The sequence below is a fragment of the Cajanus cajan genome, chromosome 4 (genome assembly GCF_000230855.2).
Source record: "Cajanus cajan strain Asha chromosome 4, NIPB_CcT2T_4, whole genome shotgun sequence".
Classification (NCBI taxonomy): domain Eukaryota; kingdom Viridiplantae; phylum Streptophyta; class Magnoliopsida; order Fabales; family Fabaceae; genus Cajanus; species Cajanus cajan.
The window spans coordinates 68157111-68301289 of record NC_138520.1 but is presented as its reverse complement, the minus strand read 5'-3'; the positions used below and the strand labels follow the sequence as shown (position 1 = coordinate 68301289).

Genomic DNA, 144179 nt, shown 5'->3' with positions numbered 1-144179 from the left:
TGAACCGTAATATATTTTTTAATGTGTTTTTAACTTTTTTTAGGTAAGTTGTCAAGACCTGCTGTTCTCAAGGCAATCTGTGCAGGTTTCCAAGAGACCACTGAACCATCAATTTGCTTAACTCCAGGTCCTTTTCTCATTATCTTTTTACTTTTCTACTTTCCTTCTTCTCCTTTTCTCCAAAAGAAATCATAGGAGACAACAACAATTCTTTTCTGCCACCATAGTTGTTTGCTTTTATGTATAACTGCTTCAAATAATTTGAATTATTTGTTGGCTTCTACTTCTGTAGATCAACAAGTAGTGTCTATTAGGTAGTTCTAAAGTTAGTAATAGAATTTAAAATATCTTCTTTCTCCTATTTTTCATTTTGATGATTCCATTTTTAATTTCTTATGATGGAATAATCTGGATTTTGATCTAAATAAAATCACTGGTGTATTGCCAGCTGACTCATTGAAACTGAATCTTGTTCAGAAGCTGATGATTTTACTGATTATTCTTGCAGAATTGGAAACAAATGAGTGTTTGGAAAACAATGGTGGTTGTTGGAAGGACAAAACTTCAAACATTACTGCATGCAGGGTATTTATTGTTAGGCACATTATCATTAGAATTTTTTTTTTTTTTTTTTTTTACTTCATATGGAATCTGCTTCTTCTGGTTTTAACTTTTTAACTATCTAACATGTTTTTCTAATTATAGGACACTTTCCGAGGAAGAGTATGCGAATGCCCTATTGTGCAAAATGTAAAGTTTTTTGGAGATGGATATACCCACTGTGAAGGTAAGTTAGTTTTTTGAATTCAGATAAATTGGTTTTGTTCTCCACTCTGCATATTTTAAAATCCATTTTTGCGAGAAATAGTTCAAACAGAAAATATGTAGTTTTCCAAGACTAATGAACCCTTCAATTTAACTTACAAACAGAACACACATCATCATCATCAATAATCATCCCACCAAATTGATGTTTGAGCCTTATATTTGTACCTCCTTTTCTTGTCCTTGTAGTTTATGTGTCAGGGAGATTAGGAAGCTTCTACTTATGTTAATTTCAACCTTTGTGGGTTTCATTTTCATGGAATTTGAATTTCTTAACAGCTTCAGGAACCTTGAGTTGTGACTTCCACAATGGTGGTTGTTGGAAGGGAGAACAAGGTGGCAGGGCTTACTCGGCTTGTCTTGTAAGTTGTCTTGGACTTGGTCATCATTTTGTGCATGTTTTTGGTTGGAAGTGGCATGAGTAAGCATGTTTGGATACAAGCCTAGAAGGACATTTAAGAGCTTCGCTAGTGAAAAATACTCTTCATTTCCAGTAGAGAAGATTTCAAAAGCCCTTCTAGATTATATCCAAACAGGCTTTTAGACTGATATGCTGGATATTAATCACTATTTGTTTCTTAATTGATAATGCAGGATGATTATAGAAAAGGTTGTACATGTCCACCTGGGTTTAGAGGTGATGGAGTCCAGTCATGTGAAGGTACTGCTCTCCTAAATTTGGTATTTGTTCGAGTTTTTCGGTGAATGACAAGCACAAATCAGTGAATTATTTCTCTTAGTGGATTGATGCAGAGTGATTAAATTTGATTTAAGTTCCTACTGTTGTTATTAAAATGATATTAGCCACTCTAGAAATATATTTGGCCTTTCTACATTTCTTCTTCTGATTATGTTGCAGATATTGACGAGTGTGAAGAGAAATCAGCTTGTCAATGCCCAGGTTGCAAATGCAAAAACACCTGGGGAAGTTATGAGTGCAAATGCAGTGGTGGTTTGTTCTACTCACGAGAAAATGACACCTGTTTAGGTGAGGCTTTTTATTTTTTCCTATCTTTTTTCTGTACTATCAAAATTACCTTGCTAAATGGATTGTGTTTTGTATAATCATTTAAAGTAGTAGTTGTCTCCTTGTAACAAACACCACTTTGCAGTTGTCAATTGACAATGCTCCATTGAGCTTTCCTTTTCTATCTGTGAAGTGTTATGTTTTTGTTTGAAAAGCTTGTCAGGTTCATATATGCATTCTACACCAAAATGGAAAATTCTAGTATGCAGTCCATTATCTTTGCATGTTGCTTCTGAGGTTTTAGATTTTACTTATCTGCATATAATTTACAATGATTTTAACATTTTTATTTTGGCCTTTCTAATTATCTATGTAGATATTCTTTGCATAGCTATTGAGATTTGAAGAAAAACTTATTTATTTTTCACTTTTTTGATATCATTATAAAATGCAGGTGCATATACTTCTTCAGCAGTGAGTGTCTGGATGATTTTCCTCGTATTGGTTGTTGCTGTTTCCGGAGGATATGCATTTTACAAGTACAGAATCCAGGTATTGTTATTGCAAGTTTGATGTTTTGTTAATACAGAATTCAGAATATGAACCAAGTTTTGAGTCTTGTTTATTTGTTGCCAACATTTTTATGGATTGTCATCCTAAAATTATTTGTTAATATTATTATTTTTAAAATAATATTGTGCAGAGATATATGGATTCGGAGATTCGGGCAATTATGGCCCAATACATGCCTTTGGATAATCAACCTGAGGTCTCAAATCAAGTTCATCACAATATCTAAATCAAGACAAGTGATATCAATCAGCATGCTGAGTTCCCCCTTTGTTATTATTTAGCTTTGTAAATTTCCAACCGAAGTCGTCGTGACATTAACGGTTACATAAATTTATGTCCCTTTTCTCCTCTTTCGTTTTCTCGACTTGTACCATATTCTGTTTGACATTATACTTAGCATGGAAGGGTAGGTATAAATTATGATTTAGTATTTTACAATTTTTTTTATATAATTAAATACAAATTTTCTATAGGCTATACTTGGTGCTTGCTTTCTTTTTCATATTATTTCCATAAATATAATCATATTTTATTTTTTGGTGTGATGTGGAGACAATAAAAGTATGACAATTAACTTAGTGCTCTAGGATCGATTCTTGTATATGTTAAAATAATTTAATTAGTAAAAGTCATGTTTAACGTGTGGAAATTAATGCTTAGTTACATGAATTGTGGATAAAAAAAGTATGACAAACTACCTGATTTTTGCATTAGACTGACCTAAATAATCATACTGTTTTAAATATTATTCTAAGAAAGTACAAAATAAAATAATTATTTAAAAAAAAACTAATTCAAACTAGTAATTACTTATTTTATCAGTGCTGAGTATTTATTGAAAAATAAGAAATATAGTCAGATTATAGTCTTTGAAAAATTATATCGAGAATATTAGCAAACAGGCTATATTAAAAAAAATATCCTAATATAATTTAAGGCCATTTCATGAAAACATTCTGGCATAGCAAACGCTAATTTTAGTTTAAAAAATATTAAAGATTAAAAAGCAACTTATATTATTTTAGACGCATATTTCAATTGAAAAGCACTTAAAAAAGAGAGGCTACTTTTAATTACTGTTAGCAATCTGGTTTTATTTAATGAGATAGCATAACATAAATAAACATAACATTGTTCATCGATCTGTCAACAACCTTTTGATTGGAAGATTAAATTTGGAATGAAACATCAGAGGATATGAATTGACCTCGATTTTATTGCATATTATTTTTTACAAACCTAAAAGGCAACTGTTAATAGATAAGAACATTTTCTATTGAAAGCCAAATTAAAAATGCATTATAACTTTAAATTATAATTTTCTTTTTTAAAGAAATACATATATTTTATTTATTTATTTATTTAATTAGTACCTCGGATTAACATTCTATAAAGACAATTGCTATCAATACTAGTCTCGTGTTTTTATTTCTCATAAGCCTGGATGTAAACGAGCTCACTTATGTTAAAAGTCAATCCTCATCGTAGTTAAACAGAGTCTGTCTTCTTCACTTTCAAATTGCTGTTTTTATTGTAACTCTCATGCCTCCTCCTCATCAGTCATCACCTCTCACAGTTTGCAACCGACTTTCTATCATAGTTATTACTGTAATTGTTGGTGGTGTAATTTAGTTCAATTTTTGTCATAATTTTTTTTTAAAAAATTAAGTAGAATTCAATTTGATGCGAATGAATTATAAAATTCGAATCAGATTAAATCAATCTTTGGAATTTGGTTTAGTTTGATTTTTACAATTTTTAAAATTTGTTACTTAAAATTCAACTAAAAAAGTGTAATATTATAGTTTATTTAAGATTATATGTCAAAAATAAAAATATCAAAATATTTTGATCACTTAATAAATTTAACACTAATTTTTATCTTATTTTAATAAAAATATTTTTTTAATACAATTTTAATTATATTAAATATCTTCTCATATAATTTGTCTCTTAAAAAAAGTATTTTTAAATATTATAAATAATTCATAATTTCTCATTCTAAAATTCAGTTTAGTAACTAACAATTTTATAAAATATCTTTTAGATATTATAATGTACATTTAAAAAGAGAAATACCTTTTAATCGCTTATAATTATATACTTTTTAATAGTTTATAATTTTATAAAACACATTCATGATACTATTATAAAATTTGCATAAACTGGTGGTGTTTATATACACGGATAGTTTTTTAAACAATAAAACTGCAGAAAACACCTTTCCAACTGTATGTGCCAAAAAATAAATTGTGATAGTCTCTATGCTAACTTCAGTTTAAAGTTTCTACACCCATTAAAGATAACAATAAATATATCATTTCTTGATATAATTTTATTAAAATAATTCATTCTCTCAATAAATATATTATTTTTAATTGAATAATTTATAAAAGACACATTAAAAAAAAGAAGCTAATGTTACAATAAAAGAACATCATTCCTTATTTTTTTCCTTATATTTTAAATATCAAAACTGTCATCATTGTAAGACAGTAATAAATCATGTGAGAAAAGATAGATATAAAAATATTATATAACTGCTGAATTTTTGTGTATCACTTATTGTTAAAAAAAAAGGCTACAAAGGCAACTTAAGTGGGAGTGGAATATACATACATCCAGGCTTACGCAACTGTCAGTTTTTAAATTTCACTTTCGTGGGTGAGAAATACAGGGAGCTAGTACCTATTTTAATGTTTTAAAAGTGCAAGTTTAAGACAAAGCTCTAAAGAACACATCTAATTTTTTCTCCAACATTGAATTCCTAACTTGTATATTAGAATCTATAACCTGTCACGGTTACTCTCCCCAAGCCACCGTCTGCAGCTCAAACCAGATTAGGGAGATTAAGGAAATGCTGACAAAGACAGAGAAGGCCCAAAAAGGTTAAAATATATCTAGATTTTAGTAATATTTCACCTCAGAGAGGTTATTCGTATTATATTAGTAATTTTCCAGAAAAACCACAACTAAACATGAAACTACAGGTGAAATTATATCCAGACTCCTCAAGCCCCATTTTTCCAGGTATAAAACCATAATCCTCAGCAGTGTGTCTTTGGTCTTGATGACCCAGCCCGTTAAAAACTACGTAAAAAAATGATCACCAAAATTTACTCTGACCATCTTCAAGCAAATCTCCAGTTTTCTACCTGATCTTCACGCAGATCTTCAATTTTTTACACTGATTGGAAAACAGAAAAATTACATTGACAGTACAATCAAAAGTGCATTTTTTAAGAACAATAGAGCATATGTTGTTGAGAAGGGTAAAAACAGCATTTCTCTTGCTTGTTCACCTGAAGGTTTTTTAGATTAAAATAGTATCTATGAATTTAATAGGCTACTAACCTTTTCATAAAACTAGTTTCCTGATTCAGTTTCCAAGTTTGAGCCCTTTTGTTGATTACGTTCCAGTAATATTCTATAGACATAGAATGACGCCACTGCACCACTGCAGATGTGAAACAAAGTTGTTACGTAACGAAATATTAATCAATATGAAGGATCAATTCATTGAACCAAAGATTGGGAATGGACCAAATGATATTCCATTTCCAACCTACATTTTCAGTTTAATTGAAAGCTCGTGTTAGTTTTCCATTAGTGTCTCTTGCAAGAACCATTATAGGTTTGAAAGCTTCTGGTAGAGGAGCTAAATTTCAACATTACAAATTTCCAATTTAACAAACATTTTTTGGATGATACTCAATGTCATGAGAGACCTCACCATTCATACTATTAATAAAATCCGGTTTTAATCCAACACTCTCTAAGTTTGTGCTAAACATGAAATAGAAGCAAGCTACTGATATTATTAATAAATGCTAGGTTGGAATGACCAAAGACAAAATAGTTTATACAGAAGTTAAATAATGATAAAGATTCAAGAACCTGATCAAGGCAGTGAAATAAGACGATCCCTGAGGAAGAGAAAAGTATAATGAGAAACTATCTAAGTTTGAAACTAATTTTCATTCTATTGGCAGGAAAGTAAAATTAATTTTGATAAATATTCAATGAAAAGAATGCCTTACTTTGCCTAGTGAGCTTATCTCCCGCAGAAACAATATACTTGCTATAGCTGCAAGTCCAACAAGTAATTTAAAATAAGCTTCAAGATACAGAAACAAACAAATACACATAATTGAAGATAAATATACAGCAAGTCTGGAAACCAATACACATAATTAGATTATGAAAAAACGAAGAAAAAAAGTTGACTTTTTTTTAGTATGAGACCACAAGTATCTTCTATGGAACTATGGAAGACAATTTTGTTTGAGCTGAGTAGAACCATTACAGTCAAAACCTATTTCTTTTTTAGTATTTAATGCAACTATATACTAAAGACTCAAAACTCAATATCACGATAAAGTTGAAATAATCCCATGTTAGTTAATCCATGAAATAGGTGGTAAAGTTGATGTTGTCTTAAATATTAAAGATGGATACATAATGTCATCATCTGGAGAAGTGTACAGAATGTTTTGTTTCTTTAATCATAATATATTCGGATAGAATTTGTTAAATATTTAAAATTTAAAATACTGTGAACCAAAAACAAATCAATACAAATAGAATCTCTGGTTCAAATTTTGTGAATAGAAAAAATAGTCATTAGGAGACTATTGCATAATAGTACAATACTATTGTAAACCAAATGAGGATATTTGTGCAAGTTTGGTTCAACTTATTTTGAGAAAGTAATCTCTTTTTTTTCAGCTTGTTGAGAAAATTTTAGAAAAATGATCATTCCCAAAATAATATGCTCTCAAAAATGGGCTAATTATCATATTCTTATAACACATTTAGGCTTTGTTTAGAATAGGAGTCAAATAAAGAGGAGAGAAATAAGGATAAGAATAAAAGAGAAATAAAGTGAAAAAGATGTATTTCAATTAACTTATTTTATGTTTAATAGCTTATTATCAAAATAGTAGTAAAAGAGAATTTGAAAGCAAAACAAGTAGTCCATAATATTTAAGCAAACCCATACATGTTTAATTTTGTAATTCTTTGGGATGCTGTGTCTTCTGTTAAATACAAAGCATATGATCTTACCAGCTTGGCCCTTCAAAGCAAGAGGAGAGGAGCGCCCTCTTTTATATGATTTCAGACTTAAAATACTCAAAGTCAGGAGGGCACCACCTAAAATCACCCCAAACCTTATGGCTGAGATGTTGCCTGTTACCATAAAGGCAAGGAAGCCACCAAGAGAAAGCAGCAAACCTGCAAAGAACAGGAATATAACAAAAATATTAAACCAGTTACATGAGATGAGAGGGGAAAAAGGACAATAAGACTTTCCCAAACAGCATAATAACAGTTGTATCGTTATTTAAGGAGATGACATTTATAGGGTCCTTATATTACAGCTAATAAGACAGCCCCTTTACATCATCCCAACATCTAAAAAGATTCCCACAACATCACTCCTCATACGGACTATATGTCTAAACTCTAAACCTTTATTGGAGGATAATGCTCATTAGTAGCAATCATTGTCAGCATGTACATAACTCCTATCAAAGGCTAATCCTTGTCATCTATCAATTCTAATCCTCATTAGCTGCCACCACTTCTAACAAGTCATCTATAATATATGAGCATTGATATTCAGCTCGAATCCTTTGCTATAAAACCTAACAAATTGGAAATCAAGAAATAAGGGTCCTGCTTGACCATTCACCAGTAGAATAATATAAAGCATTATATATTTTAACAGCTTGAAAACTACCATTAATCACTTTTCATATAAAAAACGCTAGTGCTAAACAGGATTTTCCATAATATGAACTATCTCATTTACTCTCGTCAAGTTAAACATAAACTAACTTGAGCCCAGAGTTATTTTTCCTTTGTTGTGCAAGTCCAGCTATGCGAAATGATGAACAATCTTAGAATCTGGGTCAAAATTCTAAATCAATCCCACAAAACTGGCTTTTATGATGAAGATTATCCAACCTTTATAAACACTACTTAAGCCCTATCTCTATTCAATGTGAGATCTCAACCCCTAAGAGCTGACACCTCAAAGCTCTTTCTGGTCAACCCCTTCATAGATATACCTAATTGAGACATTGGCAACCAATTCTGATAGGCCGCAATTAAGGCAACTTTCCAACAAACAACATCTATATCAAGGAATCACGGATCATCACACATTCAAAAGCTCTCAACACACTTCCTACATCATGTAACATAAATTTAACCATCACACAGTGACATACCATACGGCACACCAACATAGAAGTCCCTGACTCCAGACAACTTCTGGATATCATCCGAAGGCGTGGTAAACGTCTCCACAATGTCCTTCACCTCAGGCGAATTCTCAGCAGCGGCGGACAAATACCCTTTCCCTTCTTCAGTGATCTCTTTGGCCGCCACACCCAGCTCGTGCCTGGTCTTATCCGCCAGCACCTTCAACTGCTCCGTGGTGTCCTTGAGAATGACAATGGCCTTCCGAGAGTACAACTCATAGGCCTCCTGAGAAACGCCCTGAAACCTCACCGCCTGTTCCCTCACCGTGTCCAGCACCTGCTTCCACGCCTCCTGCGACTCCTCGGAGCCAGCGTGGAGCTCCTCATCGTGACCCTGAGCCTTCTCCACTTCAATCTCTCCGTGCTCCTACGCAGTTTCCCAATCCAATCACAAATAATCGATTAAAAAACATTGTAACTAACTGGTTTTGGTCTTACTTACCGAGTCTTGGTGCGAAGCTGCGGAAGCGAGGGTGAGCGGTTTCCGGCGGTGGAGGGTGAGGAAGCAGGCGGCGAGGCCGGTGGGGGTGACGGCGTTGAGAGGGCGGGGCTTGAGTAAGGGGTGGAAGTTGAGGGAATGGGGAAAGCGGTTGAATGGGAGAGAGAAATGGGAATGGGAGAGTTTAGGGTTTAAGACCGAAACGGAATCGATGGAGAAAGTCATGGTGATGGAAGAAGAACAAGAGCGAGAGAGAGAGAGAGAGAGAGAGAGGCGTAGGTTACGAGAAAGGAAGGTGGAGGAAGCGAAGTGGAAGAGAATTATATAGTAGAGTGAAGAATGGAAATGGAGGAGAGGTGTTTGTGAAAAGTCGTAAACCAGCCACAACACAACACAAGACGCGAGTGGGTTGGTTCGGTTGCTGCGAGAATGAGAAATTCGTCCTCAGACGCTGACACTGACACCTCCCTATGCCTATATTCAAGTTTTCATCGCTACCTTCTCTTGCCTCTTGGGCCCCGAATCTCCCAACTCCAAGCAAATGCTATGCTCCTTTCTCACTTCCTTTTCTTCTCTTCTTAACTTCCCTCACCCTTTTTTCATATTTGTTTTTTTTATTATATTATTATAATTGTGAAATCTTATTCAATTTTATTAATTTATTAATAATTAATTTATGTTTAAGAATTTGATTAATCTTTTTAGTAAAAAATTCTTTTTAATTACATTTTTATTATCTAAAAGCTTAAATATGAGACTTTACTGATGTGCAGAGTTTAATTTGACTCAAACAAAGCATGTTGATTGAAGTACATTATTTAATCTAACTTTTTTAAACATTTTTTTATAATTGGTCAGAATATACTGTTTTTATCCACAATGAATATAATTTTAATATTTGAAAAATATTTTAAAATAAATTATGTTCTCACTTTTAATGTATTATTGAAAAAATTCATAATTTGTCTTATATAAATTGTTTAATCACCATAATAAAAAATAATGTATATTTATTAAAAGGGTAAGTTGTTTTTAGTAAAATTGTATAAAAGAATATATATATATATATATATATATATATATATATATTATAAACGAGGAAGGTTCAAATGGCATCGGTGTAATTTTTACCAAATATTACACCGTTTAATAACTTTATATTAAATGTGAATTTTATAAATTCAATCGTTAAATTGAAAGTTCTTATAACTTTATATGTATATATCAAATTTTATTAAAATTGAATAACTTAAAGATAATCAAAATGTTAATATTTTATTATATTTTAAAATGTATATATTATGTCAATTTTATTTTATAAGATTTAAGGTTTAAGATTTAGGGTTTATCTTAAATTAATATAAAATTTTATATATATGATTTAAGAATAAACAACTTTCAATCTAATGCTTGAATTAAATAATAGTTATTGTTGGAAGAAGGAAATGCTATAAATGATAGAAGTGTGCAAGAGTGTTTGAAGGAAAGTATTAACAATTTACGGCTCATAATTCGTTAGACAAAACTTCCTGTATATTCAAACTCACATTTAATTCTAAAAAAAACACATTAAATCTTATTTTTTAACTAATGAGTTCCTCGTTCCTACTCATAATCTTGAATTTTTTTATAAAAAATAAAATAAAATAAAATAAACGAATATGTTAGACAGTTTTTTTTATATGTTCAAAACAAATACAATTTTTTTTAATTGATAGGTAGATCGAATGTAACTCTTCCAACTTATATTACAATTCCATTATATCTTAGTAGTCCCTTTTATTATGTTAGAGAATGTATTGATTGTCTTTTTTTATATATGTTTTTATAAATATAAATATCTGTTATTCATTCTAAATTTTAATGAAATATTTTATTAATGACAATAATATGAGTTAAAATATAAATATCTAAACATAAAAAAAAATCTAAATTTTAATTTTAATTTATTTAATTTATTTTTATTTTAAAAATAACCTATAAATAATTTATTATACTTAATATTATTTAAATAAATTTAAGTATTAATCAAAAAAAAATATTTTAATAGCAATTTGGGTATTAAGCTACTCTTTATAAAGAAGAAAATATGTGAATGATAATTTAATTTTATAATAGAAAATTGATTTCTTTATGATGATTAACATATAAAAATTATTAACTGTAATTGATAATATTTTTAATAATAATATAATATGTTCTAATTATTAATTTTTTTGTTAACCATTGATATAAAATAATATGTACAAAATGATATATATATATATATATATTATTTTTAATATGAAGACAACTTTTTTTTTTCTTGTTACGTGTCTTTATTGGTATTATTTAGTATTTTATATTTTTTTATTATCAAATAAATTTGTGTATTTTTAAGTCAAAAGACAATCATAAATCTCTTTGATTTAGAATTTTAATGCTAACAAATAAAATATTTTTATAAAAAGACACAAAAAATGTTGTTGAAAAATTTATCAAATAAAGTGTAAGATGTTGTAAAATAGATAAAGCATACAATTTATCTCATATATATTAAATGTTTATTATTTATTGAGATTAACAACAAAATTTTTTGAATATTTCATTCTTTAACAAATCAAACTAGAAAATCATCTCGGAACTCACAAATTTGTTAAAGAGAACAACAAGATCATATTTTTTGTCCGGACCTAGGACAAAACGTCCAGTTTAACCCTGCCATATTTTCATGTAAACATGATCATTATAGTCCAACCACCAAGAAATATGTAAGGGTAAGCTAATGTACAAAAGGATAAACATATACCTCAATTAATACATCATCAGCATCACACATTCACCTATGAAGATCTCCTACGTCAAAATGGGTAGTCTAAGTGGTTTGACCCTATTGAAGTAACATGATATTTTTCATGCCTAATAGATCAAGAGCTAGGTTTGGATATGAATCCATAAATACATTATTTCTCGGATGTCACCACTCAAACAAGGAAAATCTAGTATCACCATCGAGTATAGCATAGTTTAGGTGTGAACTTATCATGACATTGACATGCATTAACCTAGTCCCCTAGGTGATCAAGTTTTGAGATAAAAATTAAATAATATGAAATAAAAATTTAAAATAATAAAAAAAATAATCAAGTCTTAACGTAAAAAGGGAATTCTAATATTGAAATAAAATCTTAAAATGAAAATATGGAAATGGTTAATAATTTGCAATTTAAAAATAAAAAATATAAGTGTTAAATGACTATAAGGTAGGTAAATGTAGCGAGAAGAAAAAAAATCCTTATTTTTATAGTATACAAATTCCTTTCTTGCATGAGTGAAGAATCTTACTCATAATATATGAAAAAAAAAGGATAAATATTAGAAGGGGATTGAATAACGTATGTAAAAAACTTGCATGATATTTTGTAATGAAGTGGTAACTCTAGTCAAATGGGGTATAAAGAGCAGTTAAATGGAACACTAAGAATTTTTATACTGGTTCATCTCAACCACTGAGATTACGTTCAATTCTGAATCATACTAGATTGAGTTCCAATATCCTTAAACAAAGTCACAAATATCCTTTCAACAAATCACTTATAGTTCAACCCTAAATATTCTTTGACTTGCCTTTTCAAGTATTCTTTTAACAACAAGTCTCTTTAGGTTTAAAACAAGTTTTTTTTAAGACAAGTCTCTTTAGACTCAACCTTATAACAATAGCTATGAAGGTTATATAAGTGTTATGTTTGTCTCACTTAGATGTTATATAAATATAGAACAATGAGTGTTTACAAGAAAGAATAGATTTACTGCTCATATGTTATGCCTTTGCAGTTGTTTCTTTCCTCCTATTGATGTTTAAATTTTTCACCTCTCTCTCTCTCTCTCTCTCTCTCTCTCTCTCTCTCTCTCTATATATATATATATATATATATATATATAGGAGGATTATAATAATAACATTGTAACTTTTACTAACTATTGCACCGTTGAATAACTTTATATTAAATGTGAATTTTGTAAATTTAACCGTTAAATTGAAAATTTCTTACTCTTAAATCATATATACAAAATTTTATATTAATCCAAAATGATTTGATACTTCATTTTTATAAAACATAATTAACGTAATATATTCATTTCAAAATATACTAAAATATGAATACTTTGATTACCTTCAAGTTATTGTTCAATTTTAACAAAATTTGATATAAACATATAAAGTGACATAAACTTTTAATCTAACGATTGGATATACAAAATTTACATTTAATATAAGGTTATTAAGCAGTGTAATACTTAGTAAAAATTATACCAGTATTATTATAATTCTTCTTATATATGTATATATATATGAGTTAATCACCTATACACTGTCAGTGTAAAGTTTTTTTACACTCACAACTAATCATATCTTTTAATAGTGTTATGTCAGTTGCTTATTTAATGAAATAAAAATAAAATAAAATAATTTAAAAGATATAATTGGTTGCTAGTGTAAAAAACTTTACACTGATAGTGTATAGATGATTAGCTATATATATATTATTTAAATATATTAATCCTATGTAGTTGTAACTTATTTTTTGCTAATAGTAGTCGATTATATTAAGTGTAAAGATTATGATAAGTCATTATAAAGTATTCCAGTTATGTTAGTTGATTTTATCAAAGCTTATACTACATTATACACCAATATCAATAAAAATGATAAATGTTAATTAAAAAAGTTTAAAAATGAGAGATAAAAAGCACATTCTCACAATCTTTAATAGAAATATAAAAAAAACAATTTATTACTTTTTTAAAATTATAAAATATCTTCTAAAAAGGATTAATTTTTTTCTAAACTACGTTTTATAATTACAAGGACAGGAGTAATATTTGTTAATTGTCAAATCTATTTAATTTCTCATGAGAAATTCCATCAATAAAATTTAAAGCGTTTAAATTCTATCCACCATCAATTTAATATTTTATATACTACCAAATTAGAAAAGAAAAAAAAAACTACACTATCAAGTATCAATTACAAGACAAATTTTAAAATTATTATTATAAAATATAATAATCTTACCATACTTTTTATCTGTATAATCTTACTATATATTATAATTTGTTTAAATAATTAAAAAATCTTTACAATCTCGGAAAATTTTAATTATTAAATTCAAATTTGTATTATGAGGTTTATAAAGTCATTTTCAAACTCTTTTTAAACACACGCATTCGGCATTCCTAATTTAGCGTTCTGATTATAATAAAGTATAATATACGTTCGTAAAATTTAGAAACAAAGTTAATATAATTTTTATGGTCTTATTAGTTAGCATTTTGATTAAAATAATATTGAATGTACCCTTCTTTAAATCTGAGTCGTTTATTTACTTTTTTTTTATGGACATGGTGATCAAATATTAAATAATTTTATATTTTCAATATGAAAAATATCTTTAATAATAATCATGTACAACTATAGGGACACTGTGCGTGCAAAATTATGCTGTCTTTAGAAAGTCCCTATGCCACTCCAAATCAAAACTGGCCAGCATATTCTTTACCCAAGAACATGACAAAAGGAGGGAAACAAATTTATCTAAGCACTCGTTTGATTTCTATAATTTTATAAACCTTACATTTTAACTTTTAAAATTAAAATATGTTTTAATTTAATATTTTTACATTATTATTATTTTTAGTCTTTACTGTTTATTTTTTACAAGAATTAAATGATAAAATTATAAGAATAAAAAAATAATACATGTAAAATCAAAATAAATTATTTTTAATTATAAGAACTATAAACTAAAGTCTCAAAAATTTTAATATCCAATGTCTGTCAAATCTTTGAGAGAGATTAGTTTTTGTGTCCGACGGAGATGAATTCCTTGGTAATAAACCAAAAATACATATTTAAATCAATATATATATAAGAAATGATTCATTTATTTCAAAAGTAAATATTGGTCGACTTACTATATACAATAATTCATGTTTTATAATAAATTTCAACGGATCAATTGTTAAATTAAAATTTCTTGATTTATATATTAAGTTTATAAATATAAAAAAATAAAAATTATTTGATATTTTATTTCATTAATTCTAAATAACATATAATTATAAAAATATTTTATATGTTAATTTGAATCTATATAACGAAGTATCATATGATTTTCAATTTTTTTTAAAAAAATTGCAAATTTGATCTATTCAATAAAATCTTTTAATTTAGAGGAGGAATCCACTTACTCGAAGGGTAAATCTATTTGAATTTACTCCGTTCAATAACTCATGTTCTACATCAAAATTTAATTATCCATCTGTTGAATTAAAAATTCTTAATGTATAGATCAAGTTTACAAACTATTAAAAAAATTGAAAATTATTTAATACCTCATTTCATTAATTCAAACCAATATATAAAATATTTTTATAATTATCCGTCAATTTGAATTGATGAAATAGAGTATCAAATAGTTTTCAAATTTTTTAAAAACTTGCTAACTTGATTTTTGAATGAAAAACTTTTAATTTAATAGTTAAATCATTAAAATTTAATGTAGAACATAAGTTATTAGGTGTAATAAGTTTAAGTAAATTTACTCTTGCTTTGGTTGGGAGAAAGGAAGGAATAGAAGAGAATAAGAGAGAATAGGTGAAAATTGATCTGATGAGAAATATGTAAAAAAATAGAATGGAATATAATGAAATTTGTAGTTATTTGATAGAATGGAATTAAGTGAGAAATAGAGTGAAATTAATATTTATAATTATTATTTTACTCTCACTTTACAATATAGTTTGAATTAATATTTTTTGCATTATGTAATTTTACACATTTCCCAAATTCCACAAGAATCCTCTCAATAAAGAGGATATAATAAATGACGTGGAACCTATTTCTATTTTTCTCACAATTCTCCTTAAATATCCTCTACAAAACACAAATGTTTTTTTTCTTTCAAATCCACTATAATCCATCTCCCTCCCTATTAAATCACCTCCATCAAACATAGACTTGGAGTAAGTGGATCCTTCAAATTTAAAGCAAATTTAATTTTGGTCTTTTAAATTTAAAAATATTATTTTAGTCAATTAAATCACTAATATATATATATATATATATATATTATAAAAATAACAAATTGAAACAATTATGCAACACTAATGAGGTTTAATATGATGATTTTACTAGCAAAAATACTAGTAAGTAGATTTTATGTATTAGTATTTGATAAATTCTCTAGCAAAATTTGAATATAAAGACTAAAACATTTCTTTTTTAAATTACTTAACTAAAAAGTTAATTTTCAATTTGACATACTAAAATATGAGTGATTAAAAATCCAATTCCAATATTAGCATAAGTGAGAATGTTACATGCAGTGATTAATTTAGCAATGTAACTTGCTTGAAGTTGAAATGAAAATGGTCTTTATTCGTGGTTCTAAAGGTCAAGAGTGATAGTCGACAGGTGCAAGAAAGGGATAGGATTCCAGTAACTAACTACCTTGTTTTTATTACACACACTACCTTTTGGTTCACAACAAAAGCAAAGAACTAATGCCCAAATCAGAAAGCAAATCCAATATCATGGCCTAATTATCAAACATGATCCTTAAATAGAAAAACCAACCAACTTTGGTTTGGATGTCAAAAGTAGAACAAAATATGAAGAATAATAAAAACTGATAATCACTGATATTTATCGAGACTCCAAGTGATAAAAGTAAGGGAGCTTAGTTCTCTAGTATTACAATTAAAATACACGTAGGAGTAATAAGTGTGAGTAAAAAAGTTCTAACACATTAATTCTAATATTTTAATATTATAATATAATTATGTAAATATTTGTTATAGTGATATTTTAATGTTATAATACAATTATGTAAATATTTATTATAGTAATAGTTTAACACTTTCTAACACAATTTTTTTTATAAAATTAATGGAAGAGTTTTAATTAAGTAATTAGGTTTTGATAATAATCAAAGAGGCTTTTTTTTATAATGTGTATTTGAAAAATATGTATTTATTATATTTTTTATTAACTATATTTAAATTTATAAAAAGAAAAATGAATTTAATTTTTAAAAAGGAGGCTTTAAAAAGTTGGATTAGTGTTACGTTTCATTTTACGCTTACATTATTTTTTATCTAGAATTGGAGAACTGCCTAAAGAGTAAGGACGAGATCACCTTGGAATTTTGCAACCTTCATCTAATGTTCTTCAAGGTAAATGAGAGAGTGAGTAATTTTACTCTAGAGTGTAAGTTATATGTTGGGTAACTAGATTGACTCTCAATCTTGATGTTGTTCATATGTGCTTTGTGGGAGAAATCATAAATTTTGACTTGTATATTGTGAATTTGTGTTCTATGTGATTCCTCTCTACTCTCTAGTTGTTATTTGTGTTATATGTATCATGTATTTCATCTTAATTTGATTGGTTGTGAATCTTTGAGTTCTCATAGTTCTTTGAGGTAGAGAGGAGAATGAGTAATCTTACTTTGGGTATATTGGGTAGCTAGATTGTCTCTCAATCTCGGTGTTGTTCTTATGTATTTTGTGGGAGAAATCACAAATTCTGACTTATATATTGTGAATTTATGTTCCATGTGATTCCTTTATGCTCTCTAGATGTTTATTGTATTGTATGTGTCATGTATTCCATCTTAATTTGATTGGTTGTGAATCTATGAGTTCTCGTAGTTTTTGCAAAAAACCCTAAATTTATAAAGTAAGGTGAAAATTGATAATAATTGATAGTGTTTGATATAAAGATATTTTGTGCAATTAGTGACCTTATTGTACAAAATTAGGCTTTAATAAAGATTTTAATGGTTTAGAATGCAAGTTTTGAGAATTGGGATGACTTATGCAATTTTCACATTTTCTACATGTTCTTTCAAAACTGGGTATGGCATTGGTGCCACTAAGCATGAGAGAAACAAAAAACATAGGTTGCTCTCTGTGCTCAAATGTTGGGCATGGGAGTTTTAAGGGCTCCCTAGTGCTAATTCATTGAGCGTGAGTGTAGTCACACCTAGCAAGGGACCTATTAAGAGCAATGTGTGCTCTCTATGGGTCTTGCATTAGGCGTAGGGTGTTCCCTGGTAAGCACCACTCTACATGTGAATAAGTATTTAAAATTTGAGATGTTTGGCTTATTTGAAGGTATCTAGTTAAGTGTATGATCCATAATGTTGAGGGTAATAAGTCAATCATTAAGTGACAAATTTTATGTGTAGATGAAGGGGTGAATCTTGATTATCTTGCTTACCTTTTTGAGATTGTTTAATGATGATGTACGATGTTCATACATGTGGACCATGTGATGGTTATCTGACACGAAGTCTAAGTTGAGGCTTAGTTAGGATAAAGTTTGGGTATGATTGTCTAGCAATGATGTATTTTTGAGATATATGAATGACATGTATTGTGATAATGATATGATACAAACAGTTCATTGGTTCATGTGACATGCCTCATAAGCATAAAAGAGTTTTGTGTGAAGTGTACATTATAGAATACATTATCAATGAAGGTCCCTCTTGTGTGAGTTTAGGGATTCATGACCTTAGAGACAATTGGATTTGATAGCCCTAATTCTATTCGTTTGTGTGCATGAGATGAATCTTGCACAATATAGTTGTCTCGTCACGCTTAAATGTATCTCCTCCTAATATATAGCGTTGTGATGTATTGACCCCAACATGTTCTTTTAGACTACTCAATGTGAAACTTTGGACAGTGTTAAAGTGTTTTTATTGGCGCTACATGCATGTATGCTAGTGAAGTCCATGTTCATTACATTTGTGTGAACCTTGAATTTGATGATATGTTGACTTGTCCATAAGTTATAATTACTATTAATGTTATGTTGATCCAATTTATTTGTATATGTTGTGTTGAGACTTTTATGGCTATTCGATTATATCTTACATCAATAATCAGAGTGAGATGTTTTTTACTCCCCTTTCTTTTATTGTTATGGTTCTTGTGTGTTTTGCAGGCGAGAATCATGTTGATAGTGATGTTGAAGGTGAGACTTAGATCTTGTGTGTTGATGAAGTGTTGAGCTACGATAGGATGTGACATTGAATTCATAGTTAGGATTTGTTTTAATTTGGTAGTGTGTTATCTTTATAACTTAAGTTATTTATTTTGTTTGTAATGACTTGTTAGTCACTTGGTTTTAACATTTTTTCAATATCATAGATGTGACTTCCTCTATCCAAGAAGTTTTGTGAATTATTAAAGTTTATTTGAGATCCTTTATGATCTCTTTTATATTATGAGTATAATAACATATGGGATAGAAGATGTCACACACTTTGTATAAGATATATGTTAATGGTGTGATTTTACTATGTAGACTAATTTGACATATGTAACTCATTCATGCCTGATTTTGAAAGAACAACCCATTATTTCAATGTAAGCGACTTTTAAAATTTTTATTTCCTTAATTAATAAGTATATATCTTTCTTTTTATATATAATTTTTTATTACTAAAATATCCTTTTATATTATATAAAAATAATATAAACTTTACTTTTATACATTGCTCTATCTTTATTTTTTCTTTATATACAAATTGTTTATCTTCTCATCTTCATAATTTTTTAAATCCTAATTTTCACATCATTTTTATCATTCTTTAAATCCTATCTTTGAACATTCATCATATTAGCCTCTAAACTCTACATCTGTTTTCATACTTTTTTTTATTTTCTATAGATTTGGATACCTAATATGCTTGAATTTTCTCTCAAATGAATAGGTGATGTATTTTAATTGATCATATATGTCGCGATGCCAAAACTTATGTCCACCTATGGGAATTGATTTCTTCATGTACCACCAAAAAAATACTTTTCAAAATAAGCAATTTTCAAGAAAGTAATTTTCGATAATGTGACCATCAATTCATGGATGGGCAACGGGATTTGTGTATGCTACTTTTGGGCTTTAAAGACATATGGGACACTAGAAGAACTATGGCCCAACATCAAAATAACTGTTTGGGCCTTTTGATTTTACAATCTTTGAAGGCTATCATTTAATTTTCACAGAATGGTGTTTTGTTTTTATGGTTACTTGGATTGGATCCTGCGCCATTTGCGCCACAAACAAGCAAAACACAACAATTCCAAATAAACAAAACTCAAATCTTAAAACCACTTCTGAAATCAGAAGCATGTGAACGTGAATTCGATGGCACAGATACAAAGGAACGATGCTTAATTAAGGTGTGGAAGCCAGAAAATTAATAGAAGGAAAACGTAACTCTTGGTTAGTCTCACTTACATTTTCGTGCCTTCTAAGGCAAATAGCAAAAGAGTCAATTTATTAGACAATTTTGGGCAACAAAGTCAAATCAAAGCGAAGACCAAGTGCAAACATCTTGGACCCATAAATAAGAACCTGATGGTGGGTGTTTCATGTTTGAACCATGAAGCTTGAAGACAAACATTACAAAACAAAAATCACCAAAAGAAGATGGCTGACTCTAGTGTTTGTGTTACCTTCATGGATTGAAATTTTCCTAAAAGTGGTTTGATTGAGACACGTATGGCTGCTTATATGGTGTAATATTGACAAATATGTTTCACCAATCTAAGCATCATATGTGACGTATTTCTATCACAATTCAATTTTATATTCATACAAAAATTTGTTAATGCAACTAATTATACTCATGTCAATTTTGTCAAAAAATATCACATTTATTATTGATATGGACAAAATAGTCAGTATGTATATTAAAAATATAAGTTAATTTTATTAGATTGAGTTAAGATAAAAATGTAAAAAATGATTAAATTTGATAGGTTGTGCTTCAAAAAAATAATCTGAAAAAAAATTAGATCAATTTGGCTTGATCTGACTTGCCAATCATGTCAAGTTAGACTAATAATTTTTAAACTTGAAAGCTATTAAACCCATTTGATTTGATACTTTTTTTATTTTTTTTTACAAAATTTAAATAAAATTAAAAATAAAATGGGTTAATTTAGCGTCCAATAGGTCAGGTTAAGCCACAAAATAAATGACATGTGAGAAATTCAGATTGAGCCAAGTTGACCAAACTCATTTGACATATTTACAATTAGAGCCAAACTCAAATTCTATGATAATATTATAAGGAGAAATCAACTTATTTCAAGAGTAAGGCTCGATAGACTTACTCTACTCGATAATGCATCATGTAAATATAATTTTCACAATCTAATCGTTAAATTTAAAGTTTTTAATATATAAATCAAGTAAACAAATTTTTAAGAAATTTGAAAATTATATGATATTTCCATTATATAAATTCAAATCAATGTATAAAATATTTTTATGATTATCTGTCAATTTAAATTAATGAAATAAAATATCAAATTATTATTATTATTTTTTTAAATTATATACTCGATTTATATACGCTTTAAGAACTTTTCATTTAATAGTTAGATCATTAAAATTTGATGTAAAACATGAGTTATTAAGTATAGTAAGTCCACAAAATCTTATTATTTGAGTAAGTGAATCCCCTACCTTATACTATACTTCATCATAATAAATGACATTAAGTTTATCACATGAAAGAGTTAAGGTAATATGCATATCATCTTAGATTTTAGATTTGAACTATAAAGCCATCATTATATTTTTAATAAATAAATTTTTTTAAACATAACCTGTAATTATTCAATCATCAGATTATAGATTAGTTTTATATGATTAAGTTAAATTTAAAGAAAAATTTTAAAAAAAAGAATTATTTAATTTATTTCGAGTTTAGTAGAGACTATTACTATTTAAAAGTCAAAGACAAATTAAAAAGGAATAGTAGAGAAAGGGGGTGATTGCAGCAAGCAAGCGAGGTGGAAACATCATTTGGTTGGTTCTTTTTTATTCTTTGATGTCTCCTTTGGCAATAGATTGTTTCCACGAGGCATCAATGTGCTTTCATCTAACTTATCAATTTTCAATTACACTGCACAAATCAGCATGTGAGGGGCCATCTTTTATTTTATTATATTCTATCAAATTATGAATACTTGTACTACCACCATTCAACCGCAATTATGTCACGCTTGGATTCATTTTCTTAGATAAAGAAAATTTAATAAACACAAACTATATAATCATAATAAAATGTGATTTCCTTATCAAATAATACTACAATATAATGACTCAAGATAATGGGTGGGAATTCTAAGAGTAATATACAGTTTTCTAAAAAAATAATAAAAAAATGTTGATATTGCGATAATCATTAAAGAAACATGCTTTCAGATTAATCTTGTATGATTGTATATATTTGATATTATGAATGGTTAAAAATGACATTGTGCTGTACAACTTGGTTTGATAATGATCTTTTCGTTCTCAAATTTCATTAGAAATCAGGTATATATACATGTAAGTTATTAATTTTAATTATATATTGATGTTGAAAGGCGTGTTTGTTTATTAAAATAGTATGAGAATTAGTTTTCTGACTTTTAAACAAGCAAAGCAACTCTTGAGTTTAATTTATTAGGAGAGATCTCACATATATGTAAAAAGATTAATTTAATTTATTGAGGGAAAAACATTTTATTTAATTTCAATAACTGATTTGAATGATTATTACAATTTCAATAGTTTCACTTATGTGGTAAGAAAAAGCCACTGAAGAAAGAGAAAAGTGTACTGAGTTTGGAGTGTGCAACAGATGAATTAAGCAGAAGACATCATATTTTATATTTTTGTTGTGTGAAGATCCCGACAAAAGAACATGAATTTAACCACATTAGTAACTATTTTATGAATATCAGACCAATTTCCAATGAGAAATGCATGTAAGGATGTTCCACAATCAAAGCTCAACATCAAGGAAGAAGCAATTGTACAACGTGTTTGGCTTCCATTAGATATTAGATGGTTTCAAGTTACTATAATGAAATATTGATTTTAATACAATTTTAGGTAGATATTTATGCATTAGGGATTAGGGTTTATGATGATTAATTAATTACTGGTTCAAAAACTAATAAATAGAAGAAGAATAATTTTATAAAATTAACTATATTTTTTTACTTATGGAAATAATGTAATACAATAACAAGTAACAACTTTCTATTAGTATATACATAAAAAAAAAATTAATTATATTAGATTAAAATTAAAATAACACGATGTATGATTTTTTTTCCTCTTATTTTGTGATTTATTTTTTCTTTTTACAAAACACATATTATGAGACAAAAGGTATAGATTTTCAGACAAATATTTATGCATTAAGTTTTATGATGATAAATTAATTGTTGATTCAAAATTAATTTTAAATTGAAACAGTTTTAAGTATATAGTTAGATATGTGTGGATAAAATTGATTTTATATGATGTAATTTTGTAGAATTTATTATAGTTACATTATTTTTAAATAATATATTTTTATAAAATTACTTTTTATTAGAAATTGATATAAAAAATAAAAAAGAACTATTGAAAGTAAAATATCAATTAAATAAAGAGATATTTTGAAGATGATATAATTAAATAATGTGAAATTACTTAAGTTTTATCTATGTTTAAAATTACTGTATGTGATTTTTTCCTTATATTTATAATCGAAGGAAGTAGTGATTTAAGAATAAATAAGCATGTTGTAATTCTTTCACTTCATGTTAATAATAAAATTAAAAAAAAAATATGGATGATATGATAATTTTTGAAACAAAACTCATAACTTTTGTAAAAGCATGATATTTGAATGAAACAAATAATAAAAATATTAAATTAGTTAAAACATCAAATAAAAATATGTCTAAATTATAAATAAAAATATTAGTTTTAAAAAGATGTTAAGTTTAAAAAAAAATTACTTTAAAAGAAAATTAAATAATAAATAAATATGAAAACTATTTAACATTATCACTAGTCAAACAGTCAAACTAACTGTGCATGTTATCTCTACAGTAAATAATAAAATAATCTTTTAATCAAACAATACATGTTAATTATAAAGTAATCTCTTAATCAAAGGTGAATAACATTTTGGTTACTAATATTCATAAAAAAAATTAATAGACAAACAATGTATAAATAGAACACATTTTAGTGGATAATGTGAAGGAGTAATTTAGAAAGAAAAAAAAATACAATTAAAAGTTCAAAATTACTGTGAATTAAAAGTTCAATTGAAAATATTTTTATTCTGAAAACCAAACATCATATATTTGAATCAAATTTGATTCGATTAAAATGTATGATTCCACCATGAAACAAAACTTGCACCATTATTTTAGTTTTGTTTTATTCATACACCATGTTGTTTGAACAACCTAAAGGCTCCTCTAAATAGTTACAAATACTGTCCTATATTAATTTTATACAAATAAAATGTTATCAATAGTTCAAGACAACGTCAATTACTTTTATTTTAAACAAATTTTTTTTTAAAAAAAAGAATACTAATTACAGTAACTGCTTATTAAATTTCTAGAACATTAATAACTTTGAAACAAAATGAAAAGGTTAAAACGTCAACATAATAAAACGGATGAACAATAGCATAACACAATTATCTATTCAAAGATAAAAACCACATCAAATTAGTAAACATTTTTAATAAATTTAAAAATTATCTTAAATCACAGTCAAAAGGCCAATTCTTTTTACCAGAAAAGCCACCTAGATCACATTGGGTATTGGTTTGATCTCCAATGAAGTTCAGCTCACCTAAATTGATAGGGAAGAATTTTCAATTTCTTTTTTCTTTTTCTAAAAAATTATATCTTTTACACTAGATAATTAGGTAAAATTACTATGTGACAAAGTTTTTTTTTAATATTTAAGGTAATTGGATATTCAAACATCAAATAAAAAAACTAAACTAAATTTTTTTGTTTAATAATTATAAAATTTATTTTAAAATACGATATCGACATGATAATATTAAATTATATTTTTATATATATTAAAATAATATGTGATCAACAAAATTTACTTGTCTAATAGTCTAATAGTGTTAATTAATCTTTTAAAACAATTAAACAAAAATTATTAATTTAACTATTAATATATGAAATTGTCATTAAATTATTTGATTGTTTAAATATTTATAGTATGAGTTATTTAATATAATATTTATTATTTCAACTATGCATTTGCGTTATTATTATTTGCATTTAGTATTTTTAATTTTATCATAAGTACTAGAATTCAAGAATACAGTAGCATACCATAAAATTTGGGATATGAATCATATGATAGTAGACGGGGTACTCCAAATTTAATTTTTTTTATTAAAATAATATTTAATTAATTAAAATTTTATTTATAAGTACAAATTAGTTTTTGATGAACTATTTTGAAATAGAGTAAATTATGTTCATTAAAAAAAAGAAAACATCATACCATAAATAAAGCTTCTCTGCTGCACACACATGGCACATACAAGCACACACTCTCTCTCTGTCTGTCTTTGACGTTGGAAGCTTTAAATGCTTCACTTTACTCTCTCTGACACTACCCAGAAGACATAGAAGACTTGGAATAGAACACACTAGTATTATTTATGCTTTTCTCTCACACACACTCTCTTCACTCTGTTTCTCTCCCTCTTCCATTAATAGTTTCTCTCAACTCGAGGCTTTCTTTATAGCCCTGCGTCCCTTTCGCCGTTTTCCCTGGGAGCATCAAATTTTCCTTCTTTTTCAAATTTCATTCCATACCCACAAAAAAAAAAAAAAAATCAAATTTTTAATATGTTCCTTCCACCCTTTATCTTCATTGCTCTAACTTCTAAGTGGGCACACATTCCTGTTCTGTGAGTGAAATCTTCTTGAGTAGAGTGATTCCGAAACTCTGAATAGGAAATTAAAAAGGCTAAAAGGGAATTTGCTGAAGTTGCTTTAATTTGTTTTTCTCTTTTGTCTAATCCTTTTAATTAATTAATTTATTTTTCTTTTCCCCCCCTTTTGTTTCTTTCTAATCCTCTCTTTTTGTTTATATTCACTGAGATTGGGATACTTGCAACTTCTGTTTCCATTGCGTGTCTTTTTCTTGGCTTACTGTGCCTCGTGCTGAGAAGAAATTTCCCCTTCTGTTTGTGTAGTTTGGTTTGGTGGTGCTTATGTTGTGCTTTGTGAGGACCTACCAACCCTTTCTACAGTATATGCAACCAAATGATATTAGTGTTGTTCTTGTCAAGGGATAGAATTTTGTTGAAATTTGATTTGAACGCTTCTCTTCATAACACCAATCTAAAACATGATGCAATTCAGCTTGTGTGTTTTGTTTCTGATTCTCCTTGCACCGGTTATGTTGGTGTTTTCTGTGGACCCTGGTTTCAACGATGATGTGTTGGGGTTGATTGTTTTCAAGGCTGGTTTGGAGGACCCTAAAAGGAAACTCTCTTCATGGAATGAAGATGATAGCAGTCCTTGCAACTGGGAAGGCGTGAAGTGTGATCCTGCATCCAATAGGGTCACTGCTCTTGTTCTTGATGGTTTCTCTCTTTCTGGGCATGTTGATAGGGGCTTATTGAGGTTGCAGTCTCTTCAAATTCTCTCACTTTCACGGAACAACTTCACAGGGCTTATAAACCCTGATCTTCCTCGCCTAGGGAGTTTGCAGGTTGTGGACTTGAGTGACAACAACCTCTCTGGGGAGATCCCAGAAGGGTTCTTCCAACAATGTGGCTCTCTTAGGTCAGTTTCCTTTGCCAAGAACAACCTCACAGGTAAGATTCCCGAGTCCTTGAGTTCATGCTCCAATTTGGCAACTGTGAACTTCTCCTCTAACCATCTCCATGGGGAATTGCCTAATGGAGTGTGGTTCTTGAGGGGGCTGCAGTCCCTTGATCTGTCTGATAACTCTCTTGAGGGAGAGATTCCTGAAGGAATTCAGAATCTTTATGATATGAGGGAGTTGAGTCTTCAAAGAAACAGGTTTAGTGGAAGGCTTCCTGGGGACATTGGAGGTTGCATACTTATGAAATCACTTGACTTGAGTGATAATTTTCTCTCTGGGGAGCTTCCTCAGTCAATGCAAAGACTCAATTCATGTACATCACTTAGTTTGCAGGGGAATTCATTCACTGGAGTGGTTCCTGACTGGATTGGTGAATTGAAGAATCTGGAGGTGTTGGATCTTTCTCTCAATGCGTTCTCTGGTTGGATTCCAAAGTCATTGGGAAATCTGGACTCTTTGCATAGGTTGAATTTGTCGAGGAATCATTTGGCAGGAAACTTGCCTGATTCAATGGTGAACTGCACTAAGCTTGTGGCTCTTGACATCAGCCACAATCACTTGACAGGTCATGTTCCTTCATGGATTTTCAGGATGGGTGTGCAAAGTATCTCTCTTTCTGGGAATGTCTTTAGCAAGGGCAATTATCCTGCACTTAAGTCCACACCTGCTTCGTATCATGGTCTCGAGGTTTTGGATTTATCATCCAATGCTTTTTCTGGTGAGATTCCATCTGGCATTGGGGGACTTAGTAGCCTGCAAGTCTTGAATATTTCCACCAACAATATCTCTGGTTCTATTCCTATTGGTATAGGAGAACTTAAGTCTTTGTACATTATTGATCTTAGTGACAACAAGCTTAATGGAAGCATTCCTTCTGAAATAGAAGGGGCGATTTCACTCAGTGAACTAAGGCTGCAGAAGAACTTTCTAGGTGGGAGAATTCCAGCCCAAATTGACAAGTGTTCATCTCTAACATTTTTGTAAGTTCTCTAATATCAAATTGCCCATCTTTCATGCTTTGTTCTTTATCACTTAATCTGACTGATTTGTGTTTACAAATTAAAATGGCCTTCTTTTATGTGTGTGTGCTTTTGTTAAATATAATGTTGAAAATTGAGATCCCTGGAAATTTAAGTGTGCATCTTTTTGTTCTAATTATTTTCTGTTTGTGCATTTCAATTGAACTGTACAGGATTCTTTCTCACAACAAGCTTACTGGTTCAATCCCTGCAGCCATTGCAAACCTCACCAATCTTCAGTATGTAGATTTGTCATGGAATGATTTCTCTGGAAGTTTACCCAAGGAGTTGACAAATCTTTCTCATCTTTTCTCATTTAATGTATCCTTCAACCACCTTGAAGGTGAACTACCTGTGGGAGGCTTCTTCAACACCATCTCCTCTGCATCAGTCTCTGGTAACCCGATGTTGTGCGGTTCGGTTGTCAACCATTCCTGTCCATCTGTTCATCCCAAACCAATTGTCTTAAACCCCAATTCTTCTGGTTCGAACTCCAGCATTTCCTCACAGCGCCATAGTCATAAGACCATACTAAGTATCTCTGCCTTTATTGCTATTGGAGCAGCTGCTTTTATTGTCATTGGTGTGGTGGCTATCACTGTCCTTAATATCCATGTGCGTTCCTCAATGGCACGCACACCTGCTCCATTTGCATTTTCTGGTGGCGAGGACTATAGCGGTTCGCCAGCAAATGATCCAAACTATGGCAAGCTTGTCACATTTTCTGGTGATACAGATTTTTCTGATGGAGCCCATAATCTACTCAATAAAGAAAGTGAAATAGGCCGTGGTGGATTTGGAGTTGTTTATCGCACTTTCCTTCGCGATGGGCATGCTGTTGCAATCAAGAAGCTCACATTCCCCAGTTTGATTAAGTCTCAAGAAGACTTTGAGAAAGAAGTTAAAAAGCTTGGGAAAATCAGGCATCCAAATCTTGTGGCACTTGAAGGTTATTATTGGACTTCATCCATGCAGCTCCTTATTTATGAGTTCCTATCCAGAGGGAGTTTGCATAAACTTCTGCATGATGATAACAGCAAAACTGCCTTCTCTTGGCCACAAAGGTTCAAGATTATTCTAGGCATGGCAAAAGGGTTGGCCCATCTGCACCAAATGAACACCATCCACTACAACCTCAAATCAACCAATGTTCTGATTGATTGTTCTGGTGAGCCAAAGGTAGGAGATTTTGGCTTGGTGAAACTACTGCCAATGCTAGACCATTGTGTTTTGAGCAGCAAAATTCAAAGTGCACTCGGATACATGGCGCCAGAGTTCGCATGCCGGACGGTTAAGATAACCGAGAAATGTGACGTGTATGGTTTCGGGATCCTGGTGCTGGAGGTGGTGACGGGAAAAAGACCTGTGGAGTACATGGAGGATGATGTTGTGGTTCTTTGTGACATGGTGAGGGGTGCATTGGAGGAAGGGAAGGTGGAGCAATGTGTTGATAGGAGGCTCCTTGGTAATTTTGCTGCAGAGGAAGCAATTCCTGTGATAAAATTGGGGTTGATTTGTGCATCACAAGTGCCGTCAAACCGTCCAGATATGGCTGAGGTAGTCAACATATTAGAGTTAATCCAATGCCCTTCAGAAGGACATGAGGAATTAGAATGAGTTTTGTTGCAGTGTTTGAGAAACAGCATATATTGCAGTACCTGGTGAAGTACAATCCGGTTATAAAAGCTATACATGCAAAGAATATTGTTCAGTCAATATCTCCCAACTTTTGTTTGTTTTCAAGTTGTTGAAAAAAATTGAAATTTACTTATTTTTTGGTCTCTTACATTTTGTTCATCTCATGTTGTATTACTGGATTTTTCTTCACCAGCTAGATGGCTGATACAAACAAGGATATATCATATGATATGACATATATCAAAGTAGTTATTGCAATTTTATTATGGATGGTTTCCTCGTGCTAGGACAAGTTGTGCGTTATTCATGTTAACCCCACCTAGTATCGTACACTGCTAAATGACATTGAACTTTTTCTGACGTGAAAGGATGGTTCATCCAAAATACATGGTCCTGAGTTTAGAGGGGCAAACTCTGTAGAGGTAAAAGAGAATTATGTTTTGAGACTTGACTATGGAAGACGAGATAGACAAAATAGAGACAAAATATTTTTTTGGTTTATATTCTAAATACAAATATGTTAGTCTTTTTGCACATAATTGTTTTCATTTTATTATATTATCATGCGTGCGGAATACTTCTTCAAGGTTGTTTTATTTTATTTTTATTTCACGAAAATCATCCATATAAGTAGTGTTTTAAAATTAACAATTTAAGATAAATTTATAATTGTGAGGTGTGATTTTTTATAGTCAAATATTATTTTAAGAATAATGGGAATCGATTTTGGGAATATTAAGTTGATGCTCAGTGTTGTTTGATATTTAATTAGCAATTTGGAATTTAAATATTAAGTACACAATTTTATTAAATATTTAAAGAAGAAAGTTTGTTATTCATAATAATTTTATTTAATTCATGTAAGGTTTATTTTTTGTCCATGAATATTGTCCATACAATATTTTAAAAATGATAATTAAAAATTAATATGCACTTAAAACGTGACTTTTGTTAATCAAATATTTAAATAAAATTTCTAATAAAGAATATACATGATTTATTGATTTATATAAAAACAAAAAATGATTTAACTCTTCCCATGTAATAATTATAAATATTAAAAATTAATGTAACTTATAACTATATTTTCTTTTTGTTCTTATAATAATCATATATTTATCCAAATCTCTCTTTGTATTGCAATTGTAGAGCGGAATACAATGGAGACCATATTAAAACAATTCAATATATAATGTTAAAATTAAAAAATTATTACTAAAAATTATTAATATAAATAATTTAGTGTTCGGTTTCTTAATTTGATTTATATCTCTTGATTATATTAAAAATAATCAAAAGGTTTCTAAAACGTGTCACTTATTAATACTTTGTCATTGGTTTAGTTTCTATTAGCGTGGCATTTTACTTTTAAAAAAATTAATTTATTAGTATTCAAAATTTGAATTTATACTAATAATATGATATATTACATTGCTAGATATTTTTGTTGATATAAGTATAACATCAATATTCATTATTATTTCGTTAAGTGTTAATATTACGTATCGATTTATTGGTATAGATTTACAATATTTATATTAATGGTTTAATTTTTGTTAAACAAAAATTATAAATGAAACAACTTCAATGCTTCATTTTTTTTTGTTTGTTAGTAAATGTCATTTTCTCTTGAATATAAAAGAATTCAATTAAAAAATACTTTGAATGAAGAGAAATGTTAATAAGATATCTTTTCATATTCCCCTTTTATTAAAAGTCCATACTAATCTATTGAACATCTCAAGTTTTTGTTAACTATTAGAAGCAATATGATGTTTGAAAAAATGTCAAAATTTTATAGCCAACTATCTTTTGGTCGAAAAACGTTGTACAACTTGCTTTTGCTTTTACTCTTTCCGTATGAAACCAAACTTGAGATTTAGAATAAACTAAAAGTAAAGTGAAAAAGCACCACCTTGCTTTATCGACACTTTTAAACACAAGACTAATATATGTATATATATATTTTTTTCTCAGCAAGGGGAGTGAAGAACTCTAGCATGCACTTGAAGATAGTAATTGTTTACCAGTTCGTGCTAGTAAATTTAATAATTAAAGCTTGGACGTGAAGTAAAATTTTTTTTGATTGCTTAAAAAAAATAGTTGTAGGTCTGTGACAGAACCTTATCAAATAGGCTTCTTTTGGACATCATCAAAGCGCATCACAACATGTCCTTAAAAGCAACACCAACTTGAAACCTTTTTCAAATGCCAACATTTGAATGGCAATCATGTCATGTTCCAACTTCTGAACTGTTTCTACTGCGCTCTAATTCAAACAAGAATAAAAAAATGCACACTTTAATCATCTGAAATAATGTTTGATGTAGCTTATTGATTCACGTTCACGCCACCATATACAGAGATGATTATGTCTACATGTAAAACAGTAAATAACATGAATATATAGATGATGCAGAATAGTTGGATACACATCCCAGAGTGTTAATCAATAACGTTTGGTTCTTTCGTTTAACTAGCAATTTCAAATTTGAATTACGGGTATAATTATTAGGTTGGTCTAGTGGTAGTGTTGAAAATATATGTTATGTATCTTAAGTTTTGTTACCGTTTTTATAATTCATATGGATGGAAAAAAAATTGAATTATGGATATATAATGTGTTAAATATTTGAAAGAATTTTTTCATCTTATATTAATTCTATCTTACTCTTGGACAAAATATTATTTTTATTTATTGATTTTGTCGATGAGTACTTTCTAAAGAAAAATTTGTATGATCATTTTTGGTAGAACTTTTCTTTCTAATTATGTTTTTTTTTGTACATAAAACTGGATATTACGTTCTTTGAAAGATATTTGTTGTTTATAACAAAATATTGAATACTTGGATACCAACTATTAACCTACTTACAGTTATTGGATAACAATGCAGTGTTTTTTACTTTAAGCGAAAAATTGTTAACTAATTCAATTGCCGATATATTGGTGAGATTTTTGGATTATATATATCATTTTTGTCGAAATTACATGATGTATATAAGTGGATGTTCTAACGTGTCTTAACTCTAAATTAAGCTTTTTGTGTATTAATAGTTCTTAGGAAAGAAAAGTATCAATCAATATATACATAGCACGAGGAAGAAATGATTCTTTGAATAGTAGATTTGCGTGTAACTCAACTCTACAAAATTGGTTTATAAGATGAGGTTGCTCTCCACTTATATACTTTTTAATTGTCTTATTTCTAGTTGATGTGAGACTTTAATTTCTTCCAATACACTTCTTCACGTCCAACACTATTGGGTTTGATACGTGGATCAATGGTGGGTAACCATTTTTAATAATCTAGAATTAGTGTAACTTAAGTTTTTTTCAATATACCCCCTCACGTCCATAGTGTATGTTTTAAGATAAGGACTATTCTTCACTTATATATTTTTTAATTATTTTATCTTTAGTCAATATGAGACTTGAATTTTTTTTAATAATGATTAATATAAAGTTTGATGAATAAATTTCTTCTTTATTTTTCTTTACTATAGTATTGGTGGGAATATTCTTCAACTTTATCGAACACTAATCTTCTTTAAAATCTTGACTATATTAAAATTATTTCTTTTGATATATATATATATATATATATATATATATATATATATATATATATATATATTTTTTTATATCAAATTTAGGACTCGAATTCAATACCTTAATGCATAAGGACCAGTTGCATAATAAAATAAATTTTGTACCATGTTCCCATCCATGCATGGCACCTTTTGGTTTACTTTGGGGAGACACATTGAGACACAATCCATTATGAGGACGTAGAGGGCAAGATGATGGGGAAGTGGAACTTGTGCATCAAATTTTAAACAAATTCATTCACTGTCTTGAAGAAGAAGAGATTACTGTATTGAACCATGATAATTAGTGAGTGTCAATGACTTTTGCCTACGCACGCGTACATGAGAGGAAAAAGAGTCCAAAAGTGGGATATGTCATATATGCGTAAGATTTCAAATGAACTTTTTTTTTTTTTTTTTTTTTTTACCATGTAATATATGTCATATTTGGATAAGTTTATTTTATATTAAATTTTAATGAGTTAACTGTTAAATTAATTTTTTTAATATATAAGTTAAATTTATAAATTTTTAAAAATTAAAAAATTATATAATATTTCATTATATAAATTTAAATTAACATATAAAATACTTTTATGATTATATCTCAATTTGAAAATTAAAATTCTTATCACATATTTATTAAATACATGATTTATTAACTATGTTTAAATGATTTATAGTCACTAGAATCAACTTAATTAATAACAAAAGGTTAAAATAATATATATAAAGTCTTATGTCTAAACATGTTTTATATAAAAAAAAACTAAAAAAAAAAAAAGAATTACGGCTGTGATTACCTTAGGTTATTCATTTTGTCCTTAGGTTTTTATGATACAATTATTTCAATTTATGGTTGTTGTTTAAAATGAGATGTTTGATTTCCTTTAAGTTAGAAAGCATGTAATAGAGGAGCCAAAATAAACAAATTTTAACATACATAATTGTATTAATTAGTATTTTTTCTTACGTTTCATGATTTTTTTTTTTTAAATTAAAGATGTAAATTTAAAGAAAAGCTTGTATATATAATAATGATGATATCACTTATTTTAAGAGGAACATAGTACAAAACATAATACAGCTATATAGCTTCAACAATATTAAAGTTAGTTAAATGCTTCATGAAAGAAAATAAAACAACCCACCACGCTTTCCAAACAATAATATTCTGAATATCTATCATGCTACTTTTATGACAACGTGTAAGGACAAGGTGGCCCAAGATCAACGTCATCGGTTGCTGCTAAATATAATGTATGTAAACATTCAAATAAGATAAATGTCAGTAAACAATAAACTTCTATAAAGCATAAATGAGGTCTTTTTTGGTCATTTTGAATTAAATAAAAATTCAAAAATTCAAAAATAAATTATTTAAAAATTATTTATTAGATAAATAGTTTATCTCATGCTGAATTTAGGGTAACAAAAATGCATAGGACTTGGGAGCTATTATGGTCCAAAAAAGATGACAGACTTTCTAGTTATTATCAAAAACATCCTAGAATCTAAACATTTTATTCTTATTAAAAAAACATTCACATCTAATGAGACAAGGGTTGACATAATATACAAAAGACGTGTAGTGTGTCATGTGTTTTTGGAAAAATGTTAGATTTTAATGTTTTCATCATTTAACGTTTGACACAATATATAAAAGATGTCTAGAGGGTCATGCTTCACTCGCTTCCCTCATGGTATTTTGTTTTTCAAGTGAATATGCATTACAAAGTGTGGTGCATATATTGTTTTTGCTTCCCCATTACTATTATTTGTATATTTGCATCTTAGTTTTTTCTTGTTAGCAACTAACTTATTGCTTTACATTTGCTCTATACTTCAAATTGCTTCAATATCTAATAAGCATCATTGTATAATTTTTTTTTGTTATTGTGCATTTTTCTTTCAAGAGTGGGCCTATTGTTAGAATTTTTCTTCATGCTTGAAATATAATATTTACCATATATTTTACAATAATGTCATACATTGGAATTGATTGGGCGTTGAATAGTGAATGATGAATAAAAACCTTGAGTTGTATATTGACGTGTATTAATTGAATCCAAAATCAAAGATGAAGAAGATTTTGTGCAATCTCCATTGTCATCCCTTACTCTAGTGCTTGTAGACACCCAATTTCGTGCGGACCTAAAAGACAAAGAAATGGACCTCTCTTATGAAGGGAAAAAGCTCCCAAAGCATGAAGACAACACGACATGACAACAAGGAAGCTTGAGGCCCAAGAAAGTTCATTTTAGTAGCTAAGAACGAGCTATTTCAAATTCGGAACGGGCCATTCCCAAGTTGGAATGACCCGTTTCGTTCCAAGCTACTAAAAGACTCAAAAACCCTAATTGAGAACGGGCCAAAATGGGTCATTCCAATGCAGTTCGTTATGAGACACGTTTAAATATGGAATGGACCGTTCTGATGTTAGAACGAGCTTTTCTAGGTTCGAAATTAACTCATAACTGAATGATCTAGAACGGGCCGTTCTAGTCAGGTCTGACGTCTATAAATAGTAAACTCAGGCATTGCTCTTGGGGTCAGAAAAATTGGTCTAGGACACCAGATATCACGAAATTTCTCTCTCCTCCTCCATTTGTATTTCTCGAGATCTGTGAGACATTTTTTGTAGTGTGAAAGGTAGCCAAAAAGCGTCTTGAAAGTCTCAAATTTGAAGATCTAACAAAAAGCTCCATTACGAGGTATTTCAATCAACTCTCTTCTTTTCTTCTCTTGTAATAAGTATTACACCGAATAAACGATCATCATGTAGATTTTTAAAGATCAATCGAGTAATTTAAGATTCAAGCATGTAATCAATAAAAGGGGATATAAGTATTTAAAACATTATTCATTATTATGTTATCTCATCTTGAGGGTACCAACTTAAGGCGTTATAGGGGCGCTAACACCTTCCTTATACGTAACCGATCCCGAACCCAATTATGGTTATTAAGGCCATTATTGAATCTTCAAAAATCCTTTATTTTTTCAATGTTTTGAGTAAAACATTGGTGGCGAGTCCATAAACTTATTTTCAAAATTATTAGTTAAGGATTAGTCTGATGTCCGAACATTTTTTAATTAATGAAATTTTACAAAAAGGTAGTCCAAATCATTAGTCATAAGATCGGAATTTTTTGGGTTACGGCAGTGCTAAGGGATGACAATGACAAATTAACAACCATCAATATGTAATAAACTACAACACTATAGCTAACAAAATTCATTCCTTTGGAGATGTAGCTTCAACTTTAGCTCTACCCCTTTGATTCTTGGACCAACTGGAGAGGTCCAAGCTATTATGAGAAATTGACGCTCAGAGCAATTTATATCAACCCATCAATTCTTGAAAAATATTGATAGAACAACAAATATGACATTCAATACAAATCTATGACATTATGTTGTTCAATATATTAGATCTCGATGTTAGTTTTAACATGAAGATTGAATGTTATTTATGTTGGTTGTGTAAGACAGTTCTTTAGTTTTTAATTAATAATATTCTAGTTAATACTAATTAGTATATGGTGAATATAAGATTGTCGGAAGTCACCCATTTGAATAGCATTAATCATAATTTTGAACGAGTATCTACTGTTGTTGCATTTGTTGATATTGTTACTCCAAATGACTTTGGAGATAATATTGTTATGTTTAAAGTAATGTCTTTTAAAATAAATGTCTCTATTAATTATGATTATTGTGCATTTATCGAAGAGCGATGTTAATTGTTAATATTTAATAGTTTGAACCTTTAATTTTAGGACCCCATAGGTACCATGGACACTAGTGTGTATGTAAAATCGCATAACACTCATATTATGGAAAAGACATAATTGCTATTTATGTATTAGTTCTTCAAAAAAATATTATTTTATTTATGTACATATCAAACATATTTTATGTTAAAATTTACATATCATGACAAATTGTTGTGCTTAGTCTATACCTCCCAATGACCCTTCATTCTTGAGCATTACAGAGAACAATGTTAAGAAGGTAGGTTAAAATGTGCTCAATTTTTTTAATTATAATTAATTTTGTATTGGTGAAATTGTTTTGATATGTTTATAAGCTATTTCCAAAGACATTTGAATGACGGAGATAATGTTTAAGTTGTAATTTTAATTTGTAATAGTTTATGTTAATCAATGTAATTTATATATTTGCGAACTTATATTTTGATGAATGCTTGGTATTGATAGTGTAAACATTGATGTAATGAACTTCTATTCATCATGCTTAATCACTTTTAAAGTCCCTATTTAGTACTTATGTATGATTATTTAAATGGTTGGTTTATTTTGTTATGCATTAAAGGCCAAGAAGACCAATGGATAAAAAATACACATTTTACATTAATAAGAGTAATTTCAAATACATACAACGTTTATTAGGTCGAATAATATAATATTACATAAACAATGTATACTTAATACACACAACATTTAATTATTGTTATCATGTACAATATATCCTTGGGTCAGTCAAGGACAATTTGTTCAATTATGCCCTTCAACACAACAATATGCACAATTTGTCTACGTTATAACCCTCTCCAATTCATTTTATTGCATATATGAGTTGACTTCGAATGTCCCTTTAACGCAACTTAGATTGATTAGGAATAGTACGAGACTAATGACTAGGTTGTATATTGACATCATTACCAATTAGATATCATTGTCCTAAATATGTTTGTGCCAATATACAACCTAATCAAGGTCTCATATTATTCCTGATAAATCTAAATTACATGCAATAGGACGTTCGAAGTCAACTTGTATACGCAATGGAATGGATTGAATAAAGTCATAACTTAGATAATGTTGTGGACATTGTAGGATTGAATGATATAATCAAACAAATTATCCTCTTATGACTCAAAAACATAATGTACATGTTAACAATAATTAAATGTTGTATGGATTTAGTCTTTTTTATTTATGTAATATTATGTTATTCAGCCTAGTAAATATTGTATGTCTTTCAAATTAATCTTGTTAATATAAAATGTATTATTTTATACATTGGTCTTGACCTTTAATACATAACAAAATTAAACCAATCATTTAATTAACCATTCATAATTACTAAAGGCGAATTTAAAAATGATTAAACATAAGAAACAGAAGTTCATTACATTAATGATTACACCACTAGTACCAAACAATCATCAAAATATAAGCACAAATATTCAAATTAAACTAATTAACATAAACTACCAAAAATTAAAATTAAAATTTAACATTATCTTTGTCATTCAAACGTCGTTGGGAATGACTTGTAACCATATAAAGGCAATTTCACCAATACAAAATTAACTATAATTAAAAAAAATTAAGTGTTTCTTAATGCTGTTCTTTGTAATGTTCAAGAATGAAGGGTCATTGGGAGGTTTAGGGCTAAGCATAATAATTTGTCACAATATGAAAAAACTTAAATTTTAACATAAAATATATTAGACATTTACATTAATAAAAAAATCTCTCTCAAAAAACTAACACACAACCAACAATTATGTTTTTTTTCCTTCCATAATGTGGGTGTTGTGCAACTTTAGAATGCACACAATACCTATGGCACCCATGGGTCTTGAAATTATAGGTTCAAACTAAATATCAACTATTAACATCGATCTTTGACAAATGCACAATCATCATAATTAATAAGGCATTTATTTTAAGTGATACTACCTTCAATGTAAGAGTATAATCTCCTAATCTATTTGGAGGGAGTAACAATATCAACAAATGCAACAACAACAAATACTCGCACACAAAATTGTAGCTAATGTTATTCAGATAGGTACCTTCAATGTAATAATATAATCTCCAAATCCATTTGGAAGGGGTAATAACATCAATATAATGCATCAACAATAGATACTTGTGCTCAAAATTATGATTAATGTTATTATGATGGGTGGCTTCCAACAATCCTATATTCACCATGAACTAGTTAGTATTAGCTAAAATATTATTAATTAAAAACTAAGGAACTATGCCTTATACAACTAACATAAATTACATCCGGTCTTCAGGTTGATACTGTAATATTCTAAATTTATGATACAATATTATCTTATATATATATATAGATGACATCCAACAATATTATAAATATTTATCATATTATGATTATATATAAAATTATCTATTACAACTTATATATTTTAATAGGTAATTAAATTAATTAGTATAAATAAATAGTTTTTTATTTTATAAAATTTTATGTTCAGTAAGATAAATATATATATATATATATATATATATATATATGTGTGTGTGTGTGTGTGTGTGTGTGTGTGTGTGTGTGTACTAATTAGTTATATTATAAATATTGTGTATGAAAAATAACTTATTATAAATTTACATGATTTTATAGACATATAAAATAAAGTGGTTCAGTGGTTTCACTCCTTGTGCTTAAGCACATCAAGTGCTTGGTACTGGGTTTGAATTCTACATGGTCTTATATTTTTATAAAACAATTAAAATTAGGAAGAGATAACTATAAGTGTAACGAATCCGTATGCAAGCATATTTAGCGGAGAATCCATGTGCCACGTCAGGTCAGCAAGGAGTCTATGAGTCTTCACACCTGCACATGTAACCGCCACGTTAGCATATTCACACCTGCACATGTAACCAGTAAAATTCTTGCGTGCAGCACCTATAATAAGGGGGAGGAGAACTTTATCTCTTTAATTTTTTATACTCCTATATTTATTTATTTATGTTATTTTTATCTAGTGAGGTGCCCCTAACCTCATTTATTTGCTTATTCTATGTTTATTTTTATCCATAATAACTATTAATATATTCATATTTTATATTATTTAATTATTTTATAATAATCATCATTGTCATTTTATTAATTGGTGCTCTTAATATATTTTATTAACGTATATGTTATTAAAGTTTAAATAGTGATAAATTCTCAAATTTATTTAGCGTGATTGTTTTATGATTGATTATAATATAATTTTGTTAAAATGTCTTTGACTTGTTTAAAAGATAAATATTGCTCTATGGCCATAGAAGATAAGATTTGAATTATTTGTAGCTGGAGGTTTGACCTTGGGGATTTAAATGAGTAAGAAATTATGATTTAAAAATTCTTGCGCTATATTAGAATGCTCATTTATCCTGACTAGTCACTGCAAGTGTAATTAAAATTATATATATATATATTGTTTAATATTAACTATTGTTACACATGCTTTATGATTATAAATATTTCTTTGAAAAATGTTCTTACTCCTTATGTTTCTTGTGTAATATAATCATAAAAATAATTAAATAAATATAGATGGATGTTCCAGCGATACCCGCTCCTTTCCCTTCAGTCATTTCGGCTGTTTTCTCTAGCACCACCTGGAGTGTCGATGCCCTCGCCAACTCTGTAACTTTCAATGGGGTAGCAGTGTCGTCATTCACTTTTTCTCCCTATCAAGAAGTTCCCACGGTGATAGATGGACTCATCGTTGTGACTTTTTACTTACCCCCAGCTAATCACGTGAACCCTATTGTAAATTTGTTCCAACCACCTATGTAATTATTATAGAAGTAGAAAAAATAAAAATAGGATGTGTAGATAGGCATGTAATAATCTGTACTATATATATAAAAAGCAACTACGCGCTTTTGTAAAATATGTAATGTTAAGTACTTATGGTATGGTATAATGTATAATATTATCATACATGTGTTTTCTAGTTATATATATATATATATATATATATATATATATATATATATATATATATATATATATATATGTATATTACTGAGGTTAATATTAATACGATTAGGCGTTACATTTTAGTGGTATCAGAGCTACGTTCCATGTGTAACTTGGGGAAATGCGCTAACCATGTTTCTAGTATAATAACTAATCTATAAATTTCAGATGGCAGGAAGGAGAAATACAGAACTGACTGAGGCTGTGCAGGCTATTAGGGACATGGCTGTCGCCTTGTTAAGGAATCAACAACCGGAAAGAATGGGAGAGTCACATGGACTGGTAGAATTTAGAAGCAATAAACCTTCCCAATTTGACGGAGGATATAATCCTGAAAAAGCTGAATTATGGATCAAAGAAATAGAAAAAATATTTCGAGCTATGAACTGTCCTGATAACCAAAAAGTGAACTATGCAATATTTATGTTAGTAGGAGAAGCAGAATATTGGTGGGATAGTACCAGGAGATTATTAGAAGGAGGGGGAATAATCATTACATGGGAAGTATTTAGAGCCAAATTTTTTGAAAAATATTTTCCTAATGATGTTAGAAGGGCTAAGGAAATAGAATTTATGCAATTAAAACAAGGGAACATGACAGTGGGAGAATATGCTTCTAAGTTTGAAGAATTGGGAAAATACTCTACTTTCTTTTATCACCCTGATGAGAGAATGAAGTGTATTAAATTTGAAGATGAACTTAGACCAGAATTAAGAAAGGCAGTAGGAATATTAGAAATCTCTGATTTTCCCACATTAATACACAAGTGTCGATTTTTGGAAGGTTTTGATCATAATAAGGATAATAGACCAAAATTTTTTGGCCCTCAATTTAATAAGAAAAGGAATAATGAAGGAAAACCTTATGATCGACCACAATGGAAACCCCAATCTTCTCAATTTGCAGGAAATTCCAGTAGACCCATGAATAATCAAGTTAAGTGTCTTAAGTGTGGACAAGGTCATTATACTAAAGACTGTCATCTCAAAGGACCTGTTTGTTTCAAGTGTGGAAAGCCTGGTCATGTGTTTTCTGAGTGTGGACAACCAAAGGCGCACGCGAATATCTCTGGACCCAAATCGAGACCTCCTACAACTGGAAGAGTTTATACCATGACCGGAACTGAAGCGGCTCAAAACAACGATCTAATACAAGGTACATGTTTCATTAAAGGCAAAACTTTAAATGTACTGTATGATTCAGGCGCGACTCATTCTTTTATCTCCAATGATTGCGTTCAACACCTTCAATTGTCAGTTTCTCCTTTAGAGTCTAATTTAATTGTTTTGACCCCTACAAACAAATCTATGATTGCCAATAAAGTTTGTTTAGATTGTCCTATTTTTATTGGTGATAAAAAATTTTCTGTAAATTTGATCTTCTTACCTTTATCACAATTAGATGTGATTTTAAGAATGGACTGGTTATCTTCCAACCATGTTCTTCTCAATTGTGCAGAAAAGTCTATAATATTTTCTGTTTCTAAGGACCTATTGATTTCATTATCCAAACCAATAACAAGTTTCCTTGGGGTAAAGTTCGAGGATATTTAATCTTATCCTCTATGGAAGCTAAAGAGGAAGTCAACTTGGAAAACATAGCTGTTGTTCAAAATTTTCCTGAAGTTTTTCTTAATGATATTCCTGGTTTACCACCTGACAGAGAGATTGAATTTTTGATTGATTTAATACCTGGAACTGGACCAATTTCAATGGCACCTTATAGGATGTCACCTTCTGAATTGACGGAGTTGAAGAAACAATTAGAAGAGTTACTTGAAAAACAATTCATACGCCCTAGTGTATCACCTTGGGGGACTCCTGTTTTGTTAGTTAAAAAGAAAGATGGAAGTTTTAGACTGTGTATGGACTATTGGCAATTAAATAAGTTTATCATAAAGAATAAATACCCTCTTCCTAGGATAGATGATTTGATGGATCAATTGAGAGGAGCCACTATGTTTTCTAAGATAGATTTAAGATCAGGATACCATCAAATCAAAGTGAAAGCAGAAGACATACAGAAAACTGCATTTAGAACAAGGTATGGTCATTATGAATATCAAGTGATGCCTTTTGGAGTAACCAATGCACCTGCAGTGTTCATGGATTATATGAATAGGATTTTTCATCCGTATTTAGACCATTTTGTGGTGGTCTTTATAGATGATATCCTCATATATTCTCGAACTCATGAAGAACATGAAGAACACCTTCAAACTGTTCTCCAAATCCTAAAAGATAAACAATTGTATGCCAAACTTTCTAAGTGTGAATTTTGGTTAGAGGAGGTTAAGTTTTTAGGACATGTGATCTCCAAAGACGAAGTGTCTGTGGATCCGTCTAAAGTTGAAGCAGTTCTATTATGGGAACCTTCAAAGACGGTAACAGAAATCCGTAGTTTTTTGGGTTTGGCAGGGTATTACAGGAGATTCATTAAGGGATTTTCTAAAATAGCTATGCCTTTAACTCAACTCACCAAGAAAGGACAACCCTTTGAGTGGACAGAGAAATGTGAGAATAGTTTTTAAGAGCTTAAGAAAAGATTAACTATTGCACCAGTTTTAGCCTTACCCAATCCTAATGGACAATTTGTCATATTTTGTGATGCCTCAAAAATGGGATTAGGGTGTGTTCTTATGCAAGATAGAAGGGTAGTAGCATATGCTTCTAGACAATTGAGAGCTCATGAAAGGAATTACCCAACCCATGATCTAGAACTAGCTGCTATTGTTTTTGCACTCAAGATATGAAGACATTATGTGTATGGTGGTAAGTTTGATATTTTTAGTGATCATAAGAGTTTAAAATATTTGTTTGAACAAAAGGAACTGAATATGAGACAAAGAAGGTGGATGGAATTTTTGAAAGATTATGATTTTGAATTACATTACCATCCAGGGAAAGCCAATGTTGTGGCTGATGCACTAAGTAGAAAATCTTTACACATCTCTTCATTAATGATTCATGAGATGAATTTGATAGAAAAATTTAGAGATATGAATTTATCAACTACAGTAGGTCAGGATAGAATACAATTGTATGCGGTTCGAATAGCTAGTGACTTACATAGACAAATTGGTGAAGCTCAGGTAGTTGATAAATCCATTCAAAAGAAAAAGAGGTTGTTGGGTCAAAAGGATGGTGAAAAGTTTAGTATAGATCAAAGAGGAGTTTTGAGATTTAATGATAGGATATGTGTACCCAATGATTCAGAAATTAAGAAAATCATTTTAGGTGAGGCACATAAAAGCAAGTTGAGCATACACACTGGGGAAACAAAGATGTATCAAGATCTCAAAAAAATGTTTTGGTTGCCCAAAATAAAAAAGGAAATAGCACAATATGTGGCTACATGTTTGATTTGTCAGAAGGCCTAGATAGAACACCAAAAGCCAGCAGGAATGTTGCAACCCTTGGATATACCTGAATGGAAATGGGACAGTATAGCAATTGATTTTGTAGTTGGTTTACCACGAACAATTCATAAGTTTGATTCCATATGGGTTATCGTGGATAGACTGACAAAATCTGCTCTCTTCTTACCCATCAACATTAGGTATTCACTAGAAAAATTGACTGAATTGTACATAAGGGAAATTGTATGACTGCATGGTGTACCATCTAGCATAATATCTGACAGAGATCCTAGATTCACTTCTAAATTTTGGGGAAGTTTACATCAAGCATTAGGAACTAAGCTTCGCATTAGCTCTGCATATCATCTTCAAACAGATGAACAATCAGAAAGAACCATACAATCCTTAGAAGATTTATTGAGAGCTTGTGTGCTAGAAGATTCGGGTAGTTGGGATCAATATTTGCCTTTGATTGAATTCACGTATAATAACAGTTTTCATTCTAGCATAGGTATGGCACCCTATGAAGCTCTATATGGGAGAAGGTGTAGAACTCCTTTGTGTTGGTTTGAGACAGGAGAAAATTTAATCTTGGGCCCTGAATTGGTGCAACAAACCACGGAAAAGATCAAAATAATTCAAGAAAAATTGAGAACGACTCAAAGAAGACAAAAAAGTTATGCTGATAAAAGAAGGCGACCTCTTGAATTTCAGGAAGGTGATCATGTATTTTTGAAAGTTACACCAACAACTGGTATTGGTAGGGTAATGAAATCAAAGAAACTCACACCTCGATTTGTTGGTCCTTATCAAATTCTCAGAAAAATAGGTCCTGTTGCTTACCAAATTTCTCTACCTCCTTTTCTTTCTAATCTTCACAATGTTTTTCATGTGTCTCAATTAAGAAAATATATTTTTGATCCATCTCATGTAATAATGCCTGATACAGGATAACCTTACATTTGAAACAATGCTTGTATAGATCACAGACAGGAGGATCAAGCAGTTGAGAGGCAAACAGATTTCACTGGTAAAGGTCATCTGGAATGATGTTACTGGAGATGCTACGTGGGAATTGGAAAAGAAAATCAGGGAAAACTATCCTTATTTATTTCTAAGCAATAAAAATTTCGAGGACGAAATTTCTGTAAGTAGGGGAGAATTGTAATATTTTAAATTTATGATACAATATTATCTTATATATATATATATAGATGACATCCAACAATATTATAAATATTTATCATATTATGATTATATATAAAATTATCTATTACAACTTATATATTTTAATAGGTAATTAAATTAATTAGTATAAATAAATAGTGTTTTATTTTATAAAATTTTATGTTCAGTAAGATAAATATATATATATATATATATATATATATATATGTGTGTGTGTGTGTGTGTGTGTGTGTGTGTACTAATTAGTTATATTATAAATATTGTGTATGAAAAATAACTTATTATAAATTTACATGATTTTATAAACATATAAAACAAAGTGGTTCAGTGGTTTCACTCCTTGTGCTTAAGGACTTCAAGTGCTTGGTATTGGGTTCGAATCCTACATGGTCTTATATTTTTATAAAACAATTAAAATTAGGAAGAGATAACTATAAGTGTAACGAATCCGTATGCAAGCATATTTAGCGGAGAATCCATGTGCCACGTCCAAGTGAGAAAAGAAAGAAGTGTAGTGAAAACAAAATCTTGAATACATCTACATTTTAAGGGAAGGGGGAGGAGAACTTTATCTCTTTAATTTTTTATACTCCTATATTTATTTATTTATGTTATTTTTATCTAGTGAGGTGCCCCTAACCTCATTTATTTGCTTATTCTATGTTTATTTTTATCCATAATAACTATTAATATGTTCATATTTTATATTGTTTAATTATTTTATAATAATTATCATTGTCATTTTATTAATTAGTGCTCTTAATATATTTTATTTACGTATATGTTATTAAAGTTTAAATAGTGATAAATTCTCAAATTTATTTAGCGTGATTGTTTTATGATTGATTATAATATAATTTTGTTAAAATGTCTTTGACTTGTTTTAAAGATAAATATTGCTTTATGGCCATAGAAGATAAAATTTGAATTATTTGTAGTTGGAGATTTGACCTTGGGGATTTAAATGAGTAAGAAATTATGATTTAAAAATTCTTGCGCTATATTAGAATGTTCATTTATCCTGACTAGTCATTGCAAGTGTAATTAAAATTTTATATATATATTGTTTAATATTAACTATTGTTACACATGCTTTATGATTATAAATATTTCTTTGAAAAATGTTCTTACTCCTTATGTTTCTTGTGTAATATAATCATAAAAATAATTAAATAAATATAGATGGATGTTCCAGCGATACCCGCTCCTTTCCCTTCAGTCATTTCGGCTGTTTTCTCTAGCACCACCTGGAGTGTCGATGCCCTCGCCAACTCTGTAACTTTCAATGGGGGTAGCAGTGTCGTCATTCACTTTTTCTCCCTATCAAGAAGTTCCCACGGTGATAGATGGACCCATCGTTGTGACTTTTTACTTACCCCCAGCTAATCACGTGAACCCTATCGTAAATTTGTTCCAACCACCTATGTAATTATTATAGAAGTAGAAAAAATAAAAATAGGATGTGTAGATAGACATGTAATAATCTGTACTATATATATAAAAAGCAACTACGCGCTTTTGTAAAATATGTAATGTTAAGTACTTATGGTATGGTATAATGTATAATATTATCATACATGTGTTTTATAGTTATATATATATATATATATGTATATTACTGAGGTTAATATTAATACGATTAGGCGTTACAGAAACTAACTTCGAGATCTAATATAGTGAACAACATAATGCCACGAATTTGTGTTAAATATCATATTTGTTGTTCTATCAATATTTGTCAAGAATTGTTAGGTTGACACGAGTTGTTTTGAGTGTTGATTTCTCATTGCAGCTTGGACTGCACTAGTTAGTTCAAGAATCAAAAGGGTAGAGCTTGAGGTGGAGCTACATTCCCAAAGGAATGAATGTTGTTGGTTAAAATATTGTGGTTTATTAAATATTGATGGTTGTTCATCATTTTCATCCCTTAACATTAGAGTAGAGGTGACAACAAAGATTGCACAAAATCTTCATCTTTAATTTAAAATTCAACTAATGCACGTCGATATACGACTCAGAGTTTTTATGCATCATCCAATCAACTCCAATGTGTGACATTGTTGCAAAATACATGATAAATATTAAATTCCACGCACAAAGCAAAATTATAACTGCTTACTCTCAAGGAAAAAATACACAGCAAAAAAAATTATATGATACTTACTAGGTTTTGAAGCAATTTTAAAGTATAGAGCAAATAGAAATTATAAGTTGTCAACAAGAAAAATCTAATATGAAAATATACTAATAACAAAAGAGGGAAAACAATATATATACCGCATTGTCTAATGCATATTCACTAGAAAAAAATACCACGAGGGAAACAAGGGAGGAAGAAACACCATAAAGGAAGTAAGCATGGGTTCACAAAAATACGAATGGTGTTAGGACCCAGGGTTTTTTTCAAAAATTATTTATTGCCCTAGGAATCTTTTATATATTGTGTCAAAATATGCCAATGACAAAAGCTTTGGGACCCATGGTATTTTTCAAAACACACTTAACCCCATAGGTGTCTTTTTTATATTGTGTTAGTCATCATTTTGTTAGACATGAACTCTTTTTTTTTTAATTTATAAATATTAAGTAAAAAAAATTGGATCCCTTGAGTTTAGAGTTTTAATGCTAACAAATAAAACATTTTTATAAAAGAAAATATCTTCAAAAACGTCTTCGGAAATATTTTTGAAAATACTTATTAGACGAAGTGTAAGATACAGATCGTCTATAAGATAATGTAAATTAGACAAAGCATACAATCTATCTCAAATACATCAAATACTTATTATTTATGGAGACTAACGACAAAATTTGTATTGAATACTTCATTCCTTAACAAATCAAATCAAAAAATCATCATGGAACTCACAAATCTATTAAAGAAAAGAACTATATTTTTCATTAGAATCAAGATACTTGAAATTGTAACGCCCAATTTATATAATAATAATTATATATTTTCTTATATAATATTTTCGCAATTATATCATTAACAATATTTTTTTTAATGAAGATAAAGATAAAGAAAAGAGAGGAGTGAGAATAATATCCAATAAATACAATAATTCAAAAGAATATACAGAATTATTTATAATCAATATTAAACATATATATATATATATATATATATATATATATATATAAATATATATACAGATCATATATTAGATTTTCATGATATAATAAAATTTGAATTATACTTGTAGTGAATAGTCAGGATAAATGAGCATCACCATAATATCAACCAACAAAAGAATATTTCACCTTAACCAACAAGAGGATATTTCATCTTCATTCCTTACTCATTTAAATCCTCAAGGTCAAACCTCCAGCTACAAATAATTCAAACTTTATCTTCTATGGCCATAGAATAATGTTTATCTTCTATGGCCATAGAATAATGTTTATCTTCATAAATACATGAAGAAATAACAACAATATGAGTCAAAGAGACTTTAACAAAACTATATTATAGTTGATTATAAAATATATTTACAATAAATATATTTACGTAACAAGAATATATTAAGAGTATCAATCATATAAATGAAAATGATAATCATTATAGAATAATGAAACAATATAGAATATGAACATCTTATTAATTATTATGAGTAAAAATAATCATAGGTTAAGCAAATAAATGAGGTTAGGGACACTCCACTAAATAAATATACATAAAAAATAACATAAATAAATAAACATAGTAGTATATAAATTTTTAAAGAGATAAAGTTTTCATCCCCCTTACCTTAGTAGAGATATAAAATTGTTCTAGAGATATTCTCCCATTGTTGTTGTTCGAATGTTCATGCGTAATACCACGCATTTATCACGTCTCTTCATACACGTAATCATTTTCATTACACACATTCACCTCGTAATTGCACACATTCACATTATCTTTTTGTTGTTATATTTTATTACATTTAACTATGTAAGTTTTTGTAATTTATTTAATTATTCTAATATATATAAAAATATATAAGGCCATGGTAGGACTTCAACTTATGAACTAGAACTTGTAGTTCTTATACATTACTACTCAAACCACTGAACCATTTTATTTTATATGTCTATAGCATCATACAAATTTATAATAAGTTGTTTTTCATATGTAATAATAAATTATAAATATTTATAATATAATTGGATATCACACACACACACACACACACACACACACACACACACACACACACACACACACACACACACACACACACACACACACACACACACACACACACACACACACACACACACACACACACACACACACACACACACACACACACACACACACACACACACACACACACACACACACACACACACACACACACACACACACACACACACACACACACACACACACACACACACACACACACACACACACACACACACACACACACACACACACACACACACACACACACACACACACACACACACACACACACACACACACACACACACACACACACACACACACACACACACACACACACACACACACACACACACACACACACACACACACACACACACACACACACACACACACACACACACACACACACACACACACACACACACACAAAAATTTAAGAGTCTGATTTAAAAATAAAATAATAATAATAATAATAAAATTGTAAATAAATATTAGATGATTCTATTTTATTAATTAGATCATAATAATTATATAATTAGGAATAAATATTATATAATTTTATTTTACTAAAAATGTTGTAATAAAAATTTGATATATTGTGAAAATATTGCACTTATTCTCTATTATATATATATATTATAATAACTAAAAATTTAAATTACTATTTTAAGAAGAGTATACTAATAAAATTGAGAATATTGTATAAAAAAAATTAAGACATTACAGAAATCACAGAGAAAAATAAATAAAGTTACTATTATGGCTGCTCTGCATTGACATTGCTTCTACAAGATCCGTTTGGTAAGGAAAGTTGGTAAGTAAGCTCCTTGATTAGATAAAAAATATCATTTGGTGAAATGCATTTAATTTTCACATTAAAATAATCAAATGATTACTTGCCATCATAAGGAAAGACAATGAAGATAGATAAAACAAACTTGTGAACTGGACTCAAAGTGTTGTAATATTTATCTTCTCCAAGTTACTATACAAGAAGATTCAAAGCTTAAGAAAGAAGAGAGAACATATATATAGATACACTTGTACAAAAATATATACTCTCTATAAATCTATTTTTTCTTGTAAAATTTCACTATTATGTATTAGTTGTATAACGTTTAAGTGAGACAAATACAATATTTGTGTAACCTTCATAACCATTATTATAAGGTTGAGTATGAAGAGACTTGTCTGAAAAATAATATTTGTTTTGAGACTGAAAAGGCTTGTTTGAAAAAGAATATTTGTTTTGAGTGTGAAGAAGCTTAACTGTAAAAGAATAATTGGTTGTTAAGTATGAAGAGACTTATCGTTAAAAGAATACTTGGATAGTTGTTTGAAAAGACAAGTCAAAGAGTATTTAAGATTGAGTCAAAAGTGGTTTGTTAAAAGAATACTTGTATATTCATTTAAAGATAGTGAAACTCAATTTGGTTGGATTAAGAACTGGACGTAGTCTTGAAAATTGAGATAAATCAGTATAAAAATGCATAGTGTTTCATATGACTATTCCTCGTACTTTATCTAATTAGCATTATTACTTACTTCACTAAAAAAACGTGTAAATTTTTTATACACATTATTTAACCATATTCTAGTGTTTATCTTTCTTCACAATAAGAATAAAACTTGGGCCCTAATGAGTCTTTTGATGGCTCCTAGAGCCCTCTACGTATTTGGGCCACAATAGTGCCCAAACCCCATGCATTTTCTTTATCCTTAACTGTAGCAAGACAAAATCTATTTATTTCAGTAAATAATTTTCTAAATAATTTATTTTTGAAATTTTTACTTTTTTTTAGTTTAAGATGGCCAAAAGCGTAGGTGTGATACGCGTATCAAATACAATATATATGATACAGTGATATAATTTGTATCCGATACAACCAAACAATTATTTTAAACTATATAAAATATGATATGCGCAAGATACATATCAAGATATGTTCTATGTTTGACCCTATATATAAAAAACAAACATTTAATTATATAAGAATAAGACTAATAAAAGTAGTTAAATTGATTGTTCTAATAAATAATTAATAACTTCATAATTTAAAATTCTATAACAAAAAATATTTGTTATATTAAATAATGTAAGTAATATTTATATTTAATTACATAGCTCATAAATTAAGGACTAGTTTTTTCATTCAATAAACATAACTTATAGTATTAGTTGTTGAATAAATGTATTCTTTTATAGAAAATAATTTGTAAACTCATAATAAATTAAGAGTATAAAAGAAAATGACCAATTAATACACTTAGAAGTAGACAAATATATCTTATAATTAGCACGAGAATAAAGACTTTCATATATTTCTTATATGTGGGAATAAAGATAATATTAATTAATATTCATAAAATAGTAAATATATAATTGTAATTTTATAAATTCTCAATTTTTTAATTGTAGAAATCAAACCTGGTATTAAGGAGTTACAACAACTTGCACACAATACTCAACCAATTAAGCTAAATTCCCTTGATTGTAAATCCTTATTAAGAACATACTCCTCGTAATTTGTTAAAAATTTAAAAAACTTAAAATTATTATCATCATAAATTACTTTTTATTATTATGATCAGGAATAAGATTTTTAATCTCATTCTTTTTTCTTTTTTTCTTCTGAAATCATCTATAAAAAAAAATCATTTTCATTTTTGGTTCATCAAGAGATAATGTTTATATGTTTCTATATATATATATGTTTATATGTCTCTTGTAGTTAGTTATATTGAATTTTTATAACTTTTAAAGGTTTAGATATTTCATCCATACTTATTAATGAAGTGTGTACCTAAATCACCGGAGTATTGATTTCATAACAGTTTTTTATAATTTTTTAAAGGTTTGGATATTTCAATGGTACATATTGGTAAAATATTCAAGAGTATTGGTATTATCATGTATGAATATATAAAATAAATTGAAATATTGATACTTCATAGATACTATCCCTATCCCTACCCTTTTCACTTTTTTACTTATTTTTTTTTATAAGATTTTATTCTAATTATCAATTGTTTTAATTATATTTTCTCTAAAATACTCTTATTTATTTAACATTTCTTTTAGTAAAAAAATAATAAGTATTTGAAATTAATTGGATAAAACTCTGTCTATTTAGTTAATTTAAGAGATGTTAAGAAAAAATTTAGAAAAATAATTTAAATTACTCACAAATTTAATATTCTTAACTAAATTAACTAATTTTCTTAAAGGGTGTAATTTAGTTAAAAAAATATTATAATTAGAGATGAAAGTAGTAGACTTTAATACTCTATTTACTCTCTATGATAAGCAAAAAAAAAAAAAAAACTTATTTTACACGTTAAAATAAATTAGTTATCTATACCAAAATGTTACTAATTTAACAATATTTTTTCTAAATTATCTTTATTATAAATGTCAAAAGTAATGTAATTGAAAATTCATGCATTAAAAAAAATATTTTAAATAGGGTATCATTAAATAAAATAAATGTAATTAATTTTATTTATATTTAAAATATATATGTGTATTATTTTGTTGTTTGTAATAAAGTTCAAGAGGGGTATATTCTTTCGTGTATATCTACACGATCTTTTGAATCCCACTTATTTAAGGAACTCTACTAGTAATTTTATAATTTTCAGTATATTTTAACCGATAATGAATATATTACTTTCATCAAATAAATATAAAAATAATGCACTTTTCATATCTAGTGAATGATGAGCAGTCTAGAAACTCAGATCGTCCAACAAAGATCTTTTTTTCTTTTCCTTTTCCTTTTTCTTACAACTTCATAACATCTCTAATGGGAATTGAGTTACCATAACTGTTCCGGCCACGGGGTGCACTAGGGTTTTTTCCTAGGTCAAGCCTAACAGCCAGAGCATTCAAAAGTGTAATCTGTCTCTTCAACTCTAGGGTTTTGGGTTTTATGATATCGTTCATGGGCCTCTTGGGCCCCGAGAATGAAGGGATTTCTCTAACCGTTTCTTATCATGATGGCGCGGGGTTAAAGGGAAACGAATCTGGTCGGATTCCGACCGACTGGGTCCATACCGAGGACCCAGTCGGGTTAATGCCGAGTAGAAGGCCAAGTCGGATTTTGACCTGGACGGTACACTTGCCTTCCAACCTTGAGCCTATAAGGCGAAAAGGCTTGTAGCCTGGTAACCTAGTCAGGTATTAGCCGAGCAGAAGGTCAAGTCGGATTTTTACCTGGACGGTACACTTGCCCTCCAGCCTTGAGCATGTAAGGCGAGAAGGCTTATGGTAGAAAGAGAGTCAGCTAAGCCATTATCGACCTAAAAATGTTCCGGCCACGGGGTGCACTAGGGTTTTTTCCTAGGTCAAGCCTCACAGCCAGAGCATTCAAAAGTGTAATCTGTCTCTTCAACTCTAGGGTTTTGGGTTTTATGATATCGTTCATGGGCCTCTTGGGCCCCGAGAATGAAGGGATTTCTCTAACCGTTTCTTATCATGATGGCGCGGGGTTAAAGGGAAACGAATCTGGTCGAATTCCGACCGAATGGGTCCATACCGAGGACCCAGTCGGGTTAATGCCGAGTAGAAGGCCAAGTCGGATTTTGACCTGGACGGTACACTTGCCTTCCAGCCTTGAGCCTATAAGGCGAAAAGGCTTGTAGCCTGGTAACCTAGTCAGGTATTAGCCGAGCAGAAGGTCAAGTCGGATTTTTACCTGGACGGTACACTTGCCCTCCAGCCTTGAGCGTGTAAGGCGAGAAGGCTTATGGTAGAAAGAGAGTCAGCTAAGCCATTACCGACCTATCCCTCGTCAACTATTTGATATGACTTCTAGTTGTTGCTATTTTGCTGCGAGTTGAATGATTGTGTGCTGAAAAACAGATTATGACGATGGTGCAAACGTCAAGTGAAAATTTCTCTAAGCTAAAAATTGGAGTTGCAAAAGAATCGGCCAAATTCCGATTACTATAAAAAGTGAATATTTTCTCTATGTTGAAAATGGTTTATGAGTCGGCCAAATTCCGATTACTGAAAAAGTTTACATTTTCTAAGTTAAAATTGATTTCGCGAGACCAACGGCCAAACACGACTACAGAATAGGTAAAATCGATTTTTGCACGAGGCGGTCGCCTACCCGAAGGTTTCATACGCGGTTCTTAAAAAATTAGTGAAAAAACTCTTTTAGTCACGAACTCGTGATATTGTAAGTAAGGAGTCAGGCAAACGCCGACTCACTCCCCATGTATCCACACAATTCCGAATTAGCATGACAACGAAAGATTCACTCCGTTGGCAATTATTTATAATATAAAAGTTGTCGGCCAGATACCAAAGAGATAACCACGGTTCGCCAAAACAAATAAATAATTTCAGTGGGACGAAATTGTAAGTTGGATGTTATTCTGGGAACAAAATGTTCGGCTAAAATCCGAATAAGGAAAAGGGGATAGATAATTCTAAATTGAAAAGCTTACTTGAGCCAAATAATCTGTCCAATTCCAGTTTAATGAGAAGGAACAAACAAATCTAAGTCGGACGCCACCCTTGAATGACGTTATTGTCAAGATTTCGATCATTACTTCAACGTGGAATATTGAGCAATAAAATAATGATCTTTAACCGTGTAATCGGCAAATTGCCGACTCAAAATATTGAAGAAATTTTCTAGAGTTTGGAAAGATTTATCCGTATGATCGGCCAATTGCCGATTATAAGTATTGAGAGGAAAAAATTCTACGTTATTAATGAAAGTCAACAAAGGGTTCTCCCCAAATGCCGGTCCGGATATTGGACAATCTTTCTAAGTTTGGATGAAATTTATTCATATGATCGCCCCAATGACGACTAGCAATAACGTGGCAAATATCATTTGTTTGGAAAAACTTAACCATAAGATCGGCAAAGTGCCGACTTGCAATAATATTGGGAGTATGTGATTCAATAGAAACTCAACCCTATGGTCGGCTAGATGCCGACACGAATGTAGATTTGAAGAGTGAACTCTGTTCTAAGCTATCGTCCAAATCCTGAATTAAATAATGATCTTAGGCTTCTAACAGAAGAGTCATCCTTAACCCGACATGTAGGTCTTGGATCACCAAAATTCTTGCGAGAAAGATGAATAACATTTTGTCAGGTCAAATTGAGCCGTATTTATATGAATGGATCGGCCTGATCTCCGATTTGTTTGTCTAAAATCGTCAAAATTCCGATTATGAATGATGGGTAACGTGTATCAAGTTAAGAATCAACTTGAATCATAAACTTTGGTCTTATTCTCGCCCGGCCGGACTTTTGCCGACAATCACGAGTTTAGTTCTTCGAGTTATTTATACTCGCCCAGCCGGACTATTGTCGACAATCACGAGTTCTTCGAGTTATTTATACTCGCCCAGCCGGACTTTTGCCGACAATCACGAGTTTCATCAATCAAGTTATTTATACTCGCCCAGCCGGACTATTGCCGACAATCACGAGTTTTATCAATCGAGTTATTTATACTCGCCCAGCAGGACTATTGCCGACAATCACGAGTTCTTCGAGTTATTTATACTCGCCCAGCCGGACTATTGCCGACAATCACGAGTTCTTCGAGTTATTTATACTCGCCCAGCCGGACTTTTGCCGACAATCACGAGTTTCATCAATCGAGTTATTTATACTCGCCCAGCCGGACTATTGCCGACAATCACGAGTTTTATCAATCGAGTTATTTATACTCGCCCAGCCAGACTATTGCCGACAATCACGAGTTCTTCGAGTTATTTATACTCGCCCAGCCGGACTTTTGCCGACAATCACAAGTTCTTCGAGTTATTTATACTCGCCCAGCCGGACTTTTGCCGACAACCACGAGTTTTCCTGCAAGTCAATCAATTTGAAAATAACGATTTTTATTATTTGATGTTACCTCGTTAAAAACCTTTGTAGCATAAAACCCTCGCAGTAGACTCCCATGCTTCCTCCACGAATTAACATCTGAGCACGAAAGTCCATTAGATGTTGACTAGGATCCTGTTTTCCGTCAAACGGTTCCACCTGCTGATACGAAGCTGTTATTTGACAAACCAGACCTCATATTGACGATCCGAACGGTCAGAATAAAGAACCTCACTTCCTGAACCTATAGTTCAAAAATCATCCCGATCCAACGGTGAACGACTTCACACCGATTAAAACACAGTATCAGCTCTATTTTGTGCTGGAACACTTTCACCTACTGATATGAAGCTGTTTTCTCCCAAACCAGGCCTCCGGTTAATAATCCGAACGGTCAGAATGAAGAACCTCACTTCCTGAACCTATAGTTCAAAAATCAGCCCGATCCAACGGTGAACGACTTCACACCGATTAAAACACAGTACCAGCTCTGTTTTGTGCTGGAACACTTTCACCTACTGATATGAAGCTGTTTTCTCCCAAACCAGGCCTCCGGTTAATAATCCGAACGGTCAGAATGAAGAACCACATTTCTGGAACCTATAGTCCAAAAATCAGCTCGATCCAACGGTGCAAGACCTTACATCGACGAAAACACAGAGCCCACTCTGTTTTTGTGCGGGAAACTTCCTCTCCTTCTCTCTCTCTGGGTCGCGCTCCTCTTTCATGCCATTGATCATGGCCATCATCTCCTCCATGGTTGGTGGTTGCGAGTTGTTGTTGTTGCCGCCTCTCGCCATGGTAAAGTGTAGGTTTTTTTTTGTTTCTTGGGGCGTAGGAAGAGTTTCACCGTAACCCCCACGGTGGGCGCCAAAATGTTCCGGCCACGGGGTGCACTAGGGTTTTTTCCTAGGTCAAGCCTCACAGCCAGAGCATTCAAAAGTGTAATCTGTCTCTTCAACTCTAGGGTTTTGGGTTTTATGATATCGTTCATGAGCCTCTTGGACCCCGAGAATGAAGGGATTTCTCTAACCGTTTCTTATCATGATGGCGCGAGGTTAAAGGGAAACGAATCTGGTCGGATTCCGACCGACTGGGTCCATACCGAGGACCCAGTCGGGTTAATGCCGAGTAGAAGGCCAAGTCGGATTTTGACCTGGACGGTACACTTGCCTTCCAGCCTTGAGCCTATAAGGCGAAAAGGCTTGTAGCCTGGTAACCTAGTCAGGTATTAGCCGAACAGAAGGTCAAGTCGGATTTTTACCTGGACGGTACAATAACAAATAAGCAATTGTAGCAAAATGAATTGAATCACTGGAGCTTACTATGAAGCAGTTGCTATAAAGAACTGCTCCGATGAATAACTAATACTATCATATTACACGATTCTCTTTTTAATTCTTTCTATCTCTTCTTTTTTGAATAAAATACTACACAAATCTAACGTATTTCACACCTGCCATTGAGACTCCATTACACCAAACCACTAAATGAAAGTGCATGTATACACCCTCACTTTCAAGGTACATATTAGATGAAGCTGTTTTCTAAAAGTAAAACATTAGAAACAGTGCATTGGTGTGAAAAAAGTAGACTCCAACACACTTCACAAGTCACCACAACCACATCTTTGACGAGAAACTAGCCTCAAGGTAGCCAAAAATAATAACACAAAGTTTTCATTTTTGTGATCACAAGAATAGTGTGTGTATATAAATTTGATAAAATCTAAAATATACTTTACCTCCTATACTTCATTTACAGATTCTTTAGTTTCCCGTTGGAGCCAGGGCATTCACTATAACACGTTCAATACAAAAAATATTCCAATGTGTTAAAACTATTACACTTTCTATTTTCTGTGTCCCTTGCATGGACATGCATCAAAACTTAAGCCCCAGCACAACCACATTTGTCACATCCCTTACTGTGATGTTTCACCTTGCTCTTCCCCATTTTCCACTTTTGAGGTTAATATAATATCCCTTCCATCCCTATCTTTTGAGGTTAACATACCTAATCATCCCAGTTATTTTCCCAGCCATCTTTGTTTGAAGATCTAGAAGTAAGGCCGACCACTGATATGCTTCCCGTATGAGCCACCGGCGACTTCACCGCCACACTGTTTTCCCAATCATCATCCCAATCCTGATCCCAACCCTCAGCGGATTCCACATTGGTGGCTGAAACAGACTCGGGCAGTGCCATTTCAAGCTCTTGATATGGAACCTCGTCATGGCGTTTCTTCCTGCATGTGCAGCAAGCCCATGTTCCTCCAAAGAACAGTACCATCAATATGAGGAAATAGGCACCATTTACTGGTGTTAGAATTTTGTCATAAGAAGGAAGACGCAGAAACAAATTCCCTTCAGGTACAGGAGTAACCATGTGAAGCACACAATCCCCTTTTCCAGCATTTAAAGTCAACTGGGTACTTGCATGGCTAATTCGTGGGATATAGACCTGAAAAAGTGCAAAAGCAGTAAGGTAACTGTAGATACCAAGAGTGCAGCAAAGATCATTCGGCCATCTATTTATTACTCACGATACTTATATTGAAACTAAAAATCTAAATAACACAAGGTTGAGCAGATGATTTTGAAATAGCATGTACCAAAACACAAGGAGATAAGTGCTTCATAATTATTACATGAAATATCACCCTGTCCAGTCAACCTCTTATTTGATGAATGAATTATAGCAGTGGAAAGGCAAACAACACTCAGCCAACATCCCTTTGATTTAAGTAGAGATAATGTAGAAAAATTTGAATGAGATTTAATGAACATTCAAATTCTCCTGTCAATAATAAGAGAGGTTTTAAAATTATGAAAAGTTTGATGGTAAAAAAGAAACAAAAATCTCTTTTTCTTACTTGCCCTCTATGTTACAATTATTTTGATTCTCTTCCTTACCCTGACAAATGTTGGAATGGTCATTAGTGTCCTTTCCATTCTACTTCATAACCATTACATTTCCATCAGTTCCATACATCCAAATGAACTATAAGATTCTAAAGTTTCATGGCTCAGTGAGTCCTGAAAATGATTAAATTAATTTAATAGTTGTCTGTTATTTATCCAAAACTCTTTGCGACTGTTCACCAATATTTAACAGATGACGTTTAATTTGACCAAAATAATGCTGAGTTACGTTCTGTTTGCCTCACAAAATAAACAATGAGTTGATAAAGTGGCTTAGGCTTTTACTTCAGTTTGAAGCAGGAGTAGTACCTTGATACAAAAATAAAATCATCAATTGAGAAAGAAAAAAAAAGTCAGCTTACGATAAAATGACTGATACCTTTGCTGTTGCACTTTTGTTGACTTTTACATCTTGAAGGTTATTTTCAAAATCAGTACGAAGCTTCACATTGATGATGCCATCTCCTCCATTGTGAAGAAGAACAATCAAGCACCCAGGATCTGGTTGTTTTTACAAATTATATAAATACAGATAAGTTCATATGTTGACTTTGGTGAAAATAATACTACATTAGTAAAAATAATTGACCTACAGTTACAGTACAAGTAACATGCTCCAGTACACCTTAACAATCGGTGGTTAATATTCCTCCAATTGTTCCATTTACTTGAAATATAAATACAAAGGTACCACTGTAACAGTACCCCCATAAAAACAAAGCGTACAGGAAGAATCTCCTATCAATAAATGACAACCAAAATTCTAAAATAGAGAGGTGCACGTAGCATTATTGCTCGCTTTGTTTCTTCACATGATGATCAAGGACCAAAAGCCACAAATCCACATACTTAACAGTCAAAGTTCTGAAAGAAAGCTGGATAAGACTGGCTGGTTCCACACGTTGAACTAAAACTGACCATTACCAATATAGAAGTTTAGTGCCTGTTTGGATTTCAGTTGGGACTGAGAGAGCTTAAAAATACTTTTACTCCCAAAGCAACAAATTTTTACTTCATTTTGTGCATTGGAATTCACAAAAGTAATTTTTCAACTTTTCTCAAAGCACAGCCTTAGTCTGTCTTGTAAGAAATTGTTTCTTAAACAAAAGTGAATAGGATTATAATAATCCACTAATCCTGATCCAGTATCTTAAGCAGAGGATTGGTCCCAGTTAATGAATTAGCTGAACCACTTGAGAGGAATTAGTGGTTAAAAATTAAACAAAGGGTTGAATATGTTTAGTCCTTATAAATATGGTGAATTTCGATTTTAGTCCTTTAAAAAACTGTTGGTTTCTGTCCACATAATTTATTTTTTGAAAATGGCCTCATTACTATTTAATAATGATGTGACATGCATCTAGACATGTCACACTAACAACCAATTTGATATGGCATGTCTAGATGCATGCCATATCATCACAATTAATAGATTATTTAACCACTACAATTAAAAGTAATACATTTATTGAGATGTTAAACTGATTTAGTAAAATTGTATCAAAAAGTGACACATTTATTGTTATTCTTAATCTATGAATAGAAACCTTAAAATCCAATCATTGTAAGACCGAGGAAGTAATAGAGACCTTTTCAAAACTTATAAATTTTATGAGGACCAAAACCAACCAAAAAATTGGTACTAAAACCAGAATTCTCCATATTTAGAGGAACTAAAAGCATATTTATGCCTTAAACAAATTATTTCTAGATTAGCAACAATGAACCACCTTTTTTTTTTAATAAAATATATTTATCAACAATGGGAAGTAGAAGAATATAAAAGGGATGACAGATAATAAATACTCAAAAAAAAAAAATTAAAAAGAGGAAAAAAAAAAGAACCAAAAGTTGGCTACAAAGAAAAGCTATCCCCAATCCCTTTCCCTTGGCATTTTGGTAAAAAGGCACCTCCTTATGAAAATCAGGTGCTTTATACCGTGTGGAAACCAAACACCTAATCTTGTCCAAAAGCAACTGCTTACCTAAAAACTGAGAGAATTGGGGTCTGCTTGATTCCTTTATCACTTTTTAGTTTTGAAAACTCTTTTTTTAAAACAATTCCACACTGCTCAACAATCAACTTCTCATGCAAAATCTATTAAATTTTGAAAATTGTCTGCAAAACAAGTGTTTTGAAAACCAAGAAACAGAAACTGGGAGAAGTTTTCTCATCTTATATTTTTTTAAGTGCTCATCTCAAGTGTTCAAGGGACAAACTTTTAACAAACAGCAACGTGCTTAGGGGACAAACAAACTTTAGAAAACAATAAACAAATAAGGTCTTGAACTCCACCAAAATGCACCAACGGTTCAGCATAGTGTTGTTAATGACAGATGGTTTGTGGTGGCAAGCCTAAAAGAAAACCATAAAGGATGTGGTGGATGGCATTAAGAAGACACTTGGTACGTAAAATGTTTTTACTTTCCTAGAAATCTCAAATCGGGAATTTTGGTTTGAAAACTCTTTTTTAAAAACAATTCCACACTGCTCATCAATCAATTTCTCATGCAAAATCTACTATGAAAATTGTCTGCAAAACAAGTGTTTTGAAAACCAAGAAACAGAAACTGGGAGAAGTTTTCTCATCTTATATTTTTTTAAGTGCTCATCTCAAGTGTTCAAGGGACAAACTTTTAACAAACAGCAACGTGCTTAGGGGACAAACAAACTATAGAAAACAATAAAAAAATAAGGTCTTGAACTCCACCAAAATGCACCAATGGTTCAGCATAGTGTTGTTAATGACAGATGGTTTGTGGTGCCAAGCCTAAAAAAATACCATAAAGGATGTGGTGGATGGCATTAAGAAGACACTTGGTATGCAAAATGTTTTTACTTTCCTAGAAATCTTAAATCGGGAATCTTGGTTTCTCATATTTGATAGCTATTTAAAAAAAAATAGATTTCCAAAAATATAGTTTCCCAAAAACTATTTTTATCCCACTTTCCCACGAAAACATTCTCATAGGGAAGGTGAGAATCCAACTCTCCGAATTAGAGGAAAAGTTTAATGCATATAAAAAGACTGCAGTATCTTTTCTAAAAACAAAATCTTTATTTCTCTTTCTCTCTCACCTATTTTTCTTTCTCTCTCTTCCTCTCTCCCTTTGCCTCTCCCTCTTTCTTTCACACTCTCACTCCCCCTCTCTTCTTCTCTCCCTCTCTCTCTCTCTCCCTCCTATATCTCTATTTCTTTCTCTGTCTCTTTCTTATATATCATTATTTCTTGACCTTGTCAATTTTAATAATAATATTATTAAAGTCTTTTTTTTCTATAGTTTAGTAGTATTTGTTAACACTTTTTATTTAATTTTTTATTTGAATGAAATGAAATAATACATTTTTAATCCTTCTTAATTATTATGTAGCATTTTTCTTTGTCATTTCTTTTGTTGGATTCTATATTTAAATAATTTTAACTATAAGTTTTCAACTTTTTAAAATGGTTTAATGTCATATTTGTAAGAAGGTTTGCGTAAATAAATTTATCTAATGAGTTTATTTTATTTAATAAAATATATTTTTGTAAAATGTATTTATATGTCCAAAAATATACTATTGTAACCAAACATAAAAATCTTTAATTTTCAAGAATTCTATAAGAATATTCTCTAGAATCTTTGAGTAATCAAACATATTTTAGTTATCCCCAGGAATCACGATTCCCAGAATTTGTGATTCCTAGGAATCATGATTTATGAAAAAATTTCTCCCCTACCAAATCCTCTAGCTATAATAAAAATAAAAATATAACACTTAGTATCGTAACAAAAATGGAGGGAGAAATCAAAATAAATGCAGAGCACAAGAGTCCAAATAAAACAGTAATAGAAGGAAAAAATGGTGGGTTGCCAGAGAAGGTAACAGGAAAATGGAGGAGAAAAAGGGGAGAGAGAGAGAGAGAGAGAGAGAGGCAGAATGTAGGTCACTGGAAAATGCATGTCACTGTAGGTAAAATCTTTGCCAGCAGAGATGGATGTGTGCTGAAAGGAAAAGAGATGGTTGTTGGTCTCCTCAAGGTTTCACTCTAGCTTCGTATGTTCAAGGTATACCCATTAAAATGGGTCAGGTTGGACCATAGTGATCCATTTTTTTTTTGTCATTTTCCATCTTAACCATTTTCTAGGTCTGCGGCACCATGAGCACGGTGGCCACCATTTCGATGCCACAAGAATCCATCATGCCATAAACAACTATGGTGTCTTGTTGAAAAACCATCATGACAATTTGACAACACTGATTCCGGGTAGCAGTGGAAGCAGAACATGTAAAAATAGATGAGGAAAAGACTAGCAGCATCACACAGAACACTTGATTAATAAGGCATTGTTCACTCACTTACTACTCTCAGTGGTTAACTGCTCTCATAATGCAACTACCAAGAAATACATATTTTTTTGTAATTTTGGTAAAATTCACTTACAGAGAGCATTATCGAACTTGTTACAACTAATAATTGATTCATTGGAGTACGAGCAATCAGGATTACCAAAGGCTCGGGAGAAGGGGGGGGGGGAGGAGAAGGTTGGAGGGACTTAAAAATATAAGTAACTAAGAACAAATGGGCCAGTTTTAACATAATGTCTTCAGCAATTATTTCAATTTTGGAAAATAGATATTAATCTCACGTCATATTGTTAAATTCTATGAAAGTTGTTCAAATGAAATTCTAATCAGCTTTATTCAAAGAAAAGTGCTAACAAGAGTGAGAGTGTTAAGATAGATTGTGAAAGAGAGAGAGTTGCTAGCCTTTCTCTTATTCCAAATACAAAGTTCCCTTAATTCTCTTACCCTTTCTTTTTTAATTTATTTAAAATTTCTATACAAAAGATCACCAAAATTTACTTAACAAAATTGGTCATTAAACATTTTAAACAAACTAACAGATTAAGATTTAAGAATAGATTCCACCATACAATGATTTATGAAATTAACTTTAAAGTTTGTCAAATGCTTCCTTAAGAATCGAAATTATTATTGCATTTCACAAAACCAGGAATAAAATGGAATTCTAAAAACTAACAACAACAAAAAAAAAAACCCTTATCCCACTAGGAAATACAATAATTTTTGAAACAGTGATAAATTTGAAATCAAGTTAACTCAATAACTTTTGTTTTAGCTGCATTCATGTTCTTTGCATTCTTTTCTGGAAAGTTATCCTATAAATAGGAGAAACAGAGTATGAACTTTGTTAGTTTATTTCCATTTTCTTCATGTTTTCCATTTCTTGTATAAAAGGTAAAAATAGCACTAAAACAACATTAAAAGAAAAGACACAAACAGACAAACCATTGATCAATGAGACTTAATGAAATAACCAAAAGCAATGCTGAATATTGAGTACCATTTTGGGAAATACAAGCAAGCATGTCCCCTTCATCTGTGCACGTGTTGAGCCCCTCACAAGTCTCAGTGGTGCTAGAAATTGAAATTTTTGGCCACTTCTCTTCTTTCTGACCCTTGTCACCCTCATCATCCGTTTTGGGTGGAGGAGGCACACTCACAGGAGGAACTGAATTATTCTTCACTTTGGGTAAAGGTTGCGGTTGTGGAACTGGGGAAGGTGAACCCTTGTTGACCTCGTTTGTTTCACCAACAGGGTTTGGATCCTAAAGGCGAAAACTTTATTCAAATATCGTAAGAAAAAATAAAAACAAATGGAAGCTATTCGAAGCAAGGAAGCACGAGAGGAAAAAAAAGAAGAAAAAAACTCACCTTTGGTTTATCATCTTTTGGATCAGGACCAACCAACTTCCGGAGTTTCAGAACAAAGGACGCGTCAGAAACATCAAACATAATCAGGGACAACAACAAAAGCGCCGGTAACGTGTTTGTTCTCATTGTGATCGAGCTACAACAGGCTCAAGCACAAACCTTTGGATTTTCTTTTATAAAATAATAAATAAAAAAAATTGGAAGAATCGTTGGAGGGAGAAAACAACAGAAACAATATAGGGAGAGAGATCAGAAGAAACCCTTTTCGGGGGAAATCAGAGGGTGGCGTGGAAGTGGGAAGATGGAAGGAAAAGGTGGAAATTTAAATAAATAAAAAGAAGTTTTGGAATGGAATCTGAAAGAGAAGAAGAAACAGAGAAAATTGTGGGTTCTTTTTTTTTTTTTAATATTTGTTTAGGATTGGAAGGAAGACTTGGTGAATTGGGAATTCCGAAATGGAAAAAAACTGAAAAAAAGGGAAGACTTGACGCAAAGTCTGAATCAACAGAGACTCTCTCTCACTTGTTGGAGGAGAGAGAATGAAACAAAACGAAGAACGAGTATAAGCATTATGGGCCGGGTTCATGTTGGGCCCAAGATATCCGTGGCTCCGATCATGGGCTTGTGCCTAAAACCAGAGAGGTTCGTGATATATACACCTCCTTTTTTCTATAACTACACTTCCTTTTTTGAAAAAAAAAGTAATTAAAATTTTAAAATATTTTTAATTTTTAATTTTTAATTTTATATCTATAACATTTAATTTAGTACTTTTCTTTCACACATCTTTTTTTTCTTCTTCAATTTTTACATGCACTCTCTTACCTTCCCTTCATCCACCTATTTTGGTAGCATGTGAAAACTAAAAAAGAAAAAAAAAATGTGTGAAAAAGAAGAAGAAAGTAGTAAATTGAAAATTGAAGGTGTAAAATTAGCAAATTAAAAAAAAACTACAATATTTTATAATTTTTAAAAAATAAAGGAGGTGTACTTAAAAAATAAAGTAGGTGTATATATCATGAGCCTTTTTATGAGTGCACTTCCTTTATTTTTTAAAAAACTATAAAATATTGTCATTTTTATTTTATTTTTTTAATTTTACACCTTTAATTTTTAATTTTCTACTTTCTTTTTTATTCACACACTTTTTTTCTCTTTCAATTTTCACATACTACTAAAATAGGTGAGATGAAAGAAAGGTAAGAGAGTACATATAAAAATTGAAAAAAAAAAATAAAAATAAAAAAAAGGAAAGATGTGTAAAAATTTACTAAATAAAATATTGTAGGTGTAAAATTAAAAAAATAAAAAAAATTAAAAATATTTTAAAAATTTAATTATTTTTTTAAAAAAGAAAGTGTACTTATATAAAAAAGGAAGTGTATATATCATGAACCAACGAGAGATTTGTTTGCGTAAAAGTAAGCTCACTGGGCCTAATATGATATCGTACCCATGAGTCCATACATTTACTTGTTTGTTTGGAAGTTTTTAAAATAGGTTTAATTGCATTTTTGTTTTGCTGCCAAAAGTTATTTTTTAAATTTTATCATTCAACTTTTTAGATTTTAAAAAAAATCACTGAACTTTTAAATTTTTGTCATTTTATTAATTAACCATTTGACGTGTAGGTCCTAATACATCTCTTGTATATATACCTATGTCCTATACCAATAAATAAATAACTTATTATGGAGTCTTTTTAATGAATAAAATGGTAAAGAGGCAATGAAACTGTCATGATTATGAAAATCAATGATATGGTGAGGATTCTCAAATCAAGTACTATTATCCACTTTTATGAATAACTGAAACCATCAATAATGTCTAGTTTAATTTAAGACATTATTTACTGAACTTGAGTTATTAAAAGTTCGGAAGAGAACTTAGTTTTCACCACTGGTGTTGAAACTTTATCATGGAATTTCTAACAAATTAGGAGAATTTGTCTTAAAATTGATGAGCAAATATAGAAGGCAAAGAAGCTAGTTAGTGGCAAATTAAACCTGCATGTCTCATTTTTATAGGCACTAATTATTTAATACAGATAGCACTCGGGAGGTTATATTACCTTTTGATGCATGGAAGAAGGATGAAAATAATCGTTATAATGAAACACAGGAATTAAATCACTATACATGCATGTGCTTTTGTGCAACTTCTTTGGCACATAATCTTCCTAAAGAAGCATGGAAGGAGGAAACATATTTTCTTTGAGGCAAGAAAGAATAAAGCGTTGCATATCATATATATGGCTTCTGAATTATACGAAGTTAAGATCCGAATATGCCCCATTTTTATTTTTTTGTTTATATACAACTTAAACTCTGCAATAAGTGAGCCAAAATTAAAGAAGCAACATTATTAATGTAAATAACATAATATGAAATAGAAAACATAAGCTTGTGGATGTTAGTCCAAAATGTTTTGAAAAATGAGATGGGATATCGAAAGTGATGAATCTGATTCCTTGTTAAGATAAGGACTCCTCTAACAAACAATCTTTAAGGTAACAAAAGTAAAAACAGTGGAACCCTTTAAGCCTCGAATGGCAATTGGCAAGTCTCAAGTATATATATAAAGAAGTGAGATAGTGAAAGTAAATGAGTTGCAGAAAATGGCAGTGGTTGGAAGAAGATTTGGTGACGAAGAGAGCACTCTCTTGGACGAGTTCGAGAGGCTATCCTTTGAGGCACACGCAGCACAGCTCAACAGGGTCATGCTTGGTCGTAGCCTTTCGGAGCCAAAGTTGCAAAAGTCACACTCAAGACTCATCAGCGTGGCTCCAATACCTCTGGTGACTCATGTCATGCAAGGTCAGCCACGTCATCATCATGGTCGTGTTGGTGGCTCGGGGTTTCACAGGGTCCTCAACAAGTTGCTCAAACCAATTCTTGGAATCAAGAGAGGCAGAAGAAAACAACATGTCTCAGATAACAAGGATGTCTTGTCTTGCAAGGCGTTCAGCAGATCACTACGCTTCTGAATTCTCAACTATATGCATGCCAAAAACCAAAGTGTACGTTCATTATTTTGCATGTATCTATGTATTATGCAATATTGCATTACTAAAATGTCTTTTTGTCCTAGAATATATGCATGTGTATTGTGTCTAGTCTCCACAACGTTCAGGCACATATAAAATAAGTGAAATGTTTTGTTCACCTCCCTTTAATTTACATTCTCTTGTATTTCATTCATGTAAAATACAATTTTGTTTTATGTCTCGTGTTAAACACTCTTTTATTTATAATTTTCTTTCTCATTATTTAATAAAATAAAAATTTAAATATCTTTTTTATTCTTATAGTTTTATTAATTTTACTTTTTAGTTTTTATAATTAAAAATAATTCATTTTAATATATATATATATATATATATATATATTCTTCTTCTTTTTTTCTTTTACTCCTTGAAGAAAAAAAACAAAAGAGTTATTCTCAAATAAATCGTGTCTTTGTCTCGCGGATGCAAAATCCATCTTCGGACACACAGCAACACTCGCTCCTTCAAACTCCATGGTTATGCCTTCTTCAATTCCCACATGCTACCATGTTTTTCAACCTCCTACACTAAACATTGCCACCAAAATCAAAAACGACACCATTATTTTTCGACCAGTTAAGTCCACACTCTCTTTCTCTGCCCCCAAGCCTTCACCCATCAAGCACACAACAACAAATGACCTCAATTTCGAGGACACAACTACCCGGTTACGAATAAAACGCCTTGTCCACAGGATCACCACCTTATCCTCCTCCAACTCCAAACCCCAGATCCTACAAACCCTAGAGAAAGACCCCGAATTTCAAACCATATCCGATTTCAACCACCTTCTCATGGCCCTAGTCATTGCACAAGAGCCTGACATTTGTCTCGAAATCTTCACAAAGCTACCATCTTTTCAACTCATGCCAGATTGTTGCACTCACTCCATCATGATAAGGTGCCACTGTGAGAGAAACGACACGGATGAAGCCAAGAGGGAATTTGACGCTGCTCTGGAAAAAGGTTTTCAACCAGATGCTGCAACACTCACTGTTCTCATAAACTCCCTTTGCAAAAGGGGGAGGGTGAATAAGGCAAGGGAAGTTTTTGAGGTGATGACAAGAGAGGGTTATAATTACAAGGGGAGTGTTCAGGCACAGAACTGCTTGCTTAAGGGTTTGTCCTATGTGGGGAAGGTGGATGAAGCGCTTGAGATGTTGATGGGTATGAAGGGAACCTCATTGGAGCCTGATGTTTATTCTTACACTGCTGTGATGGATGGGTTGTGCAAAGTGGGTAGGTCAGATGAGGCAATGGAGTTGCTCCATGAGGCTGTTGGAGCGGGGGTGGTGCCCAATGTGGTCACTTTCAACACCTTGTTTCAAGGGTACTCTAGGGAGGGGAGGCCTATGGAGGGTTTTGATGTTTTGAGGCTGATGGAGGAGCATGGGTGTGTTCCTGATTGTGTTAGTTACAACACATTGTTGCATGGGTTGTTGAAATGGAATGAAGTTGTGGCAGCCCTTGGGGTGTATAGGGAAATGGTGGGGCTTGGATTGGAGGTGGATGTGAGGATGATGGGGACTTTGGTGAGGAGGTTGTGTAAGAGGTCTTGGAGGGAAAAGGGTCTTCTTGAAGATGCAGGTGAGGTGTTTGAGAAAATGAAAGAGAGGGGTTCAGTGGTTGATCAGGGGACACTTAAGGTGATGGTGCAGGCATTGTGTTGGGGGAAGAGGTTTGATCAGGCTTTGGCAAATTTGAATGAGATGGTTAGATTGGGGTATTTTCCTGAGGCGGTTACCTTTGATAAAGTGATTCAGGGACTTTGTGCTGGAGGAAGAGTGGATGATGCAGTGTCAGCTTTGGTCCTTTTGCATGCAAGTGGAGGGATTTCCAAGAGAGTTTCTTATGATATGGTGATCAAGGAACTTGAGGAGGAGGGTAGATTGTTTTGTGCTTCTAATTTGTTTGGTGCTGCACTGAAGCTAGGTGTTGTTCCCAACCGGGAACCTAAGCTAAATGTTATGAAGAGAGAGGAACTGCAAGCTCACCTAAGGGAGTTAGGGAGTTAGTTGGATGCTGACTTGGAAATTTAGTTTCAATTGACTGCCAAGTGGTGGATGGGAAATTTCATGTGGAGGGTAGAAAGGTGTGGCAATGGGAAGAAAGGAAGTATGTCATGATATGAGTATGGGGGGCGCAAAGCTAGGAAGCTTAGTTCAATACCCTGTTAAGATGCAATTATGTGACTGATCTTCACCATAAAATGAAGAAAATTCAATGATGTGGTTTTTTTATCCGGAATGTGGTAAGAGAAGTGCAATTTCTGCTCTCAGTGGAAGATGAAGTGAAGATGCAGTAGTATTAGTGTTGTGCATAGATTTACGCGAGTTTGGAGTGGCTGGTTCATCTTCTTTGATGGTATGACAAAACTATGGGGAGCTCGACCCACGGTGTTTCCGTTTGATTATAAGACAAAAGCTAAATACAAATACACCTCAGCTGATTATTCATTCTTCTTTAGCTTATATCATTTTAAACCAATAAAAGAAACTATATACCATACCAATAAATTCTTAACTACTTTCAATAATAAAAAGTAAAAAATAAAAAATAAAAACACTATACATATTTATTTGATTCTCTTCTCTACATCGCATGGAAAAATGGAACAGAAGGTAATAATAATGGCTGGCTTCTCGATAAGTATTTTATGCATCGCAATCATGCGGAAGAACTGCGAGATCTTCAGTTTCGCAACTAAATTACAACACACTTTTAATTCAATGTTATAAAACGCAGCCAAATTGCTAAGATTAACGAACATAATACATCTCCAATGGTAAATTATTTCCTAAAAAATAAAAGAACAAAATAAATGAGAATCCTCGGGATTTCAACTACAAAATTTGATGCGAAATCTTAAGCACGGCTCATGTACTGCCCAGTTCTTGAATCAACTAATATTTGATCACCGACATTTACAAAGAGTGGGACATTGACAACAGCGCCAGTGTCAAGAGTGGCTGGCTTTGTTCCACCTGTCAATCGAATTTTGTTATCAGATATTTAGTAAGTTCTACAAGGGAATGTAAGAAAGTAAGGAGGAAACCAAGCAGTAAAAGCCATAATGGAAGCACATAAATTTGTTCCCTTTGACAAGTGATAACAGACGCGGTAAACAAGCCTATCCTGTTTTTTGAAAATTCAGTACGTCATAGCTTTAATATGACTAACAATACAACTCAATTAAGCTCTTTTTTTTTAATTGGTTTCCTTCTGATGCCAAATTGTGAAAAATACATTAAGAGAAATCTTAGTAATGAATTCATCCCTGGACAGATTGAGAAAGACCATGACGAGAATCTTCGTCTAGCTTATGGGAGATGATATTATCATTTTTATTGTAACAGAGTTTTCTTGGCTACCAAGATGGTTAGCATTTACAATGTTTGCAATATGAATTTGATCAAAATATAAGTTTGCAGTTTAAACAAAATGGCATCACCTTGGGCTGTGTCACCCTTGACGCCTGGATCCACATCAACAACAGTAAGCTTAACTGTGATAGGGAGTTCAACATCAATAACCTGAAAAAATATCAAGAGAAAAATTGTTAAACAAGATCAATAGAAGTAACTGCACGTATCCTATTGATTTATAAATGCCATACTGTCAATCAGAAAATGCCCCTCTAGTGGGAGTTTATCTCTGAAGTGAAAAAACAAGGGTGTATGATGTATCTACTCTTAAATTACAGTGGGTTAAGATCACAATGTACTTTAAATTAAATGAAGGATGCACATGAGAATTAGAAACCACCAACTATTACAAGAACACACCTTGGACTGATGAATGTGTGAAGTAACAATTGAGTAGTCCTTCTTACCATTAAAGCTGATACCACTACATAAATTTAAATATATCTGAATAAAAAAAAGTATGGAATCTGCAATACATTTTAGATTAGTTTTATCCCTTAGCAACTATGCATCAACACTTTCCTCCCTTAGGACAGCAAAATTAAACAGAAATTAAATATTTACCTCTTAATTATGAATATTAAGATTATATTATTCAAGTTTTCAAGAACCAGGCAGCTTCTTGTCCTATAACTTTTATCATTATTGGTCTAGAAAAATAAAGGTTTGAGTGAGTGAAAGACAATATATCATGAGATGAAAAGGTTACTTTTCCATTCCATAACAGCAAATTGCAGTCCATTCCCTCTTTTAGCCACTTTGTTCTGTCTCCAATTTCTGATTCACCAAGACGAAACTCCTCATATGTACTCTGATAAAAATAAAATACAGCAAATTAAAGATAGAGACTATGACAAAATTCATTACATTATTCATAAGTTAACTAATTGCTAGCAATAAAAGCAAAAGAGCTATCGGAAAAGAGAGTCTAAGCCTAATTGGGATTTTCCTATAAATCTTGACCATAGTCAGAGCAGAAAAAATGTGCATATCTATAATTTGTTATATTATATAAATATGGATTCCAGATAATACCAAGTCCATGAAGACAAATTGAGAACCATCTTTATATGTGAACTGCTTTGTTTCCTTGAATACATCTGCTTCATCAATCTGTCAAAAGGAAAAGAAATAGATGAAATGGCCAAAGATAAACCCAGAAATCCAAATTTTTAGAAACTACCTATCAGTTAGCCTCAGAAAGGTAACAAAAACAAGCATAAGTCTTACAATATGGACTTCACACTTGACCTCACAAAACTAATTTTGTAAGGTGAATACTACTTAAATTTTATAAAACATTACATCAGTCACAGGGACGGAGCCAGGATTTCAATACTGGGGGTGCCATATAGGGGGTGCCATATAGTAATATATATATGAGTTTATATTAAAAATATGAGTTTATATTAAAAATAGGGGGTGCCATATAGTAATATATATGTATATAAAAAAAAATTAAAATTGTTGAGGGGGCCGTGGCACCCGTAGGTCCCCCCTTGGCTCCGTCCTTGTCAGTCATGTCTTTAGTTAGTCAACATGAAATCTCAGTCCTTATCTCAGTCCCCTAATAGTCGATGTCCCAGTGGCTACACCCTACTAGTGTGTTTGATTGCCCATCAAAAGAGAATGATGCACGTCATATCAAAGCTAATATAACTAGCTTTTGCAATAGGTACATTCGGGGTGAGTATCCAAACACACACTCACTCAACCTTTTCTTAGACACTGACAACCAACTCTATAGGCTGCAATTCAGGCTGACTAGGGGTGACAACTATACTGTAAGCCGCAGTTAAGGCAGCTAGAGACCACAATTAAGGCAGTTTTACAAGAATGTGAGTTTGGGCCTAAATGTCTGAAGATAAGTTTTTCTAAAAGCATTTTAAGATAGAGAAATAAAAAAGAAAGATTAAAATAAGTTTTTCATAAGCTAATTTAATTTTCTATCCTAGAAGTGCTTTTGGGAAAGTTTAGCCAATTAGACCGTAACTCAAGCTCCCCAACAATAAGCTTATCTCCCTCAACCCCTAGCCCCAAAAGAAACTATACCCAATTACTCTTCTACTGAATCTCAAAATCAAATTAAATGCAATGATTAAACATAGGCCTTGCAACATGAGTGTGCATTACCGAGCTTCCAGCTCTAAATGTCTTCTCCACCGTGTTGCCCGTGATATAATTCTTCAGTTTGGTCCTCACAAACGCCGCGCCCTTTCCAGGCTTAACGTGAAGAAACTCTGAAACGTGCAACGCAAGCCAATTCAATAAGAAGCGTCACATCCCAAAACGAAAACCACAATTCACACGCGCGGTAAAAGAAATACCTAAGACGCGCCAAGGAGCGCCATCGACTTCGAGGCTGGAACCCACCTTGATGTCGTTGCTGGACAAGGCGCAAATCCCTGAAAAAAAAAGAAAAGAAAAGAGAGAGGCGCACGTTAGCGAGGAGAAGAGGGAAAGGGTTGCAAGAGAAAGCGAAACGAAGTGACTCACTGAGAAATGGGGGTTTAGAAGAAAGGGTTCGCATTGGGAGAAGAGAGGGGAAGGAGAAAGAGGAGGAAGAGGAAGCGGTGAAAGTGGACATCGAAGAACGAAAAGAGGAGAGGTTAAGCTTGAAGGTTGCAGTTCCCGCTACCATTGTTGCACTCAACTGCGAGTCTTTCTTTCTTCTTACAAACAAGATAAGAGAGCTTCTTCTGTTCCCACCTGAAAAAGCCAAATTCAGGTGTTCTGAAACAAATAAAAATATATACGATTTATTGTGTTTTTTTTTTTCAAAAAAAAAATAATTAAAAAAAACCAAGATTTTCGTTTTTCTGTAGTGAAAAAAAAATTAGTATTTTTTTTTTGTTATATATACTGGAACGTGCCACAAAATTTGAACAATTAATCTCAGAAAGTCTGGAGTTAATCTCTAATTTACACTATTCATGTATGGATTTTATTTTTCCAATTTTATTGCATTTCAAATTTTAGTTTGTCAAATGTTATAAAATTTTAATAATTCCAAAAATTAATTACAAAATTTGATTAATTTAAAGACTTGAAATATTTCTAGTTGTTATAATATATTTATTTTATAATTTTGACCTCTATAAAAAAAATTTATCATGTTTTGTTTCTATAATTTTTTTTTTTACAATTTTAGTATATATGATTATTCATTAATGGCATGACGATTATATACTTATTTCTGTCCTAATTATAAGTAATATGAGATAAGTTATTAAGAATAAAAAAAATAATTAATATAATTATTTTAATTAATTTTATTATAAATTTAAATTTTATTTTAAATACATTCTTTAATTTAAGTGATTGTTATATTTCATATTAGTCATGGTGAATGCATAAAATCTATCTATGATTAATAACTTTAAAAACTAAAGATTGTTATTTACAACTAGAAGTAATATTATATAAATTTAATATTTTAATAAATGAGAACTAACATCAATATTTTTGGATATAAGAGAAACATAAATTAAAGGTTAACAATTTAAAAAAATAATATCAAGACTAAAATCATAAAATTAAATTTTATAGTACCAAAACTAATAAAAATATTGTAAGAACTAAAATATAAAAAATAGATATATTGTAATAACCATAAACTAATTTAAGCTTAATTTAAAATTCATAATTTTAGATATATAGTTATATAATTAAAATTGCTTGATAAATAAGATAGGAAAATCAAATATTATCTTATTAAAAATAAAAGTTAAATACCTACATAATATCAAATATAAAACATATAAGCAATCACTAGGGTTAGCCTAGTGGTTAGGGGTGTGCAAAAAATCTAAATCGATCCGAACCGATCCATAATTGATCCGATCCATATTGAAAAATTTGATCCATTTTGAAAAAAAATCCAAATTGAACCACTTTATAAAATCGGTTCAGTTATCCGATCCATTTTTACAAAGTGGATCGGTTCGGTTCGGTTTGGTTTTCTCAAAAAACCGATCCATATATGAGTAAAAAAGTGGATAACTGCACCGCACCAAACCGATCCAATTTCAAAAAAACCGATCCATATTTTTAAAAAACCAAACCGATCCACTTTATAAAAAATGGATCGGTTAACCAATCCACTTTTATAAAACGGTTCGGTTCGGTTTGGATTGATTTTTTTGAAAAAATCGATCCATAGACACCCCTACTAGTTGTTGGGTGGGGAAAGGTTGGGGTAGTTAAAAATATGGGGACCTAGGTTCAATCCTCATTACGATCATCTTTGTAATATTTCCTATCTTTATAAAAAAAATAAATACAAAACATATAAATAGTTCAAATACTAATTATGAGAAGTTTTATACCGCTTATATGGTATTTCAAACATTAGTCTAGTCCATAATTATGTTGAGATTAAGAATGAATTGAAATAGTTTAGAAGTCTTATTAATTAAACCATGCCTACAATCAATCAATATACAACATATTTAAGAAACAAAATAATGTAATTGCCATAAAATAATGTAAGACTAAATGCATATACACTTACCAAACAATGATAAAAGTCACTCAAATTAGACTTTGTTGTGCCAAAAGAAGTTGCACACGAGGATCTCCTTTATCTAGAGGTATGGGTAAGGATGGAAAATGTTGTGAAACCAATGCATGAGTAGTCATCCATGCATTGTGATAGATTTGTTGCTAGCAATCCTTTCATGGCATCACCAATGATAAGATCCTCATAGTTAAGTCACTTATGTTCAAGATTTTTAGAAGATGGCACATGAGCAATAACCACACGAGAGTGACCATGTCTAAATTGTCATTACACCTTCTTCAATAGATGAGCATGCAATGAAGAGACACACATAATGTAGCCTGAGAACAAAGAGATGTCCTTAAAAAGGCTTTTATTTTTTGTGGTTTGCATTTGGCATCCTGGAGAAATTGTTTGTAACAGATATAACGTTGTGTGAAGAAGAAAGATCACGTCTCCTACACCTCTAACAGAACATGTGCCCACCAACATGAATAATTGAACTAAGACATGTAAAAAGAGAAACATAATTCAAGAAGATAAAATATAAACTTTGGTACCTATATAGAAGAGTCATGTAGCCTCCTAGTTGAGAAGAGTCATGTATGTAGCCTCCTAGTTGACACATAATGCAAACTAGATGCCTAAATTTAAAAAGAATAAAAAAAATATTTAAAACTGTACCTGTCGAAAGGATACACCAGTAGTCTTCTCGTAGTCTGAGGGCCGAACGAGTACTCTGATCGAATATTTCGGTGAAGGGGTTGGTACCTGCAAAAGGCACTCCAACGCTCAAGTCAGGACAAGCACGAATATTTAGGGTAATTAATGAACAGTGACGTTACCTCGTGACATGAGCTATTTATACTGACATTTATGGGCCCGGATTCCCATGGGCCCTGCGACAGGATTACCAGATTAGGTAATACGCCTCTAATCGGCTTATTGGTGTGATTAACTCTTAATCCTTGATTAGGGGGAGTCCTTAACTCTTTATTAGTGGGAATCTGGATCTATGGATCATCTGGTAGCTATTCGGCCACCTGGTTCGGCCATTCGGGTGTCGATTGGGTGTCGGCTATCAGGTGGCCGAGTGGCCGAGCCAGGTGGCCGAATAACCTTGCTAGTACACTTGCCCCCTAGCCTTGTGGAAGGGAGACCTTTTGCAAAGGTATAGATGTGAGGTTAAGTGATGGGGTGGTCGAAAGGTTGGGACGATCTCTAGCGTTGGATCTTGAAGATTAGGCAGTTACACTTTTTGAATTTTTGAATTTTTCCCGCCTTTTTTCCTCTGCTATATATAGCGATGAGTGGTGGGGTCTTTCACGCATATCGCTCTCAGCCGAATCGGGTTGCCCGAGCAAGTTTGAAGATTGAATTGCGCGCGCCGAGTGACCATTGTGAATTCGTATTGTTGGTAAGTCTGCTTCTATGGCTACTTCATGTGAAAGCTCTTCGGCTAGTGAGGTTCGGTCGTCAACATCCGAGGGGTCATCATCCAGTGATTCGGGGCATTCGCCGAATGAAGATGGACGATCTACCAAGAGCATAAGCGCATCCGAAGAGGCCTCGACCAGCGGAAGTGAGGGGGTGCCGATTAGGACTAGGCGTGTCTCAAATCGGCAAAGATATGGGCCTTCCGAAGTGCCGGAGTATGAATGGGTGAACGGAGAGGTGACTTCATATTACTCGCGTTACCGAGATACCACAATGATTACCAACCTACTGGAGTACACGAAATGTTTACGTTTTGACGCGAAAGAGGAGCAGTACCCAATCGGGGTTCGAGCGTGCCGAAACAACGTTTTCCACGATCCCGACATGGTCTGCTTAGACAAGCAAGCCGAGAGGATGGCGTCTTTCTATATGTATGACTGCCTTTTGAGAGACTTGAAAGTGACACTGCCATTTGATGAGTTTACGATGGGAGTTCTTCGGGTTTTGAATGTGGCGCCAACCCAACTTCATCCGAATAGCTGGGCCCAGCTTCATCCGAATAGTTGGGCCCAACTTCATCCGAATAGCTGGGCCCAGCTTCAGGGGTTCAAACATTTATGCCGATGTGTAAATATTAGGCCCTCTCCCTTGCTTTTTCTTTACTTTTATTCGTCTCGACCGTCGGACTTGGCGAAGTGGGTATCTCTTAACCGCGTGGGGACTCGACAACTTTTGGATAACTTTACTTCGTCCTATAAGAACTTCAAGGCTGGGTTCTTCCGAGTGACCATTCGACCGAACGGACAACGTTTCTTCTTTGGTGTTGACGACAGGAGTTTGTTTCCGTTGTACTGGACACGTGCCCCTCGGCCATACGATGACGTGCCGGACGAGCTTCTCACAGCCGAAGAGCAACAAAACGTCCAATTTTTGCTTCAACTTCCTCGACGTTTGCCGATGAGGTCGGTGATTAACTTGGTCGATTCATCCCGATGGATTATGATTTGATAGGTGAATGACTTTCTAGTTTCGGCCTTAAGCTAAATTCATATTGATGTTCACTTGGTTATTCATGCAGGAATCATGGTGAAGAGTGGTGCGAATGAGTTCAACATCCGTGACCTCCTTGCCAGTCGGGTGCAACAGGTGAAGGCTTCCGGGGTTATGGGTAGTTCATCCGTTGCTCCATCTCCTCGGCCTGAACAGGATAATCGGAGTCCTCCTTCGCCGACTCGCAAGCATAAGAAGGGGAAGAAAGGAAAGGGGGCGGCCGAGGGGAGCCACAAAAGGAAGAATGTTGAGGAGAGGCCCGAAAAGACAAAGAAGTCAAAACATACTGTGACTTCATCAGGGGGAACGGTGATTTGTGTACCCCCTAGGCTAATGTCTCAGAATTTTTGGAGTGAGGGTGTGTCGTCCGACTCACTGGTTCGTCCGGAAGCTATTTCGGAGCAGGGACGAGAGTTTTTGAGCAAGGCCGATGCGGTGTCCAAATGGAAGTACTATTGCGAGTTGCAGTCTCGTTCGCTGGCGTTGATTCAGAAACTTGCCATGGGGCCTCTCGGTGAGTTAATGCAACTGCGGCAAAGACTCGAAGAGGCCGATAAGGCAACAACCGAAGCCATGACAACTGCCGAGGAAGCTCTAGCTAGGAACCGCCAGCTTGCCGCCGAACTAGATGTGCAAAGGCGCAACAATGACACACTTCGGCTGGACCTTCAAAAGGCAATAAACGAAGAGAATCGTCGAGCAGAAGAGGCCCGGGCCAAACTGGATAGGGTCAAAGAGGAGGCGAAAGAGCACATTGTGGCGCAGCATGAGGCCGGATTTCGCCACGCTCTTCGGCAAGCAAAGTACTTCGGTCGTTTTCGCGAGGACTTTGAGTTCGACATGACCAAAGACTTTTACCAAGGGTCTTTCATGTCGTTTGCCGAAATGCCTGCGGGAGCTCTTCCGGATAGTGATGAATCGGATGATGCTCCTGAGGGAGAAGAGACTCAAGGTGCCTCGGATGATGAAGCCGAGGATGATCATGAAGGGCCGACCCACGAGCAAGAGGACGAGCCAGAAACTCAAAAGGATGCCCTCACTCACCTTGATGAATGATAGCCTTTATGTATATTTCGTAGAATTTGAATAGTGTAGGGTTTAATAGGCCGATAGAGCCTTTTTTGTATCTTTTTCTTTGAGTAATGAAAAGTAATTTTTTGTTTGCATTCCGTAACCATGTTGCGTATTTTCGAGTTGTTGAATCCAGAGTTTACGTAAACCCTTTAAGTTGAATACAATCGTCTTAATAAGAACCAAGCTGAAGTTGTTTTCTTTTATTAAAACCGAACAAGGTCCTGTGAAATAAGTTAAAGTAGAAGACCGAATGGACTCATTCGGAATTATTTGTCCTTTGAAACAAGGTCGAATGGACCTACACAGACTTGATTGCTGCTTGAATTAAAGTTGAAGGAATTCCTTCGGAATTGAGTGCTTTGGAATCAAAGCCGAATAGGTTCGTTCGGAATTGAGAACCGAGAGAGTTCCTTCGGATTTTATTATATTTGAGTCAAGTTCGAATGTGTTCGTTCAGACTTGAAAACCGAGAGAGTTCCTTCGGATTTGATTGTACTTGATTCCCCACAGGGCAAACGGCCAAGGTGAATTGATGTTGTGCAGTTGTTCGGCTGATGCATGTATCAAATTGCCATGTTTTTGGCACTGGACACATTTTTTGACGAATTCCATGCAATCGGTCTTGAGTGTGGGCCAGTAATAGCCAGCCCGAAGCACCTTAGCAGCTAAAGTTCGCCCTCCGGTGTGAGAATCACAAATTCCTTCATGAACTTCCCTCAATACATAATTGGCATGTTCGGGGTCAAGGCATTTGAGCAGGGGAGATGAAAAGCCTCTTCGATAAAGTTCCCCCCCCCCACAACCGAGTACCTTGCAGCTTGAGTTCGAAGCTTTTTAGCAGCCGGGGGACATGTAGGTTCAACGCCTTCCGTAATGAAGCGGGTGATATCGGTCATCCATGTTGGTGACGGCTCAGAGACCGATAAACAATCAGTGCTATCGATACTTGGCACGACGAGCTCGAGGTGAAGAGTGGTTCGAAGCTGTCCAGGTTTACCATTGCTCGTAGCCAACCGGGCTAATTGATCGGCTCTTTCATTATTTTCACGGGGTGTGTGCTTTACAATTACTTCATCGAAAAATTGGCACATATTCCGGAACGCATGATAGTACTTCAACAAGTGGGCGTCTTTAACTTGAAAATTTTCATTTACTTGTTCTGAGACAATCTTTGAATCGGTCCAACAGATTAGTTTTCGGACGCCCACTTCTCGAACTAGCCTCAAACCTGCCAACAATGCCTCATACTCGGCCTGGTTATTAGAGGCTTTGAACGCAAATCGTAGCGACTGTTTAAGTGTCATGCCTGTCGGCGCTTCAAGAATGACACCGGTCTCACTGCATTGGTTATTAGACGACCCGTCGACCCGGATCGTCCATTGATCACTTTCGAAAAGTCCTGTCGGCTGCAATTCGTTGACAAAGTCTGCTAAGCATTGTGATTTTATCAGGCCTCTTGGTTCGAATGAGATGTAAAACTCGGACAACTCAATAGACCATGCCATCATGCGGCCTGCTAGCTCAGGCTTTCTCAAAACCTTAGCGATAGGGCAGTCGGTGCGTACTACGACTTTATGCCCCTGAAAGTACTGCCGAAGTCTACTAGCCGTGTGAACAAGTCCGAGTGCAACCTTTTCAAGTAGCTGATACCTCCCCTCTACTTGTATCAATACCGAGCTGATAGCCTCGTGCGAAACGCACATATAAACAATGATGTCCAACGTAGGGTCGGGCTTTGAAAGGATTGGAGGAGTTCCGAGGCCCTGCTTTAAAGCTTGAAAAGCTGCTTGACATTCCTCCGGCCATGTGAACTTGTTTACTTTCTTCAGCAGCCTGATGATGGGCTTTGCCGTCTCGGCTAAACAGGGTAGGAACCGAGAGAGTGATGTCAGGCGACCTGACAACTGCTGAACCTCCTTGATGTTACGCGGACTTCTCATGTCGATTACTGCCTCACATTTATCTGGGTTTGCTTGAATACCCCTGGTTGACAACATGAAGCCAAGGAATTTTCCCCCTGCAATGCCAAAAACACATTTCTCAGGGTTCAACCTCATGTCGTGTTTCCGAAGTTGGTGAAAAACTTCTATGAGGTCGCCCTTATGTGCACATAGATCATTTGACTTAACCACCATGTCATCAACGTAGACCTCAAGATTTTTGCCGATTTGATCTTTGAATACCTTGTCCATTAACCGTTGATAGGTTGCCCCCGCGTTTTTTAGTCCGAATGGCATTACCCGATAATAGTAGTTGGCCGAGTCCGTGATGAAAGCTGTGTTGACCTCGTCCTGTGGGTGCATACGAATTTGATTGTACCCCGAATAAGCATCTAGGAAGGTTAATAGCTTATGTCTGGATGCCCCATCGACCAGTCGGTCGATATTAGGCAATGGGTAGGCATCCTTGGGGCAGGCTTTGTTTAGATTGGTGTAATTCGTGCACATGCGCCATTTTCCATTCGATTTTTTAACCATCACTACGTTTTCTAGCCAAGTAGTGTGTTGCACTTCCCGAATGAATCGAGCCTGTAACAACTAGGCAACTTCTAACTCAACAGCAACCTTTCTTTTTGTTCCCATTTTCCTTTTTAGCTGAGCAACCGGCTTGGCTGCTCGGCAAATCGACAACTTGTGACACATGAATTCTGGATCTATGCCCGGCATGTCCGAAGGCATCCAAGCGAACAAATCTTTGTTGGAGATGATTACCCTGCACAACGCAGTTCTTTCTGTTTCTGACAAACCAATCCCGATGTAAGTAACCTGGGAGGGGTTCGAGCCGACCTGTAGAGGGACCTTTTCTTCTATCGATTTTGCCCGCTCGTCGTTTAACCTCGGATCAAGGTCCCATTCTGAAGCTGATTCTGAGGGTTGAGGAGTTATCGCGTGAACACGCCTTGCCTTTGTTTGCCTTTCTTCACCTGGAGGTAGGCGGAGACTTGTAAAGTAGCATTCTCGGGCTGCTTTCTGATCAGCATGTATAGTGAGGATGTTCCCCCTATTGGAGGGGAACTTCATGGCAAGATGGGGGGTAGAGACAATGGCCCCCAAGGCATTCAGTGGCGGCCGACCTAGCAGAATATTATATGATGTGTTGGCTTGAACAACAATATATTTCACCTGGATGTCCCGATGTTCCTTTTCGTCGAAGCAAAACCAAGTGGAGAGCTTGATGAACCCTCTGGTGTTGACCCTCTCACCTGCAAATCCTACAAGTGGTTCATCGTAAGGAGTTAGCTCTTCCTCGGGAATGCCGAGTTGTTTGAAGGTATTCCAGTACAGAATATCGGCCGAACTGCCTTGATCTATGAGTGTTTTCTTCACAATACAATTATGGATCTCAACACTGATGACCATAGGGTCATCTTGAACCGGGTCAATTCCTTGAAAGTCCTTGTCAGTAAATGTGATAGCGGGCATTCACCGACTTGGACGTTGTTCGACATGATTGACTGACCTAACCGCTCGTAGATGTCTCTTTTGAGCCGACGAAGTTGATCCTCCCCCGGCAAAGCCCCCTGCAATGGTATTGATCACACGCCTATGCGATGCTTGCTGCTCACCTTTCTGATCTCGCGACCTGCTGCGCTCACGCCGATGTCTGTTTGAGCAGTCAGGTCGGTCTCGCTGCTGATACTGGTAAGATGAGCGATGCCGATATGTATTTGGCCGATCGATGAAATTTTGGAGTTGCCCTTGCTTGATGAGATCTTCAATTCTATCCTTCAAGGCGGCACACTCTTCAGTAGAATGTCCCCGATTTAGATGATACCTACAAGACTTGTTAGTATTAGCCCTAGGAGGGGTTGCTGCCCTCTTTGGAACCGCTAACACTTCTGATGCCAGTGCTTGCTCGAGAACCGCAGCTCGACTAACATTTAAGGGAGTATAATGAGAGTACTTCGGACCTCGTGTCGGTCGATCTCGAAGAGTTAGCTCTTTGCCCCGCCCCCTGTAGGGTTGTTCTGCCTACTTTTCGGGTTTGCTTACTGGTTCGGTCCGAGCCTGATTACGGTATTCAGCCAATTCTTCCATCTGCATATATTTATCGGCTCTCCTTCGTAGGTCATTCATGTCTGAAGGAGGTTTTTTGAAAATACTGTTGACAAATGGCCCGGGCTTCAAAGTCGTAGTGAGATGATGGAGAGCAACAACTAGATTGAGGTCTCGGATTTCAAGAGCTGCCTTGTTAAACCGATCCATGAAAGTCCGGAGTGACTCTTTTTTATCTTGTCGAAGGCCTACCAAAGACAGAGATGTCAAGCTGTGAGGACGACTTGTTGCAAATTGGATGGTGAATTGTGACGACAGAGTGTTGAATGAGTCGATAGAGTTGGGAGGAAGTCGAGTGAACCAACTCAAGGCCCTGCCTTTGAGAGATGTGGGAAAGATCCGGCATAACGCAACGTCATCCGTGGTGCTTAGAGTTACCTGCGTCAGAAAAACATCCAAATGTTCATCAGGGTCTGTTGTACCATCATATTTGTCTATAGGTAAAGATTTCCAATTATCCATTAGGGAAGTTGCATAATGGAAGGGGTGAAAGGGTGTCGGTGCGATCCAATAGTTGTCAAATCGCCAGGACGACCGACAGTGGGTAAGGCCGAAGGGAGTTTCTCAGGTGCCACCGCCGAGGCATGGGGGGCCGAGGTGTGGATCGAATGAGATTGATACGACCCTTGTGTTTGTGTGTTAGTGGCCTGAGTAAGTCTCCATGAGATATCTTGATTTTTTAACGCCTCGTTTTCAGCTCTCAGAGCCGAAAGCTCTCTTGCATCTTTTTCTCGTTGCTGTTTCATAACCTCCATTTCCTGTTTCAACAACCGAACGGCTTCAGAAAGATCCGTTTCGTCAACAACCTCAACAGGTTCTTCCTCTTCGGTTTGGTGGCCCTGTGTGTTTGTTTTCCTAGTTATCGCCATGACTCAATTTAGTTAGTCTTCCACTATCTTCGTTCAGCCCCACGGTGGGCGCCAAATGTACCTGTCGAAAGGATACACCAGTAGTCTTCTCGTAGTCTGAGGGCCGAACGAGTACTCCGATCGAATATTCCGATGAAGGGGTTGGTACCTGTAAAAGGCACTCCAACGCTCAAGTCAGGACAAGCACAAATATCTAGGGTAATTAATGAATAGTGATGTTACCTCGTGACATGAGCTATTTATACTGACATTTATGGGCCCGGATTCCCATGGGCCCTGCGACAGGATTACCAGATTAGGTAATACGCCTCTAATCGGCTTATTGGTGTGATTAACTCTTAATCCTTGATTAGGGGAAGTCCTTAACTCTTTATTAGTGGGAATCTGGATCTATGGATCATCTGGTAGCTATTCGGCCACCTGGTTCGGCCATTCGAGTGCCGATTGGGTGTCGGCTATCAGGTGGCCGAGTGGCCGAGCCAGGTGGCCGAATAACCTTGCTAGTACAAAAACAATCAAGAAAATAAGAGAGAGTATAATTTGATGACTAAAAATTACTCCCTCTGATCATTTATATAAGAAATAAATTGGTATAACTTTTTATCATGATTACAAAAAACATATACCTACTTTAATATGCATTAGTTACTAATTTTCTTTTATACTCTTATGTAAGTGGATGCATTTATTGGTCTATTAATAATACAAGTTATAATTATTAGTGAAAAAATTACCTCTTACATTTATTGATTTATTATTAACCACTATTTAAATCAATCAATTCAAAGAGTATTTTTGGAATATAGTTATATAATATTATTGATGAAAATTAAGTATCTTAATTACTTTTATTATTTATTACTTGATTTGTGAAATTTTATATATATGTTAATTGCTTTCTAAAGCATGTGTAGATAATTGATCTCGGATCATCTTGATCCTGGCTCCTTTAAAAGGCATCTTTAGGCAATGTCAACTATTATTCTTGTTGCTTTAGAAGGAAAGCTTTGAGTGGATGGTTCATGATATTTGATGGTGTAAATAATTCTTACATTGTTGTCCAATAATAAAGTGTTATATATAATAAAATTACTTATTTATATAATAATTGTTCCGGTATACCTAAATATCCCACATCACTTAGGAGTTGAGGCTAAGGGTAGTTTATAAACATCGAGACGCTTTTTAAAAGACAAAAGTGTGATGGCCCAACGAGTCGAAACGGACAATACCTCAGATGCGATGACCCTAACAATGACAAGGACTTACGATAAAAATAATAATTATCTTAAAAATTATATTAATAAAAGTTTTTTTATGAATTAAAAGTATAATATATACATACATATATTCATAAAAATTACAATTACAATAACAAAATTTAAGATCATATACATGTTACTTCCATTAAGTCAATTCTAATGGTTCATAATTTTTTTTATATTAATTAACTCCTATATATTAAATATGAATCTCTATTCTACACAAGAGTGTTCTTAGAAAATTTTCCTCAACAAAAGGGTTTATAGGGATTTTTCTAAGTTTTTTTTTTATATCTAATTCAGTTATTATTTATCATAATTACTTTTAAATAAAATTTTAATTTTTTAAATAAATTATCAATAAATAAAATAATTGTGTTATAATATAAATTATTTATCATAAATCTAAAATATTATTTATATGTTTTAAAATATTTGTTTAATATTTATACAAATTTTATATATAATTTATATATTCAAATAAAATACTTATTTATATTTAATTTATTATAAATTTTAATTATATATAATAAACATATTTGTACATTGCACATTCTAAAGTACTATTAGTGCATAATAATTAAACTGAATAAAATTTTAATAATTCCATAAAATAAATTTCAGAATAGGATTAATTTATGAAATTTTTTAATTTAATTTTTAGGATATTATAAAATACTTTTCAGAAACTAAATCACAAAGAATAGTTTTTATTTTAGAAAAGATTTTAACAAAATACAAAAATGCAAGAGAGAAAAAAAAAGGGTGCAAAAAGAAATATCCATATCTTCTTTGTATTTTCCAATGTTGTGTTCAGGCCGTTTCCGATGTCTTTATCCACCTTGTATATCAAGGATATTCCAACGTTGTGTTCAGGCCAATTCCAATGTCTAGGGTAGTTAGCGCTTTCTTTAATAATGTCATTTCAATGCAACGAGAAAATGTATATTGTAAAATTTCCAACTCTACACAGTAAGAGCTTTGACCCAAGTTATCACACAATACTGCATTGGCGAGCATCGATCAGCTATTCAGCTTTTAAATCTTCAGATATAATGATAATTTTGAATCTGCTAAAAATACAAATTTCAAATATTACCCAATACACTCTTATGTCCTGCTTATTATACTGTATGACCAAATTTGATTGTATGTTCTTGTATGACATAACAGATTAGGCATCTTGGCAAAGCTAGTTTCTCTTATCCCATAATTTTCCTTTTGGGGGTAGAGAAAAGAGGAAAATGCTAAAGACCATATAAATTTTGATATAAATGGGGTAACTAATTGAACCCAGTAAACCAACCTTTGCACTATCTACAAAAGAACATCCTCTCGGCATCACACTGAGGGATCAAAAGGTGGAGGAACCACATCTTTATCTCCTATAAACTTTGTGTTGAATCACACCAAAAAAAAATAAAATAAAAAATAAAAAATGAACATTATAGACAATCAAAATCCTTCAACACTAGCCCTTCTAGAGGCTGAGGATGATGACTTGCGGCTTTCCTGCCTATCAAGCTCCTCCAAAGAGAGGCTGGACGAACAAGCAAGTGGCGGGAGGATCGGCACTCCAGACCATCTTGGAGGTGAAACAGGTACTGGGACTCCTGATGGTGGTGATGGTGAGAAACTCAACCTTGGTGCAGGGCAAATGATGCCATTAAGACTCGGTGATCTTGACATGTGTTTTCCAGAGTTTGATGCTGGCTCTTGCAGCGGGAACCGGCACGAGTATTTCAGATCCTGTATCATTTTGAGATGCTCAACAACGGTTCTCATGGTAGGTCTCTCTGATGGCTCCTTCTGAAGGCATCGTTGTGCAATGTCAGCTATTGTTCTTGCTGCTTTAGAAGGAAAGCGACCTTTGAGTTGAGGATCCATGATCAAGGACAGACGGTAGTTGTCGGCTAGGAAAGGCCGGCTCCACTTCACTAAATTCCTCTCTTCCTTGGGGTGACGGCTGTCAAGATTCTTTCTTCCTGTGAGTAGCTCCAGAAGAAAAATTCCAAAACTCCATACGTTGCTCTTCGGAGTGAGCATTCCTTTCTCCAGTGTCTCCATTGATAGGTTTCCAACAGCCTGGACAATAATAAATAAATTCATGAATACAATGAATGGGAACAGATATTATGGAATAAATATAAATATTCATATAGAATATTGGCCGAATATAATAGATATTAAATGGATATTTTAGAACAACACAAGAGTTGAAGAACTTACTGAAGAACTGCTTGAAATCTCTTCCTCGGGAATATGTCCGACACAACCGTATCCTGAAAGCTTTGCACTGAAATCTTTGTCAATCTGTATGTTGGCTGTTGAGAATTCATTGTACATTGCCTGCAGACAGAAAGAGAAGTATGTCAGCAAAGATAAAAAGTTTATAGTTAACTGAATAATCATAACATCCTTGAAATCATTCGCTCCATAATATGAAGAACAAACATAATATTCCTAAAATTTGCTTTAGTCAAACCCAACGACGTTGTATAATCAATGTAGCCAACCTCACAAAATGCCACAATGGAATAAGCCTATTATTATAGTTATTATTACCTGAAAAGGCCCTTCTTCATGCAAGAAAGTTAGACCTTGTGCTGCACATATAGCAATTTTCATTCTTGTATTCCAATCAATAGATGGCCCATCAGATCTCCCATACAATAAGCGATCCAAGCTTCCATGGTATAGCCTCTCATAAACCAACATTCTATGTTCTGAACCCTCTCGTGCATGAAACCCTAGCAATTTACAGAGGTTTGGATGTTGCAAAGATGCAAGAGTATTAACTTCAGTTATGAATTCCTTCAAACCCTGAAAAAAGACATATATTTAGACCACTTCAGAGTGTTCTCAGGTAATTGTGCATTTCTTTAATGTCCCAAAAAGAAATAAGAAAAAACACTTTATGGTAACAATAACTGATAATTAAGTTTCCATGAGCTAGTATATAATTCACAACAGTTTCAAGTATTTCAATTGGCAAGGGTTTAACAACATTCTCAAATTCATCGAGACATAACAGAGTATGGAGGATATCAAAAAGAACTATGATTAGACCCTTTGCCTAATTGCAAGTTCAATGGCAAAATTATTGAAAAGCATAAAAACCACTTTGATGTCTGTCCTAATTCCTCTGCTGCGTGTATGGGTTAAATTCAACTGAAAATATATAAGGCTTGTATACAGCATATTATATAATAATATAATATAATATAACACATTTCAACACATTACAAAAATACATAGCCATTCTACGATAGTAAAAGGCATAACTTCTATATATTTGGTAAGTGTCTACTATTAAATATTAATCTGACATTGTGACCAGTAAGCAATTATTGTACATAAGAATATCAAGAAAAGAAACTAAGTAATGTAGAATGGGGAGAAATACCTGAGATGATGGGTGAAGTCGTGTGACAGTGGCTTCAAACTTCTTTGAACTTGATACATCATCACCAAAGGAAGCCTTATATATGGTGGACGAAAGACATTCTGACATGCATCTATCAGAAGAGAAATTGTGGCAAGCAGCAGAAATTTCATCATACAGAAAATTCCGAAGTGACCCAGTAGGTGGGAGTGGCAAAGGCCCCGATGCATATAGAGGACCACTAGCTGTCACCGACTTAAAGCTGCCAACAGCCCTTAATGCACCACCTCCATGAGGGGATGGAAGTGGTAAAGGTTGTGGACTAGATGAACGCTGCTCCTTCATTGATCCAGCTCGGTGCTTTGACTCTTCTTGTTCCTCATACTCAATTGAGGCCAAAGCATCTTGTTCTGCTGCATCAAGAGTTGATGGAGCAGATAATGTTCGCGTTCTATTGAGATTGACTTGATTAATGGGTTTTACTCTGGTCCTAAAACTAGGAGGAGCAGACTGGAGTGAGCGAGTGTGAGTTTGAGGTTCGGGCAATACTGTAGGTACATGCTCTTTATGGCTTAAGCGTTTTACATATGCAATCTGATCAGACTTTTTCTTCTTTCCCTTCAATACAGTGAAACACCCCATCCTTTGAAAAGAACTTGGTTGTTGTAGAGAACTCTATGTCTGCAAAAACAAAATAAAAGTTGCATAAATAAAAATATCTAAAACAAATTTAGTGTAGTTCCACATGCCACAGTTTAACAACCCACAAGAATGCAACCGTGTGTTTTCATAGCCATAGTACAAGGTTAAATTTTCATTGATATAAGATAGGCACTTGGTAGAGTCATGTTTGAAAGAAAAATCAATAAAAACAAGGGAAAGTAGTTAAGCACTAGTTTGTCATGTTTTTCTCCTATGGTTACCAAGTCATGATTTGAATAATGAATCAAAACATATCATGGTTGGTAAATGTTTCAATATACCAAAATGTCTCGCATCGCTAAGAAGTCTAAATCAAGAGTAATTTATAAACACCTTCCTCCCTAAATCTACTGAGACACCCTTTCAAAGATAAAATCATATAGACACAATAAGTGATAAAGCAAACAATACCCCAAAGGTAGAGATCCTAATGATGTCAATGGACTTGAGATTGAAACAGGAGGATTCATGAATCATTAATAATTAAAAATACATTTTAATATTTAAAATAACATTTTTAACATAATAAGATTATAGAAAATGAATCAAGGAAATGATTCTACTTGAAAATTTCAATGCATGGTTTTTTTTTACCAAAAAATAAAAACTAATTGAAATTTTCAAGTAGAATCATTTCCTTACTTCATTTTCTATGTACATTAATTATTGGATTATTTTTGTAATTCTTTCTCCTTCAATATTAATTGCTAGAAATTGGCTAACAGCATTAAAAACAGTAATTTATTTTCAGAAAGTCCTCTAAATTCTCTCTCCTCGGAGACTTTATTTCATCTCTCATCAACTCTCCCGCCCAAATTGTCAATGCGAAAGCATTCTACCTCCAGAGATTTGTCATCAACGGATCATCCACACAGCCTCATGCCCTGATCATCAATCGACTGCATCCTTGCATCTGGTAAACACATAACAACATGGCTAAGAACTATTTTGGAAGACGTCTTGCAGACCTCTGTGCCGACAAGAATCTGGAGTCTGGACCCACCCACCCTCTATTGCCTTGGTTCCTTGATCCATAGTAATGTTTGTTAGGGTCCCTGTCCCTCAGAGATCCATACCATTGAAAACAAAACAGAACCAAGAGTCCTATGATTCATGCACCACCCCAGCAACACGCAGTAACTCCATGTGATCTGTATACATGGAGTGAGGGCTCGCTCTAATCCCAATTCATTCACGTGCTTCCAACTACCATGTACCTGACTACTAATATTTGTGTATCTACGTTTTAGTAAACATCCAACCTAATCCTCAAGATTTCCAAATCAACAATTTGGTCTTCAAATGGTGATTTTGAACCAGAGCGTCAGAGCATGACATCAATTTGGTTTAACTGTGCAGTAAATCCCCATACTCCTCATTTTTCATTTTTTCATTTCTCTTTCCATTCCCTGCTCCCCCAGGTCTCAAATATCCTTAAGACTTAACTATCACACAACCAGCCACCCTAAATTGAACGTGAAACACTACATTTAATCGGTAATTGGCTAACCAGACTCCTTTCAAACCTAATTCCCAACTTGTGTCTATCACATTCCCGGAAAATACTATAATATAATCACTTTGATTTCCACCATCACACTACCCAATTTCACAAGTACGAAGAAAAAATAATTTAAACAGATCAAATACTCTTTCAAATAAACAGAACTACCCAATTGCTATACACTTACTAGCTCCATCTATCCAATCACATAAAAAGCAATTCAGATCCATACCAAAAAAAAAAGCAAAAAATCACACAAACCCATTTATCCAATTTATTTCCACACTATTAAGGTATAAAGAAAAAAACGAATTTTCCACGCCGCAAAGTTTTACCTCCACCAGCAATTTTCCAAATAAAACAAAAAACAAAAAGCAAGAAGAAAATGAACAACGAACTGGCGTAAAAATCAAAGTGCAAAAAACAAAAAACTATAGATAGAAGGGGGAAAAAGCTGAAAATGAAATTCCGAAGCAAATTTTCATAAATAAAAAACGGTGAGATTACACGAATCGAAAGCATAAGAAGAAAATAGAACGAACCGTTGCGAGAAATGGCAGCTCATGCAACTCGGAGTGAAGCGATCCAGGGGCAGCGAAATGGGTAAAAATCGGAACTTTTTGTGGTTTTGATTCGTCGACGAAAACCCCTTGTCCAGTCAAAGAAAGCAGATTGAAAAAGCTGGGAAGTGAAGATTTTAGAGAGAGAGAGAGAGAAAAGTAGAAGAGAGATTAGAGGAATATTTAGAATTGTAGAGAGAGAAAAAGAGAGAAAAAATGGAACCCAATGAGCAGTGGTCAAACCTAACCAAAACCCAGATTTAATTAACTCATTAAAATAATAATTTCATTAAACACAAACAAAAGATGTGCTTTTCCTTTTTCCTTTTTCCCAACTTTGCCCCTTTTTGTTTTGCTTTATTTTAAAAAAAAAACAAATCATTCTATTCTTTGGTTCTTCCTTCAAAAAAATCAAAATGACCTTGGATGCCCCTTTATGGCAAACTACAATTAAGATGTGTTTTGAATTTAGGTTTCAACTTTGACTAATTCCGTTTCCTTAGTAATTCAGGTTTTGAACGTTCAACTCTTTAATATTTGGTACATTTTGTTTTTAATGAATGTCTTGATTTGGATATTAAAAATTTTGTTTCTATAACATTCTTGATTATCAGTGTTTTAAAGGAAAGTTTTATTTTGATTTTCTGCAAAGAGTATACAAAACAACTCACACAAAAATTATTATAGTCGGCTAAAAGTGGAATTGAAGTAAGATGCATAATAAGTTCGAATTTTATTATTGGTATTGTAATTTATATTGATAAAACATAATGATTATTTTTACAGCAACAAACAATAATTTGTTAGAGGACACTAATTTATTTTACCATATCAATGGTAGAATTTAGATTTTTTTTTCTCTCACTCTTGGGTCTCGATCCTTCATGACAAATGTCATTTTACTAAGTGTATGTTTGAATTTGAATTTAAGATTCACATTTTTCAATGAAATCACATCTAAAATACTTTAATAATGTAGAAGCAAGTATTCTTTGCTTCAAATTGATCTACGGTCTTTCAAAAGTGACACTGAACTAAATAAGTTCTAATTTTACCTACAAAATTAATTTTTAATATTTTTTATCTCTAGTTATTTATCTTTAAGAGCATTAATTTAAAACTTAAAAGCATAACAAAACCAATTAAATAAGTTGGTTCATCAGAAGTGAAGAGCAAAATTTGTAGTATAAAAAGTGAAATATAAAATTACCAAAAATTAATTTTTCTTTAAAAAAGCACATGAATAAGATTTTTATTTGTCATTACAATTATTTTTTTATAATATCAATTAAGAAAGTTATAATAAATATAATTTTTAAGATAATTATTATAAAATATTACAAAATTACCATATACGACATATTGTTTATTATAAAATGACAAAATCTTTTAACTATTAAATAGTAACACATAAACTATTCTTTTTCTATACATAAGAGTCTCTTTAATGTGTGTGTAAATTAAATAACTCTTCTTGATTATTTTTTTACTTTAAATTTTACTATGTCACATCATATTTACGTGATATATAAGAGATTTATGTAAATTTTACTCTAATAATATCTTAATAAGAAACTCATATTTTTATTTTTTTATTTTACTTACATTTAAGTGTCTTTTCAAAACATCTTTCATTTTTTTTTATTTTTAATTATACAAATTTATTTTTTATTCATAAGTTATTATATAGGACTTGTTTTTAAGCTACCCTTAATGTCACTTAAATTAATTATAACGGCAAAAAAAATTGTGGTTGCTTATTTTTAAGTAAATCATAAGATATCTGCATTAAGATATATCCAAATATAAATATTAGAAAAAAATAGACTATACATTACTAGTATAAGATAATTGTACATCAAAAATCAATCAAAATCACATATATAAGTTTGATAATTTTCACAATAATTATTTTATAAATCATATTAACGATAATTTTTTATTAGTTAATTGTGTACAAAATTTTACATTAAAATTATATCATCATTAAACTCTAAATATTATACACAAGTTTGAGTGATGAACTATAAAATTAGCAAAATGATATCACTATTATTACATATAAAATAAAAATCACTTAAAAGAAATTTTATTAAATATAAAGTTGCTTTTAAAAACATCTAGCTAATTATTGTTTTCAACAATATCTTCACAATCTATTCAGGCTCAACTTTTTCCAATCTAATTCAAATTCCACTTTTGCTAGGGTCAAATTTATGATGGTAAAGAAGAAAACTTTTACATTTGGTTGAGGTGGAGCAAGGATCTCTGGGACATTTCCATCTTCAAAGCACACAAAAAAGTTGAAACTTAAAATAAAAGGAGTTGGGTGAAAGGGCAATTTGGTAATTTCACAATGCTCCACGACTTTCAACGAAGTTCACCTTGATTGAGGGTGACAGCCCGGTCAAAGTTGTGAAATTTTATATTTCATTTTCTAAGTAATAATTAAAAAAGGGCATGTGTTGGTCAAAGAGAGCCATCAAGATAGGTCTTTGACTCTAATTCTCCTCCGTCCGATATGGGCGCAACAATCAGATCGACGGTCGAAAGAAGACGGTGGGGTCCACCTGACATCAACATTTTTGTCTTTCCACGCGCCGAGTACGCGTGGCATGGATTTTCTGATTGATTTCAATTATCAAATAGAGATGTGGGTCCCACTCGAGTGCTCAACTCAACAACTAGCCTTTTGTTGTTTCGTGTTATCGAGAAAAACAGGACCAAAGTTTGACCACCTTAAAAAGGAAAAAAAAAATCATAATGAGTTATAAAGTATTTTTTATTTTATTTATCTTAAATGTAGAGAGAACCATTGATGTGAAAATGTCTAATTACTAACCTTTATATCAAGTTGGAGAAGATGATAAGTTTTGTTTGTTGAGAGGTAAGGATATATGCTCAAAGATTTAGTGATTAACGATGACGATGCGAGTTGAATTTGATTGATTAATTTGTTTATTTTTAGTGGTTTGAGTTAAATAAATAAATTTATTAATTTATTTTGTTTAAATATGTCTAAATCATTAATATAGTGTATTAATTTGTTAATTATTTCTTTTTGTTTTATATTTTTTAAAAATAAATGTGTAGTGAATTTATATTAAATTAATATTTTTATTTTATAACTTAGTTTTTTCTTTCTGAATAAATATTCTCATTTTGTATAAAATAAAAGTATATTATTTTAGTCATATGTCTTTTATGAATACATTTTCATGTATAATATTTTTTAATAAAAATAAATATATTTTAATCCTTTATATAAAAATATAATTTTTTAATTAATTTTATAAATAATAATTTTTTTATTATAGGTTGAAGTGATAATTAATATGTTTATATGCATGATTCATATAATATTTAATTAAAATACATTTTATATGATAATAAATATAATAAATAAAAGTATTTTCATTAGTTTAATGTGTTTAAGACTATTTTTTTATAGTTTTAAATTATCGTCATTTTAAATTTTAGTAGAAAAAATTGATTATAGAATGTTTATATATTAGTGTATATAATAATGTTTTTTATATATTAATTATTCCTATTATAAGTAATGTATTACTAATTAATGTTGATAATATTGTTTCTACTTTAAAATAAAATGTTTATTATAATTTTTTTGAACCAATTTGTTTTGTCTCATTTTTTGGTGGGTGAACTCGTTATGTTGTATTTTATGTAGGTTGATCTACTTTATTATCGTTATTTAAGTTTGATCATTAATATCATTGTTGTAATATTTTTATTGATAAAAAATAGGTTTAACTTTAGTTATTTAAATATTCACTTATTTGGTGAAGATAGTTCTTATTAGAGCTATCAAAATGGGCTTGGTCCGGTGAGCTAACCCGGCTCACCACGGGTTCGAGCCGGGTTGGGTTAAAAAAAATTTGAAAATTTCAATGCGGGTCAAATTTGAACCCTCTCACTAACAACCTGGCTCACCCGGGTTGAACCCGTGGTGAGCTGGACTGACCCACTAACCCGTGATTATTTTTTTTTTTTAAAATACAATAATTATTGGATCATAATGCAGTCTAACATGAGACAATAATAATTTAATGTTAGATTGTGATTTGTAATTTTTATGATTTTGGATTGTATTTGAAGTTTAAGATGATTTTGGATTACATTTGAAGTTTAAGATAATTTTGGATTATATTTATCTATTTGAGATTATTTAGATTTGATTTGATTGTATTTAAAATTATCATTTAATGTTTAGGATGAATGATTCATTTATGGATGTCTTAATTAAGAATCTCAGATTTTTAAAATAAGTTTAAATTTTTTGGCTTTAGTTGTATATTAAGAAAAAATGAAAAAAAAATATTTTTTTTAAAAGTGAGTCAACCCGTTTAACCTACCAACCCGTGGTGGGCCGGGCTGGGTTCGATTTTTTTGAGCTCACTGATAAATGAGCCGGGTTGGGTCGGCCCACCAAATGGCCAACCCGTGATGGGCCGGGCCGGGTAGCCCGTTTTGACAGCTTTAGTTCTTATACTATGTTTTTAATTACGAAAAATATTTTTAATAATAATTTTCTTTAATGGAGGTTGGTCATTAGATTGAGTTGGTCATTAGAAGGTGGTCCTCACTATGATTTAGCAAATTTGGTTGGTCATTAGATTAAATTGGACATTTTTTAACCTATCTAATTATAATTGAGTTGGGTAACAAATTAAGAAATTTGTAATTCAATTAACCTAATTTAATATTAAGAAAAAAATATTAATTATCTAATATACACGAGACATAACACATAGAATTAGAGACATACATTTGTACCAAATTGGAGTGACATTATAACGACCCGTCATCATTCTTATACTAAATGACACAATTACTAGCAGCGAAAAATAACTAACTTAAGATCATATACTTATAAATACTAAAATATGCACTATATTGCATACATATAAGGATGAAACGACTACTTCAATATATGCAATATACATACAATAATCTTGTAAATGTAAATATATAACTAGGTTGTCAATTAAGCAACTACAACTACCTATATAAATCTACTACCATTAGGTAGTCATCAAAACATCAAACTCCAACGCCACCGTATGACCTCTACTGCAACACTCTAGCCCTATCCCTTATTTGCTCTCATATTACATATGATCATCGTAGTTCAAACCACATGCAAACACGCAAGGGTAAGCTAGGAAAAAAAAGAAATAATATATATATATACACAGGCAACATAGAAACATCACATCATCATCTCATCTTTGGCAACATAGCAACGAAGCATCACAGTATACAACACAGATCAACATAATCTAACTTTGACTCAATACAACAATGCATTTCATCACAATTCAACACAACATATAAACAATGTAATCATCTCAACACAACAACTATACGCATTTCAACTAGGATATCTTCTACAACACAAGATGAGTAGTTTAAGTGGCTTGATCCTACCAAATTGATGACACAAGGTGATCTTTTTAGACTTGTTAGATCAACAACAAATTGGATATAAATCCACAACACAACAACTCAGTTTCTCGGATGTCGCCACTTAAACAAGGAAGTATAATACTAATGTCAAGATAGAGCAGTTAGGTACGAGCTTATCACGACATTAGTTAGCTTAACTAAGTCTCCTATGGGATTAACTCATTAACTATCCTCCAAATACTACAACCTTTTGATACTCGGTCAAGAACTAAGTTTTCGATTTCATACTTTACTGAATTTGTCACTTGTAATCAATATAGTTCAACCTGGCCAATGTACTATGATCGCTTTATACATGTGCGTCTCGACCTTGCCCACACACAGTACCAATAAAGTCCTAGAGGAGAAACAACACAATATCCACTTCAAGGGTTAACTTCCCAAGAAAAGTTTTCAACAAATTGAGCTCTCTGAATAGCCCAACACAATATTCACACAATGGGATATGCAACTTTTAAAAATATCTTCTCTAGATGGTCATCACAGCTTAACAACACAACAACTTTTTACTTATTCAACACAACAACAAAATCAACATACGACTCCACATCTCACAACTCAATCATCACTGCTCATAATCAACTTCTTACTCATCATACATATCAACAACACATAAACATTATTCATATAAAATCCTAACATAGTTATACAACTTCAAAACATACTACTCGATTCAATTTTCAATTTCACATCATGTAAACTTAAACAACGTAAACAACATACATCTTTACAACATTCACACATTGAGAAAACAACATCATAAATCAACTTAAGCAACTATAATGACTTACAACTTAATCATCTTTCAACAACTAATATAACTTAACCAAATCATTTATTGTGCAATGACAACCTTCACATAAAATAATGCATGGGAAGCTATACTACTCCTATCATGCTCATCCATATTTCATATGAAGGACAAAAATATTTTCTACAACTTTCATGAAGAACTCAGGTTCTAATTTCATCATCTTCTATATTGAAAACTGTAAAAATCGCAATAGCTTGCATAAATGTTGACAGCATGACCTTTATTCACTAAAAAGGTCATAACTGGAGTTATAGACTCATTTTTAGGTGATTCTAAAACTATTAGAAATCTAACATCCAAGGCTACAACTTTTATGAAGACCTTAAGACCACATTTGACAATTTACCTCACCATTGTAGTGCTTAATTCAGCATTGAATTTTTGATAGCTTAGTTTCTCCCTATGGTTGTAGTGCTCAACCATGGCTGCAACGCTAGATCTTTGCCAATCCAAATTTTCCCATGGCTGCAATGCTCAACTGCAACTATAGCATTGGGTGCATATTTTTTTTTGCATTTTCATGGTTCTTCCTTTGTTTCTCACCTGCTCTTAAGAATTTTTCTCCTTAAACACCACTTACAACTCATTTTCACTACTAAATTCATACATACAAATAAGAAATTTCATAAAACCCCACATGCATCTATCAAAACACCAAGATCACCCATTTTTACCCAACTCATTCAAGAACACCCATAATCCTAAATAACATGCAATTTATTCAACTAAACCAACTCAATCATGAATCACATCTTTGATGATGATCCAACCACATGCAATTCAAAATGTAGCAATGATTCAACTTCTAACTTTCCTTACCTTAAAACAGAGTGAAATCGAGGAAGAACTCCGACCTACTCCAAAGTTGAAGAAGAGAATGGAATGGAGAACTCCAAGAGCTCTAGCTACTTGAATGAAAGAAAAAGGGAGAAGGAAGAAGAAACAACTTCAAGCTTCCAAGGTAGCACCCCACCATCACAACTTGTTTTTCCTATTTCACAGTTCATCCACGGAGAAGGAAAGAACCTCAGCCACGAAGCTCTCAAACACTCTCAATGTCTGTGAAGAGAAGAAGAAACACCAAGGGATTAGAGCACAAGAAGGTTGAGAAAATTTTGGTAGTGTCTGGTAAAGGATTGATAAGGAAGAACCAAAAAGATTATACTAAAGGATAAAATGGCTTCTTGAAAATTAGAAGAAAATGTAGCTCGGTATTATAGACATGAACGATTAGGGACCCATGTTTCTTAACTAAGTGGTCAAAGTTCAAATCTTCGTAGAAAAACTCAAGTTGGATGGGGGTACTCACCTATTTGGTGTTTGTTAAACTCCCGAGGAGGATTATCTTCATATTCAACGTGAAATACTCATCAACCCCTTTTAAACACATACATATATCTTATATGAAAGTGTTTTTTAAAGACTTTTCTTTGACAAAAAAGTTTTTAGAGATTTTCATCTAATTTAATTTTTACTTATCATAATCAACTCATATATATTAAACACAAATTTCTATCTTGCACAAGAATTATTTTTAGTGACTTTTCTTTGACAAGAGGATTTCTATGATTTTTTTTAATTTATCTAATTTAGTTTTTATTTATTATAATTATTTATAAATTAAATTTTAATATTTTAACTAAATTACCAATAAATAAAAATAATATCGTGTTACAATAAAAAATATTTATGATAATTCTATTTTTTTTGTTTTAAAATATTTATTTATTCAAATTTTAAATATAATTTATATAATCAAACATAATATTTATTTATATATGATTTATTATAAATTTTAGTTATATATAATAAATATTTAATTTTTGCATTACACAAACTTAAATACTAATTGGTAATAAATGAAGAAAAAAGAGACATACATTTGTACTAAAAAAAAATAAGAGGCTTACATAATACATTAGTTAGGACTTGAGTTAATAATCTAATTTCTATTTAATCTTATTATATAGAATTATTGAAATACAAGATACATTAATTAAGGCTTAAATTAATAATTTTATGGGTGTTCATCTTATTATTCTTGTAGTGTGTGAGACATGTATCATGTTACATGTCATTTGTAATTATTATTTGTTATTAACATATGATATTGTAGATAAACTTAAATTAATTATGTCTTTTCTTCTTCTTTCTATTTTTAAATTTTAGAATATATTAAAATATTGATTGATCTAATTACCCAACCTGATTATAGTTTAGTTGAGTTGGGTTATTCGAGAAAAAAAATACAAACTCGATGTAATTTATATATGTTAAATTATGTTTGGTTTAAAAATAAGTCAAATTTGAACCAATTCAATATGTTTTGACTCTTATTATTTAATGTCATTATTTTTCAATTAAAAATGCAATTAAATATAATGATTAAATGAATATTTATGTCCAAATAATGATTAGTATCTTGAGTATGGTATTGAAGATAAATTAGATCACTTGCTAATAATACACAATTAAGAGATTTCATTTTAGTGTAGAGGGATAATTTCAAACACCTATGATACAATGTAGTTGCTTATCATGTTTTCCTAAACTATTTTATAAATATTTGATGATTTCAAATTTGGTGTCACATGCATGATTGTATTAATTAAAATACAAGAAGCATTGCATAACATGAGTTATATTATTATTTCTTGGTGAATGATTGTAACAATTAATTGTGGGTTGTTATAAGGTGGATATATGAGCTCAAATCCCCAAGCCAGCTCGTAAAACTCGCGATCCGCGCAATTTGTGAGACCTTTTTTCTCTTTTCCTTTTTCTCTCCCCAACACTCCCCTCTCACCCATTCTCTTCCCACTCTTTCTTTCTTACTCACTTGGCTGATTCTTTTTTTCCCTGGACTGAAGGTGGTGATTCAAGTTAGGTAGAGCTAGCTGATCTGTGTGGAGATTTCTTCCCTCAAGTTTCTTCTTCATCTTCTATTCTCGTTCTTTTCCCGAAGCTCGGAATCTTCTACCAAGGTAAGGGAAGTTAGTAATTTTTCTTTCTTTTGTCGCTGTTTTTGGTTGTGGATGAGTTCTAGAAACTCATTAGATGTTTATTGATGGTTGATTCGTGGCTGTGTTGAATGAGAACTTGTTTTTGGGGGTTTCGGGGTTTTTGAGAAAATTTGGGGAAATCCTTGATTTGTTGTTGCATGTTGAAAAAGGTAGTATTTTTGGGTTCTTGGATGGAAATGTGATAATTTGAACCGATTGCATGTGCTTGGGAAGTTGATTTTGCATGTTTTGATGAAATTTTTGAAAGTTTGAGGGTTGCTGCTGGGTAGCACGCCGGGCGTAGTTCTTCGCACCGGGCGTGTGACCATCAGAGACTTCATTTAGGCAAGTACGCCGGGCGCAAATGGTGAATGCGCCAGGCGGGCTTGAGGATGTGAGTCTCTGGATGGCCCTCGCTGGGCATGGTGGAACCGCGCCGGGCGCGATATCAGTGGATGACTCAAGTTTTGAGGTTCTGGTGTGGCGCCGGGCTTGGCTTTGTCCCGCCGGGCGTGGAGACTCCATGGGAGTCTCTGCCAGAGGTGGCGCTGGGCGCAATTTATATTGCGCCGAGCGTGAGACTTGGAGAAAGTCTCTGCATACCCGGCGCTGGACGCGGGTTCGTATGCTGGCGTGTGAGATCTTGTGAGGTCTCTGCCTTCCCTCACGTCGGGCGCAATAGGTATTACGCCGGGCGTGTTGGTCCCTGGTGCTCTCTAGTTGTGCTGCGCTGGGCGCAACCACGAGTGCGCCGGGCGCGGAGGTGGAATTTTACTATATGCTAAGTTGAGTTGAAATGAATATGATGGGGTGACTAGTAGATAATGAAGTTGATGATGTTGAGTTGTGTTGTATGTTGACAAGTTAAGTTGTGTTGTATGATGATGAGTTGAGTTGTGTTGTATGTTGCTGAGTAGTGTTGTGTTGTAAGTTGATATGTTGAGCTGTATTAGTTGTGTATTGTTGTAAGTTGATATGCTGAGCTGAACAGTTGTGTTGCACTGTGTGTTGCTTTTGGATGTTGTAGGCCGAAAGACTGAGGTGTTGTAGGCCGAAAGGCTGAGGTGTTGTAGGCCGAAAGGCTGAGGTGTTGTAGGAGATCTCCGAGGTGATATGCGTGACGACGCATTTTGTGTGTATTGATAAACTGTGTGGTAATAACTGACAGGATGTTTATTGATGAATTGTTGATGGTTGTAATTGTTGTTATTACTTAAAAATTTCCCTATATCTTGTTCTTTTTATACTAGTTTACCCTTGTTGTTTCCATGTGTTTGAACTGCGATGATCATACTTGTATGGGAGCAGAGCAGGGCTAGATTTGTGATAGGAGCAAACTTATAGCTGGCAGAGGACGGGGAGTCTTAACTGGCTGATGTTTTGGATGTTAAGCCACTATCTGGCTATTTTGGATTGTATTTTATATTCTACGCCCTAACTCTAGTCGGGTTGGAACATTTGTATATATTTATATTCTAGATCCTATATTTATATACTCGTTCTATTCTGTCTAGTGTTTCCAGTGTGCTACGGTTATAAGTGTGGTGACCTGCCGGGTCGTTACACAATTAATGAACCTATTTTTTTAAATCTATAATAAAAATTAAGTTCGATCCATGAAGTTTGCGAATTTCGTGAGTTTTATTGGTGAATCTCTGTGCCAATCTGTTTAAGAGAAGTAGTTTTTTTTTTCTTTCTTTCCTTCTTATTTTATGAGAGATTCTAAATAGCAAGTGATTTTAGTATTTTGTTAATAAAAAAAAATGTATAATAAGTATTGAATTTAGTATATTTTACATTTAAAATATACTACACTTTTGCTACCTTCATATGTTTTATATTTTCTTTTTATGTATAAATATGTTTTAATTAAATGTACAAGTTTAGTATATTAATATTTTAATGTTTTAATTTAAATATGTGACTTTTGTATGTTAAGACTTTTATAAATTTTTTATTTTAATATATTTGATACTTATATTTTTATATTTTTTTATGTATTTTTTCCTTATATATTATTGGCATAAAAAAAGAAAATATATATTTTTAAATATGTAGGTTTGCCTGTTTAACTGCACGCTTTGCAAGGTGAATACAAACTTTTAAGAAAAGACTATCTATTCCAACTCATTAGAAATGTGAGATTTGAGACTAAATCTTAAACAAGGTAAACTAGTCCATATACTCACTCCTAGTTAGTTATATTATCTTTACATGCTTTGTTTATATTTTATAATTGTCTGTGCCTTTTAATCTTGTTTCACATAGGGAACAACTACTAAAACATATCTTACTTCGTATTGTTTTTGAGTTTTGGTTGTGATTGAGCTGAATATTAATTATAAAGTAAGGGTGAGTTAAGACTAATGCTAAAAAAATAATTTCAATATTAGAATAATTAAGACAATTATTTATTTTTAGGAGTTTAATTATAAAGATAATTATATTTAAGTTTTATTTATCTGTTTTACATTCTTTTAATAAAATACTTTATTCTCTATGTATTATTTTTATGAAGATAATGGATTTTTTTTTCATAAATAAATATTTTATTTCTATTTTTTTAGTTTTTATATTATAGACATAATTCATTTTCCTTTTTATTGAGACAAAATATATAAATATTATTTATTTATTTCTAAGATATTTTTTTTTATAATATAATGATTGACAACACGATTCATTTTTGTTAAATAATATTTTAAAACATAATTACTATATTTTTTTTTAAAACTTATGAATAATGTATATCCCACTTTTTACTATAAAAATAATATGCAAAATTGATAATTAACATTTATGTTTAGTTTTATTTTTTATGTAATTTTTTTTGATAATTATGTTTTTGATACAAACTATTCATCAACTTTGTCGATGACTAATCTCTATTGAAAAATTTGACTTGACCGTTGAGTATTCCCTCTTAACAACTTTTTATTTATTCATAAGTGAATTTGAGATATTTTGCAAAATTTTTTCTTTAATTTTGCTTAATTTAGATATATAACTAATTGTTTATAATGTAATTTTCTTTAAAGTTACAAAGACCTTTAATTTAAATAAATCTTAAAAAAAGTTGTTTTTTTTCTTGTAATTCCAAGATGCATTTTAATTATATTATTATATTAGTTAAGAGGGATAGTAGTGTCTTCTTACCATGCACATTTATACACGCATTGACACATACAAGTAAGTTTCTGAATTTACTTTCCTTAATAACATAAAATGCAACATTTACAAATCTAATAGTTAAAAATAATGTAATATATTATCTTGACAACCATTAGCATGGGCAAAATGTATTGACAAAAAAATCCAAATAACCAAACAACACTAAAGACTCAATTGTAACAATACCTAATTTAACTAGTCCACTTTCAAAATTGGGTAAAAGTTGGGCTATCCGATTTGCAACTGTAGAGATCCACCAGTTAAGAACCATTTTTTTCTTTCTTTTCAAATTCATCTCAATTTTGTAAGTTTCAAATCAAACACAATATTGACTTTCAGCTCACTTCATTCTTAGTTTTACCCAAAAAAAAACGTAATTGGCGTTTAATCAAGTCTTGTTGTAGGATTCAAAAGGTCTAAATATCTTATAATTTACATTTTCTTTTTTGCGCTAGAATAAAAATTGTTAAAGAAACACTACCTATCCTTGACATTGTATTGAGCCTCTACCAAACATTGGAATATACAAGACAAAATAATTTAGTGGGAGAAAGTATAGTCCAAAAACCAAAATACATTTCATTGGGCCTAATGAATAAAAGAATACATTGACTTGGCCTACACCGAACTTGTCACAGTATGCCTAGCAAATTAGGATTATTACCTTTAAATTTTAATAATTTGTTAAATAGTTTTTTTTATTAATAAAATGTTAGTAATTAATGTATTATGTAACACATTAACAAATGACTTTGAATGAAATTAATTTTTGTTAAAATGTTTTTAATTTTATTATAAAAACAAGTTAATAGTATAATTCAATACAAATTTTTTTATCCAACACAAATGATATTCCAACGTGGTTATGGATAATCTAACATAAAATCAAACACGAGTGTTAACTTCTCCTGTTGTAAAGCTGTTGGAAAGGTGCCCCTAATTTAATTAGGAATACAATTGCTGCTGAACATGTAACGAAAATAATTGAAACACAAGATTAGTATCTGATATTCATCAGAGAAGTTTCAATGATATAGACAGGAAGAGGTCCTCGTATGCTTTCTGATAAACAACTTTGTTTCTCATCTTAATCTAAATTATGTCGACAAACAACAAATACTTAATCCAAATAATTAATCTAGTAAAACTTTTATCTTACACATAAAAGGAATTGAAATTTTCAATCAATTAAAATAATTATAATCCACACCAAACACTTAGTTAACTTTGGGAAGCAGCACTAATAAAATGGAGTGATGTTAAATTTTACCTCCCTTTCTATGTGAAAAATAAATTCAAATATATAAGTATATGAAGTCTCACTTAAGTAAATGGAGAGAGGGGAAATTAAAATTATGAAAGAGACTTGTTATCATAAAAAATACACAATAGAAAATAGATAAAGGAGAGAAAATCAATGTGTAGTTTGAATATCAAACGAACAATCATTTTTTAATTGTAACCATAAATTTGTTCACTTTGGATTGAATTGATTTTTGGACATTAGGTTCGTTAGAGGTGATTCTTTATTTTCAATGGTTGGATCATCGATTAAAGGTCAAGTGGGATAAAAGTTGCTTGTATAAGCAACTTTATAAGCATCAATGCTTTGGTTGTTTCAATTGATTGTATAATTGTTAGAGATTATTTTTTACCCTTTATTATTTATAGTGAAGTTGTTTCTTTAATTTGAATGATTTGTGATTTTTATCCTTATATTAAGACGTTTTCTACTTTAAAAATCTTTCTATCTCTCTTGCTCTTTGTGATTTCTATTTTACTTTATTTTGTTGGTGCTCGACTTTGATTTTTGCAAGTTTGGAGAATTTATTTTCACTACTTATTATTATATTATTTAGTTCTTATTATTATTGTGTTGAGTTTTCCTCATCAAAATGACATTAAAGCTCTATGGTTAAAGGACTCTTTAACTTGTTAGATGGAGACACATTCAAAGATGATTTCTTTGAATGAGGCAAATTATCACTTGTGGAAGGATAAAATGAAAGACTTGCTATTTGTGAAGAACTTGCATCTTCATGTCTTTGCTACTAATAATTTAGAATCCAAGTTTGTTGACGAATGAGATCTTGAGCATTGACAAATAATTTGTAAATGATAATGTTTACAATCCTATTACTAATGAGACATATGTGAGAATCCTATGAGATAAATTTGAGTCCTTATATGCTTTCTAAGTTGGGAAATAATAAATTATATTTACTAAAAAGCTTTGTAGAGTTGAAGTACAAGGTAGGGACTCCTATTATAGATCACTTGGGTGAATTTCAAAGACTTTTGGATCAGCTATCAAGAGTAACTATCAAATTTGATGAAGATTTGTTGAGACTATTTCTTATTATTAACTCTACTTGAGAGACATTTCGAGTTTCTATTATTAATGTTGCCCTTAATGGTGATGTTTCTTTACAAATGACAAAAAGTGATGCTCTTAATAAGATGAGAAGGAAGACATGTGGTGGTTCATCTCATTTGGAGGTGCTTGTTCCTAAAAATAAAGACAAAAGGCATAAGGAAGATATAGATTTAATTATTATTCTTTGTCATTGATTTAATTAATTTTAATGAACATATAGATAATTGATAATAGTGTTACACTACCTGTTAGTTCTTCACATTTAACATGCAATGTAGCACCACTACCAATTATCCACATGCTTTCAACGAATAAAAGATTAATTAAATCAATGTCATAGAAAACAACAAGAGTTGCTTGTTAATAAGATGAGAAGGAAGACATGTGGTGGTTCATCTCATTTAAAGGTGCTTGTTACTAAAAATAGAGGCAAAAGACATAAGGAAGATCAATAAGGTAGTAATGAAAAAAGTAGGAGTAGGCTCATGTCTCATTACAAAAATGTGGAGTGTCATTATTGTCACACAATAGGGCACATATAGAAGAATTGTTTTATGTGGGAGAACGAGAATAAAGATGAGAAAGGTAAACAAAAAAGAGATATCATGATGATGGTGATCATGTGACTATTGCTACTAGTGATGATCTTATTATTCTGTGTTTGATTTAATTAATTTTGTAATTAATGAACATGTAGATAATTGATAATGGTGTTACACTACATATTAGTTCTTCACATTTAACATGTAGTGTAGCACCACGACCAATTATCCACATGCTTTCAACGAATAAAAGATTAATTAAATCAATGTCGTAGAAATAACAAGAACATCACTAGTAGCAATAGCCACATGATCACTATCATCACGATCCCTTTCTACTCACATGATCACCATCATCATGATCACATCTTATATTCTCCTTTTGTAGAAAACAATTCTTTTGCATGTGCCCTGTTTTGTGACAATAATGACACTTCACAGTTTAATATCAAGACCTAATTTTGCTCCTGTTGTTGTCTCTACCACCATTTTTTATATTTCTTTTGACTTCTCCCCTTATTTTCAGTAATAAGCACTTGTAAATGAGATAAAGCACTGTGTGTCTTCCTTCTCGTCTCCTCATTAAAAGCACCACTTTTTGTCATTTGCAAAAAAACATCACCATTATGAGCAACACTAATCATGAAAATATGAAATTTCTCGCAAGAATAATGTAGATTTAATAATAGGAATAGTCTTAGCAAATCTTCATCAAATTTTGATACATATTCTTGATAATTGACCAAAGAATCCTTGAAATTCACTTAAATAATTTGTAATAGGAGTTTTCTCTTTGTACTTATACCTTACAAAAGCATGTACAACTTATTATTTCCTTATTTAAAAGCATATAGGGACTCAAGAGAATCTCACAAGGCTTTCATGTGTGTCTCATTAGCAATTAGATTATAAACATTATCTTTCACAAACTGTTTGATAAATATTCACACCTATTGATGCTAAAAATCATATTCTTAACCAGACTTGGAGTCTGGTTTATTGGTAACAAAGATAAGAAGATGCAAATTCTTGATAAATAGCAAGTCCTTTATTTTGCTTTCCACAAGGGATAATTTGCTTTATTCAAAGAAATCATCTTTAAGTAAGTTAAACAACTCCTTAATCAAAAGGTTGTGATGTTACTCTAATGATAGGAAAACCTAACATCATAATAATAACTTAATAACATAGTAATAATTAACAAGGACCACCCACAAAATAGTAGCCATGGTATTTGTCAATAAGGGTATCAACGATCTTAAGCTTTCAAGGCATCTAGTAGCCATGGTTTCCAACAACCACAAAATCCACCACAACTATCAACTAGACTAAAAAGCTTGATGATAAAAGTTTTCACAAGCCAAAAAAATTTTATGGCTAGCCAAAAATAGATAAATGAGGCAGTTGACGATTCTCTAAAGGAATTGGCAACAAGGATTAATGATTTGGCTCTCCACAACAAAATGTTGGAAGGACAAATAAATCAAATGAGCTGATACATACCATCAACTAGCCATCTCCAAGGCATGTTCCCTAGTAAAATGAAACCAAACATGAAATCTGAACATGCAAATGCAATGGTGGCAGAAGTTGTAAGGTATTAGATGTTCCTTAGTCTAAAAAGGATAAATAGGGTGAAGGAAAAATTCAAGAGGAGATGCATCCTACGATTAAATGCAAAAAAAGAGGTTTCTCCAAAAATGGTTGCAACTCTGCTTGATTTTCCTAAGGCATACCAACCACCTATACCATTCCCTCAATGGTTAGCAAGGTTCAAGCTTGACAACCAATTTGAAACTTTTTTTGAAATGGTCAAGCAACTTTATATCAATATTCCTTATATAGAGGCAATGCAACAAATGCCCACTTAAGCTAAATTATTAAAGCATATTCTTGCTAATTGTACGAAGGTAGACAAAAGAGAGATTGTGACTTTGATCCACAAAAAGCTTTCTACCAAACTCAAGAACCCTGGTAGTTTCTAGGGAATGTTAAATTTGAAAAGGCCTTATGTGATTGATAATTGTCAAATATGGATACATATTTATTCAATTTAGACAATTATTAATATATATTATGCTTCTAATCTTGTTTTTGATCAAAACACTTAGTCAAAAGATAATTTCATTTTAGAATTTAATTGTTTAAATATTAGGTTTTTTTTAATGTTTTTCTTTAGTGAAATACAACAGGGAGAAAATAATTTGGAAACCTACAAGTCTAAAAAAGAACCATCAATTTAAGCTGCATACAATTGTCACTCCAAGCTATGGAAATTCGTTGAAAGCTTCTAGAAATTTTCTCTTAACGAATCAAGGCAGAAAACAACACAAGAAGACTACACCAACTTGTTTAAAGCGAGTAACATAGAAGCTTAGAGCAAGCACAATTCGTTTAGAGCTACCACAAATTTGCTCTAAACGAGCCAATGCAGAAGGCAATCTTAGAAGCATACATATGGTCGCTCAAAGCGAGCTACAAGGGCGCTTTGAGTGAGTTACAAGGTGCTCTAAGTAAGAAGAATTTTCTCAAAACTACCACAAATTCATCTTGAGCGAGTAAAGGCAGAGAGCACCCTTGGACGCACTTACATGATCGCTTAGAGCGAGCAACAGGGGTGCTCTAAGTTAGAGTTGTCAAAACGAGCCACCTGGCCTAGCCCAGCCCGACTCACCACGGGTTGGTCAATAAGTGAGTCAACCCAACTTAATTCACCTTCTAGTGAGCTAACAAAAACTAAGCCTAACTCGACCAACCACGGGTTAATGAGTTAAACAGGTTGAGTCACTTAATTTTTTAAAAAATCTTTTTTTCCTACTATCCAACAACATATTTTTTAAATATTCATTTTTTTAAAATTAATTTTTAAATATCTATTCAGCCAATTTTTTTAAAAAAAATCTATTTTTTTCTAATGTCTAGGCACACAATCTACCTTTTTTCTTATTTCTTTTTCTTCCACAAAAAATGAGTGACATTTGACTGAATAAATAAGTGGGTTATGGGTTTTTATTTTTTTTTGTGAGTGGGCTATGGGTTTTAATTATTTATTTTGCATGAGTGGGTTGTAGGTTTTCATATTTTTTTGTGTGAGTGAGATTGTAAGTCAGCTCGGCTCACCACGGGTTCAACTCGGGTGAGTTGGGTTCTTAGTGAGCCAAGTTGAATTTCCAACAATTCTAAAATTTGCAAAAAAAAAATAAAAAATTCGCCTAACCCAACTTGAATTCGTGGTGAGTTGAGTTGACTCACATGTTGTGGCCCATTTTAACAATTCTACTCTGAGTGACTAGTTTAAACCTAAAAGCCCAAAAAAATTATTATAAATTCTGGGTTTCTAGAGGTCTTTGTATCGATTTTCAGTAGTAAAACATTCTTCTTAGCACAATTCTAAAGAGATTAGAGAGAGTTTCTATTATATCATCATTGTAATCATGGATTGATTGGGGATAAGGTCATGAGTGACTAAGTTCTCTATTATTGGAGATTGAGATAACTACTTGAACTATATAATTTTCTCCCTATTTTTCATTAAATAAAATATTTATTCAATTGATTATTTTATTGGCCTAAATAAATAAAAAAATTAAATATTTTCAAGAATAAATTGTTTAAAAAATAATTTACCAAAATAAATTGTTTTGCCATGTGGACATTTACAAGCAAAATGTCAACAGGGATGACGACTTTATTTTACAAGGAAGACATTAGTACAATTGACATTTTTAGTGCAATTTTTAGGATTTAGGGTTCACTACAATTTTTTGGTTCCTGTGACATTTTGAGTGTTTTCCTACCACACCGTAGTTCTATCGTATAACACTACTTAACGACTTTATGAAGGGGTGAGTGATTTTTCTCTAAACACCAAACATGTTTTGAGTTTATTATTGCTGATGCTCTTCAAGCGTTAGCACAAGTTGTAAATACTAGTAGGGCTGGAGCTGCTACTAACTGGTTGGAGCAATTTCAGCGTAACCACCCACCTATGTTCAAATGAGGTTATGATCCCGATGCTGCTAATGCTATGGAGTGCCCTCCTGCTCAGAAGGTGAATCTGGCCACCTTCATGTTGACTGCTGATGCATACTTTTGTTGGGGAGTGCATTTGAATTGGGACAACTTCAAAAGGGTCTTCTTTGAGAAGTACTTCTTGGATGATGTGAGGAGTCAGAAGGAGGTGGAGTTCCTTGAGCTAAAGCAAGGAAATGACACAGTAGCAGAGTATGCTACCAAGTTTAACTCATTGGTTTGTTACTGCTCTCACTATCATGGTGAGGGTGGTGAACGGGCTATGCAACAGCAGAGTCCTCACTTTGCTCAGATAGAGGCAGGTATAGCTACGACTGAGGTAGCTAGACCGGTGGTCTCTCAGGATGAGAGAGATTTAGCAGAGTTCAGGAGATGTCAGACTCCTCAGTTCAAGGGGGATTCAGATCCTGATGTGGCAGATCAGTGGTTGAGTGAGATGGAGAAGATCTGTAGTGTCTTGGGGTCTTTTGAGGAGAGGAAGTAGACCTATGCAATATACATGCTGGCGGGCGAGGCTGAGTACTGGTGGAGAGGCACCGAGTAGATGTTAGAGAGCAGGGGTGTACCTGTTGATTGGGATTACTTCAAGAGGGTCTTTTTGGAGAAGTATTTCCCGGATAACGTTAGATACGCTATGGAGGTGGAGTTCATGAGACTGCAACAGAGGAACATGTCTGTTTCAGAGTATGCTATGAGATTTGAGCATCTGGCTCGTTTCTACTCTTAGGCCATATCTCAGGCTTGGAGATGTAGGAAGTTTGAAGAGAGGTTGAGGCATGAGCTGAAAAGGGTCATAGTCCTTATGTCTATAGTGGAGTTTCCTTCCTTGGTTGAGAAGGCAAAGACTGTTGAGAGACTAGAGGGTGGTGGTAGTAGCGGCAAGGCTACTAGAGTTCAGGAGGGATCATCCGGATCCAGGAGGGGAGGCCAGCAGAGGGGACCCTATGACAAGCATGTTTAGTCTCAAAGGAGTGTTGTCAGTAGGGGACCTCGCCCTGCTACTCCCCAGGGTGGAGCACCATCAGGCGATGCTACAGATGTGGAGTAACACATGTGGTTAGAGATTGTTCCCATCCGGGGAATGTCTGTTTCAGGTGTGGTAGGCCAGGCCACATTTCTAGAGATTGTCAAGTGCCACCGACTCCATCTGGGAGTACCCCGAGGCCACCTAGGCCTATAGTTGTGAAGAGAGTTTTTGCTTTATTAGGTGTAGAGGCTTCCACTTCATCAGATCTAGTGAAAGGGAAAGGGAAGGTAGCAGGTGAGGATGTTTTGTTCCTGTTTGATTCTGGTGCCACATATTTTTTTATCTCTATTGATGTGTGAGGAGATTGGGTTTATCGGTATCTGCATTGCATGTTGATTTGTCTGTGTCTACTCCAACTTCAATTTTTGTGGTGATGTCGAAGATGTGTTTGAGATGCCCGATAAAAGTGTTTGGTAGGAGGTTTCGAGTCAACCTGATTGTGTTGCCCATCTGCTCCTCCACATTCCCTAGATAGGAACAATCTCTAACCATATGTGCTCCTCCACATCTGTAGCATCGCATTGATGGTGCTCTACCCTGGGGAGTAGTAGGGCAAGGTCCCCTACTAATAGCACCCCTCTGAGACTGAACAGGCCTATCATAGGGTCCCCTCTGCTAGCCTCCCCTCTTGGATCCGGATGATCCCTCTTGAACTCTAGCAGCCTTGTCACTGCTACCACCACCCTCCAGTCTCTCAACAGTCTTTGCCTTCTCAACCAAGGCATGAAACTCCACTATAGACATAGGGACTATGACCCTCTTCAGCTCATGCCTCAACCCCTTTGCAAACTTCCTACATCTCCAAGCCTTAGATATGGCCTGAGAGTAGAAACGAGTTAGATGCTCAAATTTCATAGCATACTCTAAAATAGACATGCTCTCTTGCTACAGTCTCATGAACTCCACCTCCTTAGCGTATCTAACGCTATCCGGGAAATACTTCTCCAAAAAGACCCTCATGAAGCAATCTCAATCAACAGGTACACCCCTGCTCTCTAATATCTGCCTGGTGCCTCTCCACCAGTACTCAGCCTCGCCCGCCAACATGTATACTGCATAGGCCAACTTCCTTTCCTCAGAAGACTCCAAGACACTGAAGATCTTCTCCATCTCACTTAACCACTGATCTGTCACATCAAGATCTGAATCCCCCTTGAATTGAGGAGGTTGACATGTCTTGAACTCTACTAAATCTCTCTCATCCTGAGAGATCACCGGTCTAGCTACCTCAGCCGCAACTCTACCTGCCTCCATTTGAGTAAAGTGAGCACTCTACTGCTGCATTGCCATGACCATCATCTCCATGACCTTAGCAATCTGGTCATACTGAGGCCTCACCATACTGAAAGAATTCAGAACATTCCTTTAGTAACACTTTACCACCAGAAATCACCAAAACTAACACATATTATAGATATGACACAACAGAAACCTAGAAGGATCACTCTCCACAGAGTACCCAAAAGACTCGACTGGCTCTGATACCATAAAAGTGTAACGACCCCCCATGATCTCTACACTTAGTAGAATTGCACTAACACTAGTGAACTACGATAAATACTAAGTTGGATAACTCATACATATAGATATGTATATAAATAATAATAAAACTACATTTCTATGTGTAAAATACAACACTAAATATGTACAGTCATCCAAAATAACATCACCCTAGTGCCGATCAAGCATAACAACAGCTACCCAAGAGGGTAACTCTGACACTAGAACCAAAACTCCTCATCTCGCAACGGTCACCTCAACTCCAAGCTAGCCCTAACCTGCTCCTATACCAAGTATGATCATCGTAGTCCCACCACATGGAAACAGAAGGGTAAGCTAGAGTTCAATAAACAATCATACAAGTATAGAACAAAATCTATATTACATATTCAATAAATCAAGTTCTAAAGGAACTCCTATCTCAATCAATCATCAATTCATCAAACATGAAGTCACGCTACACACTTCATCATAACAACAATCATGCAATAACATGCAACTCATGACAGATATCAATACATATCAATCATCTAATGCGTCGTCACGCATACACCTAGGAGATCTCCTTAAAAGTAGAGCAATATAAGTGACATCCCATCCTATCGAAACCACCTTAACCGTTTTCACGCCCAATGCGCCCGCTTGGTCACAGCTAAACAGGATATAATCCTTACTCGAGTTTACTCGGATGATGTCACTTACACAATTGGAAGTCCGAATCCACCGTCAGGTATAACACAGTTGGGTACAGGCTTACCGCGACCTTGACATGAATTACCAAGTCACTTGTAGAGTTCGCCCACCGACTATCTGCAAGGTCCACGCACGTTTCCCAGTACTTGGTTAAGGAAATAACTCTCGACCTCATTCTCTGCTCCAACACTAGTTGAGGACTTAAAGGAGACTCACCCAAACTAGTGGCCTACCTGAGCACCACTCTCAAGAGACTCTATGTGAGCTCTTCCAGTTCGAAAACATTTTCCCTCTCTTCAAGTCCTAGGCTAGACTCATGCCATAAGGCATCACATGCAATTATGCATCACACATCATACATGGTCTACCCACCATCATGATCAATAATCATACTCATGCCATAAGGCATCACATGCAATAATGCATCATACATCATACATGATCTACCCACCATCATGATCAATAATCATACTCATGTCATAAGGCATCACATGCAATAATGCATCATACATCATACATGGTCTACCCACCATTATGATCAATAATCATACTCATATGAACATATACTCATGCCATATCATATTTAAACATTCATACATATCATTACCAAGCATACATATGAATCATTCACCACCATACATCATATATAATACATATATGAACCAATATACAACATAGCATCAAACAACTTTTTAATCCACATGCAATGGAAGAAATAACATCCATGCACCAACAACAGTTCAATCCAAGTCCTAAAAACAACATGTACCCATTTGATTCATCAAGATCGCCCAAAACCCCATTTTAGCTCAAAAACCCTGAAAATGAAAAATACCCATCAAATCAGCAAATCCAACCACATGCAAACACAAAAAAAACACAATGCATAGGTTCCATACAATTCAAAAACAAGTTCAAAATCAGCATGCATTCATCCAATGCATCAAAATCACAAAAAATTCCTATTTTCCCCCAAAACCCCAAAATGAACAATTTCTCAACATTCATGCATCAATTGAGTTTTTGAACTCACATGCAACCTAAATAACAAACATTCTAGCTTCTCTCACTTGAGAATTGGCTCAAAATAGCCAAGAACTGAGAAAAAGAAGAAGTATCCTCCAAAGCTCGACTCCTGAACTTCAATTCTCCAAAAACAAGCTTTCTAGTCTGAATTCAAGAGGAAACATAAGACATTAGTGATCTAGAGGAGAAGAAGAATCATACAGAGAAATTTGGGAGAGAAATGAGCTCACAAACCCAAAGTCCTTCTCTCTAAAACTTCTCTCTAAAACCTCTCTCTAAGTTCCTTTTTTTTTCTTCTCCTCAACTGCATACATGTGGCCTATTTATAGAAGTCTGGAGTGGTCAGAACGGCCCGTTTCGAATCTGGAACGGCTCGTTCTGCACTTATTCGTCATGCAGAAAATTTACATCTAGAACGGCCCGTTCTCAAACTAGAACAACCCATTCTAGGGTTGCATTTTAACCCATAACGACCATGTTTGAAACGGCTTATTCTCAACTAGGATTTATAGACCTATTTAGTAGTTTGGAACGACCCATTCCTATGTTGGGGGATCCACTGTTAGTGGTACAAGGAATGCTGGAGAGTTCGTTTCTACTCCCACGGATCGATGCAAGAAGTGTGGATGACATGGCCACATTAGCTATGAATGTCTTGACAAGGATGTCACGTGCTTCAATTGTAATAGAAAGGGTCATATCAGCACCCAGTGTCCACAACCGCCAAGACCACGTGTTAATGAATCAGGTTCTCAAACTAAGCGTCCGAAGGCTACTGGGAGAGTATTTGCTCTTAGTGGTGCTGAAGCCGCTCAGTCTGAAAATCTAATACAAGGTACTTGTTTCATAACTGAGACTCCTTTTGTCGTACTATTTGATTCTGATGCAACTCATTCCTTCATTTCTATTTCTTGTGTCCAAAGTTTGAAATTGCTTGTGTCCTATTTAAATTTTGATTTGATTGTTGAAACCAATGTTTTAAAACCCGGACCGACCCGGCCGGTTGGACCGGTTGGACCGGGAACCAGTGGTCCAGCCGGTTCGAATCTGAAGTTAGATCGGTTATGCAGTCGATCCGTTTCAAACCGGATTGAACCGGTCAATTTTCCAGTTCAACCGGTGAACCGGTGGGTCAAACCAGTTCAACCACTTTTTTTTCTTATTTTTTTAAAATTTTTTTTAAGGGACCATAAATCACAAAAATAATAATGAAAATTGAATCTCTTAATGAAAAAGCAAGGAGTCTTATTAAATATAACAATGACTACTTGTTCTAATATATTTGTTTGCAATATATACAACTTAAATAACTTGTATAGTATATTATTAATTTTAAATTATATATTTAATAATGCGATATCTATGTAAATATTAGATATATTATTTTGTGATATTAATTGCAAGCATATTATATATGTACATATTATTTATATTTTTAATTTGTATTAATATATCGTTTAACATGTAATTTTTTGATGTATTTTTTTACAAAATAAAAATAAAAATAATTTTAAATAAGATAGAAAAATTGAAATTTAAAATAAGATATGAATTTATTAAAATTTATAAGTATAAAATATATTTAATATAAATATTTTTTAATAAAAATCGAGTCATGCAGTTCAACTAGTGACCCACCGGTTCAACCTTTGACCCACTGACCCAGTACCTTAACCGGTTCGATGACCGGTCCGGTTTTTAAAACTATGGTTGAAACCCCTACCGATGGCCCTGTAATTATCCTAAGTCTGTTTGAAGTGTCCTTTGGTTATTTTTGATAAGCAGTTTCTAGTTGACTTGATTTGTTTACCTCTTAGTCAATTAGATGTTATCCTTGGTATGGACTGGTTATCGTCCAATCATGTCCTCTTAAGCTGCTTTGATAAATCTATTTCTTTTGGTGAATGTAAGAAGACAGAATTTCTTAATGCTGCCAATATTAAAACTTGTTTAAAAGAAAATAAAAGAGTGTACATGATCTTAGCTTCCTTAATACTTGAGACTGATAGTAAGCTAGATGAGATTCCCTTAGTGAGAGAATTCTCAGAAGTATTCCCTAAGGATGTGTCTAGTTTACCGCCTAAGAGAGAGACTGAGTTTAGCATAGACTTAGTGCCAGGTACCTCACCTATACCTATAGCACCCTATAGGATGTCTCTTAAGGAGTTAGCTGAGCTTAAAAAATAGATAGAGGATTTACTTCCACCAGCATGTGATTTGCTCCCACTAGCAATAACTCGACTCCCTTAGAACCTAGCAGGAGCGAAGTAAGGCTTACTCCTACTCGGAGTACCAGAACTTGCAGCATGTATAGGACCTCTAGCTCCCTTGTAGAAAGCAGCACGTGCACGGTTGTCACGGTCAAAGATGTGGCACTTGTTCACTAAGGTTGGAAAATGGTAGATCTCTTGATAGTTGATCGCTGTTTTCATTTTGAGATGTAACCTATTCACAAACTTAATGCACTTAGCCCGTTCACCACCCTCATCATGATAATGAGAGCAGTAACGAACTAATGAGTCAAACTTGGCAGCATACTCTGCTACTGTGCCATTTCCTTGCTTTAGCTCAAGGAACTCCACCTCCTTTTGACTCCTCACATCATCCTGGAAGTACTTCTCAAGGAAGACCCTTTTGAAGTTGTCCCAATTCAAATGCACTCCCTCATCAATCATCCATTGTAGTGCTCCTTCCCATCAAAAGTATGCATCAACAATCAACATGAAGGTGGCCAGATTCACCTTCTAAGCAGGAAGGCACTCCATAGCATTGAAGATCTTCTCGATCTTTGTCAACCATATATTAGCAGCATCGGGATCATAACCTCCTTTGAACGTAGGTGGGTTGTTACGCTAAAATTACTCCAACTAGTTAGGAGCAGCTCCAGCCCTGTGCTAACGCTTAAAAAGCATCAACAATCACATGATCATTCCTACCAGCCATATTCTAAGAAAGGAAACACACCATTAAGCCAACATTAACAATACAGGGCAAACATATTCATCACAAAGCAAAACACCATCAAAGTACACAACAAAATCACGATGAACACATAACACACATGTCTGGTTTAAATCAACCAGGCTTTGATACCACTAAATGTGACACCCTCTACCTTGACATAATACACAATAATTGTAAGATAAAATTTGAATGAATAAAAACTTTCTCAATTAGCAAATAGGTAAAGGATTCACATTCACATACATAATCATAGTTCACTTGTGGAAATTACAAAAGAAATAAAGTTAAAGTTTTTCCAAACAAGAAAGAAACTAAAGTCCTAAACTAGTCCTAACTATGCCCCGATGTCACATATCCCAAAGCACTCCCGATTGAAGCCTAAGTCTCATCATCAACATTCTCATGCTGATGATCACCTATAACACAATAAAAATACACATAGAGCAAATAAGGGAGTGAGAAACATCTCACTCAATTTCAGGTGTAAAAATAATAGTTAGATAGCACACATACAACAAATATTCAAGTCACAAGCACCAGTCACATATAGACAACACACATACACAATTGGTATCACATGTACACTCATTTATCATGCAATGATGTCATGGACTCGACTCATAAATGCATGCATGTGGCGCTAGTCCCGTGTCTCATAATCACATATCATGTGGTATGTTGCTGAAGCAACATACCTGGAGTAATCTAGGAGTACATGCTGGCTCAATCGTACACTCTCAACTAGAAAAATGTACTGCTAGGGTCTCGTCAAGATAGTGAAGTCGCGCAAGATACGTGCCATGCACATAGACGAGCAGAACTGAGCCTTTCAAACCCCACTATCCCCTAGGACTCCTCTAAGATGTTTCACACTTGGAGGGTCTTCCCTAACGATGTACTCCATATCGTATCCCGTCACATAAATGCATATGATGCAAGTCACACGTTCACAAACTCATGGATTTATCATTTCACTTGTCATAGTTACTCATATATCATGTCTCATTGTCACATATCATCATATTTCATATCTCATATTCACTTTTCACATTGTCTCATCATATTCACATATTCACATAATCTTTACGGAGCATTCTAATTCATATCAAAATTTATCTATTTTTGAAATTAAACACATCTTTACATTTAATATCACACAAGGAGCGTAACGAGACATTCAGAAAGTAAAACAAAAAATTTTCATTGTCTGTTCCTATCAGGCAAGACTGCTACCCAAGGAATAGGTTAAGAATGAACACATACAACACGATATATGCCTATCAATTTATAATCGTATAAAAGGCTAAGGCTATGACCATATCTCCACACCACACACTGCGCTATGGTTCATCATTAAATCAGTATCCAGAAATTACAAAGAATTGCACGGAATAAGAAATAATTTGAAATCGTTATTCTATGAAAAGAACAGCAGATCTGTGAATCAAAGTGATAGAAAGACATCATAAGCAAACCCGAACACGTACTATTATAGATTAACCATTTTATTCCATGACCTTCTTCCCACGAACTCCCAATAATTATAATCAAAATCAAAATTAAAAAACAAGTAACAAGATATAGTTACCACCGCCATTAAGAGAAATCTTACTAAATTCATAACCTTTGCCATCTTCAATTTCCTGAACAGAAGCAACAAAGATCCCACATAAGAAAGCATCACGATTCCCCTTTGACCATTCATGAAGACAGATAGAGCCAGACATGATAAAAGCCCCACAACCCAAAAGCCAATGATACGAATTAGGTCCTGCAAAAATAGTGAGCCCAAAACAACTAATTTCATTATTCCTCATGGGGTTGGAAAATTGAAACGAAAAACCTAACCTTGTCAAGTTGTCATTCAATATTCATGTTTAATATAGCGAAAAAAGTGTTAAGTAAGATTAACCTTTCGATGTGGGGCATTTGGTTCCTTCTTCTTGAGCAATGGAGGGCGAAATCTGTGGAGAAATTTGATGAATCTTGTTGGTTGCGTGGGGTGGGAATTGATTGATAAGGCGAATTTAGGAAGGTTGAGGAGAATGGAGAGGCGGAAGAAGGAGAAGGAGAAGTTGGAAGTGGGTTTGTGAGTTGGAGTTGCGGCGATGAATCTGAGTCTGAAGTTGAATTTGTTGGCTTTGGCAGTAACGAGGACTCTCCATGACTGTTCTCTCTCTGAATGCATTTCCAATCAATCACAGTGACAGTGGAAAGACAGAACGTTATGAATCATATTTTTATTTATTTATTTATTTATTTCCATACTTTACCGTTAGAGATCGGAATTGGGGAACAAGCTGGGAACGTTCACAAAAGATTTGAGAATACAATTTCTCTCTTAACTCAATTATACAATTTATTTTTCTTTATTTTGTAGAGTAAATAGTCATCGGTACCTTCCCAATTTTTTTTTATCACGTCTTTTAAATTAAGTAAATGTCAAATAATTTTTAAATTTTACTATTTATTATTATTATTATTAAGGTTAAATTCATTTGTAAATATTTTTTTTTTCAAATTGTTAAGTTTATTCAGTTATTGTAAAAGAAAAAGAGTTTCTTTAGCTAGTATGCGATATAATACAAATAGATGTAAATTAAAAGAAAAAATATCAGAGGATTTTAAAAGTGAAATATAATGTAAATTTGGATAAGAAAGAAATTCTAATTTTTGATGTAACTAACATATTAAAGAGATTTTCATGTAACTAGTTTAAAATTTTTGTCATGTAACTAGTATATTAAAATATAATTTTCATGTCACAATATACAAACAAAAGTTTTAAACTACAAACATCTCTAATTTTAATATGCTAGTTAATTACATCGAAACTTAGGATTTGTTTCCTATCCAAATTTACATTATATCTCTATTTTTAAATTTGTTGATAATTTTTAATTTACATCTAGCTATAAAAATTAAGAAAAAGATAGAAAAACATAATTTTTTATCTACATAATTTAAATTTAAATTTAGTATTTCAGTACGTGCAAACACAATAAATTTTTATTTTATACAAGTCAAATTTATAATAAATATTTTCAAATATATTTAATATATGTAAACTATTTTAATTTATACAATATACATGATAAATATTTTTTTTATAAAACTATAATTTATAATAAATAAATAATTCTGAATATTTAAATTATACTATAATTAAATTTGTAAAAAATAAATATTTTAAAATATATAAATTATATTTTAAATTTACAATAAATAATTTATATTGTAATAAAAAAATTATTTTAATTATTGATATTCTTATAATGTTAAAATTGAATAAAAAAAGAATTAAAAAAAACGAGATGAAAGGTTGAGAAAAATCTTAAAAGGTATTCTCATTCAGGAAAAATAACTGAAAACATAATTTAGTTTGAATAGGATTTTAAAATTATACTTCAAACTTAAATTATACTGACAAAAGGTTTAATTTTCAAAGAAATTGTCAGTTTTATATTATGATATATTATGATTATATGTAAATTAAAAATAATATATAAAAGTTAAAAATTGAAATTTTCTTTGGAAAACAATTTTTTTTAATTAAGTATATTTAGTTATCTTTAAAATAATAATAAATAAAATATTTATGAATATAAATATTTAATTCTTTAATTTTCAAAAAAATGTTAAAATTTATTATTTTGTTCAAATTTATTAACGTTGTTAATATCAATTTAAATGGAAAGATAATATTAAATATTTTAAAAATTAAAAAACAAATTAAATTATTTAAAATAATGAAAATAAATTATAACTTAAAAATAAATAAAAAATAAAAGTATAATTTAGTGTATCATTTAACATTTAGAATTAGTGTGGACTTTGTCTAAGAGCTACTGCGAAGTCTCCTAAACTTTCTTTTATAAACTTTCTTTTATGCTCTATCAAGTCATTTTTCTAATGCATCCATTTTTTCCATAACGTAGGATGTCGCCAATGAGGTTGTTGAAGAAGTAGCCCTTTCAAATGATTTAGGTCACAATTATTATTACTATTATTATTGTTGTTATTGTTATTATTATTATTATTATTGTTATTGTTGTTGTTATTGTTCTTGTTCTTGTTGTTGTTATTATTGTTATTGTTATTATTGTTATTGTTTTTATTGTTATTATTATTGTTGTTATTGTTATTGTTATTGTTGTTGTTATTGTATTGTTATATATTATTATTGTTATTGTTATTGTTATTGTTGTTATTATTGTTATTGTTGTTATTATTGTTATTGTTATTATTATTATTAGGGCATCTCTAATGGAAGCAACTTGTTTGAGTTGCTTCATGCATTGAAAAGTGTAAAAAGTAGTCCCTAGTGTACCATGTCAGCATTAAGCAACTCAAACATAAATTTACTCCAATGGTAAGAAATTTTAAAAAATTTAGTTTTTATAATTTTTTTCTAATCATTTATGAACCAAACTTAAATATTTATTAAAAAGGACAATTGCATTACAATGAAAGAAAATAAATTACGATAAAAAATACACAATAATTAGATATTAAAAATAAAATACACAATTACGTTTTTTTAAGCCCAACGACTTTTTTTCTTCCAAACCATCACTCTCTTCCTTTCACTCCCTATTTTCTCCGTCTCATTCTCTTTCTCTCTCATTTTTTTCTTTTTCCTCCCCTTACTCTCCATCTCCTCGCCACCCACTTCGAGTTGCTTTCGTACAACGTCCTGGCCAAGATCGCCACCTCCTTCGACGACCCCAACCTCCGCACGACGTCACTCACGTGTCGTGCTTGGTGGGAGGCGTTGTCGGCCGCTGTGGGAGGCCATGGTGCTACTCTAGTAAGGCTCTCGAGGCCTTCAATAAAGCCGTCGCGCGGCTCTGCTCTCGCCGTCAAACCTCGCGCCTCTACCGTCAACCCCCACTCCGTGATCTTTTCCCCCACCAAAATCTTGTTAGCAACGGTTGCTTGCAAAAGCAACTTTCTGTCTTCTTCAAGCAACTCAGTGCCACGTAAGAGTGCTCTAATGGGAAGAAACTGTGCCTTGAAGCAAGAAATGGGACAAGCAACTCCCATTAGAGTTGCTCTTATTGTTGTTGTTGTTATTATTATTATTGTTATTGTTATTGTTATTGTTATTGTTATTGTTATTGTTATTGTTATTGTTATTGTTATTGTTATTGTTATTGTTATTGTTATTGTTATTGTTATTGTTATTGTTATTGTTATTGTTATTGTTATTGTTATTGTTATTGTTATTGTTATTGTTATTGTTATTGTTATTGTTATTGTTATTGTTATTGTTATTGTTATTGTTATTGTTATTGTTATTTGTTATTGTTATTGTTATTGTTATTGTTATTGTTATTGTTATTGTTATTGTTATTGTTATTGTTATTGTTATTGTTATTGTTATTGTTATTGTTATTGTTATTGTTATTGTTATTGTTATTGTTATTGTTATTGTTATTGTTATTGTTATTGTTATTGTTATTGTTATTGTTATTGTTATTGTTATTGTTATTGTTATTGTTATTGTTATTGTTATTGTTATTGTTATTGTTATTGTTATTGTTATTGTTATTGTTATTGTTATTGTTATTGTTATTGTTATTGTTATTGTTATTGTTATTGTTATTGTTATTGTTATTGTTATTGTTATTGTTATTGTTATTGTTATTGTTATTGTTATTGTTATTGTTATTGTTATTGTTATTGTTATTGTTATTGTTATTGTTATTGTTATTGTTATTGTTATTGTTATTGTTATTGTTATTGTTATTGTTATTGTTATTATTGTTATTATTATTATTATTATTATTATTTATGAGGTTTGAATTATATCTCTTTGTTTTATTTTTCACGCATTTTTTTCTTTTGTTTATTGTTTATTAGTCACTATTTCTGTTTCATTTACACGATTTTGTTAGAATGAATAAGGATTCTAATTTTTTTTAATAAGGTTCAATTACATTTAATTATTTATCTTATTTTTTTAGATTTAATTTATTTCTTTATTTTTTAAAAAAAATCAATTTAGTCTTATGTTTATAAAATGAGCCAAAGTCCTTTCCATAATATTGGTAATAGTTAACATTATAAAGGTTTGAGTTTCTTAGAATAGTGGATTAACCCTACAAAACTGGCTTGTAAGGTGAGGGTTGCTTTCCACTTATATACTATTTAATTGTCTAATCTCTAGTCGATGTGAGACTTGAGTTTTTCCCAATACACCCCTCACGTCCAACACTATTGGGCTTAGTACGCGGATAAATGATGAGTGACTCTTTTTAATAATCTAGGATTGGCGAGACTTTTAATTTTTTTTCTCAATACACCACCTCATATCCATGGTGCATGTACCAATGGTAGGTGACCCATTTAAAGTGGATCTAGATGGCTCTGATACTATAAAGTGGTAAAGAAAGAAAAATTCTTATTGATTGAATATTTTTTCCTTTGTACAAAAATCGTAAAAGATAAGTTAGGTTGGATATATGTATAAGGGAAGCCAACAAAACTGAAGGAAAAAAATACAACACAAACAAAATAATTAACTTAACTAATTTTGCTAATTGTAGAATTGTGGTCTAATAATAATTTTAACAGTGCTTAATTTTGCAACCGGGGCAAAAGTATCAAAATATTCTAAACCTTGGATTAAGTATACCCTTTTACAACCAACCAAGCCTTATACCTTTTAATTGAGCCATCAGATTTGTACTTAATTTTATATACCTATTTGGAACCAATGGGTGTCTTTCTCGGGGGTAAAGGCATAATAGTCCAAGTTTTATTGTGTTCAAGGGCATCAAGTTTAGCTTGCATGACTTTAACCCACACCTTATTTTTAACAGCTTGATTAAAAGCACGAGGTTCAACATGGGTAGTGATTGAGAGAGCATACCTAGAATATGAAGTTGAAAGGGAATCATAAGACAAAACAAAATTAAGAGGGTACTTGATGTGTTTATCTTTTGGTGGTGGCACACCAATCAACAAGTTGTAACGAGAGTCCTTGAGATAAGCAGGAGGACATTTATGTCTAGTAGATTTTCTTGGTTGTGAAGGAGATGATGTTTTAGAGGGGTGAGCAGATTCATCAATGTCATTAAGACCATTTTCATAATGAGCAGAATCAATATTAAGGAGAAAAGAATTATCAACAATACTGACAGGATGAGATGATGAATCAAAGTATAGAAAATCAAAGCAAGCATCATTTTGTTGTTGTGAATTAGTGGTAACGGTAGAACCTTTTTCAAAAAAGGGAAATATATGTTCATAAAAGACGACATTTCTAGAAATAAAAATGTTTCTGGTTAAGAAATCAAGAACCAAAAAACCCTTAATGCCTTGTTTGACACCAAGATAGACTCATTTAGTGGCTCTAGGATCCAATTTGGATCTGCCTTGAACCAGAGTGCTAGCATAACATAAGCTACCAAACACCTTTAAGTCTAATAATGTAGGTGGTCTATCATACAGCATTTGATAAGGTAAATAATCATTTAAAACAGGTGAGGGAAGCCTATTTATCAAGTGAATAACATGACTAACAGCATAAGACCAAAAAGATTTAGGAACATTAGAATGGAAAAGAAGAGTTCTAGTTATGTTTAGAATGTGTCTATGTTTTCTTTCCACAATAGAATTTTGTTATGGAGTTTCAACACAAGAAGTTTGATGAACAACCCCATAGGTAGCATAAAGTTGATCCATTGCAAATTCAGCACCATTATCAAATCTTATTACCTTAATGTGTTTAGCAAATTGAGTTTGGACATAGGAAATGAAGTTTTGAATCAGATTTTTGGTTTCACTTTTTGATTTCATGAAATAAATCCAAGTATGCCTAGAATAGTCATTACAACAGTAAGAAAATACTTATGACCATGTATAGAGGGAATAGCAAGGGGCCCCCAAATATCCATATGAACAAGATCAAAGCAAGATAAACTTTTAGTAGTGCTAGTAGGAAAAGGTAATCTAGCTTGCTTGCCAAAATGACAGTAATCACAAGTAACATTTTTATTGTAAGTCACATAAGGAAAATGTCTTTCCACAGTATGTAAAACAACATGAGAAGGGTGACCAAGCCTATAATGGCAAAGATCAAAAGAAGAAGTAGTGGCCTTTGGTTGAGCATTCAAAACAGAATTAGATTTACAAGCTGAAATTGAATTATCCTTGGAAGAATGTTGTAGAATGTAAAGGTGATTTTTGACCTCAGCAAGCCCAATCATCTTCTTTGAAGTGAGGTCCTGTATGATGTAAGAATTCTTGTTAAATATGAGTTCATAATTTAAGGATGCATCAATCCTTTTCACATATATGATGTCGAGATGAAAGTTGGGTATGTAAAGAACATCATTAAGGAAAAACTTTTCAGAGAAAATAATGGTTCCAGAAAATTGAGCAGTGGAGGTAATTCCATTAGGCAGTTTAACATGAACAAGATCTATAGGATGATATTTAGTAAAAAAAAATATAATGAATTACATACATTATGATTAGTAGCTCCAATGTCAAGAATCTAATCAATGTGTTCCAAAGGGTTACCTGGTTGATTTTGCTGCGAGTTGGAAGAACTTATTGATTCAATAGTGGTTTGATGGACAATTTGATTAATGTTATTCTTTGGTGATTGCAACTTAGCCCTTTTTAGCATGTCAATGAGGTGATCATAATCTTCATGGGTAAAATTTGAGGTGGACTCTTTGTTTTGCTTTCCTGAAATCTCACTAGCTTGGGTATTGGGAGCCTTACTATTAATAGTGTTTAGGGAAGTAGAGTTCCCTTTGTTCTTGAATTTGAAATTGGGAGGGAATCCATGTTTAAAGTAGCAAGAGTCTATGGTATGATTTTCCTTACCATAGAAGGTGCAGACATTCCCTGCATTGGTGAAAGATCCTCGACCACTTGTTCTTCCTCTTCCTCTTGAGCTTCTTCCTCTACCATTGAAACAAGATCTCCAATTCCCCCCATATTGTGTGTTAAGGGTAAAGATTCTTGAGTCTGTAAGATTGGGTGTGTTTTGTTGTCTTTCTTGCTGCAATACTAAATAAAAAATTTTGTTGATCACAGGCAAAGGATCCATAATAAGAATTTGACTCTTGACAGTGTTGTATTGATCATTAAAACCCTTGAGGAAGCATATGACATATGCGGTGTCCTTGTAGTCTTTTACTTTGGTGGAAAGGTCACATGAGCATCTAACATCACAGGTACAAGTTGGTGTTGGCCTTAATGAATCTAATTCTTCCCATAGGATCTTTAGCTCAGTGAATAGCCTGATATAGTGCGGTCTGCTTGCTTGATGGAATGGATTTCTTGTAGTAAGTTTGAAAAACTAAAGTAATCCCTTTTTGAAAATATTTCCTTCAAATCCTCCCAAAGCCTTTGAGCATTGTTGATGTAGATGACACTTTGTGCTATTTGTTCAGAAACAGATTTTGTTATCCAAGAAAGAATCACATGGTATTGCATCTTACCCAAGCATCATGGAGTTGATCTAATTTTTGTGGTTCTTGAATGGACCTATCAACAAATTTGAATTTGTTTTTTTGACAACAGAGCCCTCATCATGCTTCTACTCCAAGAATGGTAATTTGACTCATCAAGAATTGGGCTGGCAAGGACAGCGCCCGGGTTTTCTCTAGGGTGGAGATAATAGGGGCTTGTAGGGTTTTGGGGATCTTCATCTTTTCCTTTGCTGATGATGATTTCTTCTTCAGCCATAGTTGTGGACAACGGGATTTGCTTATGGAAGCCACTAATACAAAAAGGGTAATTTACGTATGTTATTTTAAACTTTTTACGTTAGAAAAAAGTCTGACGTTAATGCGGGAGACGTAAATTTACGTCAGTTGTGATAGCCGACGTAAATTTACGTCGGACATTGCCAAGACCCGACGTAAAAAAAATTGTAAACAAAAAAAACATAATGAGTGCAAGCATAACGGTCCATTTTGCTTGGAGAATGGGTCATTCTACTTGGAGAACGGGCCGTTCTGATTGGAGCACGGGTCGTTCTGCTTGAAGAACGAGTCGTTCCACATGATATTAACTAATATATTAACAAAGGATGATCCACCCAAACGCGAAGAAAATACATACATTTATTTTCAACAAATTAGCTAATATATTAAGAAAGGATTTTCCAAACTAACCTTAAACGCGAGCCTAATGCAATCGGTCAAAAACTCAAGAACCACCCAAACGCCCAAACGTACACTCAGATGCAATACACTTAAACGAAATATTGACTCAAAAGACTCATTTTGCACATACACTCAAGATATATATAATTCAAAGCTCTTAGGGTGCGGGGGAAGAGGAAGTGGCGTGCGCGGGGGAAATTTGTAGATATTTTACGTCGGACCTCATAGGGGCCGACGTAAATTAGAAAATCTACGTTGGACACAAGTTATATCCGACGTATATTTTCAAATTTACGTTGGCCCCCTATGAGGTCCGACGTAAAAAACTTGATTATAATTTCAAAAATTCCATCGTATTTTTTTAACGTTGAATTTTTCTTTGTCCGACAAGAATATAGTGACGTAAATTTCATATTTTGTACTAGTGAGCAGTGGCAGAGCTCTCACATTGACAGACTTTCATACCATCTTAGAATAGTGGATTAAGCCTAATTCAACTTTACAAAACCGGCTTATAAGGTAAAGGTTACTTTCCACTTACATACTATTTAATTGCCTAATCTTTAATCAATGTGGGACTTGAATTTTTTCTAATAGAGTTGATGGTTAATTCTACATGTTAATATACACTACAAGAAAAATACAAAATAGCAACCGAAATTAGCGACCGAAATTTATCGGTCGCTATTTTGCGACCGATTAAAATAGTGACCGATTTAGCGACCGAAATTTATCAATCGCTATTTTAAACCCGTGTTTCACCAAAATAGGGCTGAAACGCTTCCTTTCACAACCCAAGCACTCTGTGTCCTCCAAGCTTCAGCGGTTGAAGGAAAAAGTGAAGGTAATGCGTTTTCTTCGCCATTTCTAACCTTGTTACAACTTACTTTTCTTCTTTGCAACGACGTCGTTTTAGTTCACTTCTTTTTCGTCTTAATCCGGAAAGTGTTTCAGTGGTTTCTTCGTCGCTGGCGTTCGCAATGAGGACATTTCAGCTCTTGTTTCCGCTGTTGCGTGTTGTGTTGTCGTTTGTATGAGTGGTTGTGAACTGTGAAGTAACCTATTCAGTTTGTATCGGAAACTGAATAGGGTTTCTTTCAGAGTTGTGTGTTATAGGATGTTCTCAGTTACACGAGAGCTTTGATTTGAATGAATGATGGTCATTTATTTCGGAATAGCTAAGTTTTGATTTTTATTGTGCCTATTGAGTGTTCGAAGGAATGCATGAAAGAAATTGAAAAGTGATTTGGTCATTTTCTTTCTCAGTGTATTTCAGATTCATTTATTATGTGGGAATGGATGTATTCCTCAGTGTATTTCAGATTTTGTGGGAATGGATGTAGATATAGACCAACTCATTGTAGTCCAATTAAAAACTCAAGGGTTCAGCCATCTATGACTTGGTTGAAGGAAAGAAGCATTGCTTGAACACAAAATCCATGTTTATTGCATTTTAGATTAATAAATATATTTTAGACTCCTGTTAAGCTATCTTGTTTTTAATATGCTGCAACTTTTTTTTAATCTATTTCCATGTCATTTGATAGTGTAATATTTGACAATAGTGAATAAAGCCACCTTGCACGAGTTCCGACAGCCACCTTGCACGAGTTCTGGAAGCCGTTTCGCACAAATAGTAAGTATCTTTTGAAACCAGCTTAATAGTCTGCATAATTTTTCTTGGTTTTGAAGATGACTGTAAAAGTTAGTTGATACAAGAAATGACAGATGCTTAACCAGCAGTATAGCTGATAAGTGTCTAATTAGTTTGATGAAATTTCAATTTGAGACACTTATCTAGCACACTTTTTGTATATATATTGATATAATTTAGGCAAATACATAAAGAATCAAAGAGGGGCTCTTAATTTACATTATTACATGGAGTGATGAGTTTTTGATCAGATTTTCCTCTTATTTTGTAGTTTTTGAAATCTGGAGGCAAACGGCTGAGCGCCTTGAAACGGCTGAGCACTTTCAAGCCAGAGAGCTCAACAAATGCAGCAAAGGAGAGGCGCTCAGCCACTCTAAGACGCTGAGCGATTTTGGCCCTGGAAGAAGGAGTGCTCTCTGCCTCCTAGGCGCTCAGCGGATATGAAGCGCCCAGCCCCTTGTGCTTGCTTAACAATGAAAAATCTCTCAGGCGTTCAGCGGATTTGAACGGCTCAGTCCTTCAGATTACTTCATGGTGAAGAATTCTTCAAACCGCTCAGCCGTTTCAAGGCACTAAGCGGATTCTTCTCTTTCCTGCCTACTCCATTTTAATTCTAGAACTTATAAAAGGGCAGAGGAGAGAGAAAAGGGGGAATCACAATCTGCACGAAAAGAAGAACAAAGAGGAACCAGGAAACAGAGCACTTTGGAGCTCGTGGGGATGTGATTCTTCAGAGGATCTCTTTCTTCTACCTTTCATCTTGTTGTTTTGTGATTTCTTGTAACATGGAGAGCTAAAGCTCTAGGTTTGGGATTAATGTAGTCATCAAACTCATGTGTATTCTGTAACACACAGTTTATATATATATATATATATATATATATATATATATATATATATATTCTTATGCACCTAATATTTGTGAGAAACGTAATCAAAAACTGCTTATATTTTACATTGATAATATTTATTACAAACTATTCTAATATTATACAAAGATACCTAGCTTACATACTATATATATTTATTTTTTTAATACTTTCATGATAGTTATTACATTGGAGGCGGAAATAAGTCTATAATGGGGTTAACATGGTTGGCGGGTGGTAGGAAGAAAGTTACAATAATATGTCCATCGATATGAATTGGATTTTCATGGTTATGGAAGAAAAAGAATGTAGATAATCCTATTCCTTGGAATGTAACAGAGTTGTTGATGGCGTCAATACCCCAATTCCCTCCGGGAAAGACGGTAGTAATCACGACGGTGAAAGGACCTGGTATGGCGGGAATATCCATCTATTTTTTTTTATTATTAAATTTTTCAAAACAAGAAATAAGGAGTGAGAACACTTATTAAATAAATATAATTGATTAAATAAGTAACAAGATTATTGGTATAGAAAATTAAATAATAAAATTTGAATCATTTTTATAGTGACTAGTCAGGATAAATGAGCACTATGATAATATCAAATAAATATCAACAGAATATTTTTTCATTAATGCATACTCATTTAAATCCCCAAGGTCAAACCTCCAGCTATAAATAATTCAAACTTTATCTTCTATGGCCATAGAACAATATTTATTTTTAAAACGAGTCAAATATATTTTAATAACATTATATTATAATCAATTAAAAAAATAATAACACTAAATAAAATTTGAGAAATTATCATTATTTAATCTTTAATTAAATAACATATACGTAATTAAAAAAAATATTAATAGCACCAAATAATTAAACAATAATGATAGTTATTATTGAATAAATAAACAATATAAACTATGAACATTTTAATAATTATTATGAATAACAATAAGCATAGAATAAGCAAATAAATGAGGTTAGGGACACCTCACTAGATAAATGAATCAAGAAAATAATAGTAATAGATAAAATTTAAAGAAACAAAATTCTCCTCCCCCTTACCTTAAAATTGTTTATCTTTCTTTTTTTCCTTTATCCTTCTTTTTTTTTTTTTTCCACTTTCACGTTAACAAACCTCCAATCTTTCACTCTCGTTAAAAACTTTCAATTTATATTGAGATTGGCTGTTAGAGTCCACTATTTATAGGAGAAATTTTTTTGCATAGTTACGTAAGGGAATGCGTAATTTTGAGTACGGGAGAGAATATTTTTACTGAAGTTAATCTGTAACATTTATTATACTGGCTATTGTTATCCTGATGCCACATTAATAGCAGGTGAAAGGATAAGATAAGATACCATGGACCCCACATATCTCAATTAGAAGGATGACACCACGTAATACATCTAACTCACCTGGAAGAAGAATATTTCCACGTAGCACCTTTCTGCATCCTTACTTAAGAAAATTATTTTTACCATTAATAATTGTTTTTTAAAAAAATTTAGATAAAGCCATGGTAGGATTCACCAAACACTAGAAGTCCCTAAGCATCAGGAATGAAACCACTAAACTATTTCATTTTATATGCTTATAACGTCATACAAATTTGTAATAAGTTATTTATTTATTATTATTATTATTATTATTTTAACTAAAATATAAAATTTTGATCATAAAATTATATATATTAGGTGATTATATTTTATTAACCAATTCATGATAATTATATAATTAGAAATAAATATTTTATAATTTTATTTCACTAAAAATGTTATAATAGAATATATATATATAATTATCATAACTAAAATTTTTTTTTAATACCCCTAATAATAATATTGGGAATATTGTTAAAATATTAGGATATTACAATTCTCCTCTACTTGCAGAAATTTCGTCCTCGAAATTTTTATTGCTTAAGAATAAATAAGGATAGTTTTCCCTGATTTTTTCTTCCACTTCCCACGTAGCATCTCCAGTAACTTTATTCCAGATGACCTTTACTAGTGAAATTTGTTTGCCTCTCAACTGCTTGATCCTCCTGTCTGTGATCTGTACAGGCATTGTTTCAAATGTAAGGTTATCCTTTAACTGTACTGTATCAGGCATTATTACATGAGATGGATCAGAAATATATTTTCTTAATTGAGACACATGAAAAACATTGTGAAGATTAGAAAGAAAAGGAGGTAAAGAAATTTGGTAAGCAACAGGACCTATTTTTTTGAGGATTTGATAAGGACCAATAAATCGAGGTGTGAGTTTCTTTGATTTCATTACCCTACCAATTCCAGTTGTTGGTGTAACTTTCAAAAATACATGATCACCCTCCTGAAATTCAAGAGGTCGTCTTCTTTTATCAGCATAACTTTTCTGCCTGCTTTGAGTTGTTCTCAATTTTTCTCGAATCATTTTGATCTTTTCCGTGGTTTGTTGCACCAATTCAGGACCCAAGATTAAATTTTCTCCTGTCTCAAACCAACACAAAGGAGTTCTACACCTTCTTCCATATAAAGCTTCATAGGGTGCCATACCTATGCTAGAATGAAAACTGTTATTATAAGTGAATTCAATCAGAGGTAGATATTGATCCCAACTACCAGAATTTTCTATCACACAAGCTCTCAATAAATCTTCTAAGGATTGAATGGTTCTTTCTGATTGTCCATCGGTTTGAGGATGATAAGCAGAGCTAACGCGAAGCTTAGTTCCTAATGCTTGATGTAAACTTCCCCAAAATTTTGAAGTAAACCTAGGATCTCTGTCAGATATAATACTAGATGGTACACCATGCAATCGTACAATTTCCCTTATGTACAATTCAGTCAATCTCTCTAGTGAATACCTAATGTTAATGGGTAAGAAGTGAGCAGATTTTGTCAGTCTATCCACGATAACCCATATGGAATCAAATTTATGAATTGTTCGTGGTAAACCAACTACAAAATCCATTGCTATACTGTCCCATTTCCATTCAGGTATATCTAAGGGTTGCAACATTCCTGCTGGCTTTTGGTGTTCTATCTTGGCCTTCTGACAAATCAAACATGTAGCCACATATTGTGCTATTTCCTTTTTCATTTTTGGCCACCAAAACATTCTTTTGAGATCCTGATACATTTTTGTTGCCCCAGGGTGTATACTCAGCTTGCTCTTATGTGCCTCACTTAAAATTATTTTCTTAATTTCAGAATCATTTGGCACACATATCCTATCATTAAATCTCAAAATTCCTCGTTGATCTATATTAAAATTTTCACCATCTTTTTGACCTATCAATCTCTTTTTCTTTTGAATGAATTGATCAATTACCTGAGCTTCACCAATTTGTCTATGCAAGTCACTAGTAATTTGAACCGCATGCAATTGTATTCTATCCTGACTTACTGTAGTTGATAAATTCATATCTCTAAATTTTTCTATCAAATTTATCTCATGAATCATTAATGAAGAGATATGTAAAGATTTTCTACTCAGTGCATCAACTACAACATTGGCTTTCCCTAGGTGGTAATGTAATTCAAAATCATAATCTTTCAAAAATTCCATCCACCTTCTTTGTCTCATATTCAGTTCCTTTTGATCAAACAAATATTTTAAACTCTTATGATCACTAAAAACATCAAACTTACCACCATACACATAATGTCTCCATATCTTAAGTGCAAAGACAATCGCAGCTAGCTCTAGATCATGAGTTGGATAATTCTTTTCATGAGCTCTGAATTGTCTAGAAGCATATGCTACTACCCTTCTATCTTGCATAAGAACACATCCTAATCCCATTTTTGAGGCATCACAAAATATGACAAATTGTCCATTAGGATTGGGTAAGGCTAAAACTGGTGCAGTAGTTAATCTTTTCTTAAGCTCTTGAAAACTATTCTCACATTTTTCTGTCCACTCAAAGGGTTGCCCTTTCTTGGTGAGTTGAGTTAAAGGCATAGCTATTTTAGAAAATCCCTCAATGAATCTCCTATAATATCCTGCCAAACCCAAAAAACTACGGATTTCTGTTACCGTCTTTGGAGGTTCCCATAGTAGAACTGCTTCTACTTTAGACGGATCCACAGACACTCCGTCTTTCGAGATCACATGACCTAAAAACTTAACCTCCTCTAACCAAAATTCACACTTAGAAAGTTTGGCATACAATTGTTTATCTTTTAGGATTTGCAGAACAGTTCGAAGGTGTTCTTCATGCTCCTCATGAGTGCGAGAATATATGAGGATATCATCTATAAAGACCACCACAAAATGATCTAAATATGGACGAAAAATCCTATTCATATAATCCATGAACACTGCAGGTGCATTGGTTACTCCAAAAGGCATCACTTGATATTCATAATGACCATACCTTGTTCTAAATGCAGTTTTCTGTATGTCTCCTGCTTTTACTTTGATTTGATGATATCCTGATCTTAAATCTATCTTAGAAAACACAGTGGCTCATCTCAATTGGTCCATCAAATCATCTATTCTAGGAAGATGGTATTTATTCTTTATGGTAAACTTGTTTAATTGCCGATAGTCCACACACAGCCTAAAGCTTTCATCTTTCTTTTTAACTAACAAAATAGGAGCACCCCAAGGTGATACACTAGGGCGTATAAATTGTTTTTCAAGCAACTCTTCTAATTGTTTCTTCAGTTCTGCCAATTCAGAAGGTGACATCCTATAAGGTGCCATTGAAATTGGCCCAGTTCCAGGTATTAAATCAATTGAAAATTCAATCTCTCTGTCAGGTGGTAAACCAGGAATATCATTAGGAAAAACTTCAGGAAAATTTTGAACAACAGCTATGTTTTTCAAGTTGACTTCCTCTTTAACTTCCGTAGAAGATAAAATTAAATATCCTTGAACTTTACCCCAAGAAAACTTGCTTATTGGTTTGGATAATGAATTCGATAGATCCTTAGAATCAGAAAACATTACAGACTTTTCTGCACAATTGAGAAGGACATGATTGGAAGATAACCAGTCCATACCTAAAATCACATCTAATTGTGATAAAGGTAAGCAAATCAAATCTACAAGGAATTTTTTATCACCAATAAAAATAGGACAGTCTGAACAAACTTTATTGGCAATTACAGATTTGTTTGTAGGGGTTGAAACGATTAAATTATTTTCTAAAGAAGAAATTGGTAATTGGAGGTGTTGAACACAATCATTGGAGATAAAAGAATGAGTTGCGCCTGAATCATACAGTACATTTAAAGTTTTGCCTTTAATGAAACATTTACCTTGTATTAAATCGTTGTTTTGAGCAGCTTCAGTTCCGGTTATGGTGTAAACTCTTCCAGTTGTAGGAGGTCTCGGTTTGGGTCCAGAGGTATTCGCGTGTGCCTTTGGTTGTCCACACTCTGAAAACACATGGCCAGGCTTTCCACACTTGAAACAAACAGGTCCTTTGAGATGGCAGTCTTTAGTATAATGACCCTGTCCACACTTAAGACACTTAGCTTGATTATTCATGGGTCCACTAGAATTTCCTGCAAATTGAGAAGATTGGGGTTTCCATTGAGGTCGATCGTAAGGTTTTCCTTCATTATTCTTTTTCTTATTAAACTGAGGGCCAAAGGATTTTAGTCTATTATCCTTATTATGATCAAAGCCTTCCAAAAATCGACACTTGTGTACTAATGTGGGAAAATCAGAGATTTCTAATATTCCTACTACCTTTCTTAATTCTGGTCTAAGTCCATCTTCAAATTTAATACACTTCATTCTCTCATCAGGGTGATAAAAGAAAGTAGAGTATTTTCCCAATTCCTCAAACTTAGCAGCATACTCTCCCACCGTCATGTTTCCTTGTTTTAACTGCATATATTCTATTTCTTTAGCCCTTCTAACATCATTAGGAAAATATTTTTCAAAAAATTTGGCTCTAAATACTTCCCATGTAATAATTATTCCTCCTCCTTCTAACAACCTCCTAGTACTATCCCACCAATATTCTGCTTCTCCTACTAGCATAAACACTGCATAGTTTACTTTTTGGTTATCGGGACAGTTCATGGCTCGAAATATTTTTTCTATTTCTTTAATCCATAATTCAGCTTTTTCAGGATTATATCCTCCATCGAATTGGGAAGGTTTATTGTTTCTAAATTCTATTAATCCTTGTGACTCTCCCATTCTTTCCGGTTGTTGATTCCTTAACAAGGCGACAGCCATGTCTCTAATAGCCTGCACAACCTCCGTTAGTTCTGTATTTCTCCTTCCTGCCATCTGAAATTTATAGGTTAGTTATTATACTAGAAACATGGTTAGCACATTTCCCCAAGTTACACATGGAACGTAGCTCTGATACCATTTAATTGTAACACACAGTTTATATATATATATATATATATATATATATATATATATATATATATATATATATATATATATAAACTGTGTGTTACATATTCCTCTTTGATTTATATATATAAATCTCATCTATTACTCAATGTCAGTGATTTGTATTCTGTTCTTAATGCTTTGATAAACTGATCATTTATCTTTGATCTTGGATTTAGAATTTGGTTGGAAAACGTTTTCTGAATCTAGACTTGAAACAAATCACCTATTAGTTTTGAGAGTCAGGGATGGTCTTGAAATTAATAGTTGCAACAAGTTCTGATTCTTAATGCGGGATATTGAACTGAATGAAGTGAGGAATCATTCATTGAGTTAAATATCTCAGAATTTCTTAAGCCAAGGGATTGAGTTTGAATGAAAATAGAGAACTCAATGGCAATGAGTAATGGAATCATTTGATAGAATCATTAAGAATACATAGGAGGGAGATTGATGAATTTAATCCCAAACTATTTCTCATATCTGTTTTATTAAATCTAATCTTTTGGTTACTTAAGTTTGCATTATCATTCACATCAAATTTGACCATGTGTAATTACTCAAGTTTTAAATTTACAAGTATCAATTAGTATAATAGAAATCAAAGCTTACTTCATAAGTCCCTGAGGATCGACAACCTTTTAACTATACTACAGAGACTTGGGTGCGCTTGCCTAAAAAAACCAACAATAGCATGATTGTATATGTGTATCATTCATTACTAGCTATATGTGTGTGTGATGTTGTGAATCCTATGATACAAAACACTAATCTAATACTTGAATTTATACTAACTAGCTATATGTAAACGTTTTATGTTATTATCGTGTTTTTAGCATACCATATTGACAGTTATATTTTATTTAGTTTTCACTATAATAATATAAATTTACATCGATGAGATTATGTCTTTTAGTATGTTCTAGTTTATTATTATAAATTGTGTAATAAATATATTGTTAATTTCATATTCATTAACAAGTATAAATTTATAATTTAAAAAGAATTTAAAAATATATTTAGCATTAGTGACTGAAATAACAACCGAAATAATTCGTAGCTATTTCAAGTTTTTAGTGACCAAAATAGTTCGTAACTATTTTAAGTTTTTAGCGACCGAATATAACTATTAGAACTAGATTGGATATAAACAAATCAAGTACACTAACCCGAACTTAAATTTCTATACCAAATTAAACACAACCAATTGCAATCGAAGAAAGAAGTCAAACCAATAAGATAGTAAAACCTCCTATCTATTATTATTTGGGCTAATTTTTGCTAACTAATAAGATGAAAAATGTATGTAATTTAGAAAAATAAACCAAAAAGACCCTCTACATATTTGATCAATCAAGATTCGAAAGTGAGTCTTTTATAATACATAAGCTACTTTTATAAATTATTTTAAAAATTTACAAAAAAAACTAAAATTATTATATGGGGCATATTTTTAATATTAGATAAGTTCAAATTAACTATTTACGAGATCTTCTAAACGAAATCTAAACTCATTTTTTCATTAAAAATTGACTTACCGACATTTCTCGTAAATTAAATCTCCATACGTTGTCAGTTTTAATTAATGCCTTAAATTTGGAATCTCACTCGATCTTATTTCCTCTTCGAGTTGCACAGCTTGGACCACTTAGCCCATGTCACAAAATATTAATAATCATATATTCAATGTGCGGACAAAGACTTTGATAATATCTTTTTTTTTAATTAACATGTTTGAAAAAAATAAACATCCAATAATATAAAAGAATAATGCGATATTTTCTTACAATATCTTCTTACTAATATCTTAATAATATAAAATAAGGTGTCAAAAAGTAATATAAAATAAAAACTTGAGCATAGCAAAAGGGTTGATCCATGTAAACTGTGATTTTAAAAAATAATTTTTTATATATACATAAAACATTAATTAAAAGATTCAAGTTGAATTTCAATATATTAACATAAATTTGATTTTTTTGGTTCTTCTTTTTCATAAAGAAGTCTTTATTGCAATAAAAATTTGTTGTTTTTCTGACTTATCCTTCGGTTGAAACTAACATTTCAATTTCAATCCCATTAAGTTTAATTTTTTAGGCCCAACGTCTTTTTCTTATTTTTAATTTTAATATAATTTTATATATGATTGAAGAAAAACATAATTTTATGCCACCTAAAAGAAAGAGCCAAGAAAGAAATCAAAACACGCTGCTTTATAGTAGTAGAATTCATCACATGATTGTGATTTGGGAGACATGAATTATTGGCTTTGGGAGTGCTGGTATGGGTAATCTGACTGAAGAATTAAAAAAGCTGTAGTAAGGGGTGGTTCACGAATTTTGTTTTCACACCTTATTTTATATTTATTTATATTTTTATATCACATGACCTATTATAATTAATTAATAATACATTCTGTCTTTTTTATTTCTCCATTCTAAGTGCATGCATTTTTAAAAAATGTGAAAAAAAGTTTTAAGAGAAAAAAAAAGAAGATTTTAAAGCGCTTAAACACTATAAAGAATACATACAAAAAGTGTCATTATAGATACAATATATATAAATATATGTTTATTTGACATATAATTACACACAATTTTAGTGAATTTTAATTGAAATTTAACAATATATTTTGTGTGTTTCTATAGTCTATATCCATATTTTAAAATTATTGTGTTGATAAAAGTAATTTTTAATGATATATATAGTGTTACTATAAGATATGTGTCACTGTGTGATAATTTTGTTATTGGAAAATCAATGTGTAGTTTAAATTGTCATAGCGAAAGCAATGTGTAGTTTTACATCTAGGAGAGAGAATGATTTGTATTAATTGCTTAGTTTGATAATTATCTTGAAATAAAACAAATATTTACTTTAACCTTTAAAATCTATTTCGCATGCCTTTTACATTTATGTTTACACTTACTAGAAAAGAACATATATTATATCTTCTCTTAGGTGCTTCGATATTTTATGGTAAGCATAGATTAAAAAAAACATTAAAAAATGATATAAAGTATTTTTTTTAATCTATACGAAACACTCCAATTAAAATAATACTACTTTTAACTCATGGGACTGTGAAAAATGTTGTTCAAATCCAAGTGTTGATCTAAATCATGCATGGACAGTGAAAAGTGTCAATTTATAGTCGGGGGAATGTTCATTAGCGTCACTAAAGTAAAAAAAGTAATGGTTAAAGAACTAAAAGTAAAAACCTTTTCAAAAAAAAGAAAACATTTAATATTAATGCATATATCGATTACTATAATTTTAGTAACAAAAATTTTATTTATTATTTTTTAATCAATGTATACCTTTAAAATAGTAATAAAAGAGACAGAGACTTAACTAGGTGGGCATGTGGAGGAAGTTGGGTAAGTTAAAATGACAGATATATAGTAGTGAAGTGCAAGGTGGCAGTGTTAATCTGATACCTAATACAAACGAGTTTATGGGTTAATATTCATGTGCTATCCACAAAACAACACGTCTTTTCCTAACAACCAAGGTTTGTTTATTCACCATTTTCATGTTTCTATATGCATCGTTTTCCAAATAGTTCAATAAAGATTACCCACCTTCATGCAAACGTGTCTGGTATTTTTTTGTGTTTATAACTTCCAAACACAAATCAAATAATTAATTTTTTTCTTCATCATTTCTCTCCAATATATGATGGCAGGCAGTATTCTATGGGGGCACATTATATTAATATTGATTAAAAAATAACATCCAAAAAAAAAAGAAGAAGCAAATCCTACTGAGATATGATATTTGGACCCAGCAAAGATAACGTGCAACAATGATTTTACTTCATTTTCTAATGTATCTCTCAGTTTCCTTTCTCAAAAAAGCAAAAAACAAAAATGCATCTCCCAATTTCAATCAATCTGCTAACTACTACTGTATAATTATTAGTTAGTGAGGCCAGGGTGTAAATGTGATTGAATTAAAGTAAAGGATTTGAATTTAATTCACCAAACATTTGATAAAATTTATTTACTTTATTAAATAAATGAATTTAATAAATTTTACTTTTAATTTAATTCAATGTTACGTTAAATTCAAATTTTGTAAACTTGAAATTTTTTTTTTTATAAACAACAAATATTTTTTTATTAGAGATAATTTTATAATTTGAGCTTATAAAAGTTTTATAGTTGGCAAAACTCCTCTTCCAAATATTTAATACAACCGAATAGTATATATCTGTGATTTAAACTTCAAACCATTGGTTTAAAATTAAATAGTTTTATACAAATCGATCCATGTGTTTAACGGTAGTGAATAATTGATGTCTATTTGCTAATAATAAAAATGTTAATTTTAAATAACAAAAGGAAATATACTAATTAAATATAGTTTTATCTAAAAAAAATATTATTACCTAACTTTTACATGACAAAATCGTTTATTTTGTTGCTTTTACTTTGTCTTTTAGCCCAAATTTGTCTACTAAATCTAAATTAATAAATATAAAAATTAATACTTCAAGAAAATATTGGTTTTATGGAAAAAAGTAATCAAGGTTATAGATAAGATAAATAAGTCAAGCTTAAACAATCCAAATCTTTATTAAATAAATCAAATCTAAATTGTAAACTCGTCTATTTAAACAAATTAGTTAAACTTATAACAAGAATGTTTTATGTAGAAAAAATTGTCTCTTCAAACAAAAAAAAAATGTAGGAAAATTTGAATTAGTAAAACAAATAAAGAGCTCAAAATCATATACATAAACCAAATTATAAAGAATAAAATCATAATTAAACCAAAAAGATTATGTACAAGAGAGTGACCCACAAAGAGAAGCAGAACATTAATTAATTTGAACTTTAAAGTTTCGTAGTCTTTTCTAGCCCCTAAAGAATGCTCACTCTTGTACTCTGGCCTCCATCTTCGTCCATTTCATTTATGAGCACCTCTTATCTTTATACTCTATATCTAAACTCTAGTCCATCGTAGGACAACTCTAATGGCTTTAACCTATCATCCATTAATTCGAAGCCCGATAAATATATATATTTATAGAAGATGCCGCACGCATAATAATAATAAAAAACACTAAGATCATTATGTACATTTTCAACCATGTTTATATATATCTGATACACGCACATTTTGACATATATATTATCATATGCTATAATTTAAAACAAAAAATAAAGGTGTATGGATGGTCGCTACTCACTAGTTGAAATTTATTAACAACCAACTAATTAATAACTACTCTAACAACTAACATTAAATTTCCCACCAAAACTTGTCCCGGACCATCCACCCTCATTTAACTCGCCTGCTCGACCACCACCACGACGTCGCCGCCGCCGCCGCGGCCACCCTCCGGCGCGGAGGCGGGTTTCTCGAGGAGGGAGTGGCGGCAGTTGGGGCAGGAAGAGTGCGAGGAGAGCCACTTGTCAATGCACTTCACGTGGAAGCCGTGGTTGCACTTTGGCAGCACTCGCACCCTGTCACCCTTCTCGAACTCCCCGAGGCATATGGGGCACTCCGTCACCGGAATCTCTTCTCCTCCGCCGCCGTACACCGTCACCGGTATCCGGCTGAGCTCGCGCCGCTTCAGCCCCGTCCCCGCGAGCCGCGCCGCCGCCTGCTCCGCCGTCTCGTGGCCTAACCGCCGTCCGCACCGCACCGCGCACCGCGCGATCGAGTTCAGCCCCAGCGCGCACACCAACGCGCACAGCAGCGCCGCCAGGATTATCACCATGTTCGTGTCGAAGTTGGCGTCGCTGATGAACGATGCGCGCGTGCCGTTGCCGTACGACGGCGGCATGCTCAGCTCCGTCTCCAGAAAACGCCGTTGCATGGTCAATGCTTCCATTTCTCTTCTGGGTCTCTTTGATTTTGTGGAAAGTTTGAGGCTTTGTGCTAAAAATTTGATGGGGTGTGAGGTTTTCTTTGTTGGTGTGTGTGTGTGTACTCTAGAGTGTTCTTCTGAGGATTCGGTGTTGTAAAGGACACGGAACAACAGGGAGAAAATTGGAGAATCGCTTTTTATCTTTTGAGAGATAAGGAAAATGAAAGGGTGAAATTTTGTTTCGGGATTTGTAAGGTGGTTGTTATCCAAATTGGGGACCGTTTCTGCTGCTTGATTCCCAGCTTAAAATCTTTCCTCAGAGATGGTCCTAGTGGAACACAACAAAGCAATAGTGTTAACTAGGTTTCAGATTGGAGAGAGATAACATGGAAGTACATATGTGAACACTTTTTACCTGCGTTTCATATATATGTATATATGTCTAGATATTACTATAGGTAACAAAATTTTAGTCAAGTTGAAACAAGTTTTTACACAAAAGGGTATATATAATGAGAGGCAGGGGGAAGTTATTGTTTGTTTTTGATTAGGGTGAGAATAAGATTGATGGTGGAAAAAGGGCAATTTATAGGAGGTGGGGCTTGGTGAGTTGTTGGCCTAAGAGGAATCAAAAGTTGAAGGCTAGTGTGGCAGATACATAGCAAGTTAATTTCATGCAAAGTGAGAATATGTGGTTAGTTTAAGGATACAGTGGTGGGGTTATGTAGTCACAGATTGTGAACCACTTTGCGTACCTAATCATGATTAAATTTTGTTTAGAATAGTATAATATTAA

At 32.5% G+C, this 144179-nt stretch overlaps 12 protein-coding genes across 26 annotated transcripts in view; 3 read left to right on the top strand and 9 right to left on the bottom strand.

Annotated features, from left to right (window-relative positions):
- Nucleotides 1-2842, top strand: part of LOC109816746 (vacuolar-sorting receptor 1) — a 5555-nt gene extending 2713 nt beyond the window's left edge. The window contains exons 5-12 of the mRNA XM_020381833.3: nucleotides 44-127; nucleotides 509-585; nucleotides 706-787; nucleotides 1105-1187; nucleotides 1420-1486; nucleotides 1685-1813; nucleotides 2247-2344; nucleotides 2496-2842. Of these exons, the coding sequence (XP_020237422.1) occupies nucleotides 44-127; nucleotides 509-585; nucleotides 706-787; nucleotides 1105-1187; nucleotides 1420-1486; nucleotides 1685-1813; nucleotides 2247-2344; nucleotides 2496-2591 (716 nt within the window). The 3' untranslated portion in view covers nucleotides 2592-2842. The remainder of the gene's footprint in view (nucleotides 1-43; nucleotides 128-508; nucleotides 586-705; nucleotides 788-1104; nucleotides 1188-1419; nucleotides 1487-1684; nucleotides 1814-2246; nucleotides 2345-2495) is intronic.
- Nucleotides 2843-5252: 2410 nt separating this feature from the next.
- On the bottom strand, nucleotides 5253-9625 carry LOC109816760 (Transmembrane proteins 14C). Its single transcript, XM_020381872.3, has 7 exons — nucleotides 9077-9625; nucleotides 8602-9001; nucleotides 7433-7600; nucleotides 6406-6452; nucleotides 6263-6291; nucleotides 5720-5822; nucleotides 5253-5552 (listed from the first exon to the last, which is right to left on the bottom strand). Exons 1-6 carry the CDS (start codon nucleotides 9296-9298, stop codon nucleotides 5732-5734), a joined length of 957 nt encoding a protein of 318 aa, XP_020237461.1. The 5' UTR covers nucleotides 9299-9625; the 3' UTR covers nucleotides 5253-5552; nucleotides 5720-5731.
- A 15864-nt stretch (nucleotides 9626-25489) lies between these two features.
- Nucleotides 25490-29718, top strand: LOC109816748 (Leucine-rich receptor-like protein kinase family protein). The gene is made up of 2 exons (XM_020381837.3): nucleotides 25490-27775; nucleotides 27988-29718. The coding sequence occupies exons 1-2, from the start codon at nucleotides 26313-26315 to the stop codon at nucleotides 29429-29431; spliced, it is 2907 nt and encodes a 968-aa protein (XP_020237426.1). The 5' UTR covers nucleotides 25490-26312; the 3' UTR covers nucleotides 29432-29718.
- A 28327-nt stretch (nucleotides 29719-58045) lies between these two features.
- LOC109816749 (uncharacterized) lies at nucleotides 58046-65571 on the bottom strand. The gene is made up of 4 exons (XM_020381838.3): nucleotides 65039-65571; nucleotides 64668-64932; nucleotides 59696-59817; nucleotides 58046-58855 (listed from the first exon to the last, which is right to left on the bottom strand). Exons 1-4 carry the CDS (start codon nucleotides 65162-65164, stop codon nucleotides 58409-58411), a joined length of 960 nt encoding a protein of 319 aa, XP_020237427.1. The 5' UTR covers nucleotides 65165-65571; the 3' UTR covers nucleotides 58046-58408.
- Nucleotides 65572-68451: 2880 nt separating this feature from the next.
- LOC109816753 (uncharacterized) lies at nucleotides 68452-70540 on the top strand. Its single transcript, XM_020381855.3, has one exon. The coding sequence runs from the start codon at nucleotides 68558-68560 to the stop codon at nucleotides 70097-70099; it is 1542 nt and encodes a 513-aa protein (XP_020237444.1). The 5' UTR covers nucleotides 68452-68557; the 3' UTR covers nucleotides 70100-70540.
- A 166-nt stretch (nucleotides 70541-70706) lies between these two features.
- Nucleotides 70707-74229, bottom strand: LOC109816752 (elongation factor P (EF-P) family protein). The gene is made up of 7 exons (XM_020381854.3): nucleotides 74006-74229; nucleotides 73837-73914; nucleotides 73643-73749; nucleotides 72545-72622; nucleotides 72219-72320; nucleotides 71536-71617; nucleotides 70707-71068 (listed from the first exon to the last, which is right to left on the bottom strand). Exons 1-7 carry the CDS (start codon nucleotides 74148-74150, stop codon nucleotides 70950-70952), a joined length of 711 nt encoding a protein of 236 aa, XP_020237443.1. The 5' UTR covers nucleotides 74151-74229; the 3' UTR covers nucleotides 70707-70949.
- Nucleotides 74230-82108: 7879 nt separating this feature from the next.
- LOC145957493 (uncharacterized) lies at nucleotides 82109-82993 on the bottom strand. The gene has a single exon (XM_083073759.1). The coding sequence runs from the start codon at nucleotides 82991-82993 to the stop codon at nucleotides 82109-82111; it is 885 nt and encodes a 294-aa protein (XP_082929885.1).
- On the bottom strand, nucleotides 82994-84088 carry LOC145957492 (uncharacterized). Its single transcript, XM_083073758.1, has 2 exons — nucleotides 83547-84088; nucleotides 82994-83444 (listed from the first exon to the last, which is right to left on the bottom strand). The coding sequence occupies exons 1-2, from the start codon at nucleotides 84086-84088 to the stop codon at nucleotides 82994-82996; spliced, it is 993 nt and encodes a 330-aa protein (XP_082929884.1).
- Nucleotides 84089-87002: 2914 nt separating this feature from the next.
- Nucleotides 87003-92149, bottom strand: ATSIK (Protein kinase superfamily protein). Of its 2 annotated transcripts, none has more exons than XM_020381835.3 (5): nucleotides 91891-92149; nucleotides 89164-89823; nucleotides 88323-88580; nucleotides 87987-88106; nucleotides 87003-87842 (listed from the first exon to the last, which is right to left on the bottom strand). In XM_020381835.3, the coding sequence occupies exons 2-5, from the start codon at nucleotides 89782-89784 to the stop codon at nucleotides 87213-87215; spliced, it is 1629 nt and encodes a 542-aa protein (XP_020237424.1). In that variant the 5' UTR covers nucleotides 89785-89823; nucleotides 91891-92149; the 3' UTR covers nucleotides 87003-87212. The 2 variants fall into 2 exon arrangements, with proteins under 2 accessions (XP_020237424.1, XP_082929012.1); XM_083072886.1 differs by lacking the exon at nucleotides 91891-92149 and adding an exon at nucleotides 90684-91786.
- A 13166-nt stretch (nucleotides 92150-105315) lies between these two features.
- LOC109816750 (uncharacterized) lies at nucleotides 105316-120852 on the bottom strand. Of its 14 annotated transcripts, none has more exons than XM_083072885.1 (3): nucleotides 120459-120849; nucleotides 120171-120317; nucleotides 105316-105345 (listed from the first exon to the last, which is right to left on the bottom strand). In XM_083072885.1, exons 1-3 carry the CDS (start codon nucleotides 120732-120734, stop codon nucleotides 105331-105333), a joined length of 438 nt encoding a protein of 145 aa, XP_082929011.1. In that variant the 5' UTR covers nucleotides 120735-120849; the 3' UTR covers nucleotides 105316-105330. The 14 variants fall into 14 exon arrangements, with proteins under 14 accessions (XP_082929011.1, XP_020237434.1, XP_020237440.1 ...); XM_020381845.3 differs by lacking the exon at nucleotides 105316-105345 and adding an exon at nucleotides 113430-113705 and having other exon boundaries at nucleotides 120159-120317; XM_020381851.3 differs by lacking the exon at nucleotides 105316-105345 and adding an exon at nucleotides 113430-113705.
- Nucleotides 120853-125254: 4402 nt separating this feature from the next.
- On the bottom strand, nucleotides 125255-127504 carry LOC145957491 (uncharacterized). The gene is made up of 4 exons (XM_083073757.1): nucleotides 127391-127504; nucleotides 127079-127322; nucleotides 126411-126977; nucleotides 125255-125772 (listed from the first exon to the last, which is right to left on the bottom strand). Exons 1-4 carry the CDS (start codon nucleotides 127502-127504, stop codon nucleotides 125255-125257), a joined length of 1443 nt encoding a protein of 480 aa, XP_082929883.1.
- A 15113-nt stretch (nucleotides 127505-142617) lies between these two features.
- Nucleotides 142618-144078, bottom strand: LOC109816755 (RING-H2 finger protein ATL74). The gene is made up of 2 exons (XM_020381857.3): nucleotides 143799-144078; nucleotides 142618-143711 (listed from the first exon to the last, which is right to left on the bottom strand). Exon 2 carries the CDS (start codon nucleotides 143405-143407, stop codon nucleotides 142856-142858), a length of 552 nt encoding a protein of 183 aa, XP_020237446.1. The 5' UTR covers nucleotides 143408-143711; nucleotides 143799-144078; the 3' UTR covers nucleotides 142618-142855.
- Nucleotides 144079-144179: the final 101 nt, after the last annotated feature.

Excerpts from the sequence above, each read along its gene's own strand:
- LOC109816760 (XM_020381872.3), bottom strand. The coding sequence starts at position 9,298 with ATGACTTTCTCCATCGATTCCGTTTCGGTCTTAAACCCTAAACTCTCC. Across the intron at positions 6,453-7,432 it reads TGCTTTGAAGGGCCAAGCTG|CTATAGCAAGTATATTGTTT; the intron begins GTAAGATCATAT and ends TTGGACTTGCAG. Across the intron at positions 5,823-6,262 it reads TATTTCACTGCCTTGATCAG|TGGTGCAGTGGCGTCATTCT; the intron begins GTTCTTGAATCT and ends TCACATCTGCAG.
- LOC109816748 (XM_020381837.3), top strand. The coding sequence starts at position 26,313 with ATGATGCAATTCAGCTTGTGTGTTTTGTTTCTGATTCTCCTTGCACCG. Across the intron at positions 27,776-27,987 it reads TGTTCATCTCTAACATTTTT|GATTCTTTCTCACAACAAGC; the intron begins GTAAGTTCTCTA and ends TGAACTGTACAG.
- LOC109816749 (XM_020381838.3), bottom strand. The coding sequence starts at position 65,164 with ATGAGAACAAACACGTTACCGGCGCTTTTGTTGTTGTCCCTGATTATG. Across the intron at positions 64,933-65,038 it reads CAAAAGATGATAAACCAAAG|GATCCAAACCCTGTTGGTGA; the intron begins GTGAGTTTTTTT and ends TTTCGCCTTTAG. Across the intron at positions 58,856-59,695 it reads ACAAAAGTGCAACAGCAAAG|GTCTATATCCCACGAATTAG; the intron begins GTATCAGTCATT and ends GCACTTTTTCAG.
- LOC109816753 (XM_020381855.3), top strand. The coding sequence starts at position 68,558 with ATGGTTATGCCTTCTTCAATTCCCACATGCTACCATGTTTTTCAACCT.
- LOC109816752 (XM_020381854.3), bottom strand. The coding sequence starts at position 74,150 with ATGGTAGCGGGAACTGCAACCTTCAAGCTTAACCTCTCCTCTTTTCGT. Across the intron at positions 73,915-74,005 it reads TTCTAAACCCCCATTTCTCA|GGATTTGCGCCTTGTCCAGC; the intron begins GTGAGTCACTTC and ends TTTTTTTTTCAG. Across the intron at positions 72,321-72,544 it reads AATTTGTCTTCATGGACTTG|AGTACATATGAGGAGTTTCG; the intron begins GTATTATCTGGA and ends TATTTTTATCAG.
- LOC145957493 (XM_083073759.1), bottom strand. The coding sequence starts at position 82,993 with ATGCCCGCTATCACATTTACTGACAAGGACTTTCAAGGAATTGACCCG.
- LOC145957492 (XM_083073758.1), bottom strand. The coding sequence starts at position 84,088 with ATGGATAATTGGAAATCTTTACCTATAGACAAATATGATGGTACAACA. Across the intron at positions 83,445-83,546 it reads CCAGTAAGCAAACCCGAAAA|TCGAGCTGCGGTTCTCGAGC; the intron begins GTAGGCAGAACA and ends CTTAAATGTTAG.
- ATSIK (XM_020381835.3), bottom strand. The coding sequence starts at position 89,784 with ATGGGGTGTTTCACTGTATTGAAGGGAAAGAAGAAAAAGTCTGATCAG. Across the intron at positions 88,581-89,163 it reads GACTTCACCCATCATCTCAG|GGTTTGAAGGAATTCATAAC; the intron begins GTATTTCTCCCC and ends GTCTTTTTTCAG. Across the intron at positions 88,107-88,322 it reads ATGAAGAAGGGCCTTTTCAG|GCAATGTACAATGAATTCTC; the intron begins GTAATAATAACT and ends TTCTGTCTGCAG.
- LOC109816750 (XM_029275097.2), bottom strand. The coding sequence starts at position 120,734 with ATGCATTCAGAGAGAGAACAGTCATGGAGAGTCCTCGTTACTGCCAAA. Across the intron at positions 120,318-120,458 it reads CAAATGCCCCACATCGAAAG|GACCTAATTCGTATCATTGG; the intron begins GTTAATCTTACT and ends CTATTTTTGCAG. Across the intron at positions 118,963-120,158 it reads TGGCAAAGGTTATGAATTTA|GTGATCATCAGCATGAGAAT; the intron begins GTAAGATTTCTC and ends ATTGTGTTATAG.
- LOC145957491 (XM_083073757.1), bottom strand. The coding sequence starts at position 127,504 with ATGGGGGGAATTGGAGATCTTGTTTCAATGGTAGAGGAAGAAGCTCAA. Across the intron at positions 127,323-127,390 it reads GAATGTCTGCACCTTCTATG|AACAAAGGGAACTCTACTTC; the intron begins GTAAGGAAAATC and ends TTCAAATTCAAG. Across the intron at positions 126,978-127,078 it reads CTCGCAGCAAAATCAACCAG|ATCTTGTTCATGTTAAACTG; the intron begins GTAACCCTTTGG and ends ATCATCCTATAG.
- LOC109816755 (XM_020381857.3), bottom strand. The coding sequence starts at position 143,407 with ATGGAAGCATTGACCATGCAACGGCGTTTTCTGGAGACGGAGCTGAGC.